The 144,179-nt window shown below is 38.0% G+C and overlaps 4 protein-coding genes and 1 long non-coding RNA gene across 5 annotated transcripts; 2 read left to right on the forward strand and 3 right to left on the reverse strand.

Annotated features, from left to right (window-relative positions):
* Positions 1-5,211: 5,211 nt before the first annotated feature.
* thumpd1 (THUMP domain containing 1) lies at positions 5,212-11,673 on the reverse strand. Its single transcript, XM_030147028.1, has 5 exons — positions 11,166-11,673; positions 7,762-7,939; positions 7,593-7,678; positions 5,860-6,022; positions 5,212-5,764 (listed from the first exon to the last, which is right to left on the reverse strand). Exons 1-5 carry the CDS (start codon positions 11,364-11,366, stop codon positions 5,460-5,462), a joined length of 933 nt encoding a protein of 310 aa, XP_030002888.1. The 5' UTR covers positions 11,367-11,673; the 3' UTR covers positions 5,212-5,459.
* Positions 11,674-16,402: 4,729 nt separating this feature from the next.
* eri2 (ERI1 exoribonuclease family member 2) lies at positions 16,403-23,452 on the reverse strand. Its single transcript, XM_030147038.1, has 9 exons — positions 23,309-23,452; positions 22,981-23,045; positions 22,794-22,874; positions 21,655-21,782; positions 21,384-21,546; positions 20,470-20,570; positions 19,424-19,505; positions 19,248-19,336; positions 16,403-18,092 (listed from the first exon to the last, which is right to left on the reverse strand). The coding sequence occupies exons 1-9, from the start codon at positions 23,329-23,331 to the stop codon at positions 16,737-16,739; spliced, it is 2,088 nt and encodes a 695-aa protein (XP_030002898.1). The 5' UTR covers positions 23,332-23,452; the 3' UTR covers positions 16,403-16,736.
* A 282-nt stretch (positions 23,453-23,734) lies between these two features.
* Positions 23,735-45,991, forward strand: rexo5 (RNA exonuclease 5). The gene is made up of 17 exons (XM_030142205.1): positions 23,735-24,770; positions 24,927-25,053; positions 25,172-25,292; positions 30,065-30,172; positions 30,255-30,343; positions 30,511-30,626; positions 30,787-30,925; positions 33,921-34,015; positions 34,106-34,208; positions 34,285-34,376; positions 35,113-35,221; positions 37,337-37,447; positions 37,540-37,677; positions 39,874-39,966; positions 44,183-44,519; positions 45,501-45,777; positions 45,862-45,991. The coding sequence occupies exons 1-17, from the start codon at positions 24,526-24,528 to the stop codon at positions 45,923-45,925; spliced, it is 2,364 nt and encodes a 787-aa protein (XP_029998065.1). The 5' UTR covers positions 23,735-24,525; the 3' UTR covers positions 45,926-45,991.
* Positions 45,992-50,020: 4,029 nt separating this feature from the next.
* Positions 50,021-69,181, reverse strand: parn (poly(A)-specific ribonuclease (deadenylation nuclease)). Its single transcript, XM_030142212.1, has 26 exons — positions 69,085-69,181; positions 68,755-68,832; positions 68,573-68,652; positions 68,399-68,466; positions 67,943-68,024; positions 67,760-67,820; positions 65,332-65,500; positions 64,410-64,472; positions 64,281-64,319; positions 64,153-64,195; positions 63,990-64,070; positions 62,793-62,849; positions 62,542-62,619; positions 62,397-62,440; positions 62,253-62,295; positions 60,741-60,816; positions 60,552-60,662; positions 60,375-60,444; positions 60,234-60,289; positions 58,069-58,155; positions 57,918-57,992; positions 55,883-56,048; positions 55,649-55,776; positions 53,277-53,343; positions 53,037-53,194; positions 50,021-50,982 (listed from the first exon to the last, which is right to left on the reverse strand). Exons 1-26 carry the CDS (start codon positions 69,101-69,103, stop codon positions 50,936-50,938), a joined length of 2,046 nt encoding a protein of 681 aa, XP_029998072.1. The 5' UTR covers positions 69,104-69,181; the 3' UTR covers positions 50,021-50,935.
* Positions 69,182-97,145: 27,964 nt separating this feature from the next.
* On the forward strand, positions 97,146-123,605 carry LOC115426008 (uncharacterized). Its single transcript, XR_003936295.1, has 3 exons — positions 97,146-97,245; positions 109,325-109,334; positions 123,595-123,605. It is a non-coding gene; the product is annotated as an uncharacterized LOC115426008 (long non-coding RNA).
* Positions 123,606-144,179: the final 20,574 nt, after the last annotated feature.

Genomic DNA, 144,179 nt, shown 5'->3' on the forward strand with positions numbered 1-144,179 from the left:
CTGCTCTAGGTTGACATTCATCATAATTCTGCTCTGTTTAAAAGGAGCCCTCAACACAGTGACATTTTTGAATGAAGTCTGTTTCAATGAAGACTTTCACATTAAAATCCCAATACTGAACCTTTGTGCTGAAGTGTTTTTAGTCGTCACTCACAAACAACCAGTTAAAAATTTCTTCCTCCTCATCCTCGTCTGCTCATAAATTTGTTGCCTACCACTGTGCATCAGCTTGTAAATGAAACTCCAGATGCTTCACTCAGTGACCTCCATCTTGACTTGCATAACTTTGTTCTGTACATGACGGAATTTATCCTTTTGCACGTGCCTGTTCAGGACAGTCACAACTCACACCGGAAAAGATGATGTTACCAACCAAATAAATAAATCTGAACACTGAGGCTGCAGCATGAACATCTGGCCTGTTCATTTATATCTACATTTTTGATGAGTTTATGAAAAAGTCATACTGCAATTATTGTGTATAAAACTCCAATGTATATCTAGTAATGAAGGAAAAATATACATATTAATGATCATTTTGAAAGGTGTACAGGTGAATGAGTGATAAACTTGACAAGTATAAATCCTTTAAATCACAGGCCTTACTAATTATGTAAGTATGCATTAAGTATTAGCTGATTACATTTGACATTTAATTTATTTACTAATTTTCTTAGAATTTGTGATGTTTTGGAAATAATTATGAGAACACTTATGATTTTCTATAGAAATGTATTTAATAGTCACTTATGATTTAATTCAATAATTCTTCCAATGACGTTCTCATTTTGTAATGATAGTATTTTAGCATCTAATTGTCTTAATTTATGTTATGTGTTACTGTCAAAAAGCGGTTATTCATTTAAACACAGGTTATTTATTTCATACATTTCATGCATTTAGCCTCACGTTTTAACACACAAAAAACCCCTGATTACTTTGCAAATCACGTTTATGACAAATGTGGACTTTAACCACTTCCTAAAGTGCATGTGTGTTGATTTTGTCTTTAGTCATATCGCCATCTAGTGGATAAAAAAAAAAGAACTGTCTGTTCAATGCTGCAGGTTTGTACAACACCATGTCCAACAGGTCATTTTCACCATCATGTGTGATAAAGAATTGTAAAGTGTAATACAGTCTCAGTTAAAACACAGCGTGACATAAAGAAACAAACACACAAATGGTTTTATTTCAGGTACTGCTTTAGGATGTAACAAAAAACCAACACTAGATTACACCAGTTGAGCTAAACAAAATAAGATATTAAAATTAAAGCAGCGTATGACTTTCATCACTAATTTTTCTTCAAATTTGTAAAACCTGAGTGATAGCCTACTTATAATAATGATAATAATAATAACTTGGAATTATATAGCGCCTTTCATAGTACCCAAGGTCGCTTGACAAAGGAAAAAAAAAAAAAAAAAAAGGGGGGGGTGTTAAGGGTCAAAGGACTTGGTAAAGAGAAATGATTTGAGGTGCTTTTTGAATATGGACAGAGATGAGGCTGAGCCGACATGGAGCAGTAAACTGTTCCAGAGTACAGGAGCGACAAAAGAGAAAGCCCTGTCCCCAAAAGTCCTCAATCTCGTGTGTGTGTGTGTGTGTGTGTGTGGGGGGGGGGGGGGGGGGGGGGGGGGCAAGTACTTGCCAGAGGACCACAGGCAGGGTCCCAGAGTATATGGGTGGAGGAGATCTGTGAGGGATTGTGGAGTCCATGAAGAGATTTGTAAGTGAGAAGCAGGATCTTGTAGGTCAGGGGTCACCAATCCTAGTCCTCGAGGACCGGAATCCTGCATGTTTTAGATGTATCCCTCTTCCAACACACCTGATTCAAATGCTAAGCCTATCATCAAGCTGTGCAGAAGACTGATACATCTAAAACCTGCAGGATACCAGCCCTCGAGGACCAGGATTGGTGACCCCTGTTGTAGGTGACGCGTGACTTGACTGGCAACCAGTGGAGCTGCTGGAGGATGGGAGTGATGTGCTGCCGGGGCTTTGTGTGGGTTACAACCCTAACAACTGAGCTCTAACATGGATTAAAACTAAACCATTAGTCTTTCTGTCATCACTTCCCTCACAGTGAACAACTTTGAAGATGACTCCATCACAAGCAGTCTGTTTATTTACATACCAAACCTAAACGCCATTTGGGGCTTTTCGGAAATTTTGTAGTGAAGTGCATTGTGGGAAATGGAATTCAACACAGCTGCAGAAGCAACGGTAACACTTTATAATAAGTACACACTATGAAGCATTACTTAAGCATTAACAAATACTGAATTCATGATTTATAAAGCATATTTCTGACATGAATACTCATTAGTATATGGTTTATATGCACAATTATAATGATTTTACTCATCATTAATAAGTACACTAGTTAATCATTAATAAATATTGAATTCATCATTTATAAAGCATATTTCTGACATTTTATTTTATTTAACCTTTATTTAACCAGGAAAACCTTATTGAGATTAAAAATCTCTTTTCCAAGAGTGTCCTGGCCAAGATGGGCAGCAGTACATGACATGAATACTCATTAGTATATGGTTTATAAGCACAATTATAATGGTTTTACTCATCATTAATAAGCTCATCTACAATGTGCTGAATGACTGTATTTTCATTCTTTATAAATTATGGATTCAGCATTTAAATTTTTTGTATTGCATCACTTACAAACCAGTTGTGATGTTCATTTATGCTTGAAAATACACTACTGAGACATGTACTAATGGTTAGTGAATATGTAGGTGGGTATTTTATACTAACTCACACATGTATTTTCCAATAGATGTCCTATAAATAGTTCTTAATACAGGAATTCATTATTTCAGGTAGTTATAAAGCACTTACTACTCATTAATTAATTATATGGTGTGAGCTCATCTAAAGTGTACACTATCTATGCCATTTAAAGCATTTACAAATGAGATTTAAAGGTTGATAATGCCTAAAGACTCACAAAAGTCTCAGTTATTCTAACAAAGGAAAGACACAGCACATACCATTATCAAAAAAACTGCATGATTGAATGATGTATGATTATGAATGATGAGTAAAATATTTATAACTGTGCTTATAAACCATATATTAATTAGTATTCATGTCAGAAATATGCTTTATAAATGATGAATTCAGTATTTGTTAATGCTTAACTAATGCTTAATAGTGTGTACTTATTATAAAGTGTTACCGAAGCAACAAACATGGACACAACAAGCAATGAAACAGTGTCCACTACCGGGTCAGAAGAAATGGAAGGAATCACTGTAAGCCAGTGTTTTTCAACCTTGGGCTCGGGACCCCACATGGGGTCGCCTGGAATTTAAATGGCATCGTCTGAAATTTCTAGTAATTGATAAAAAAAATATATATATAAAAAAATATGTGGCGAGTTGAGAGAGAGAGACAATCCTAATACATAAAAGACATGACAAACTGTGAAGCTGAAACTGAAGCACTGTGGTACTGTTTATCTGTCAAATGTTCATTGTGGTTGGTTTCAGATGCTGCAGCTCTTTCATAATTCATAGTTTGAGTTCTTGTTTGTTCAGTATTAATTGTCAGCCTTGTAAATACAAGCTGGACTGACTGTACATATCCTGACTAAGGAAAATAAAATTCTCACTTTGTGCAGTAATCTACACCTGGCTTTTCTGCCTCCGTCCATAATGATATACATTATATAGACTAAATCTCATCTAAAATTAACATTTATTTACAACATAGTATAGCAAACTATTACATGATCAAAAACAAATTAATTTTAGTAAAAAAAGTCTCCATTTTGAATGTCTGGGGTCGCCAGAAATTTGTGATGTTAAAATGGGGGTCACGAGCCAAAAAAGGTTGGAAACCACTGCTGTAAGTTAATCTTCTTGGTTCGACTGGACTGGTTGAGGTAAACCAGAACTGAGAACTACCAAGAAGAATGATGACCAGGGCAAATGAGAACCTACACAGACACTGTAAGTCAGTTGTCATCTTATAATATGGGGCGTGTCATCGTGAAAAACAATACTTGGACATCAGTTTCATGGCATTTTTGGAATATGTCATTGTGTAGGCTCATCATACACGCCTCACCAGCATACAGGGTATGGCCGGGCCCTCACCACTCACTCGCTCCTTACAGCTCGCCTGCATTTATATTGTCACAGAAAATAGGCCTAATGGATTTCTTCTGATCTTCTGGTCTTTTATGTTTTGTGGTTGTGGTCTTACAAACTATTCAGGCCCCCACCCCCTGGTCCGTGCTATTACGGAAATCTTGCTCTGTTGCTGGTGAATGATGAAATAGAGACTTCTGCCGGCCGACAAGATTTTATTTCTTTGCAGAGAAAGGTCAGTTCTGCACATGAGCGGCGATTGTGAAGAAAAGACCCAGAGCTTCTCATAAGATCCACCTTTTATTAGGGTGAATCCCATTTGCAAATGACACCTTCAGTCTCTTCAAAGGGCCTTATGATTGAGTAATGAGCCCCAGGTTTTAACAAACAGTCACCTTTTGTTACCTTCCAAGAAAATTAACACACACAGTAGGAGGGTTTGGGTAAAGGTACGGGAAAATTAGGATGCAGTGGGGAGGTATTTGGGAAAGGACACGGGAACAGAGAAGGGGATTAGATAAAAAAATTGAAATTCCATTATAGTGCATACAGGGGTTGGACAAAATAATGGACACACCTTCACCTCAAGATGATAATGCCCCAATCCATACAGCTAGAATTGTTAAAGAATGGCATGAGGAACATTCTAATGAAGTTGAGCATCTCGTCTGGCCGGCACAGTCCCCAGACCTCAACATTATTGAGCATTTATGGTCTGTTTTAGAGATTCAAGTAAGACGTCGATTTCCACCGCCATCGTCTCTAAAAGAGTTGGAGGGTATTCTAACTGAAGAATGGCTTAAAATTCCTTTGGAAACAATTCACAAATTGTATGAATCAATACCTCGGAGAATTGAGGCTGTAATTGCCGCAAAAGGCGGACCTACACCATATTAAATTATATTTTGTTGATTTTTTAAGGTGTTTCCATTATTTTGTCCAACCCCTGTACCTCACAATTTCACTCTGTTGGTGTGTTGGGCTGGCCATACCCTGTATGCTTGTGAGGTGTACAAATTTGAAGAAAAATTTGTGATGAGAGTTGTTCGCTGCTTTAAGAACAGGACGTTAATTTAAAAAAAAAAAAAAAAAATCAGTCAGTGTTGGTAAAACTGTCCTGCTGATGTATTAACAGTTAATTCAAAATCAGTGTGTGTGATATGAAGACGCATTTATTACCAATTTTTATGAATGTCCAAAAAAAAAAGTTAAATTATAGTCGGCTCCTGCCTGACTTGAGTTTCTTCCACTGTAACAAAAGTACTACACTAAAAAAGCAAATTGAGACGGTATGCTTTACACCCAATTACCGGTCTAAACATCTTTCGTATCATCTTACTCTGCTTGTGCTTCACCTTTTTCATCTTTCTCGCCGTCTCTGTCTTTCTGTTCCTCCTGTGTCACATCCCCTGAATTGTCTTTCTCTTTTTGTTCCGCCGTGTTCAGATCTGTTTTTTCTTTGGTCACCTCAGGCTTTGCTGTGTCCTCTTTCACCACCTCCTGAACGTTGTACTTCCTGTATAAGGTGTAGTCTTTTACCACGCTGAGGCAACACACAGCTTTGATGACCTCCACAATGATTGTCAGCTCAGGGTTGGTCAAATCCACTTTGTTTTTAGGATTTAGCTTCCCAACAAGACCTGAAATGGTCAAAGAAGAAAAAAAACCATCAGATTTACTCTTCATAAAACAAAAAAAACAGCAAATCAAAGACATTCAAAGATGTCAAAATTACTTGCGACTGCTTTGATAATGTCATCTCTCTTGATGTGGCTGCTGTTGCGGGCCTTGAATGCAATCTGATAGGTTCCACAGTTTGGGGCTTTGAACCAAGGCTCCAAGAATGTGGTCAGGTACTTCACCATGTCATCCTGGAAAGCCTTACATGTTCCAGTGACCTGCAAAACACAAAAACACAGATGAGGCTAAGAATGACAAAATCAACCTCAATCATTTTAGCAATTTAGAGAGGTGGCTGTGGGAAGAATTAACAAAAGTGGACTAATTTGATTTTTTTATACTGAATAGGCAAGTGAGTTGTGACCTGGTTTCAAATTGATTCTTTGGAATCAGATACATTTGAGTTTATCAGTAATGTTTATTGCTGCTGGGATGTTTTTCCTACCATCAATTCATTGGAAAACAACAATAAACCCATGCATCTACACTGTTAGAAACTGTCAAAAAAGAGGAGTCACGGTGGAAATGAAGAGATGGTCATCATGTCATAATAATAATAACAATCATAATAATGGATTGCATTTCTATAGCTCTTTTCAAGGCACCCTAAGCGCTTTACATTATTGATCCATTATTCAACATTATTCATTATTCTGACATGTTGGTCCCATATGAACCATCTCGGACCCTGAGAACCTCAGGGACCGGTCTTTTACCGGTGCCCAGAGTCAGGACTAAACAGAGTGAAGCTGCATTTCAGTTCCATTAAGGTAAACTCTGGAACAGTCCTTCTGATGATGTGAGACAGGCCTCAACACTGACAATGTTTAAGTCCAGGCTGAAAACGACTCTGTTCAACTGTACATAGAACAACTGAAAGGGTTCTTTCTGTACTCTTCTCTTTTACTTTATTTTAACTGATTATTATTTATGTTTTATAGATTATGTTTTAATCGTGTGTTTTAACTTGTTTCTTTTCCATTTCTGTAAAGCACTGTGTATGAATTGTACTATACAAATAAATTTTCCTTGCTTTGCCCATTCATTCACTCACATTCACACTCTGGTGGTGGTAAACTACATGTATATCCACAGCTGCCCTGGGGCAGGCTGATGGAAGCATGACAGCCAATATGCCCCAAACGGCCCCTCTGACCACCACCGAACATTCATACACCATTGTGAGTGGCACTGGAGACAAGGAGGGTGAAGTGTCTTGCCCAAGGACACAACACCATATGACAAGGACAGTGCAAACCCCCAACCCTTCGGTTATTGGACGACCCCTCTACCTGAGCCACATCCACACCATAAATGAGTTAAGATGACAACAGTGCTGGTTGTAATATCATGACATTACATGAAATACTGAAACTAACTTCTATACAACATGGAATTCGATATCAGGGATGCCATCTATTTGACACTCACAAGAGCTGAACAGCAGGTCTATTATCGAGGGGAAAAATCCTGTTAGAAGAAAAACCTATTTCAAATAAACAACTTTTTTTTAAAATGTACTAGTGACCTGTACACCTTTTTTTCCTACTCTGTAGAGTAACTATTTTTAAAATTTTGTGGGTGTAGCATCCACAAACCAGTGAAGTTGCAGTTTACATCTTCATCTCCATGTGTCCAGACTTAGAAAGTAACTTTGAAGGAGTTTGCCAGAAGATATAGAATATTTTTGGTGTGTTGAATCAGAAAATTCTTGATTCATGAACTACTTCTATGATCTTTCAATATCATATAAAGAACAGGTTTAGAGATACGATTTGAGCTTCTCACTGGTAGCATTCGAAGGATCACACGGGACTTTTTCTTCTTGGTGGTGTGGAGATCAGACAGGATGTGATGAACCAGCTTGTCAGATTCTAAGAAAAGACAAAAAATAATGTTAGGCACAACAGCAACAACAAAAGCAAAACTGAACTTACTATTCATTAAGCAGGTGTACCCAGATTCTGAGTCCTGATGAAGATGACGTTGTTTGCTCCGCTTTCCAGAGCCTGGAAGCGTTTCGCATGTTTAGCTCCAGATGATTGGAGCTGTTCCACTTCCTTCTTCAGAGCTGCATCAATATCTTCCTCCTCAGCATCTTCCTCGTCACTGCTGCTGCTGTTATTGCCTTGCAACTATCATAGAGAGCCAGGTTCAGAACAATGAATAAAACACTAGATTGAGGTACGATTTACACTTTTAATATGAGCCTTTATTAAACAATTAATGAATGAATAGCTATTTACATTCACCAGCTATTTCATACAAATTGAAAGAGATTTCTTTGTTTTGTGGTAAAATTTAAATCTATAAAAAGTCTTTGCTGGTCTGACAACAGGATAATGAATGTATAGAGAGGCACAGTCATGAAAAAAGAAATACGGTGTTAGCCTATACCATGGGTCGGCAACCTTTACTGTCTAAAGAGCTGAACTGAAATAGAAAAAAAAAAACTGTCTAGAGCCAGAAGATATCTCTATATGTTTTAACTCAAGCGGGTGACTGTTTAGGATTAGTTTGTACAGAATATGTCAAGGACAAATCAAAGTTTCTGTGCATTAAATTTATAGAACTACAAAGAAATGACAGAACTACACTAAAGAAAACTGATATTTGTCGTTATTGTGTTTGTGCAGCAAAATCAACTAGTATATGAAGCAAATGGAGTAAACAAATGAATACCTTCACTGTTGCAAAATAAAACAGTCTACTTTTACTAGTACTATTTTTTAATTCAAAGTAACTTTATGGTTGTGACACTAACAAACTGTGTAAAAAAACATAATAAAATAAAATAAAAGTACCATACATTTTTTGACAAAACCACATTGAGCCACTTGAAAAAGGCCTGAGAGCTAAATGTGGCCCCACAGCCACAGGTTGCCTAACCCTGGCCTATACTCTAAACCTACATAATGAAATATTACTAACATGTTTGATAACAATGGCACTACATAATACTAATACAGTGAAATGTACTGTTGTGCATAATGTTGGTAATGACAAATTAAAAGTAGCTTATACTGCATGTAATAGATGCTTAACCCTTTCATGCATAGCGGTCACTCCAGTGGACAGTTATTCTGCAGCTGTTCTCTTGTATATTCATGGCTTTGGTTGTTTTAGTTCCATATCAGCCAACACAGTGGATGCTCATGCACCATCCCATCCACTGCGATTCAGTCCATTACTGTAACTTTGCTGTTCTTGATAAACCTACTCTGCAGTTACATGTTTGGGTGTAAAGCAATTATTAATTGTTATTAGACTTTAATTAACAGTTGTTGTTTTTTTAACAAAACGGTTTTGTTTTTTTTTTTGCATATTATCTCCTTGAAGTGAATAATAAATAGTATTAGAATATGTTAAAATGTGAGAAAACATTTGATTAGCCGCATTAAAAATGTTCTTATTGCATAGTTTTCCATATCAGTCTGATATTAGGTTTTAAATGCATGTTTCTTTGCTTCAAAAATTAATGATCTCCAGCTGAGTGGACTTTTTTTATAACTCTTTAAAAAAAAAAAAAAAACCTTGATCGCAATGGTTTTTTTTTTCCATGCCTATAGACGAACAAAAACACCCAGGAAAAATATATTGACAAAGGTTCCATAATTCATGCATGAAAGGGTTAAAATAAAATGGTATGTATTGTTGCATAAACCAAAGCTGCACGACACACTATAGTTTTGTAATCATGTGCAATTACAGTGTATAATTAGAAAAAGTCATTTAAGTTGTATGAGAGTGTGGTGACAGCTTAGTAACACTGAACTACTGTTTGGTTTTTAAGTTGTTGAAAATACTTGCACATTTATTTGATAACTTGCTTCAAAATTTCACAAAATAAACTGAGAATTCTTGAATCCTTGATAACCAAAACTCCCTGCTGCTGCAATGGTGTCCACAATAACAGCAAAAAAAAACAAAACAAAAAAAAAAACAACTTTTCATCAAATCATACAGCACTTAAATGGAAAGATAAACAACCAGCAACATTTAAATCTTGGTTTCTGGATCATTTACATCATTTAACATTAGGGGGAAAAAATTAGATATACTATAAGAGGATGTGCCAATAAGTTTTTCAGTACCTGGCAACCCGTTCTGAATCACATAAAAGAGGTTGATCCCTTGCTTATTCCAGAGGAGTCTTATTAATGCTAGTCTGTGACTAATATCTGAGTCTCTTATTATTTTTTAGTCCTTTCTTTATTATTATTGCTATTCTTAATTAATTATCTTCTTTTCGTGGTGCAACAGGGTAGGAGTGTTCATGGGTTTAGGTCAGCGTTTTTCAACCTTGGGGTCGCCTGAAATTTTGAATAACTGATTTAAAAAAAACAAAACAAAACAAAACAAAAAAAAACTTACTCATAAAAAATATATGTTGAGTTGACAGAGACAATCCCAATACATAAAAGACATGACAAACTGTGGAGCTGAAACTGAAGCACTGTGGTACTGTTTATCTTTCAAATGTTCATTGTGGTCGGTTTCAGATGCTGCAGCTCTTTCATAATTCATAGTTTGAGTTATTGTTTGTTCAGTATTAATTATCAGCCTTGTAAATCCAAGCTGGACTGACTGTACATATCCTGACCAAGGAAAATAAAATTCTCACTTTGTGCAGTAATCTACACCTGGCTTTTCTGCCTGGGTCCATAATAATATACATTATATAGACTAAATGTCATCTAAAATTAACATTTATTTGCAACATAGTATAGCAAACTATTACATGATCAAAAACAAATTAATTCTAGCAAAAAAAAAAAAAAAAAAAAAAGTCTCTGTTTTGAATGTCTGGGGTCGCCATAAATGTGTGATGTTAAAATGGAGTCACGAGCCAAAAAAGGTTGGGAAACACTAGTTTAGGTATAAAAAAAAAAGTGATAACTGTATTATGCTTTTGTGGATGTGTAATAAAAACACTTTGAACAAAAGAAAAAAAAATCAAACAGCACTAAGATTAAGAGGGTTATTGTGATGGAGACAAGTTGATTTGAGTCCAGAGTTTAACAAAACCATTGAGCTCTGAGGTCCTCTATAAAACACAGTTAAAAAAATAAAAAAATAAAAAAAACAGAAAAATGAAGCCAAAATAAGTTTATCATCAATCTTATTGCAACAAAGTACAGCTCATTGCTTTACCCTGCACATAGACACATATATACTGTTTAGAAACTGGACTATGTGTCTGATTTCTAAAGTATTCTGCTTCAACAGAGGGGGAAATTATTGTGTTACAGTTGTTCCATTCAAGTATAATAAAAAGTAGCAGGAAAGAAACTATCAGTACATTTATCACATATGCATATGAAAACACACATAGGTGCCTGTGGATGTGATGGGACTGACCTTTTCGGGTCCGTACAGCTTGTCTGCGTACTCACTGAGCAGATTGAAGGCCTCTGCAGTGCACTTCCTCTCGTTCATGTTACATGTGATGAGGATCCCCTCCATGCCCACCTCAAGTTCCCTGGAGCCCTTCCACCGTTTGGTGTGGTGTCCGTACCGCTTCTTGCTCCGTTTCCTGGAGTCGTTCTGTGCGGCTGACATGTTCCTATCCCGCCTGCACCACCTCTGTCTGAACCTAAGCAGATAACCTTGTGTATGTGCTAACAAACCAGCTGCTACCTTCTTGTTTTGGTTCCTGCCCCTCAGCTCTATCACCTGCTAGCTTCTCGGTTTAAGCTAACACTAGCTTTCACGGACTTGGAAACAACAGCGGCCGCAACGAAAACGAAAGGAAAAGTTTGCAGCCTGTCCGTGTTAACATGTGTTCAGCATCAAACTGTAGATGAATGACGAACGGCAGCTCATTCAGTCACAACATAGCACGTTTTAGACTGTCCTGTACGGCGACACGGAAGGACAAAAAGCCCGGCGTTTTCGCGAACTCACAGTACATGGAATATGAACAAACCAAAACGGAACATTTGTGTTAACCGTACCCTGCAGAAGAGGATTAGGGCCACTGGAAAAAAAATATAGAATATATATACAATATATATATTTTTAATTGTTATTCTGCGGAAAAAGTCAGAATTCTGACTTTAATCTCAGAATTCAGATTTTTTTTCTCAGTATTCTGACTTAATCTCAGAATTCTGACTTTTTCCCCCCTCAGAATTATGAGTTTGTTCTCAGTATTCTGACTTTAAACTCAGTATTCTGACTCTAAACTCAGAATTCTGACTTTTTTCCCTTATAATTCTGACTTTAAACTCATAATTCTGACGTTTTTTCTCTGAATTCAGACTTCTTTCTCAGAATTCTGACTTTAAACTCAGAATTCAGATTTTTTTCCTCATAATTCTGACCTTAATCTCAGAATTCTGACTTCTTTTTCTCAGAATTATGACTTTAAATTCAGAATTATGACTTTTAACTCAGAACTATGACTTTTTCTCTGAATTCTGACTTCTTTCTCAAAATTGTGAAGTCAGAATTTAACTAAATTGAAAAAAAAAAAAAAAGAATTCTGACTTTTTTTTCTCATAAAAATAATAATAAAAATATACTGGACCTTAATTTTTATTTCTTTTTTTTTCCCAGTGGCCCTAATCCACTTCTGTAAATAGCACACTATATACAAAACAAAATAAATCCAATTTACTATGGGTAGAAACTGTATTATTAATGTATTAATTAGTTGTACAATTACACAGTAGACCATGGGAGTCAAACATACAGCCTGTGGGCGGTGGGCCGTAACCAGCCCACCAAAGGGTCCAATTTGGCCCTCTGGATGAATTTGTGAAATGCAAAAATTACACTGGAATATTAACAATTAAATATGTCAAAATCATTTTAGTTCAGGGGCCACATCCATAACAATTTGGTCTCAAATGGGCCAGGCCAATAAAATACAATCAATAACCTATAAATAACAACAACTCCAAATTTTTCTGTTTGTTTTAGTGCAAAAAAAAGTAAAATTACATAAAAATGTTTACAAACTTTTCAAATCCTTTTACAAAAAATGTGAATAACCTGAACAAATATGAAGAACCTGAAAAGTCTTGAGAAAAAATAAATACAATTTCAACAGTTTTCTGGCTGTTACTAAATGTTTTGTGTATTTGTAGATTAACTGTCATTTGTAACTTGTAATGCACATGTGTAAATGGTAAGATGAGGCATAATATTATTAAAATTGGTCTTATTTTACTTAAGAAGTTTCGGGTTCAGGTCAGCATATCAATTGTCTCTATTTATGTGTCAAGTTTGAAGTAAATTGAAACAAAATTGATGTTTTTATAGACATCTGAAATTTTGCCCATTATAAGATACTGGGAGAAAATAAAAAATATTATAAAAATTAAAAAAAAAAAGTGAAGTTTGACCTACTGTTCCAAAAATGTAACCATGTTGATTCTAGGTCACTGGCAAGCTATAAACCCAATTTGGTATAAATTCAACCTATGGTTTTGCTGCTAGAGTGTTAACAAACAAAGAAACAAACTAACTGAACCAAAAACAATACCCCTTGCCTCCCCTTCAGGGGGTGGGGTAATAATAACACATACTAGAATAATATATTGGATTTAATTTAGAATCGAATTGTCTTCTATTCTTCATATTTATTCTTAACATATTGAGTTAACATTCCCTGTGCTACACTAAAGTTTGCCACCACTTTGTTTTAATGTAGCCATTACTTTTATACAGTATCGTTACTGTTTTATTTGTGGTTTTTTAATCTTCCCATGTTTACTTTTATAATTTTATTCTGTTTGTCTGCTTGTCTTATATAACTGGATTTTATTGCTGTTTTACGTGTTTCTTAAGCATTTTACAACACTGTTTTGAACAGTGCTTTACAAATACAGTTTATCATCATTAAATTTTCTATCCAGCCTTAGCAAGAAAATTGTCTTTGGTCTCACCAGAGGAATATAGCAAAAGCAGGATAATATACAGTATATAAACGTCACAACATAAAAACACAATTATCTGAAGTGCAAAACAGATGCAACATTCAGTGGATATCGTAAACGCTACAGAATATTGTCATATTTGAATGTCCTGTAACTTGTTGACCTCAGCTCTGTGGATGTTTTTCTTTGCCAGAGGTGTTTTAAAGTGTGAGAGGAATAGCTCAGACTCACTGTCGAAGGGATGTGTGTTGTCACTAATAATTGGCAGGGCCTTCCTGTTTACAGCTGTGATGTAAAGGTCAGGTAAAACCCCTGCTGTCTTCACAATTATGGTCAACTTGTTTCCATTTACTAAGGTCATGTTTTATACCAAACACAGATGTTCACAACAACAATGCTCCCTTTCAGACCGACAGACGCTTTTCACGACATACATCAGGTCTGACAGTAAATCCCTTCACCTTCCAAATTTAAAAAGTCTCTGAAAGGTTTTCTTTCATATAAATCATAAAAACAAAGGCCGTGAAACTGGATTTGTCATTTACGTGTTCACCAAAAACACGGTTAAAACAGGTGATGTTTTGTCTGGTCATAGTTTTGAATGAGTTGCTTTGTTTTTCCAACTGGTCTTCAACATAATCAGAACAATATTTATGCATAGAAAAGATCCACTATCTTATACTTTTGAGATGGAAACAGGAAACTCCTCCCACACATGATTAATGGATTGCAGACGTCATGAGATTTTTTACAAATGGAGAAGATCAGATGCACGTTAGCGGGATCAACTGCAAAATTCTATAAAGCATGGCAGCCTTTTGTAAAATAAACAGAAAGTTATAGAATGAGCAATTTATCATCAGATCACCACTCATCACCTGGATAACTGTAGGTATGGTACATATTTGATTTCTTTTCTTGTAATTTTTAATTTTTTTTTCATAATTATTTATTTAATGTTATTTTATTCATCTATTTATTTTCGCTTTTGCTATGTTTTCACATCTAAACTTTGTGTGAATGCTGTGTGCCTCCTGTTCATATTCCTGATGTCTTTTGGTAGATATCTTTACATGTTTATGTTTCTATCGGAGTTGGAGGTGGGGACTTATTGTAAGGACAGTAAAAGTGTACACAATGTATGATGCATCCATGTTATGCTGTTGAAAATCCATAAATAAAATCATATACGTACTATATATAAAAAAAGAAAAGATCCACTAAAGCTACACCATCTTCTTGTTTCATTTACATAATAAAAATAGTAAAATTTAAAGAGAGATCAATGATAATTATAATTAGGTTTCATTTTACCATTACATCTAATCTTACAGAGCTTGACAAAACCTTTTCCCTCTTCTTATAATCAGAGTATGGTGTTGTTTATCTATGCAAAATTAAAACCAGACAACACGAAATATTACAAAAAAAGCCACTTTATTATAATGATTGGCATTTCATTCAATCGCCATGGAATTTTTACAAAATTATTCATTTCTTGTACATAAACATTCATTATTGCCCAACCATAGTATCACTATTCTTCATAGATATGTAATGTTATTTGTCTTTGCTTATTGAATTACATACCTATACCTTCAATAAAAATCCAAATATTCTAAAGAAAATGTACAGGCCAGTGAAATACATGATTTAAATACGTGACACTTAATACTTTGTGAATCCATAAAGGGAAAATAAAAGTATACTACACTAATGTCCCTTGATCATTCATTTTAACAGTGGAGAATGTAAATCATGTTTAAACACTCCCCTACCCCGACCTCTTCCACTCCCACCATCCTGAACAGTCTATTCGGATTCATTGCACTGCACTTTATTTGCACTGTTGTTTATGCATGTTCATACATACATATTTTATTTCGCATTATCATAATTTTAGCTCCATGTTGACTTAGGGCTGGGCGATATGGAAAGAAATCATAACACAATAATTTTTTTTTCATATCAGACAGTATCGATATGTATCAAGATATAAATCAAATCATTATTTTTGCCAAGCTTACATTTTCTGTTACTCATAAGTTAATTGTGAAGACATCAGAAGATTATTTTTGATTTAAATATGATTTTATCTGTCAGAGGTTGAACATGACAGATGTGCTGAAGAACATAATACAACTGTTTCAGATCAATAAAACAGGTACATATATTTAAAACTAAACAAAAGTCTGACCAGCAGGCAAAAGCTTTCAAGTTTTAAAAGAGAACACAAACAAAACAGACCATCTTCACCAAACAATACTCGGGGTATATGCGTGGGGGTGCGTTCCTTAACTGCTGTAAACCGAAAGTGAAACTTGAGGAAAGGTTACTGTGTTCTTCACGCAGGCTACGTGTATTTGTTCGGTATACCTCTGTATTGTACTGAAGGCCCCTAACCGAAACTGTTCGCACCCTACTTTTCAGTAACTCAGTCGCCTGAGTTCTAAGTCAAATTTTTTCCAGAGGGAACACTCATTACCTCCTGCTGCAGCTCAAACATTAGTGTGTGTGCTGCAGCTCTTCTTACTCCTGTGCTGTGTCCATCAACCTAACTTGCCATGACTGTAGTGTGATTGGTGCAGTGGTACTTAATTATGACTGGCTGTTCTTATGTCTGTCAAAACATGGACATATTAATTCTATCGAAATCGTATTGAGCATGTCTCATATTTAGGAAGATTTCTATTTCTTTTTTGTCAGACTTGATGTTACTGTGACGTGTCTTGTCAGTTGTTTTATCCAGGTTTGCCAAAACATGTCAAGGAAAAAAAAAAATCTACTTTTTTTCCCATCTGACAAAAAAGAAAAAGAAATCTAGATAAGTTCAGTAGACAGTATGAACCTAATCGGACTATGTCTCATATTTCCATCAAGGAAAAGTTATTTCGTGACATATATCGTTATCGTTTTATCGCCCTGCCCTTTGATTACTATATTATTTACTCTGCTGTCTTTTACTGACATTGCTGCTCTTTAAACAATCAAAATAAATCTGATTCTAAATACATGTAATAGAATATTTAGGAAGTGTAAAGACCTGCTAATAGCTCTTTCTTAGTGATGACTGGTGGGGCTGACAGTTGACAGTGGAGTTGAAGTGACAGAGGGAAACAGAGGATCCAGAGGAAGTCGAGCTGCTCTTCATCACAGCTGATTCCCATTTGAAAAACTCACATCCTTTCTGTATTCTGCCACAGGTGCCGCCTGAGTGGCGAACTGGACAGCAGTAAAACCAACGGCCTTGGTTTGGACCCCCATTAGACACAACCTGACGCTTTGCCCGGCGGCCACACGAACAGAACGGGGCTGTGATCTTCAACCCTCCTTTCAGTGTCCTGGGAACAAAGGAGCGATTTGTCGACCAAGAGGAGAGTGTGTTGGCCGACAAAGAAGAGAGGGTGTTTTTGGGGGTGGGGCATGAGCTGGTACCTGCGGCCATGTTTCCTGGATCAGTGTAGATGGTGAACTTTGACGTCTCTCTGCGTCTCTTGTCCTGTGTGATGACTGTTTTAGGCCTGGAAAATGAGGCACCGGGGGTCGAGGTCTTTCCTGGAACAAACGGTTTTGTCTTGAACATAGGATGTGTGTTTGTTTCTGACTTGTGTGGCAGCTCTGAAGAGGTTTTGGTGACTCCTTTAGTTGGATGATTTGATTTGGAGGTAACAGATTTTGGCACCGTGAAACAAACTCTTGGCTCTGAGACAGTTGAGTTCTGCCTCATTTCATTTGAGTTGGATTTGTTTCCAACAGCAGTTTCTTTTATTTGACCCATTAATGTGACCTGACCCACAGAAGAATGTGAATCACCATAACATCCACTGTCCACATCTGACACATACTCAAAGTCTGTTACACTGCAAACATCGTCTCCGTCTAACACCACGTCGTCATAGGAACCACATCGGTCCTCTGATTCCACTGTGATTTCAACACTTTCCTCGACACGCTTCACCTCTGCTCCCGTTTTTAGCGGCTGATTAGGTCGAGGTACATGTAAAGGGCCACCAACAGTTGTAGAACACAGAACGAGGCTGTTGTTACTACACGATGAAGTGCTATTTATTACATCAGAAGAGCAAAGATTAGTCACAATGTTCGCTGTATTCGACCTTCGACTGTGCCCCCATGACGATATTCCTGTACCACTCAGTACAGTCTTAGGTGACACCAAACTATGAACAGATTCTTGAACTACACCCTCCTTGGAGTTTAGAATTCTACTGTGGTTCTCTGTGGATGATACTGTTTGACAGGATTTAGGAGAAATCTTGGATGTTGAAGTTTTTTCTGCTGCAAGCTTGTTTGCTGTTTTATCAGTGTTCAACTTGGGTTTGTCTTTCTTGTTTTCTGGAGGACAAGTTTTGTTGTCAAAGATGGGTTTGCTTGTCAATGGGGTCTATGAGGAGAAGATAAGAAAAAAAAAATCAATAGAAACTCATAAAATATTAAACATATCTGGCCTTTCGAGGAAATCATGCATCCATTTAATGTTTTCAATTACTGGTGCAACATACAGAAGAGCTCAAAAACAAAACAACTCATATCATTAGTATGGAATTCTGTACCAGTGTTCCCTGTGGAATTGATGTCTTGATGTGGTGGTGTGTAATATGGGGGAGGGGTGTCGGCCAATTTCCGTACTAATTATAATACTTATAATACGGGGGGGGGGGGGGGGGGGGGGGTCGTTGGTTGGTTTTCCGTCCTACTTATAATAAGGTGTGTGTGTGTGTGTGGGGGGGGTTCATACGTGGTGGTGTGGAAGTGAAACTTAACAGCGTTACTAATTACTCTACATCTCCTGCTGTTGTGAAGCTCACCTTTTCCCTACCTCCTGAATCTTCACAAACTTTCATTTGAGGGGGTAGGATGTTTGTCCTGGCCTATTATATATTATACATATGTATGATAAGTCTAATGCGATGGTGGTGATTTTTTTTTTTTGGTGTGGTGGCAAGGATTTTGCCGTGGCGCAAAACCTTACCAGCAGAAACATTATGTACTTAAAAGGAAAAGATTCCATAATTATGAAATTAGGATTTTGAGATTTTGTTATTAACCATCAGATAACATGGAAACCATTGGAAAAATGTAAAATAAATAAATGAATATTGAAAGAAAAAAAAAAGCAACACTACAATCCACTAAAAAGAGGTATCAATCATGTGTTGAGTGGAGTGATCATAATTTATTCTTTAAATATTTGAAGATAACAGTTTTTTCCACAATTGCTTCAAAGATGTTTTGTGATTATGAGATCTTATCTCATACTTTAAAGGGCTTTATCTCTAAGTTAAAGTGTCTGTAGTCCTTTTAAACGTTGCATCTCTCCAGACTAAAATGCAGAAGGATGACTGCATACAATTTGCACCAGATCATCCACAATATTTATTAATATTAAAATAAGCTTTAAAAAAAATAGGCATGTAAAATTTGAATGTGGCAGGCCATGGTACTGATGATCTGTAAAGTTGTTTCTTTGGTGGAGGCGATGGAGACTGAAATTTTAGGAGTTGGAGTTCATTAAGGGCACTGTCGGGCGACCACTCACCCTCTCAAGGCTTCGAGTGATTTTCATGATACAGCCATCCCTCATCATCCTGGCTGCCAGCTGAGCTGTATTTCGGGCATCATCTAAACCTAAACAAAAAACAAAACACATATTTAAAAACCAAAAGAAAAAAACATTAGGTCTATTTTTCTATGTCGCTGTAGCTTTTTCTGTACCTGAATGTTCTCTGCCTTCAAACTGTATTCCCAGATCTTGTAGTGCCCCATTCAGGCCTTTAGGTTTCCTGTTGTAAAACAGCTGGAAAATACAAAAATGAAAACAAAGGTGGTCAAATATATGATTTTACACTGTCCCACTCATTAATTACTTGAAGATAATCTTCATTACAAAGAAGCGTCCAACAAAATTACACTAATGCAGCAATTAATTCTAAGGATCTCCTGTTTCAGTTTTATTTTAATATGAATTTTCTAAAAACATTACTTTAGCTAAAGATGAAAATATGGTCTTTTTTCATTACATGTTACATAACTTATTCAAGAAAACAGGTAGATACAGTTAAGAAAATACAAAGATAAAAAATACAAAAAGGACAACTAGAAGCACGTGATTGTGAAATTATCAGATAGCAGACAGACAAATTAAAGGGGTAATATTTTGCTTTTTTTTTTAATAGAATTATGCATTTATAACATTTCCCTGTGGTCTACATAAACTGTAAATGCTATGCTTGGGTCTGAATTCTTCATTAATTAAACTCCACAGGTCCATCTTCAACCCTATTTCTGAGTAATGACACGAGAAAGGTTGTTCTGTGCGCTGGCCCTTTAAATGCAAATGAGGCACATCACACCCCCTCCAGGTTATTGGCTGTGCTGCTCTGTCCCGTTTAAACCAACAACTGAACATTTTAGGAAATCATCTTAAAGTTCGGACATATTTTCAGTATGGACTACAACCCCTGCTGCTGACAAACAATTTTGTCGTACTCTGAGAAATGTTCATTGGAAGTCTTGACCTAATGTGCAAATGTTGTGACACAACTAGTTATAGACGCAACAAATCAAGCAGGAACTAAAACAGGTTGTAGAAATCCACTCATTTTTTGCCAAAATGAATATAAAGACAGCTTTGCAGCACCTGGAGGGTTCAAATTCAAACTTTATAAACTATTAGGGTCCAAATAAACAAATAAATGTACCAAAGACTAATAAAAGTGGGTTTAGCAAAATATGACCCCATTAAGTGAGCTCAGACTTACCCTGTATGTGCTTCTCAGGTCTATCCAGCTGTTCAGAACATCAGGCTTATGAATCTGTTTGCGTTTACACTCATACTGCAAACAAACTCCTAGATCCCAGTCTGATAGACAACACAGACAAAAGTAGATTTAAATCATATATAAAATATAAAACTCAACAGTCAAAAAAGTTGATAAACATGTTTTTGTTCACATACCGACATAAAAAATGCCTTCCTGACACCTGAATATCCAGTGTATATGGCTTATAGTAAAGGTAAATATACACTATTTAGTGTATTATTGTCAATTTTTTAGGACATTTTTTTAATGACAAACAAAATACCCATAACTTGCTAAAACCATAAATGAAGGTGATTTAAACGAGATATCGAGTGAAGTTTAGGTGAAAAATAAACAAGTTAGCTTTTAGAAAGCTATTGGTTAGCAGGGCATTATTATTAGGTAAGATACTTGCACTATTAATTACAGCATAGTTTCCTTATTTATCTACAGTCATCCTTCTTTTTAAGTTAAAGAAACATAGCAGCATAACTGACATATTTGACTTAGCAGTGATAAAATGCTATCTGCACACATTTGCACCTCGAAGGTCCCAGTGAGTGCTACATTAATTTTTTCATTCTTCTTACTCATGCTTCACATCATCCACTTTGTCTCTGTGAAGGTTCAGTTTTTCATCTCGACAGCTTATAAAAACTTTGTTCAGGGTTTGTTACCCTGTTGGTAGTGCATCATACCACATAGCAGATTTAGACTTTTTTCAGTTTTTGCTACCATGATGACAAGGATGCACCATCATGCATGACAGAGACTAATGAATCCTCCCCTGGGTATGAGCAAGAATTAAATATGCTCCAGTGCTATAAAGCATGTACTACTAACAAAATAACTCCAATACACATGCATATTACCTGACCATGTGAGGAAGGTACACAATTTTTGAGAAGGCAAAGCCTCAGAACTTCTCTGTTGCATGCTGGGAAAGACCACACCCATCTGATGCTGCAGGTTTTGTAGCCACCTGCTAAAGCGGGACAGACATATCCGGAGGGGAATTCCTGCCTCAACCTGCACCTGTGAGAGCAATCAATTAGGCTGTTAGATATACTGCTATGCGAATCATCAGAAAGTATATCAGTTTCTCTGTGGTGCTAAATAAATATATAGTTTTGCATATAACACCTGTGTAATCCCAGTGAGCTCAGTGCAGAACTCTGACAAAATGGGATGTTCCTGGGGCTGAACATATGTATGAAACTCCGACTCCACCTCCCCTGTGGATGTGTTCAACAAGACGGCAGGGAACTCAACTGCATGGAAAGGACAAAGAAAGATGAACAAAGAGTTAAAAAGACGCTTAACTACAGTACCGTACCGTCTTCTTCCACTTATCCGGGTCCGGGTTGCGGGGGCAGCAGGAGCCCAGGCAACCCTCTCCTCAGCCACTACAACCAGCTCTTACGGGGGAATCCTGAGGTGTTCCCAGGCCAGCCCAGAGATAAAATCCCTCCAGTGTGTCCTGGGTCAGTTCCAAGGTCTCCTCCCGGATGGACACGCCCAAAACACCTCCCCAGAGAGGCTTTTGGCTTAGCTCCCTTTTCACCACAATGAATCAGTTTAGCGTCCACATCACTGCAGACACCGACCCAATCCACCTTCTCCACCCTACCCTCACTAGTGAACAAGATCCCGAGATACTTAAACTCCTCCACCTGAGGTAGGACTTCCTCCCCTCCCAGAGTGGGTGCTCCACCCTTTTCCTGCTGAGGACCATGGCCTCAGACTTGGAGGTACTGATCTTCATCCCAGCCGCTTCATACTTGGCTGCAAACCACGCAAGTGAGAGCTGGAGGCTGCTGCTCAATGAAGCTTAGAGAACCACATCATCTGCAAAAAGCAGAGACAAGACCCTCCTGCCACCAAACTTGACCCCCTCCACCACCCATAAAAGTTATGAACAGAACTGGTGACAAAGAGCAGCCAAGGTGAAGGGCCAGACAAAGAATGGTTCAGAAGACCCTGATGCCAAGGAATAGGAAAATCAAGCAGAAGGGTCCGGTGCATTGTGGATCGGACAGCAGACCAAGGTGAGGGCCTTGGGGGTCCGATCCTTGGTTGCGGAAACTGGCTTTTGGACAACTAGGCCTAAGTGATCACTAAAAAAACTTGTATTGTTAATGTAACAAAGAGAAACTAAATCACTTGTTATACGAATGTGTCTCATTTTCAAGAAAACATGAATCGATAAATAACAGGGACACAAATGTCACTACAAAACAGGGAAACCCCATATCTACAAAAGGAATTCCTCCAAAACGTACTTATTTCTTGGCCATAGTTGTTTTTCTCTCTCCAGCAAGTTGATTCAAAGTCAATCACGATCAGGTGTGAAAATACTTGATCTGCAAGAAAGCATACAAATTATTATAAAGTTAGATAATTTGATGAAACTATGTGAAGCCAGAGGCATCGAGAGTACAAATCTGTTGTATAAGTAATCGTACTTACTTGATAAGGGTGATTTTTTTGTCCCAGAGGAGGCATGACTTCGTTGTCTCAATAGTCCAAGTTCTCTGGAGAAAGAGCCCGAAAACAGACCATCACAAAGTAGTATCTAACTCTAGGTTGCAAAAATTCTTATCCAACTACTTCCGGTGCATTTTCAATAACTGTGGATCAGCGTTTAAATTTTTGCTTAACCAGTTTTGAAACAGTTTTAACGGCGGTCATCTGAATCATACAATCTATTCAAACTCTTCACATACCCGTTTGTTTCTTTGACTCCAGTTTGTATGAGTTAGCTAACATGCTAACTGACGGTGTGTGAGCTACTTACTTTGCAAGTTTCTTTGTAGACATAGTAGCTGGGACTAAAATGCTAAAAATAAAATCCTAGTTTTTTTAACTACTAGAGCCAGCGAACCCGCGCTGGTTTTAAACACAACAGTCTAAGATCGATTAATTGCGGCTCCAAGTCTGTAAAAACAATCCCTGAAACATCGATCAATTAAAAGCTACGGAAACTAGATAAATTACATTTCCGGTTAAAATTTTTTTTGTCGCCAAATAAAGTAGAAAAAAAAAAACACCACACCACAGACACAATCCAAAAACTTCTGACAGTTAGATTTGTATTTTTAACATATAAAATACATGCATGGTTTTATTCTACAAGACTTAATTCTAGCTCTGTTTATTAACTTAATGGCGTAATAATAGTCATACTGACATTTATTTCTAAAAGGTCTAACCGGAAGTAGTCACCAGTAGCAGCGTCCGTGTTTTTCGCTAACGTGTTTTTAGCATGTGCTGGCTGTGGAAAGAGTCTCTGTTTGGAATTAGCAAGCCCAAAATCATATGGTATTTCCAGTGTTGTCTCTGTTTTTACGTTTTTGTTAAACCTAACGTTTTTTTTTAGAATGACATATATGTAAATATAGATAAGAGCTTTAGCTAGCTTGATATCAGACTGTCATGCGTTCTCCCTAAGAGCTACTATAGATTACAACTATGAAATATGTAAGTGGGAATAATAGAAATACTTCACAAATGTTAAGGACATTGTGTATGATTTTTCCTTTCCAACCCAAAGACAGTAAATGCTCGTACAACCATTAGTTACTTTTCATGCTAGTATCATAATTTAATCATTTAATTCAAGCCTGAGAGCTTCTTAGAGAAAAACATGCTGGTCATTTCTCAGCAAGTCTGAAAAACAAGCTATTTCGAGCTGTAATTTTAAAAATTTTCTTAAAATAACTAAATAAGAGACGTAAAGTGTGTCATTAAAAGATGACGAGACTTGAAGTCCATGTACTATAAACTTCACTGAATGTGAAAAGTAGAGAAAAATTCTGATAATTCTTTTGTAGTTCTGAAGCTTTATTAAAATATCTCATTTTTTTGTGCAGGACCAAACAGCTTTAGGTAAAACTTCTCAATGTGTATACAGTGTTTTTCTTTGTTACCTGTTGAAATTCAATGATAAAGTAGTTATACTGGTTATACTGTACTGGTGCATGTGGACCAATACAGATACCTTTTCAATTAAACATGGAGGCTACATCACCAGCATCATCTAATGAAAACAAAAGAAAGAGCCTTGTCACTGCTGAACATGAGAGGACCAAGAGATTAAAAACTGGACAGGAATGTGATCAGGTGCCTTTGGACGTCCACCCAACCCGCTCACCGAGGATCTCTGTGCTTCTCGAGCACCTCAAGCAGCCAGTTACACTGAATGAGCTGACAGAGCTGCTGCATTATGCTGCACTGGGGAAGTCAGTCAAAAAGCCCAGGTAGATAAATACTGTAATGATTGTGGTAGGTCTCATTAAACTATTCTCTCTAATGTATGTGTTGTCTACTTAAACTCAGGATACAGTCTAATTAATTTCTTCTCTGTCAGACTTATGAAAGTGTTTTCTTGTTCTCTTGTCTCTCCTCTGTACCAGCTGGTGTCGTTTCCATAAGCAGAGGAAGGTTCAGGGTGTGAATGTTGTGATAGTGCAGGACGTTACTCAGAGTCACTTTTACAAACATTACCTTTCCCTGCCAAACCTCAGGAAAAACTACACCACTGTAAGTATGAACAAGGGTTGTAAATGAATGGATAATTTTTATTCACTGTTTTGATGACATTTTGGTGATTTGGAGTCGTGTCTAATTGGATTTATCTGTGTGTTGATGGTTGTGTTAGAGGGTCACATTCACTCCATCGTCGCACAACATAGCATCAGGAATCTTCAGCAGTGAAGTCACAAAATCAGACAGTCCAGCTATTTTCCAAACAGAGGAGGAGAGCAATGGACTGCACAAAGGTGAAAGTCGTGGATTTAGACATGTTCTAATTGTATAAGAACAATATTCAGGGTTCGTACGGGTGCTTAAAATCCTTGAATTTCAATATTGTGCTTTCAAGGTCTGAAAAGTGCTTGAAAGTGATTTCAGTTTATGTGCTTGAAAGTGCTTGCAATTTTGACTCTGTGATGTGGTTTATTTATATAATTTTAATATGAACTCTGCCAGGTTAGATGGCAAGCCAAAGCTACTTACAGAGTGATGATACATTTTGAAAAATCAAACTTTATGTCAAAAAGGAAAAGAAGTGGATGCTGTCAGGTTGACTCTCGATAAATTTTTATCTTAATCTTTGACTCAGTGTGAGTGTGCCTGAAGGACACCAAGTGGCTTCCCCTTTTTTGGATAAAACTTTGTGTTCTTGTTTAATTTGTAAACTTTTTGCTATTGGGCCAGGCCAAGTGAGTAATGTAGTGAGAAAGCACTGTGCAGCAATACTAATCATTCCATATCTGTTTTTAAAAATTAATTTGGCAGCAACCATAATAGCTGAAATTGTAGGTCTAAGCAAGTACTTTAATATTCTATTAAGGAATAACAACCAAATATTTAATAAAAACATGAATTTATCATCATTGACAAAGTAACAAAGTGAGGAAAATTATACAGCAGTTATTCAAGGTTTGGAAAAAATGCCAAAAAGTGCTGTTCCTCAAGGAAAGTGCAAATATTTAGCATACCACACTTTTTTTTAAATATATCGGAGTACATTATATCCATAAAGTTAAACTGATATCATTTTTATTTTAGTTTTAAAAGACATTAATTCATAGTAAGCGAGTAAGAATCCAAGAAAGTAAGGGAATGAGGTGTTTGTTCAGTGTTAGGCACCATAATAATAATCAAAGATTTTATCAAGATACTGATAAAATTATCAGTCTTTGGTGACATAGGTTTCATTACTATATTTAATACACATCTTTCTGCTGGTTTTTTTTTTTATAATAAATAACATTCAAAATCATTATTCGATTATTATGAAATAGAGGATTAGACACAGGCATATATTTTGAACATATTTATTTACACATTGATATTTACATTCTGAATATATGCTTTATGCATTCATTTACAACCTTTACTGTTCTTCATTTAGACTGTATTCTCATATATTTTCTTATATATCCAGTTGTAATTCAGGTATAATTAAACTAGGCTCTCTTTAGAGCGGAGACCTCTGCCAAGGCAGCTCAGTGCCCCTCACCCCACCCTGATCACCACCAAAATTTAATCATTTCTTCCTTGTGCCAGTATCAACATTTCCTGAAATTTTCATCCAAATCCGTCCATAACTTTTTGAGTTATCTTGCACACGGACAGACAGACATACAAACCAATGCCGACAAAAACATAACGTCCTTGGTGGAGGTAATAAACACAGTTTTAGAAATGCTGAGTAATCAAAAATATTGTTTTAGAGAAAAAGAGAAATTGACCTTGATGTTCACTTTCACTTGGCCAGGCCCTATTTGTTGTGCTGAATTCTACTCCCTGCCGAAAACTGCTCCCCCTTCCTAAATCAGCCATGAAGAGGACAGTGTGCAACAACTTCATCCTGTCATAACTTTTTCTCCTTTCTGACTGTAGGGTATGAAATTAACTGTGAATTATTCAACCTCTTAACACCGTCATACCTGTGTAGCAATTAAGTAATTAATAATATTGTAAGATATTGCAGTTATGTTTTTTTTTTTATCTGTTTAATATTAAAGAATGTTCAAACTGTAAGGTATATAAAACTTTCTAAAGTTAAATCTTAGATACACAACACACAAAATATATAACAATATAAACAGATACTGCCGAAAACTACATCACCCGCGGCTGGTGATGCAGTTTTCGGCAGGGAGCAGAATTCGGCATCAGATACTGCCGAAAACTGCACCCCCCATCAGAATTAGCTTGTGAAGCTAAAGGAGTGAAACTACTTTAGCAGCTCACATTTGGAGTTATTGTGGTGTGACAGGGTGAATTTGGCGCACTTTGTCCTCTTTATGGCTGACTTGGGAAGGCGGAGCTGTTTTCGGCAGCTGCTGCGTGATGCAGTTTTCGGCAGGGAGCAGAATTCGGCACAACACTGTAAACATGGAACATGGCGGCGCACGTACATGCAGCGGCTCCGGACTCCATCGATCGGTACTCTTTTATGAGTATACTGCCAGTTTATTTCTTACCAAGTTCCAAGTACGCTCATGCACATGTTAAATACAGTCGACAAGAACTGATTACCATCGGCTCGAGTCAAGAAAACTGTATCTTCAACTCGGAAGATCCGCGTCATGACATACCGACGGAGCTCGTCAAACCACCGGAGTCTCTATGGATGACTATACCGGCGAGGCGACGGAGGTGCCGTAGAGAGCGGAAGCAGAAACGGGGCTGCCGGGCTGGGAAACAAGCTAGGCTACGACGCAACCTAAGATCACTCTCCAACAAAGTAGAAGAGCTGGAACTTAACATTGCAACACAGAAGAACATTAAAGACTGCTGTACTTTGGTTCTTACGGAGACGTGGTTTAATCCCACCATCCCGGCGGAGGCTATTGAGCCAACGGGTATCCAAGCACACAGAGCCGACAGGACTACACACCCCGGTGTACATTCACTGTATACACTGGCACTGATGGGATGGGTGTGTGACGTATTGCTGTGTGATGAAGAAGGAGGTGGATGTGTGAGGGAATGAATGTATGGATGTTGATATGTGAGCGATGCAAACTTTGTTTTTATTATATATTTTATATTTACAGGGTGGGGAAGCAAAATTTATAATGAACACTTAGTTGTTTTTTTCTCAGCAGGCACTACGTCAGTTGTTTTGAAACCAAACATATACAGGGTGGGGAAGCAAAATTGACAATATTTTAAGGCAGGGATTGAAAGACAGTGTATGACCAATTAGTTTATTGAAAGTCATGAGAATTTATTTGCCACAAGAAAATTGACATAATAGAAAATGTTTTTATTCTATGTGTCCTCCTTCTTTCTCAATAACTGCCTTCACACGCTTCCTGAAACTTGTGCAAGTGTTCCTCAAATATTCGGGTGACAACTTCTCCCGTTCTTCTTTAACAGTATCTTCCAGACTTTCTCGTAATAGTTTTGCTCATAGTCATTCTCTTCTTTCCATTATAAACAGTCTTTATGGACACTGGACACATGATTATGACATCAATATATGTTTGGTTTCAAAACAATTGATGTAGTGCCTGCTGAGAAAAAACAACTAAATGTTCATTGTAAATTTTGCTTCCCCACCCTGTATTGATGTCATAATCATACCTAACACTATTATCCATACCTTTTCAGAAACTTTTGCCCATATGAGTAATCAGGAAAGCAAACATCAAAGAGTGTGTGATTTGCTGAATGCACTCGTCACACCAAAGGAGATTTCAAAAATAGTTGGAGTGTCCGTAAAGACTGTTTATAATGTAAAGAAGAGAATGACTATGAGCAAAACTATTACGAGAAAGTCTGGAAGTGGAGGAAGCAACAAAAAACGTACCAAAGCTTTTATTAAAGCTCTCAAATCCAAAATCCTAAAGGATCCAACCAAATCCATGAGAAAAATGGCAATTGAACTTGAGGTAGACAACAAGACCGTTAGAAATGCAGTAAAATATGATTTGAAGTTAAAATCTTACACAAGAACACCACAACACTTGTTGACAACAGCAACAAATCCAACTTTAGCAATTTTTGGGAATCATGTTTATGGCCGCCTTCTAGCCCAGATCTAAACCCTCTGGATTCTGCTATTTGGGGCGTTTTAGAACATGCTACCAATAGAACATCACACAGCAATGTCGACTTTCTTAAAGATACTATTAAAGAAGAATGGGAGAAGTTGTCACCCGAATCTTTGAGGAACACTTGCGCAAGTTTCAGGAAGCATGTGAAGGCAGTTATTGAGAAAGAAGGACACGTAGAATAAAAGCATTTTCTATTATGTACATTTTCTTGTGGCAAATAAATTCTTATGACTTTCAATAAACTATTTGGTCATATACTGTCTTTCAATCCCTGCCTCAAAATATTGTAAATTTTGCTTCCCCACCCTGTATAGTTATTATTACTATTTATTACTATTACTATTTGTGAGTCTGTATCCTGATAATGCGCCTAAATTTCATAGATAGATAGATAGATAGATGGATAGATTTACTTATTAATCCCCTAGGGGAAATTCAGAATACAAAATGCGGTCACCGCTCCACAAACAGAGCCATACCACATCAACACACAATAAATAAATAAATGCAGAGTATAAGTAGCTGTGAATAACTTCGATGACTTAGATAACTTAATGAGCGCAGTCTGTCGCTGAAGGAGCTCCTCTGCTGGCTTAGGACACTGCATAATGGGTGGGTTCATTGTACATTCTGTATAATAACAATAAAATATCTTATCTTATTATGAAACGTAATTTTAGATCTTTATAGCGTAATACAATGTACATCATTGTAATAAAAAGTGAAAAAAAAACTCATGAGTATATGCTTTCCTGTAGATATGTATTTTACCCCAGCGATAAGGTGTTGTGCTGAGAAAAATCTGAAAATGACCCTTAAAAGTGTTTGAAAAGTGCTTGAATTTGACCTTGAAAAATGTGTACGAACCCTGAATATTGCAGTCACTACCACTCACATTTACTAAGAATAGAAATGGCAGATCATTACTGTGATTAAAAATAGTTGTTCTTACGTGTATATGTTATTCACTGCTACAGCACTGAAAAAGCATCCAGTAATAATCAAATTTGGGACAGAGAGGAGAGGACTGACAGCGTATGTCCTCAGTCAAGAGGAAATGATCAAGAACAATTACCCAGTAAAAGGTGAGTCTGTCTGTAACTGTCTGCTTTGTGTGTTTCCCAGTCAGACCTTTTCACTTCCACCTTTACATCTTATCTGAGACAGGGCTGCCAGGCTGTGAGGAGTTTGTTTGTACTGACAGTGCTGACTTTGTGACGGACAGCAGCCCCTTGTATGGACTCGACTGTGAGATGGTGAGAACTTCTAAGTAACTTTCAGTTTTCTGACACCTGAAACCAATCTGTCTCTGTTTCTTCATCATCCTATGTTGTGATATAAACATTTTTAAAGAATACTGTGTCATTAAATACAGCACTTTCACCCTGACATCAAGTGGTTCATTATAATGTTATTGTTTCAGTGTTTGACAGCCAAGGGAAATGAGCTGTCCCGTGTTTCTCTGGTGGACAGCAGTGGGAAGTGTTTGCTGGATGAGTTAGTGAAACCTCCAAACCGTATTTTGAACTACCTCACAAAGTACATACAAACACACACGTAACGGTGTATTTTACATTATTAAATATATATATATATATATATATATATATATATATATATATATATATATATATATATATATATACACACAGGTCATATCAAATGTTAAAACATGTTTTTGCTCTGTGCTTCCTGATAGGTTCTCAGGTATCACTGCAGAGATGTTGCGGCCAATCAAGATGACCCTCCGCGATGTTCAGCAGAAGCTCAGAGATCTGTTGCCGAGGGATGCGGTTCTTGTCGGTCATTCATTACACTGTGACCTCAGGGCTTTGAAAGTGAGTGATTCTGGCAAATTACCAGCATTTCTAGCTTTCGACTATTTTTTAATGAAAGTATTGTCATGGAGGCGTAAACAACAAAGAAATTCGTGGAGAATGGATTGGTTGTCAATCAGGCCTTTCTTTATTGTGCACAAGTGAAAAACTGACAGACGAAGCTTTGCCCTCACTCAGAAGTCAGTTCTGACCAGTCCAGGAAGTCAGTCTAACTTACAGTAGTCTGCGCTAAGATTAAATGTGATTGGTTAATATGATGTATGACGCTGTCGCTAAGCAGAAGAATGAAAATAAGATAAAAACAAGCAGGATGCAAGACCTTGGAGTTGTCCTGGGAAGTTCTGGGGAGTTGGGTTATGCTGTACCTTGTGGTATCATTAGAGATAAAGTAGCTTACAAAACATGCAGAACTGAGAAACTGACTGAGAGTAAACATTCATATATAGGCCTGTGGTTAGAAAGAGAATGAAAACTGAAGACCCATCACATGTGTCTTATAAACTAAGAGAAGACTTATGGTCAGTACTAAAATCAGTACTAACAGTATACTTGTGAGAAAAGAGTTTTTTTTGTTTTTTTAAATTTGATTGGGTTGTTAACAGTGATTTTTTTTTTTTTTTTTTAACCAGGGAGAGTACCCACTTTTCTTTCTCTGTTTTCAATTGTTCCAGTGTCTTAAATTGATTAAGGCATTGCTTTATAGGCGAAGAGATCCCAAAGTAACTGAAGTTATAAAATTATCATAATATGCTACCTGTGGTAACCATGGAATCACATCATAATGATTCTATGGTAAGATACATATGATATACAGTTGCAGAAAAAAATATTAGACCATCAAAAGTCATCAAAAACAATGGTTATGCAATCAAGTACTAACTCCTGTGTGTATCATATGACTAAAACAGACAGAAAGGAAAACATGGAATGCCTAAAAGCACTGTTTTTGTCAGTACAGTGCCACAGCTATTGATGTAAGAACTGAAGTGATTTTGGTTATTATCAAGAAAACATGGAAAATGGATAGATAACAGCTCCTAAATTAAACTCTTATGAGCTATTTTTGTTGTTATTATATTTGCCCAAACAAATGTACCTTTTGTTGTACCAGGGATTAAAATGAACACGAAACTGAAGAAAACAAGGGGTGGTCTAATAATTTTTTTCCGTGACTGTACTGTAATTTATCATTAAATCTGTTTTGGATTCAACTGCAGCACATTATTGCCACCATGATAAAAACAAACCGTGTAACAAAACAGTGCATAGTAGGTAGTGGTCGTAACTCCCCTTAACATTCATAGCCCCAATTCAAAGCAAACGCATCCATTGTTTTGCATTTTATCTAAAATGAAATCACATTTAAGCTTTACACATATTACATATAGTCCACAACAGGTAAACAGAACACCCTGATGATTGTGCACAACGTCACATCTACAATATATCACAATGCTTGTGCTACTGAAGAAGAAAAATGCCACAAAAAAAGCCAAAAGCAAGAATTCTCTATGTTGTTGCCGCTTAAAATAAATACGTATAGGTCAGGGAAGAGGCACAAAGGTGTGTTTTCATTGGTGGACAGTGTCAAGGTATCAGACCAAATATGTTTTTTCCACTTTTCAGCTTCACTCTCCCTCTTTTCAAGGGACATTAGAGACGCTGTGAGTGTTAGAGGTCATTTATTCTAAAAAGAAAGTTGCATTCAAGAGTGAAACCTTGGCAATCTGAGTGACATTTTTAAAAACTGGATTTAATGGAAGATGTGTAGATTGTTGTGAAGTCTGCACTGGATTTTGTTTCCATTTAAAGGCAAGGCAGATTTATTTGTATAGCACATTTCATGTACAAAACAATTCAAAGTGCTTTACATAAAAATTGAAACGCATTACGGCAAAGTGTGAAAGAAAATGTTATTTAAAAATAAAAGAAAATTCAAACGAACTAAAATAGACTATAACATAAGAATAAGAAGGGAAAATGCAAAAAATAAACGTTAGAGTGCAGTATGGGAAATGAACAATTATTTGTTTTTGATGAAAGGCAGCAGCAAATGGAAAAGTCTTCAGCCTGGATTTAAAAGTGCTCAGAGTTTCAACAGATCTACAGGTTTCTGGGAATTTGTTCCATATACAGTATGTGTAGCAGAGAGAACAGACCTGTCCCAGATGTCCGAAGGGCTCTGGATGGTTCATAACACATCAGAAGATTAGAAATGTATACAGTGCTTTAAAGCACGGGTTCCCAAAGTGGGGTACACGTACCCCCAGGGGTATATGGAAGAAGCCCAGGGGGTACTTGACATTTTTGGGGAAAAATACATAAAATAAGTCATCATGTACTGAATACACAATAAATACTGAGAATTAATGCTGAAATATAAAACACAATAAATACATTCATATAATAAAATTTACACTTCTGACTTTTTTTTTCATTTCAATATTTTATTTTTTTTTATATTTTAAGAACATTTCTATTTTATATTATTCAAATTTATTTGAGTTATTAAGTAATTGTTTTTTGTTGATGAAAAGTTTATTTATTCATTCCTGACCATTTAATTTATTTTTCTTAGCATGAAAGAGGGCGCTTTTCTGTTTATATTTTGCACAAAATTTGCATATAAAGATTTGTTATTTTTAATATATTAAAGTTAAATATATGTTTTTTTATTTACTTAGTTTTGAAAACATAAACCGACACCTTTGCCACAGGAACAAATTTTGCCTCATTTTTTTCAATCAAAATTGCTGAAGCGAGAGTTGGGGGTGCTTGTCTAAAAATATATATTTCAGGGGATACGCCGCTGTAAAAAGTTTGAGAATCACTGCTTTAAAGTAACAGTATCATGTAATCATCTCTGGATGTAAACAGACATTGTCATCACCCTCATTTAAGTCTGACTTTCTATTTTTTAACTTCGAAAATAGTTCAATCGCAGATCAATACCGGGCAACATTTTGACCAGTTTGTGTTTGTGTTTTCCCCGAAGATGATCCACCGGCATGTCATCGACACTTCACTGCTGTACAGGAAAGAGTTTGGACAGAAATTTAAGCTCAAGATCTTGGCCGAGACTCTGCTCAAGTAAAAATCCTCCTTCCTCTTTTTCTCTGTGTCTCAGTGTCTGTATGTGCCTCTTACAAGCCATAGATAATAATGAAAATTTCCACTCAGGAGGCAAATACAAACTGAAGAGAAGATAGGCCATAATCCTACAGAGGACGCTGTGGCAGCCTTGGAGCTGGCCCAGTACTTTATTAAAACAGGACCTTGCAAGGTAACACACTGCTTAATAAATACACATGCACACACCCACAGAGTGGATACAAACCCTTTTGTGTGTTCAATGTTAGGTTGTGGAGAGTCATCTGGAGGAGCTGTGGGGATATACAATAGAGGATGAATCTGAAACTGAATGCACACCAGCTCCACCACCAAGTACAAGGTATAAATCATTATGTTCTATAAACTTAAAAATGTCATCAATAAAATTACTAGCAAGTTCGAATCAATATTACGACTCTTACAAACACACAGTAAATGTGTCATTTGGTCATTTTAATCTATGGAAAACAAACTGAGAATTAAGCAAAATAGCAAAATGGATTCAGAGGAACTTTCTTTAAATGTTCTGTTTTATTAGTATTATGTTTGTATGTATTTTTTATCCTATTTATTCACTTATTTTCTTACTACTTAATTCTTTTTATTTGCATATGTTTGTGTTCTGTACCTCGCTTGACTTATCTAAAGGTCTTCACGTGCGCTGATTCTTTCCATCACATGTGAATGTTGTTTCCCTAAGGCATGAATAAAGACGACTAATCTAAAAAGCAAACAAACCTCTCAAGAGGACAAGTATCTCAAATGTGAACTGAAGTACGTACAGTGCTGCACTTAAAAGTACTTGGTAAATTCTACCAAAGCCTCTATAAATCTAAAAGTATTCATTATCTGTCTAAAGGGATAAGAATGAAACCCCTGTCCCTGTAGAAAAGCTCTTAAAAATATGGATGTAATCCTCCTCGGGTACAGAATCCTTTTCAGAAATAACCTGGAACATTCTTTTCCTTTTCTTTAATCATATCACTGTAGTATGGCCTTGTGAATGAGTGCACAGAAGTACTGTTTCTGATCCACAGTGTGAAATCCACTTTACCGCATCAGTGTTTCTTGTACAGGTTTTCTGATGTACTGCAGATGGTCGGCCGGTCCGTAACCTTCTCAGGGAAACGTTCAGACGTCGTCCTGGAATTATCCAAACAGCAGTGGCACAAGTCAGACAAAGAGGTGAGGCGTGAGGAGCTGTGGTTGGTGGTTCTGACCCAAAGGCAGCTCGTCTTGATGGAAACCAAGGAAAGATTGGTTTTCTATTTGAGTAATCTAGTTCTGGGGTCATCAGCTGAAGTGGGCCCCGAGCTGTTGTGACTGAAAACACTGAGTATTAAGACCACACTGATGTTTGGAGAATAAAGTCATAATATGATGAGAATAAAGTTAAAATATTACATGAAACAAGTGAGAAAAATTAACAGAAAGATAATAAATTCATAATATTTTAAGAAAATAGACCTAAGTATCTCAAGAATTCTGAGAAAAATGTCATAACAGTATAGGAAAAAGGACAAAGGATTTTATGACATTATGATACTTCATAAATAGAGTTTTAGTTGCTTAATCAACAGGCTGAATGTTTTATTGCATTATTTGTCAATATCTCAGTTTCTATTACGAAATTATATACAATTAAATTGTGACTCTGATTATACTATTTCGACATCAGTTTTTGGGGTTAATTCAATATTGGAATTTTAAAAATGCTGAATATCTTAGGTAGTTGGACACATAAAAAAGTAAAAATTATCATTTATTTCAAAAGCATTAACCTTGACCATCTGTCATTTTTTCATTTAATCGATTCCACAAAATGTCTCATCAGTCTTGGACATATGGGTTCGATCAAGCGGTAACACATGGGCACAATTCATGTTCAACAGTCTCTGTCATGTAATCAGAGTAACTTATATGCATGTATTATACATACGTGAGTAGGTATTTATAAACACTTTAACATTATGTATATATACAAATCCCCAATATATCAAAATTTGGGGAGATAAAATTTTTAGGTGAAAAATGTCAAATTACTGCTCGGTAACACGAGGACTTGAAATGGACATAAATTTGTTAAGCTTTATGCAAACATTCAAAACATGCAGTTCTCGACAGAAATTAACCCTTTCATGCATGAATTATGAGAACCTTAATCGAGATTTTTTTTTTTTCCTGAGTGTTTTTATTCCTCTTTAGGCATTTTTTCATGAAGCTATTTTCCATAGAGTTGCAAAAATGTCCACTAAACTGGACACCAAAGAAAGCAAAGAAAACAAGTATTTACTGATATACTGTGTGAAAACTATGAAATAAGAACATTTTATTGCTGTTAATTTGATGTTTTCTCACATTTTAACAAACCCTATTACAAATCATTACTCACTTCATGGAGATAATATGCCAAAAAAAAAAAAAGTTTCTGTTGTTAATTACAGTCTAATAACGGTAACGAGCAATTGATTTATACTCAAACATGTTAGATCAGGTTTATCAAGAACAGCAAAGTTCCAGTAATGTTATCAATTGTAGTGTATGGAATGATGCATGTGTTGGCAGATATGAAACTAAAACAAAATCCATGAATATACAAGAGATCCGCTGTAGAATAATTGTCTGCTGTAGTGACCACTGTGCATGAAAGGGTTAATATGAAGTAGGACAGAACCTTTTGGATACTATCTTCAACTATGCTGAAAATACATTTGGAGTAAAATATTGAAAGTCTGTGTTTTATTGACATGAGAATGTGGTAACACACGGACAGGTTGCCATAGTAACATGTGGACGATTCTTTACCATTATATGCATCACCCAAAATGTTGACTTATTTTTTAAAACAACAAGCTTTATTTAATGTATTTAATACTAACACAGTGTTACAACTTGTGGTGGTCCATATTGACATAGATAAATTACAAATAAAGAGTAATTTCTCGGTAACAGTTCACAGGTAGTATTTTTGAATGTGACATTAAATAAATGTCCAAATTTTTTAGATATAATTTTTAGTGTCAAATTCTAACTATATTTTTATGTCTGAGGCATGACTGTTGTGTTCAAAGTACAATCAATAAAATCAGTTGTAACTTTTTCTACAAGTGGTATTTTAAAAAGGATAGCAGTTCCATAAAATAGAGATCTTTACCTAAAAAATGAGCCCTCTTGATAAATGATGTGTGCAAATATTGATGTTCACTGTGGCTTGATCGGACCCAAATGCATTCAAATTCAGTGTCTGTTTTTTCTTTTTCTTCTTCTTCTCCTCCTCCTCTTCCTCCTTCTCCTCTTCAGGTTCTGGACTCTTTCAGGAAACAGACCACGTGTCCTTTCGTCTCAGTGCTTCAGTTATCTTCCTTCTCGGAGCCGTCGACGACTGGTCTCCCTCATCAGCAGCTCCACAGAGTGAGACATCCACTCAGAATATTATCAACTCCACTGTAGAGTCTTAGTTTGATGGAGTTTTCTCACTTCGTGTGTGTGTTTTTTTTCCGCAGATGTTCTCAAGTCTGCGAGATATGTGCGTTGTGTTCGCTGGGCCATTCCCACCAGGTTTCAGTGAGAAGGATGTGAGGCGACTGTTTGGCTGCTGTGGACCTGTTCATAAAGTCAAAGTGCTCAACACAACTGTCAGGGTATGTATCTCACATACATCATTATCATTTAGTATTAATATTTCGGCTGCAATATTTGTAAATGAAAGGGGCTATATGTAGTATGTCTTCTTTCAGATATTAAAAAGTGACCTAAAGCTCTGAGATCCTGCCAGAGATGCCAATATACAGGGTGTTTAAAAAAAAAAAAAAAAACTTTCTGAAAAATTACGCCCAGTTCCACATTTGATAATTTTTTGAATTTTTTTAATGGATGTCTGTAAGTAGGGGATTGGTGGATATTTGTCCAAATTTACAGACCCAGGTTTTCATGCATGAGTGAGCAGGGGCAAATTGCGCAATCCAAGATAAAACTTTTTTGAGCAAAGTAGCGGTGGGATTTAAATCCAATCAAAGGTCATGGGAGGGGACAATGGGCACCCATCTTGTTTTCCACAAAATTCCCACACTTTGGCCACCATGTCAATTTCACTTCTTTACCCATGGCAGCTGTTCCTGCCTTTCAAAGTTAATTCAACTTGTTTAGGCCTGAAAATGTCACTGAGGACAGGCCAAGTTAGGGGTAGGGTTAGGGTTAGGGATGCCCATTGTCCCCTCCCATGACCTTTGATTGGAACTGGGGGTAATTTTTCAAAATGTATAGTTTTTTTTATACATCCTGTATTATTGGATTGTACAGATATGAACTGGATTTATGTGAGTCACAATGCCTCCCATGGTGTGGAAAACTATCCACACAGGTTTTTTTTTTTTTTTTTTCAATCAAAGCAGTGATGAAATGGGATGAGAAACAAAGCGTAGAGTCAACAAAAGTTAGAAGTATAGTTATTGTTTTCTCCACTGGACGCAGCTGTAAATGTAAAGAATGGAGTTTGATGCTGAAATGTCAGCATTTCTTCTACATGGGTGAGTTTAATTCTGAGGCTTATGAAGGTATAAAGTTATTATGGCATGTTATCATCTTTGCTAAGTTGCTGCTTTAATGTAAACTATCAGCTGATGCAGCACACAAAGATTATTTTGAGCCACTGTCAAAATAAACGGCTATCACTTTTAGTTTGAAGAGGAAAACTTGCCGATACCATAAAACAGATGTGTGTAAATAATGAACTTTATACTCAATTCAGCGACTGATACAGTCTGTGGATACATAGTTTTGATTCATTGGTGGTTTTGGTCTTAAGTATGTTCTGGTATGTAGCTTCCCCCTGCTGGTGAGATGTTGGAACTTCAATATTATATAGAACCCCTTTAACCCATAAAGACCCAGTGCTAATTTTGTGGTAGTTCCCAAATGATTTTTTTTTTCTATTTAACCTTTCTTAAGTGATTTATCATCATTTATTACAGCATTATTCTCTGTATTTTGTGTTTTTTCAGTGAAAATCCTGTATTTTCCCATATTGAATGTACTGATCATGTAGATTTTCATTAAAAGCTCAGATTAAAGTTGAGGTTTATGATATCAGAAACAGAGAAAACTGAAGAAAAAGTGACTTTTACGGCAAAGATATTAATAGCTGAACATAAACCCAGCGTGTCCATCCATTGTCATTGATCCAACTCCATGGGTTTTACTGGTGAATTAATGTTGTAGAAGATGACGGTGTTTCCACGGTAACTACGGAGCCTCTGAACATCCAAATGGGTCATATCTGATGACCATGAAAAGATGATAAACTGTATTTTACACCAATTATTTACATGTTTGATAGAATTAGTGGATCAACAGGTATTAAACATTTTACATCAGTAGATGCTTTTGGTAGCCACTGGATGTTTGGGTCTTTATGGGTTAAAGGTACAATACTGTGTGTCACATTTGTGTGCTTGTGTCCTGTAGGTGCTGGGAGCTGATGTTACTGAATCTGTTTTTATTTTAACAATAGTTATTGTTGCTTATGTTGCCAGTTTTATACCTTCAACAAAATGGTAGGTTTTATTTCTGTCACTTCATAGGATATTACATCAATTCCTCATGTTTCAAAGGAAAGTCTGTGAGATTAGTTTGTGTTAGCATGTTTGTTCTCCGTGTTTTCTCTTTTGGTTTTGGTGCTTTGACGAGAAAAAGGAGAATGTCACTGGGTTTGACCTTAACCATGACATAAATCAGTTTTTCCTCAACTCGTAACTGTTAAAAGAGTTCATTGTTCTCATTCCCGCCGAACCTGCCTCCATATCCACACCTGTGCTTTATGACTAATGTCTGTTCTCCAGGTTCATGCAGAGGTTGAGTTTGAGCTGCTGGAGGCTGCTCTGGTGGCTCTGAAGACTCTGAATGGAGTGAAAGTGCAAGGACAGTCCATCAAGGTAAGTCTTTTCATTTTATTCTTTGCTGTTGCACTTCATTATTCCTTTTTATATTACAGTTAACCTTTGCAGACTACCACCAGGGCTTCTGCAGATCTCTAAAAAGTGTAGATTCTAAAATCTAATTTTTACCTCGCCCCCCAAAGGGGAGGCAAGGGGTATCATTGTTGGTTTGGTTTGGTTTGGTTTGTTTGTTTGTTTGTTTGTTAACACTTTAGCAGCAAAACTATTGGCTGAATTCATACCAAATTGGGATTATAGATTGCCAGTGACCCAGAATAGATGTGGGTACATTTTGGGAACAGGAGGTGAAAGTGAAAAAAAGTTTTTATGAATTTTTAAAATCTTTTTTTTTCCCCATTTACTAATAATTGTTGAAATTTCAAATCGCAATAAAAACATCAATTTTAATTCAATTTACTTAAAACATTGCAGAGATGTAGAGATTAATTTTAGACATCACTCTGCAAAATATCCAAGTGATAGCTTGTTTTTTAAATGTTTTGTTAATTTTTTAACTCTTTTTTTTTCTCCCATTTACTTATAATGGGCGAAATTTCAAATGTCTATAAAAACATAAATTTTGGTTCAATTTACTTCAAAGTTGGCACATATATAATTTTCATTTTTAATAAATATTGAATATGGATGAAAGAGTTGATTGATGCCAGAATAAGCTACAATACATGCAAGGGGCGGGGTTTGTTGTGCCTGGCACCACACTTGTATATAGTTATATTAATCTAAAATACACATTGAAAAGTGATTGGGTTATGAAGCCAGTGTTAATTTTACAGTACTGCAGCTCACAATGTGTTTTTTTGTGTGTACATTTTCTCAAAAATACATAAAAACGAAAAAAGATGTACAGAGAAAGAATGCAGCCCATTAGTTCTGTTCATTTGATTATCATTCTGTCAATCATTTCATGAGTTATAATTATTCTGGAAGTTACAGAAAGTGTTGCATGTGTACCAAAATTTGTCACATTTTTTGTGGTGTATTGTATTTTTTACAGTTTAAGATTATGGCAAATTTATCCAGTGTCATGAGTCTTAAAGTGTGTTTATGTTGTATTGATATTACAGACTGTCACCAGTAGGGGTCAGTCTGGTACCAGAACACACAGGACCAAAACCACCACTGAATCAACACTATTCATCCACAGACTGTATCATTCACTGAATACAGTATAAAGCTCATTGTTTACACACATTTGTATTATGGTATCATCGAGTTTTCTTCTTCAAACTAAGAGTGTATTCACATCTACTTCATTTGGTCCATTTGAATTGGACCAGAGTTCGTTTCCCTGGAAAGTCCTGACATTTTTTTAGGTGTGAATACAAACATGCAAACTCTGATTCGAATCAAATACCTCTACTAGGTGGTCTTGGTCCACTTCCAAAACGGACTCTGGGCCGGTTCACTTCTGGTGTGAATATTACCAGCCTCGAGCCGAAACAAACCAAGGAACCATGTGCCTTTTTATGCTTGATGAGCTACCGTAGCTGCTGGAAGTAGCCGAGCCAAAAGGGTAGTCAGAGCTAATAGCAGCAGCCATGAGCCGTGGACAGACGTGGAGCATTGAGGAGACTGAATGTCTCATGGACATTTGGTCAGATGTACATATTATGAAACTGGCTCCAAATGAGCTGTTTTTGACAGTATTATTTTCATAAATTTGTGTCTGTAAAAATAGAATACATATTCCGAAAGCAATAGCTGCATATAGGACCTCCACATTTGTTTTCATCAACACCCACCTTCTCTGATTCACAAGTGCAATGAGAATGCGATCCTACCCAAACTAAAAAAAAAGTTGTATTCGATCTGAATCACATAAGCAGACCAAAGGACTTTCCAGGTGTGAATGCACCCTAAAGCTCATAGACGCTTATATTGACAGTCACTCAAAATAACAGTCTTATAATCTTCATGTTCTGCATCAGCTGATAGTTTACATTATAGCTCTGTTAGCTTAGCTCTGTTTTTAGCCACAGTCAAACAACAAATCACCTGTTTTCTGATTGGTTTGTGTTGTCAGTAGTTGAACTAAAGATCTGTGTGGAATCCAACAAACAAGGTCAGAAGTGTCACAGTTTAGTCTGAACCGTGGATCAACAAACAGCAACTTAGCAAAGAAAATAACATCCCATAATACCTTTTTACCTTCATAAGCCTCATAATCAAACTCATCGGTGCAGAAGAAATGCTGCCATTTCATCATCAAACTCCATTCTTTACATTTACAGTTGTGTCCAGTGGAGAAAGCAACAACTGTTCTTCTAACTTTTATCACTTCTTTTCTTTGACTCAAAGTTGTTTCTTAATGGTTCTCATCCCATCCAGTCACTTTCTTTGGTCAAAGGCCCTTTGATGTTTGTTTTCCTGACCATGGAGGCAGACAGTTTATATCTCTGCCTTTCAATACATTGGCATCTTTAGGATAACTTCTTACCTCTATGTTCTCAACACTAATAATGAATTTTGATATTTTTTGTTATTTGAAAGTGCAGATATTAGGGATGCACCGATACCACAAATACCATGAAGAGTAACAGTTTTTGAGAAGAGTAAGAAGAAAGTCAGTAATAACAAACATGGCAGTAAGGAGGAGGTAATACTAATGTGGATACTAGTGTTGATATTAATGAGGGTAGTTGTCATAAATATGTCAGTAGTTTTTCACTAACTTGCAGTCGCTCTTTGAAAAGATCTGCTACCTCTACGTTTTTACAGTGGTAGGTCCGCACAGAGCCTATATGATGATCTTTATACGGCTCTGGTTACACATGTGCAGGCTCCTGGACAACAGACAGAATTACATATGGAATTTACGCAGAGGACGGACTGTACGCTCCATTTGTATCTGTCTGTCTTTAACATAACTTGCAGTCAGCGTTCCTTTTGTCACCGTCGTTTATTTAAAAAAATCTCCACACTGCTGACATTACTCCTCGACCGCGTACCTGCTGCACTACGAGGTGAACGTCACGCTGCCGTCGGTATCAGTGCACCTCTTGAAAATATTACACATAGCCCCTTAGAGCTGCAACCGATTAATCGACTCAAAGTGATTAAAAAAAAAATCATTCACCCACAATTCTCCTGAATCAAAGCTTTGTTTCCTTCATTTCTCTGCTGTTAAACATTGGTTCCACTGTTGTGTTTCACACGGACGCTTATTGTGACGCACAAAGAAGCTTCAATTCAGGAAAACTGCAATAGAATATTTCCCTTCAATCAATTTGAGTCGATTAAACGAATCGTGAATTTTTGCTAGGGATGCACCGATACCGATACGAGTATTGGCATCGGCTCCGATACTCAGTGTGCATACTCGTACTTGTAAAAGACATCCGATACAAATGCACCGATACCACTTACGCCTGTTTGACATTCACAGTTCAGTGCAGCAGGTACGAGGTGGTGGAATAATGTGTGTGGAGTGTGAAGAGTGTGGAGATTTTTCAAAATAAATGACGGTGATAAAAGTAACGCTGACTGCAAGTAACGTTAAAGACACAGATACGGACGCAGCGTTCTGTCCATCCTCTGCGTACATTCCATCTGTTTTCCAGGTGCTGGCGGATGTGCACCCAGAATGAGAATACCAGCGGGAGTACGGAGCGGTGCGGACCCCCACCAGCGGAAGTGAAAACGAAACTTAGCACTCATTTCTCTTTTCTCTACCTGCTGAAGCTAAGCTGTTAAACCTTACCAGAGAAAACGCTGCAATATTAGTATCACATTAGTGTTACCTCTGTCGTCTCCATGTTTGTTATTACTGACTTTCTTCTTCTTCTCAAAAAACTTTCCTCTTCTTCATGGTATTTGTTCAGTATGGTTAATTCAGAGCGGTGCCCCTGGTGGATTAACTGAGAAACGCTCATTCCAACGCATTAAATGTCAGTAGCAGCACTTTGTTCCAGTCAGACTAATGACAACGACAATAAAGCACATTTACAAAAGGAACTAAGAACTGGAATGGGATTATTAAATACTCATATCGGTACTCGGTATCGGCAAGTACTCAAATGTAAGTACTCGTACTCAGTCTTGAAAAAAGTGGTATCGGTGCATCCCTAATTTTTGCATTCACTTCAAGCACCTAATCGATTAATCGGTTGCAGCTCTATAGCCCCTTTAACTGAACTTGTTGAAAGCTGCAGAAACCTGATGTGATACCACCAGTTTGTTGATTTTCGTTTAGGTCCAGAGGCCGGTTAATGAGTCGACGCTGGACCTGGATGTGACTCTGGATGCTCTGATGAGTGATTCTCTGAACAGCAGTCATCTGTATGCTGTTCAAGTAAAGCCCAACACAGCGGAGTACCCACTCTGTACTGCAAAACTCAATGGACACACTTCGTATTCACTCGTCCCTAATGTTAAAAACAGCCGTAAACAAACTAAAGTAAACGGCTCGAAGGGAGAAACGTCTGATCTGTGTGAAGAGACGCTCAGAGAGACATTCAGCTGGTTTGGGTCAGTGGAGAGGATCATCCTGCCTACAAAACCCGGGAAACGGTCACAACATGCGTATATAAGTGAGTCCAAAGCCGCATCCGTCCCCTCGTCCGCTCCTGCACGTCTGTGTCCGTGTTCATGCGTTTGTGTGTCTGTTATACAGGGTGGGGAAGCAAAATTTACAATATTTTGAGGCAGGGATGGAAAGACAGTGTATGACCAATTAGTTTATTGAAAGTCATGAGAATTTATTTGCCACAAGAAAATTGACATAATAGAAAATGTTTTTATTCTATGTGTCCTCCTTCTTTCTCAATAACTGCCTTCACACGCTTCCTGAAACTTGCACAAGTGTTCCTCAAATATTCGGGTGACAACTTCTCCCATTCTTCTTTAATAGTGTCTTTAAGAAAGTCGACATTGCTGTGTGATGTTCTATTGGTAGCATGTTCTAAAACGCCCCAAATAGCAGAATCCAGAGGGTTTAGATCTGGGCTAGAAGGCAGTCATAAACATGATTCCCAAAAATTGCGAAAGTTGGATTTGTTGCTGTTGTCAACAAGTGTTTTGGTGTTCTTGTGTAAGATTTTAACTTCAAATCATATTTTACTGCATTTCTAACGGTCTTGTTGTCTACCTCAAGTTCAATTGCCATTTTTCTCATGGATTTGGTTGGATCCTTTAGGATTTTGGATTTGAGAGCTTTAATAAAAGCTTAGGTACGTTTTTTGTTGCTTCCTCCACTTCCAGACTTTCTCGTAATAGTTTTGCTCATAGTCATTCTCTTCTTTCCATTATAAACAGTCTTTATGGACACTCCAACTATTTTTGAAATCTCCTTTGGTGTGACGAGTGCATTTAGCGAATCACACACTCTTTGACGTTTGCTTTCCTGATTACTCATATGGGCAAAAGTTTCTGAAAAGGTATGGATGATTAGGTTAGGTATGATTATGACATCAATATATGGTTGGTTTCAAAACAATTGATGTAGTGCCTGCTGAGAAAAAACAACTAAATGTTCATGTTAAATTTTGCTTCCCCACCCTGTATGTTCGTAGAGTTCGACTGTTCGGAGAGCAGACAAGCAGCACTCGACTCCTCCGAGGATCTACGGAGACACAACTACCTCGTCTGTCCATCTCTGACACCGGCACACCTGCCTTCATGGGTTTCCATGACGACGCCAGCGCCCACAGCGGACACCGACCGGGGCGTCGCCATAGAGGACCAGGAAATGGAGCGTAAGATGAGGAAGTTGGACAGACATCTGGGGAAACTGTTCAGATTTCTCCCAGAAGGCATGTTGTCTGTGGTCCTTCTGCTCGGACACACAAGGTGAAAAGTATTCGACAAAAATCCCATCCGCACTGACCTGTTGATTCTCATTCCTAAACTGATCAAATCTCTCGTCTTTTCCAGCGATCACAGCCACAGTCCCGGTTTGTGCCTTTTGGACATCAAGAAAACGACCATCCAAACTTGACGAAGATAAATATTTAACGACTCATCACCACAAACATTAAATGTGACAAATATGTTTTATAATGAGGAAGACTCTGAGTTTTTGTTTGATTTTTTTTCCTTCAAAAGAAAGATTTTGATGTCATTGTTAGTAGAAAAGGAGACTGGGTTCTAGAAGCAAGTGAGTGGTATGAAAGGTCTTCAACAGTTTGTTTCACTTTGCGTAATAAGTATCTGTAAAACCAAAAAATCTGCGTTTTAAGAGAAATTGAAGTCAAACCCAACACTTTGCAAAGCTCCAATGTACTCCACTTTAAATCCACTTTTAAGTGTCTATTGCACCATCACAACACTAATAGGTATCAGGTGATCAGTAAGGGCTGTTTTACGATACATTTGATCAAAAATCTTGAATATTTTGCCACTAAATTAGGAAATAGAATGCAGGGTATATCCTACATATTAAATACCATATCAAATGTAACATGAAATAGAATTTCCCAGGATCAATAAAGTTAATTTGTATCTGTGGTATTCAATACAGGGTGAGTCAGAAAAAACGCTCTTTCCATTTAAAGAAATTGTACTGCTAAAACGGAAACACTGATTTTTCTTTTGACCATACAGTCATATTGATGTGGTTATTGAGCATGTCTGGTAATGTAGTCATAGATTTATTGCATTGCATAAGAGAGAGAAGGTCCATTGTTTATTGGGCACTGAAATACCTGCCAACACAATGTATGCCACAGTGAACAAACTTGAAATTGACAACAATTACAGGAGTCGGGGCTTTGCTTTCACACTCAGGACATAGGCCTACATGACAGTGCCCAGGGAGTTTTCATCATGGCAAGACCACAGTTTACGGATGTGCAGAGAGCTTTCATGGTGACAAAATTCTCCCCGATCCCCGGATATGACCCCCCTTGATTTTTTCTTGTGGGGGTATCTTAAAAACCGTGTGTGTCAGACTGTTCCACAAACTCTTCAGGAACTCTGAAATCGCATCACGGCTGAAATCCAAGCCCTACGACGAACACGAATGGCGAGAAGAGCTGTGTTAGAGATGCGACAACGAGCACAGATTTGCATCACTCTGAATGGTAGCCAGGTTGAAGGTCGTGCCGGACGACTTCGTTGAGACAAAACATTTTGATGGCGAGTAAACATGCTGTAATGGTTGATAATTTCAATTTCATTCACGGTGGCATAAACTGTGTTGGCAGATATTTCGGTGCACAATAAACAATGGACATTCCCTCTGTTATGCTATGCCATAAATCAATGATTCAATCGCCAGACATGCTCAATAACCACATCAATATGACTGTATGATCAAAAGAAAAATAAGCATTTCCATTTCAGTGGTACAATTTCTTTAAATGAAAAGAGCGTTTTTTCTGACTCACCCTGTATAGGATGTTTTTAGCTTACCAGGTGACAGGTCGTAAGCTATTGTCATCATGCGGCGTCTGTCGTCCGTTACAAAAATTTCAATCGTCTTCTTCTCCGAAACTACAATTCAGATTGATTTCAAACTTGGTATACAGCTTCTTTATGATGATGTCAACAAAAGTTAGTGAAATTATTTGGATCCGGATCTGATTCTGGATTTGGTGTGACTTTGAAAAATGTCCCCATTATAAGTGATAGGAAGTGGATGGGTGCAATAACTCAGTAAATCTAAATGATATCCAGTGTAAATTTCTACAGTCCAGCCCTGATGGGGAGATGACCCAAACATAATGTCCACATGCTGATCAGGATCTTCTTCTGGATCCGGGAACTTACGGAAAATTTCACATGGGCTCTTATGGGGAAAATATTTCAACCGTCTTCTTCTCTGAAACTACAGTTCTGATTGACTTCAATCTTGGTATACAGCTTCTGTATGATGATGTCAACACAAGGTATTGAAATTATTTTGATCCAGATCTGATTCTGGGTTTGGTGCGACTTTGAAAAATTTCCCCATTATAACAGATAAGAAGTGGATTGATCCAATAAATCAGTAAATATCAATGATATCAAGATGGAATTTGAATTTTTTACAGATCTGATTGGAATATGACCAAAACATGGGCTATTTCTGTAATATAATAAATACACAGAACTGGACGATAATAAATGGCATCTGGATACATTTCTCAAAGCCTTTAATTTGGCCGGTAAGCTACAGGGCCATTGGTCCTATTTTTTTTTTTTACATATATACTGTAAAGTTTACAAAAATAAACTTTACTTACTGCACTGAATTAAAACTTGTACACGAGAATTTAACATTTGTTATTTTAGAAAATAGTAATTATATCCCCAAAATCGAGTTTCAGAGATACAATGGTTTTACCTCGACTGCCACCGCCACTGGATATCCTTGGTGTGAACGTGATAACTAGGACAGATTTGGTTGGATTTCTTCTTGATAACCAACACAGTGGACCCCCAGTGGAAGAACCCTATGGATGTCAGCTTCTATGAGTATTATAAGTCATCCAAATGGGGGCGCTTTAGTTGAAAATCAGTTTTTTTGGACATAAATCAACCATTAATGGGCCAATTGAGATAAAATTTGGTTCATATTTATCATCCTACAAATGTCCATTTCCTCGCTACCATCCATGGTGTCATTTTCTTTCACTAGGTGGAGTTTTGTGGGGAAAAATTGGTTCTCTGACTGTTATTCTGCCTCTTATCAGGTCGATGTAGCTCAAACTGAGTTCATTTCGATTGTCTAACCCAGGGGTGTCAAACATGTGGCCTGCCAAAGGGTTCAGTTTGGCCCCTGGGATGTTTTTGCCAAGTGCAAAAATTCCACAGTCTTGAATTGAATTAAGCAAAAAAAATTTAGCTTGAATTAAGAAAAAATCTTGAATTAAGCCAAAAAAAAGAATTCTTCAATTAAGTAAAAACAATCTTGAATTAAGCCAAAAAAAAGCATCTTCAATTAAGTAAAAAAAAATATCTTGAATTAAGCCAAAAAAAAATCTAGAATTAACAACTTAATTTTTTTTCTTTGTTTTAGTACAAAAACTAACATTAAATTGAGAAAATATTTACATTTACAAACTATCCTGTAACACAAAAATGTGAATAACCTGAACAAATATGAACAACCTGAAATGTCTAAAGAAAATTCAGCACAATTTGAACTATTTTTCTGCTGTTCCTCAGTGTTTAGTGTTTTTGTAGATCTGATCCATAACGCACATGTAGAAATGCTAAGTTGAGGAAAAATATTGTTAAAATTGCACTAAATTTTCTTACGTTTTTTTTGTTAAATTTCAGTTTTTTCAGCTTTTTTTTTTTTTTGGATAGTTTATAAAAGTAAGTATTTTCATAATTTAATGTTTGTTTTTTTTTTACACTAAAACAAAGATAAAAATTTGGAGTTGTCATTATTTATATTATATATTTTTTATGGTCTGGCCCATCTCAGATCAAATTTAGCTGAATACAACCCCTGAACTAAAATGAGTTTGACACCCCTGGTCTAACACTTCTCTTTCTTCATGCCACTACCTTGAGTTTACATAATATCATATTTTGACACCAGGTCGTGTATTTTTTTTTTTTTTTAGAAATGGTTGGTTAGACACAAACTGCCAAATTGCAGGTGTTTTTGATGTATATGATGAAGTGTTATTACACACATATTGGTTTAAGTTCATTTATATATTTATAAATGTTCCAGTATAAAGAACCTGTGAAGTGAATGTATTGTAATGTGCAGATGTTTTTAAGTAGATCTGGGAGCTCTGACACAAACATTCTTTTAGAATTAAAGCCATTCTGTCATTTTTCTATTATGCATTTTTACCCTCGACTGTGAAATTACAGCCAACCAGCATTTTTTAACTTTTTTTTGCATTAGTGACTCAAATTTGGTAACGTCTCACTACTTATATTCTGGAGGTATTATATTTATAGACCCGTGTACTTATCTATAAATTAAAAAGTTCCAAAGGAGACCATCCCAGTATGATCAACTACCTACAGTACGTTTTAGACCCAAATGGACTATTAAAAGAGAAAATCTAAAGTTAAATATACCATACTTCTAAATACTTCAGCGTTTTTTTCACTCCTTTCTAAACATAAGAGACTGAAACAGAGATACTAAGAAACATTCTTTAATTTTTTTCCTCTTCCAAGGAAATATTTAAGAATTTTTAAACTTTATCTGATACAAAAATGTATACGTCGTCTTTAACGTTTACATTAGAACATACTTTGACAATGTTGCAGATTGTTGACACAGTTACAAAACATTAAACACAAAAAAAAAAAAAAAGAGTGAAGAAAAACTATTCTGTACAAAAAAAACAAAAAGCAAACATAAGCACCTCTCACGACGGGTCAAAATGACATTAATAATAAATATCACATCATCATAGATTAACTTTTCCATTCATCTGATAAAACTGGAATAGATGACAGGACCGAGTATTATTATTATTATTATTTTTTTTTTTTTTTAAAAAAGGGGAAAAACGTTTGCTATTTGCTTTAAAATACTAAATGACCCTGACTTTGTAAACTACAGGACCTGTTGAGTGGTTTCTGATCTGTCACAACTGAAGAAAACGGATTCACAGGGATACAGAAGACAAATGTACATCTTGCTCACATGCACAGACTCACAACTCACGCTCACTAAACATAAGACTGATAGAGGTGTGGTTAAAACTGAGAAAAGATTCCAAAGTAACAGCATGGCTGTGCTGGCAGATTCCAGTCGGAAGAGATTAGGTTTCAGCATTACAGTGGTGAGTTGTGTGTGGATCTGAGGAGTTTCCTGCTCCTGTGGTGCAGATCAGAATATGGCAGCTGTTCTTATGGCTTGTGTTCTCTTTCAATAGTCCAGTGAAGCAGCTCGGCTGATAGCTCTGGAGACGTCATCCGCAGCCGTTTTAAGTGAATCTGTGAACTTTTTTGGGGGGCGCATGCTGCTCCCAGTGCTGTAGGATCTGAGAGCGAGCGTGGCCCAAGTGCTTTTGAAGAGATTGTGAGGAGGGGGCTTCAACTCCTGCTACCAGACCTCAGGGACCTCGAACAGAGATGTGGTGGATTCAGATCCTACCAGACATGTGGGGGGGGAGAAAGATAATAATAATAATAAGTTTTATTTGTATAGCGCTTTTCATAGAACTCAAAGACACTTTACATGCAGCAGATAAAAACAGAAACCAGACATATTAAAAACAGATTAACAGCAGGTATACGAATATAAAACAGTTAAACATTAGGATTAAACATTAAAAGCAATCTTAACCCTTTGATGCACCAATTATGAAAACCTTAGTCAAGATTTTTTTCCTGTTTTTATTCCTCTTTAGGCATGAAAAAAACAATGTTTATGATTTTTTTTTTTCTTAATTAACCTATTTTTCACAGAGTTACAAAAATGTCCACTCAATTGGACACCGTGTGTTTAATTTTTAAACCAAAGAAACATGTATTTAAAACGCAATATCAAAGTGATATACTGTGTGAAAACTAGGAAACAAAAGCATTTTTAATGTAGCTTATCTGATGTTTTCTCATCTTTTATCATACTCTAATACTAGTTCTTACTTCATGGAGATAATATTAAAAAAAAACGTTTTGTTTAAGAAAACTGTTAATTAAAGTCTAATAACAACTAGCAACTGATTTACACTCAATCATGTTACTGCAGATCAGGTTTATCAAGAGCAGAAAGTTACTAGTATGAATGTCAGTGTATGGGATGGTGCATAAGTGTCCACTGTGTTGGCTGATATGAAACTAAAACAACAAAACCCATGAATATACCAGAGAACAGCTGTAGAAGAACTGTGAAAGAAATGAAAGGGTTAAATAAATGAGTTTTTAAAAGGGATTTAAAGGTGTTGGGGTCAGAGCAGTGTCGGATAGAAAGTGGGAGGGAGTTCCACAGGGTTGGAGCTGCAATGGAGGAGGCTCTGTCCCCCCCAGGTTCGGTGCTTGGCTTTTAATGGTGGGGCGAGGAGGTGAGCAGAGGAGGATCGGAGGGTGCGGGAGGGGGAATGGGGCTGAAGTATATCGATGAGGTAGGGGGAGGGGCCTGGTGATGGAGGGCTTTGTGGGTGAGGAGGAGGATCTTGAGTGTAATTCTATGTTTGACAGGGAGCCAGTGGAGGCGTTGGAGGACGGGGGTGATGTGTTCACGCGATCGGGTGTGGGTGAGGAGACGAGCGGCGGAGTTCTGAATGAGCTGGAGTTTATTGAGGAGTTTTGAGGGTAAACCAGGATGAATAAGAACCACACTTATACCCGGATTTAACCTTTGAACTGACATTAACATGTTAAAAAGGGTAAAACATTTCCCCTTTTAAGATCATGTTGAAGCCTCAAGAAAACAAGGGGGAAAAAAAAAACAAACAAAAAAAAAACAGGTTGAAAATGCTTTTGTTGTCCCCGATTCACATCAGCAGATTCACCCAAGTCCAGCTCCAGTCAGACAAGACATGAAATGGGGCTGAAATTGCATTCTTTATGGTCTTTGAAGGCCTGCACATACTCTGCAAGAGCAGAGAAATTTGTTCTCTCTGCCAGGGCTGCGAGAAAAAAAAAAAAACATCCTTCTTTTCTCTCAGCCCTGTTTTGGGAGTTCTCGCAACTTGTTTGACACGAAGTGGCCAAAACTTTTTTTTTTTCGTGTGGTGTCCGACAACTACTGCCTGGCGTGCATGACATATTCTGCAGTGGGAGGACCCTATGAGGACTTCCTATGAGTTCTACACTGGAGTTCTGAAATGTTCTTGCCACTTCAAGAAAATTCACACATTTTTCTGTTCATGTAGAGTATGTACGAGTATGTCAAATGTAAAATTTTTAGTATCACTGACAGGAAATTCCATCAGTCTTCCATTAAATTCTAAATTAAACGGTCCAAGTGGACATGAGATTTCTGTATCTACTGTTTGTCCAAAAGCACTTCAAGCCAATAAAACTATTTATACAGAAGCATTTAAAATTGACCTCAGAGTTGTAGATTTCGGACCCATTTGCTCGATTAAGAGAGTGAAAATAAACGATGCTGCTACGAGGACGATCTTTCCTTGTGGTTGAAAGGACACTTCAGCCGTAACCCATTACAAAAGGGTCAATAAGCTCTCAGTGAGACTCACCTTCAGCCTTCTTCTTGTTCTTCTGACCTTTCCTGCCCTGCGCTGTTGGAGGTTGTTGCCAGGTGACCGTCCCCTCTGCGTCATTACATGGATCTGTGCCCTCAGGACTTTCCTCATCAGGGGCTGGACTTAACCCTGCTGAATTTACGGTCTGATCTCTGCAGGGCACAGAAACCACCCCCACCCTTCAGTCACAGAACACAGGACATTGACGCTAAATGATTACAACGGGTTACTTACGCCGTCTTCAGCCAGCCTTCTGAGGTCTTGCTCTCAATCGCGTCTGTATTCGCCTGCCCACTAATATCTAAAAGAGACGAAAATCGGATTACCATACCTTATATACATTTGACTACTTTTCTATTTGTTACCAAAAAGGTAGTGTACTGCAGAACAGAAACAAAATCTAAGAAGTCCTTTTTCTTAAATTGTGGCTGTTGATTTGACACAGTGCAGGAGATGACCATGATAGTCGCAGAAAAAATTAGACCATCAAAAACAATGGTTATGCAATCAAGTACTAACTCCTGTGTGTATCATGCGACTAAAACAAATAGGAAAGAAAACATGGAATGCCTAAAAGCACTGTTTTTGGCAGTACAATGCCATAGATATTGATGTAAGAACTGAGGTAATTTTGGTTATTATCAAGAAAACATGGAAAATGACTACATATCAGCTCTGAAATTAAAATCTTATGAGCTATTTTTGTATTTGTTTGTCCAAACAAATGTACCTTTAGTTGTACCAGGCATTAAAATGACCAAGAGATTGAAGGAAACAAGGGGTGGTCTAAATTTTTTCTGTGACTATATAAACATGAAGTCCAAAGCGCTGATAGAAACATAGTTCATCTTGTCTGGGTATATGTGAGTCAATGTATAAAAAGGTTTGTAACTGATTCCAGCTTTGTTTGTCATTTGTAACGTCCAAATGGTAAATTGTCCTGATAACCTCCCTTATCCCAACTCTATCTCTATTTTTTCAAGTGATTTGTTCAATTTAGGCTATGTTCAGACTGCAGGCAAATGTGGCCCAAATCCGATTTTTTTTTGCCTATATGTGACCTGTATCTGACACTCTGAACAGCACAAATAAGATTTTTTCAAATTCGACCCTGGCCACTTTCTTATGTGGTCCTAAATCTGATATTTTGCAATGCGACTTCAGTCTGACCGGCCAGGTCGCATTTATCTGACCTTTATGTCACTGAAATGCAACAAACATCACAAATCTGCGTACCAGGAGTGTTACTTCCGTATGTATTCATGGTCATGTATTGTGTCAGGACCTCTTTTGCGCATGCGGGTCACTTCAGGGTCGCATTGTGTTCATACTCAAAACTGATAGAAGTCGCATTTAATGTGAAATATGAACGAGCACCCAAAACAAACAAAAAAAAAAAAAAAATTAGAATTGTGTATCAAGACCTGCTGTCTGCTCTACTTTCCAGTATTTTATTTTAACTGAATGTGCAGTAACCTGTTCTACCTCCCAGTACTTTAATTCAAATGCACAATAACTTGTTTTTACCTTCCAGTACTTTTTTTTTTCCTGATACAATACTCTATTTTACAAGTGTATATTTGTGTTTGTCTGTGCAATAACTGTTTTTATATATGTTCTAGCTGTGTTTATGTTTTGTTTCTGTTCATGTCTTTTTTTTTCTCTTCTTTGGATTCCGTGACTCAGGGAAACGCACAAGAATTCCAATGTACCTATACTGCGATGTATCTGTGCAAATGGCAAATAAAGTCTGTTCTATTCTAGGTAGTCTAAGTCAGGCAGTCATTTTCAACCCCAACACTGTACTGCTTAACTCTAACACTGAGCCTGTTTACATGCGCACCAAAACACAGATCATGATCCAATTTCTGGAATTATCAGAATATTCTAGTGATCGTATAAACAGCATGTCTTATGCTTTATCAGATAACAGCAGTAATCGGATTATGAGAAATTGGATTAACACACCTAGATTTTCCCCCAATACTCTGCGGTCTTTGTGCATGTATACAGGTTAATCTGATTTATTTCGTTCTTTGACATCTGTTCATGTGTTAGAATAAAAATCACAGACACTGGAAGTGATGTGGTCAAATGTGAGTGGACGACAGCAATAGAGAGCTGGATTCTACCATCGTTATGTCTGTATATACTCTAAGAGAAATACCATAATGAACTGAAACATATAAACCAGGGTTTTTTGATTATGGGATTTCTGAAGTGCATGTACACATGTCAGATCCAATTATTACAAGTATCTAATTACTCCCAATCATTGGATTTTTAAATGTAAGCAGGCTCATTGACATCTGCTTCATTTTCTCTGCTGTTCAGTTACATATGTAGAAAGTACTCAAATGTATTAAGTTACTATGATGATTCAATTAATCCAGTTACATGATTCAGACTTTGGAAGTAACCATCCTGACCCTATGTGCTTTACGTGGTTATCCGTCCGCTTGTGATAGTAATTAGAGATGCCACCTGCTGTCTGCCTCCGGGCTCCTGTGTCTATGCTTAGTTCTCCCCTGAGGGCCAACCTGTGCTCGGTTGCATTTAGCGTCTTTGCTGCAGTGGAGTATGTATGCATGCACATGTTCACACACCATCGGTTTTCATCTTCTTGCTGCCGGTGCTATCCGGGTATGAGTAGTGACTCCAGCCGTCTGTGATTAGAGGCTCTGTGCCGCCCTGCTCCGCCTGAACGGGACTGATGCTGCGTTTCCTTATTCCCCTGAAACCATGAAGAAAGAAAAACATGTTTATTGACTGAAATTGGAGGTAACCGCACAGCTGAGCCTCAAAGAAAACGGGTATATACATGGAGCTTCAAAATGCACCTGGAATATCCAAAGCCGGCGGCGGCGTAGTGAGGTTTCACCCAGCTGCCCTCGCCCCAGGACTTGGCAGGTTGGCCCAGTTTCTCCTTATCCTGCTGCTTGCCCTGCACGTACTCTGCATACGTCTGGATCCTGTAGCTCTCTGCGTACCGGCTGGTGTTCATAGCTACATAATGAGCAAGAGCATTTATTTATTCATTCTTTTTTTTTTTTTCTTTTTTTTTTGAGCAACATAAAAATCACAACACAACTTCTACTGGCCAGAATACTATTTATAGTCACTACTTATGCTTTGTACAGAATATATTTTTTAGCTTGTGTTATTTAGACTGTTTTGTTATTATTACATTGTCGTATCTTTACCTGCATTTCATTTTTAAATGGTTTGTCAACAGTTTTATGTAATGTCCTGTTTTTACATCTGGGCCATCTTCAAGCTGAAGGGGTATTGTCATTGTTTTGTCAACTGTTTGTCTGTCCATTCAACAAAGAATGCATTGACATATCTGCGCCAAATTTATACTGTGGATGCATCTTGGCATGGAGCAGAAGCCTATTGAAAATAGGTGACCTTGACCTATTTTTTCGAGGTCAAATGGCCTTGTGCAGTTATAATATCCGAGTACTTTCAAATATATGAATGTAATAAGTTTTACACAAAGCCAATCTAAATTATAGGGCAGCAACTTTCAGATAATAAAGTCAAGTAAAGTACTGCCTGAAGCAAATTATCAACAGACAAAAAAAAAAAAAAAATTCCTATTGTACAACAGAAATGCTTAATACACATCAGAGGAGGAGTGGGGGGAAAAAAGTAAACACTTATTTAATCCAATCCTTTTTCCCTACATCATCTCAGTCTCCTGAACTTACCCTAAACTACAAGTACTCAGTTAATCACCAAAACAATGACCATCCAAACCAGAGGACGAAAAAAAGAGTAAAATGATTATAATAAAAGCACAACAATATTATTCTTCTCATTACTCCCCCCACACAAAAAATTAAAGAGGAGAAAACCCAATGACATTCAAACAACTAGAAGCACTCGGAGAGCGCAGACCTCCGCCAAGGCTGATCAGTGGCCCCCCCCGTCAAGGAGGTTATGTTTTTGCCAGGGTTTGTTTGTCTGTCTGTTTGTTTGTTTGTCTGTCCGTTAGTGTGCAACATAACTCAAAAAGTTATGGACAGATTTTGATGAAATTTTCTGGTCTGCGCCCCCCCCGTGGGCCCCCCCACCCCGATCACCACCAAAATTTAATCATTTCTTCCTTATCCCATTTCCAACAAACCCTGAAAATTTCATCAAAATCTGTCCATAACTTTTTGAGTTATGTTGCACACTAACTGACAGACAAACAAACAGACAAACAAACCCTGGCAAAAACATAACCTCCTTGGCGGAGGTAATTAGGTCACCATATCCAACAAAATCATGTCTTTACATCTGTTTAAATAAATTACACTGAAATGTATTTGGGTATCATTTTAACTCCACATCTATAGTTTCATGATTTCACTGCACAAACAGAAATGCTAGAGCTCTTTCTTGTTGTGCACACCCTTATTTTTAAAATTAAATAAATGCCTTAAATTGTGATTTTCTTCCCAATTATTAAATGTTTTCTATATATTCTTTGGTAGTTCATTATTTGACATGAACATAATGTACACTGTTTGGAAACTGGTCTGATCATCAAGTTTTAGTATGTTTGACTGGATGAATAATGAGTTAGTGTGGTCTGTACCCAACTCTGAAGGATTCTTATTGCTTTTTTTGGAGTATAAATAATGAATGTAACGTACTTTTGTTGTCATTTCCTCAGACCTCTGCACAGTAGCTGAAATATGGTGAAACCAGTGAACTGTAAAGCATGTGGAGTTATTTGTGATTTCAAATCTGTTTTGCTTTAAAACTGCTATGCTTCTTGGAACTTTGGTATGTAGATGTTTTATGTGAGATTTCTGACTCGCCAGTAAATTGGTCTGAGATTGGCTTAAGCTAAATGTGTGGTTTGGTTTGTGTGAGACTCACCGATCTGCACCTGGTCGGTCTGACTCAGGGACACAAACGCTGATGTGTCGTCTATCCAAGAAACCTGGATGTTACCTGAGCAGAAAGTGAATGATCAGTAATAGCTTATATTTGTTTGGAAACAGAATTCATATGCAAAGTCAAGTGTTACCAAAGGCGCTAAAGAGCTGGTAGAGGTCACTGGTCTTCCACTCTTTTGGAAAGGTGACATAGAGGACGTGATCCCTTTTAGGCTGCACTGTAGAGGACAGGGACAGTTTTACATTAATGCATTGCATATTTCACACACGGACGCATATTCAAACTAAACATCCACACACACAAATATATTGGTAAACTGACTCCGTTTTGTGACTGTCCCCGAGTATGTCATGGTCAATAAATTCTAACTTTAAAATATGATCATGGACATCCTTATTTAATTTACAGTTGTTATTATTTGTGTTATTCCTGCCATTGCAAATATTATCACACCAAGACAATGTCTGCAGGAGAAGCTATGAATGGAAAAAAAACGTGCATATGGGGCAGACAAACTTAATTTTACAGCCGTTATTGTCTATTTTTATTTACTGCTGTATATGTACCTATTTTTTAAATTCTATTTTTCCACTTAGCATTATCACCTCGTATTTTTTGGATTCTTAAGTTGCCTACCAGTTTAGAAACTGGATAGGAATACTGTGATGGGAGAGAACGTGGGCCCTTTTGTAATGATGTGTATTTTCTTTTCTTTTCTTTTTACGTTAATTTGTTAATTTTATTTTAACTACTCATCTACTTTCCTTTCATTATCTACTTTGCTAGGACTTACTGACATGTACTGAAGAGTAATATGTATGGCCTGCTTTTCTTCTAATAAAAAGTTTAATAACAAAAAATATTATCTTTTTATCATCATCATCATCATTATCAATAATAATAATAATAATAATAATGATAATAATAATAATAATAATAATAATAATAATAAGACGACCATGGACGCTACAACAGCAGATGATACAGACCACCACAACGGTATTCCTTTTTAGTAGAATTAAGCAACCTGTTCTGACTGACAAAAAGGCAAAAGTGACACCTTAGCAAACGATAGATTCATCCATAGTAGTTTTTAAATTAAGTGTTGGGGTCAGTCCTGACAAACAGATTCATTGCAGTGTTCCAGAGCACGGAGGCCATTTTCCTTCCTCACTGTAAATCCCACTATAATGATGTTTCCAATATTCCAAGATAAAGACACGAGTTCTTTTCATAATTTAGCTGTAGAAAAAGATTACAATCATCATGTCAACTTTATCTGAGAAGCTTGGATTTTCCCTGAGTTTAAGTCAAACGCGCTGCATTCCACCAGTATGAGAATCCACCAGTGGGACTATAGAAAAGAATGCATTACCAGCTTCTAGGTTTTCTGTTAATAACTAAGCTTTTGCCAAATGATCGATCACAAAAAACAACCCATAAAATTAATTCCCAATTTTTGTAGATTTACTACGTTACAATAAATTACATTGGAAAACTCCTACACATAAAAGGCCGACCACAAAAGTGCATTTAACGCTTTCTAAAGGTGGCCTGCTATCCACCGTCTGCCTAAGGGCAGTAAATCCTGACTCCAAAGAAAGGGTTACCATTGGCATAAAGTGTTAGTGAAACTGGCCCCAAATCCTCCCACAGAGCATTTATCATCTACAAATGATCCGAGTTTAATCCCTTGTGCATTTAATTCATATGTACAACCTGTGGTCTGAAACTACCTACTTCATTTTCTCTTCAGTGTTAATTCCCCTTCATCACACATTAGAAAATATTAAAGAAAAGCCTGACCCCCCCATTGCACAGACAGAAAATATGGTCTCAGACTCTGAGATTACAGATGAACTGCAAAAAAAATCTAAAGTAGTCTAAGATTTTTTCACATAATACAAAGAAGTAACTGATATGATTTAAACATTTAGTGAATAAAATCAGGATCTTGTTGCAGATTTATTTCGAGTTTGGGTTCTTTTCTACAGAGAAAAGTAGAAAAAAAACCAAAACAAAACAAAGCATTGGCAATATGATAACACACTTAAGTGGGTAAAAACAAGCACGGAAATCTGACGAATTGCACTTTTTTTAACCTCTCTCAGCAGTAATACCAGAAATCAGATTCCACAGTAAACACAGCAGCTACGTCTGCCACCAAAATGCTTTTTATAACCTGATTAAAATGAGTGTGGTGCAGTTTAAGTCTGTTATCTACACAACAATAATGACATGTTAAGAATAAAGACTAATAAGTATGTTCATGCTGTACAACACCGTTTCACTTACAGTCTGGTCCTGTGATGTTGAGGTAGGGAATATCTATTATCCGCATCAGGAAGAGCCTTGAAAAAACAGAGAAGAGGAAAGTCATAAGCATTTAAAGCAGTTGATGAATGAGAGCAGCAGAAACTGAGGGGTATCTCTTACTTGTTGAAGAAAGGCTCTATAAGTTTGGAGCGAGCAGAGATGTATGCTTTCGGTGGAGTCAAGAAAGAGCCTGAAGAAGATTTTAATAGAACATGTGAGACCATTTACATCTGTGAGACATAACAGCAGTGTGACATATGGGTCTTCTTGCAGGAGCAGTGGGACTATGTGAATTACCCAGGTAGTTGGCCATGGAGATGAAACACAGGCCAGTGATGTAAGCGTCGTAGCCGGCCTCGTGGAGCTGTTCCTGGGCTGTGTCGTAGCTGGGGAAGCCTTCGGCCGTTTCTGAAAGCAGAGGTGGGGGTAGACTGTCAGTAGGACAAATGAGGTGGGAAACACTCCGGGAAATGACGGTGTACTCACCGACTCGTGGAGATTTGAATGGGGTTTCCTTCAGCTGTTTCTCCAGCTCTGCCAGAGAAGTGTTGGTGATGAGCTCCTGGAACACAAAAAGGTAAAACAACAACTCATCAAGAGTTTTTCAGGTCATGGCTTATTTAGAGAAGCTAAAGGCTTTGTCTCCTTTCTGTACCTACCTGACCTACTTTCATAGACTAACTCATAAGATGGACCCTTCTTGGAATCAAAATTTCAACTATTTCTGATGCCACATATTGATATTCTATGACTATCTAAACCTCCAGATGCTGCTACAGTAGCAGCTGAACTCACCCCCATTTGCCATCACCTTGCACCAGCAATATTTCCGAAAAATCACAAAGCCCTTATGCAATTTTATCAACCTATATATCATTCACGCATATTATACTTAAATATTGCCTTTAATGCATATCCAGCTCCATAGACTGACCAGACATGACCTTTGACCTGAACTCATTTGAATATCGTGTTGGAAAATACAGCAAGATCATTAGGTTTGACTTTTAAAATCTAAAAGAACATTCTTGCCCACCTTGTAGATTCTATTGCTTGAAATATGTTAAACACACGATATTTATACACAAAATATATCAAACTTTAGAGTCTATGACGAGGGCAAGATGTTCAATTTGAAGGCAAACTAAGGTTTAAAAATTATACATTACATGCAGAAGTGAATGAAACATCCCAACTGATCACCTAAACACATGTCTTAAAGAAATATGAAAAGAATATAGTTTTGTTTCTTAATAAATGTAACAGCTACTTTTTCTTCCTATGCATGGTCTTATTTCTTATTACCAACATTACCAGGCTAAAAGGGATCCATTTTGGAGATGCTTGATATTACTGTTTTGCTCCAGCAACCGAGTCATTTATCACTGAACATGGTCCAACATGATTTTCTAGACATAATTACACATTTTACTGAGCCAGACACACTTATTTTAAAATAAATCCAAAGTGGACAAAACAGATGGGATGCCATAACACATCCTTTGCCAGATACTGGGGAAGGGGCTGTATAATCCAGAGTGTAACGGTAGGTTTGGAATGTTCATCATTTTTATGGTTAGTGTTTCACAACCTTAGTCAGATGTAAACTTCGAGCACAATCGCATAAAGAAATCCTGAAAAGACCAGTAGTAGAACAACTTTAAACATACATAGATATACCACAATGTAGAACTACTTCATGACTTCAAGTCATGAATTCAAAAAAGTACAGCTATAACATCATAAAAATATAAATTCAAAAGTAAAGAGGTATCATAATGCAGAATGGCTTTAAGTATGACATAATTATAGAATATTATATTCTTTTAAATTACTGTGACCCTCAAGGATTAAGCAGTTCAGAAAATGAATGAATTTTCTTTTAAAATAAATATAATATTCTGAATAACTAAAAAAAGATGTTTTAATGGTGCTGTGGATCTCATTTTAGATAATTTTACTTACATACTCTGAGCCATAGACTTCTACTGCATTTACCTTAAAAGGCTGAGTTGAAGCCATTAACTTTGTGTCGAGAAGTCTGCAATGAAATATGAATAATGTAAAGAGCAAGCACAAATATCAAGCAGAGAAAAGCATAATCTGTGAAGTAAAAAAAAAGAAAAAAAAGACAAATCTTACCTTGGAAAGACGCACATTGTGACCTCTTTAAAGTCTTGAAGATCCTAGAGAAAAGAGCACCAGTATTAATAATGCACAGATCTGACTTTGCTTTCAGATGTTCTTTCTTTCAACACAGACTTAAATTTGTATACAGTATATGTACCTCTGGCAGGGGGCAGTAGAACTGATGGATGGTGTGCATCACATCTAACAGCATGTTGTGGCCGACCACAAGCTTACCCTGAGTCACGACACAGGTGATATTTAATAATTCAGAACAATCAGGACACAAATCAATAGCTATAAGAGAAAAATACAACTTGATATACAAGGTATAAAGAATTTATACAGTAAAAACCATCATTCTAATTTTTGTAACTGACTGATTTTAACCAAAAAAAAAAAAAGACTCACAGATTTAGAGATGGCATGGATCACTCTTGAGAACCCTACAGCATCATTTAACTCTTCCTGTTGAGGGGGTAAAATAAGATGAGATCAGAAGAAAAGGAGGGAAAATATTAGACACATATGTATAGTTCTGGGGAAAAAAAAACATTTATAAAATTCGCTGTTAAAAAAAATTTACATTTATTGGAAATTTGGGAGAACTGTCAGTTTCTATGACATCATTAATAAAGCATTTATTTACAAAAAGATACACGAAAACAAAAAACCAAAATGCAGCATTTTCAGAAGGTTCATATAAACAGAATATAAAAATGTCAATTTACAAAGTGTAAAATAATCCCCCAATACCGTTGTCGTTTAAAGTAAACACTGTACAAGTGGGTCCAGACTCATTAACAATGTAAAAACAATATTTTATGAAGAGTACTGTGCCATGAATCACTAGTAGCATAACTACTATGAAAATATTGAATCTATTCAAGCCCAAAGAGTGGGTTAACAAAAGAAAAATTAGCCTAGAAAATCAATATTCTGACCAGCACCATTTGTGGTCATGCATTTTCCTCTAGATGACAATTGAAATCTGTTCGTTGGTCATTTCATTTTTCCAGAGCTGCACTTTTTACACACACAATACGCTTTCTTTGCTCCAATGACAAAAACGCAATCAACAATGAAATTTCATCTAATTATGATTGGTCTCACTTCATGTTGGGGCGTGGTACCAGACAGGGATGCTGCCTCTCCCCCATGCTTTTTGCCCTAGAACCGTTGGCAACAGCTATTAGAGCCAACTCACAAATCAGTGGGATAAGATGTACTGTCAGCTTATGTGCAGACGAAGCGATTTGGCCTTCAGATGCACAGATATCACTGCCCCCCGCCCCTTCTCAATTTGCTAAAACAATTTGGGAAGTTCTCTGGGTTTACTGTTAATTAAAATATTAGTCGGTCCACACCTCATGGACAGCTCCTGACACCTAATGAGCACTTTCTCTATCTGATGGACTGACTTACTGAAATCTTTTATGGACTGGCAGACTTTGTTGTCTTGTTTTAGTCTATATTTGGACCATGTCTGTACTTGTATCTCATGGTATCAACAAAAAATCCTCAAAAATAAAATACTTAAAAGACAAAAAAAAAAAAAAAAAAAAAAAAAAAAAAGACAGATTTTGTTGGTCTTCAACCTGGGCTCACCTGTTCCCTCTCCAGTTTCTGTTGCTCTCGCCTCTTCCTCTCCTCTTCATCCACTTTACTAACCTGGATATAGCGTTCTTTCTGCAAAAAAACAGCTCTCAGCTACATACACACAGCAAGACACAAAACTAATTCAGAACACAATCATTCTTTCCCTGCTTACCTTTTCAGTTTCCATGGTTTCTACATGAAGCCCCTTTGGGAACCTATAAGAAGCACATGTTAAACACACAGAACTCAATAACATCTACAACAGCAGCAGCAGATGCAAACACTTGAAGGGATACTCACTTCCAGTTCAAGGTCTGGTATATCAGTTTTCTCTGAAATCTGTAGTGGAAACATAAAAACATGTGCTATATACAATATTGACAAATCAATCTGTGTGGAAAAGGTATTTTTATAGAAGTATTGCATTACCCAGTGCATGGCTCCAGGTCCAAGGTTTTGTCGGAGTTGGTGAACAGGGCCTCAACCTTCTCCCTGCAGAGAACATAGTTTCAAAGAAGGTTTCAAATCCTGAAAGTCTGGTGGGATCAAAACACAATATTCAATCCAAACAAATTACCCTCAAGAGAAGGTCATCGGGGCACAGTTGGAAATTTTTCTCACTGTAATCAATTGTCAAATACTGAAAATTCATGTCCTTAGAATTAGACCAGACATTAAACCTAATTTTTTGTGTTAATAAATCAAGATAAAAAAAAGATGCAAGAGTAGCTACTCCACCCTTTAATTAAAATTAAGCACTTGTGGTTGACAAGGACATGTAAACAGTATATAATACAGGCTAACAGGGTGGATACTGAATTTCTGTTTAGTTGGAAAGTCTGCAGAAGAAGCCATGATCTCAGTTTTACAGTTTGGGCATTTGTCATATACATTAAAAGAAGTGTATGAATAACTCAAATGAACCAAGTGCCCAGCCTTACATTTAGTATACACTATATAAACAGTTATCATGATTTTTTTGTACCGTGACAGTGATAAAGAAAAAATATTTAACTAATTTGGGAGGTAGTGACAATAAGGGCCCATATTTTTCAGATTTGATCATCTTTAGAAGTCTGTAGCCGGTTCAAGGTGATTCAATCCACCATATACTGTTTTGTAAAACTGGTACAAAAAGTGAGATCAATCATTTGGATAGTACAACTTGGAATAAACAACTGTTGATCATTCTGAATTCCATTAAACCTTCAACACATTAAACAACTTAGCCCTGGCCACAAAACACCCCTGACCGGTTACACCGTTGCACCCACAGCTCTTCAAACCACCAGCATTTAGCAGAGGAGTGGCCTTATTATCACACCTTCTGTAACCCACAACCAACACTTACACCACTTTGTTGATGAAGACTTTATGTTCATCAGGTACATGTGCCGGGCTTTTGGAGGAAGATGGTGAGATGTAGGAAGGTGTCCCCACTCCGTTAGCATGCTGATTCCTCCTCTCCTCTGTCTGCTCTCTCAGCTGGGCTTCTTCCTCTTTATTTAGGTATGGGATTCCTTTGAAAACCAGAGAACACTGTCAGACTTTTGCACCAAATTGACATTTAACAGACAGTTGAAGGAAATGACATTTAACCCAGGTCTTCAGTTCAATACAAACCTATGAAACTCAGGGTTTGTACACATTTTTCAGGTTTAAACTCAAGCACTTTTAAGGGTCCTTTTCACATTTTTCCAGCAGAGCACATTATCACTAGGGGGAAATGCACATGCTAAAGATTAATTTTTTTTTTTTAAACTTATCACAATGATGTACATTGTGTTATGCTATAAGCATATACAACTAGAAAAGCCCTCTGAGAGCACAGACACCCCCCCAATCACCACCAAAATTTAATCATTTGTTCCTTGTGCCAGTATCTACATTTCCTGAAAATTTTATCCAAATCCATCTATAACTTTTTGAGTTATCTTGCTAACAGACAAACAGACAAACCCAGATGAAAACATAACCTCAGCCATTCCTTGGTGGAGGTAATTATGTTTCATAATCACAAAAAGTTTAGAAATTAAAGGAGAACAGAAAGTTTTATCCAAAAAAAAGGAAGCCACTTGGCATTCATCAGGCACACTCGCACAGAGCCAAGGATCAAGATAAAAATGGACCCGAGTTGACCTGAGAGCACCTGGTAATTTTCTTTTTTTGACAGAAAGTTTTATTTTTCTAAATGTATCACCTCCCTGTAGGTACCTTTGGCTTGCCTTCTAACCTGGCAGAGTTAATATTAAAAAAAAATAAAAAATAACAGGAATAATTGCAAGCACTTAAACTGAAATTCAAGCACTTGTCAGACCTTGAAACCCCACATTGAAATGCAAACATTTCCAAGGATTTCAAGCACCCAGACGAACCCTGGAAACTGCAAATTATATTTGGGTGCATTGAGCCAATGAAATATTCTTCATCACAGCAAAACAGATAGTGACACATTAACACTGAGATCATGTGACTGATGGCAAAAAGGTATATTTAACTTAATATTTACATCATTTCTTTTCCTTTGGAAAAGATTAGAAAGCTAAGCAATTAAATGTTCTTGTCACTTCTGTTAAAAATTGCTTATCCAGTCTTAAGTGTAATTTAATCATTTTAGTTTTTATTATTTGATAATCACTAAAAACTCTTTGCATAAGGCCAAGGAAAAATTGACTGGCAAAAGGACTGTTGAATTAACACTGAACACTGCAGTGATTCACAAGTCTGGAACAAAGCCAACAAAGTATCACTGTCAGAAGTTCGAGTACAGAACAAGTGGTTCAGAGACAGCTGCTATGTACAGATGACAGGTGATGATTTCATAGGGCCAGTGTCCACATAATTGACTGTGCTTGGATAAAGCAGTTTTACAGTTAGGGAAACAAAAAAAAAAAATGCAGGTATGTAAATTTTTTATAACTAACCGCATTGTAGTTATTATAACTAATAGGTTGATCTGATCCACAAATGGGCTTTTCTCTCCAGCCAAAACAACTTCTCTATCATTCACCTGCATTAACTGGGTCAAGTTCCATCTCATCTGACTGGTTGCCTTAAAAGGCGTGACACTGAGCCTCTTTACATGCACACTAATATTGCAATCATTATCCAAATTTTGGAGTTGTCAGATTATTCGAGTAATCATGTAAACAGTATAATCTGATAGGCTTTATCGGATAACAGAAGTTATCTGATCATGAGAAACTGGATTAACACACCTGGATTTCCACCCAATACTCAAATGTTTTCCTGCAAGTATACAGGTTCATTGGATTTATTTTGGTCTTTTACGTCTGCGCATGTGTAAACAATTAAAGTCATAGATAACAAAATTACACAGTTAAATGTGAGCAGAAGACGACAGGCAGTTTGAGTCTACCATCACTATACATTTGTACTCTGAAAAATGTGATCATGGACTGGAGCATAAAAACCAGGATTTTTCAATTATAGCATTTCTTAAGTGCATGTAACTGTGTCAGACTCCCAGATATTGGAATTTTTTGGTCATATGAACAGGTTCATTGAGTGCTTTCAAGTGAACACTGGTATCAATGAGATGCTTTTCTTGACTGGATAAGTGGAAGAAAATGGATGGATGGATGCTTTTCTTGCTGAATGCACATTCCTCTCATTAGGAATAAGTGAAAATAAAATATATGTAGGTATGTGGACACAGGCCCCTATGCAGTACTGTCCAAATAAAATGTACTTTGTTACATCAAGTCTGAATGTTAGAGATTTAGCTGTATAAATGTACATTTCTGTAGAATACTCACCATGGCAAAAGACCTTGTTGAAGTCAAACCCTTGACTGGCCAGAAAGTCAATACTAGAACTCTGTAATGACACAGACAATCTGAATTACAACCAGTTTCTCATAGCCGACTGACTGTGAAATTCATTTTAATAATCTTAACAACTGATGCAGTTCTATCAGACACAGACCAAAAAATACTCACTTGACAGATGAATTTTATGTCAGGAGATGTTCTGTTGAAAGGTTTTGGGAATACATAAAAATTAAAAGGCTTTGTGATATACCTGTGAAGAGAGAAAAAGGAGAATATTGGTTGATATGAATTATGACAGTTGCTTGACTTCATTATAATAACCTGCTCTAAAAATCAGAATCTCATCCTTAATAAGTGCATAATTCACTTAGTTTCTAAACAACTTTAAACTATGGCATTAGTGGAAATCTATAAATGTAGATTTAATTTCCTGGAGGACTCTTTACAGATTGCATTTCTGTCTGTAAAATGTGTAATTGTAGGTCAAAGTATTTAGCTTTATTCAATAAGCAGACACACTTATCAGAAGCAGATGACAGCACTGACACATGAGGGCCCTTTGGAAGATGATGCATGTAATTTGTCTGATTACATTTCTCTAACTGATAAGCGGGGTTCACTCACTTTGACTGTGTCTGGTCGTACTTGAACGTACATAATCCAAACTGGAACAGCAGGAAGTCCATGGAATGCTAATGGACAGAAGAGGCTCTCATCAAATAAACATGTAGTGAAGTGGACGTCTTTACATTACAGTGAACTGAGGAAGGACTGCAGGATAGGATCAACTGTGCACACCTTTTTAAGCTTCGTGTAGCGCTCCTCCGGTGTGTCCAGTCCGTTGGTTAGTGCACTGACATTAGGGCCGTCGCTTATCCCTAATAAACAAACAAACAAAAAAGGCCAAAACATATGTTACAGTTTACATAGCAACATAACGCTGGCTTATTTCCAATCTCTGCTTCTGCACAAACTGTTACCTGAAAACTCCCCATCGATGGCAAGGAAGTCCGCCTCCTCTATCGCACTGTACACCGTGTTTAAACAGTCTTTATAGTCTTGAAAAAGATGAAAACAAGCATTAACATGAGTATTGGTGTGACGGGGAAAGCGTGCACCCCAGCCAACACATTAACCCGGAGCGGTGCCAACGGCTACCTAGCGTTAGCTTGCTAGCTAGCAGCAAAAACACTAACGAATAACCGAGTCGTGACATTTCTACACATATATCATGTCCTTGATCATTTATATGGTTATAGCCCGTGGTAATATAAAATAATACAGCGTGCAAAACCAGACTGGCTACTTACTTTTGCGTGTCACCTCCATCCTTTCACAATGACTGAACCCGGCTGACAGCTAACGCTAGCTAGCATACGTCAACTGGCTTTTAACCGTTCTACAAACACTTCCGGGTCTGCGACGTTCAAGACGCACAAGTGCCTCTAAACAACCGTGTGTCATCTTATGTCCCGAGTGTTTTAATAGATATAAAAAAATATAACTTTTGCACTAACCCTAAAGCTGTGAACACTAAAGCCTTATTTGAAGAATTTAAGTTGTATTTTTTTTTTTTATCTCTTCTTGTTTATTCCTTTACTTTTATTTTATCTAATTTACTTACCTATTTATATAATTGTATTTAATTTCTTCCTGCCTCACCTCGAGCATTATGTTTTTTTCTCCATGCCATGTTCTGGTATATGTATATACAGTATTTTGTAAAGAAAGTATGAAAAAAAAAATCACTTGAAAACTCAAAAAAAAAAAAAAAAAAAAAAAAAAAAAAAAACTCAAAAAAAAAAAAAAAAAGATCTAAAAAAAAAATGTATTCAGTATTGGCCAAAATTAGAACACTTGGCATATTGACGAGGGTTTTTCTTTCTTTTGTCTTTTTTTTTTTTTTTTAAATATCCATAAAACGAAATACCTACAAAGTCATCATCATGCTTTATATTGGGCTGTATGTGGCCCCTAAAGTCAAACTCATTTTAGTTCAGGGGTATGGAGAGAAATTTGTTTCTTTATTCATCAATCAAAAAGAATGAATTTGCAATTAAAAAGAATAGATTTGCAACCAAAAAAGAAATTTGAGAGCAAGAGACAGTAAGTGGCAACAAAAAAAAAAAAGATCATTTTGGTTATAAATCAGTCCTCATTCCTTGTGAGTTAAAAACTTTTGCTTGAGACTTCAAAAGTTTTGATTGAAAATCACTCCTCTTTGTTTGCAACTTCAAAAGTTTTGCTTGCGAATTTAACGCACTTAATGGGCGTGGTCTACACCGATGGATGAGAGAAGAGTTTCTATAGAGGGAATGCACATCCGTCACTTCCCCCCTGGGCCACGCCCCTCTAAGTCAGACTGAGTGGCAAAAACAAACTGGCTCAACATGGCGGAGTATAGCAGTAACTACAGTGAGACCCGGAAAAATGTGGAATATAGCATGAAATTCAAGACCACTGGACTCGACATGGATCTATACAACTACCAAACAACAAGTGGTCTACAAACATTGATATGTGGACAGAAATCACGTATCCTTACATTTATATGAACCTGATTTCAACACCGGGAAAATACCCAATGCAAAGGCTGAAAGCATACAAAAGCCAAAGAGTTGTTGACATCCTCATCATCGTTAATTAGAGGATTACAGCTGGTGAGTGCTTTCAATTCAACATACTATTGTTTTTGAGGTTTTCTGTCAGTGCAGACGTATTTTCTTGGCGGTGATTTCCAAGGTAAAGGCCCAGCAGTAGTGCTCACAGTTCACTACTGATTTACTGGAGTTGAACCCTTAGTACTGACCCAAGTGAGTGGATGATCTACTGGTACTGTGGAGATTTAAGTAGAGTTAACATCAAATATTTGATACAACACAGCTACAACAGCTTTGTGCTAGAGTACCCCCTTATTTGGAAAACTAGGTTAGCCTCAGTTTAAGCTAGTTCACAAATTATGTAGAGCACAAGGTTCAGAATCACACAACTGAAGACAAAAACGTTTCAGTTATGAAATATAGAACTAAATGACAGATGCTAACATTAAGAGCTTTACTAAGAAGTAACGTTAGCCAAAACAATATGTAATTTAAGGTATGATTTTACACAAGAATACAGCATAAATTAACGTTAGCTGACACAAATCCAGGTTTCGTTGCCTGGATTCCAGTTATTTCTACGAATTGCAGCGATCCATCTGCTTCTTCTGTCTTTGGCTTTAGGTAGCCGTTAAAACAATAGCTCCAAGTGCTTTTTAAACCTATTTGTGCAATCAATGACACAACAGCTCTGCCCCATTTTTCAGATTGTTCTAAAGTTTTCGCAGTATTCAAGCCAAAGCCGCTACTCATCTCCCTCTTTCTGCCACTCAGTGGGAACCGCGGTGACTTCCGCTAGCGGTGACGTCACATGCATACCCTCTATTGGTGGGTTTGTCCTGGCTCCAGCACCTTCTCCAGCTTCCGCCTTAAACCCACTTCTCTGTTGTGTTATGTTACTGGGAGGTCAGGTGATAGTCAGCTGCTCTTTGAAATTTAAATGTGTCCTATAAGTAACAAATTACACTAAATGTCATCGGTTACAGCCTGTACATTCACAGCCTGAGCAGAGTATGGAATGAGTGAGTGAGTTACAGGGAGGAGATGAGAGACAGCGGGTGTAGGGTGGCTCGACAGGACACCGGCACCACAGCTCGGTGCCAGGTGCCATGGCGCAGAAAGAGAAATAATGACATGACATAGGAGCCCGTAGGATACCCACAAACACAACTGAGAGGCAATCAGGTTAGCATTTCTTTTTATCAATTATCGTTTCCCAGCACTACGTTTTCTGGTTTTCCCTACATCGCGTCCCAGCTGGATCTGAGCTCACCTCGGACATGGTCCCGGCGCACCTCGGACCCGAACTCTCCATAAGGGGCCATATACAACCCAATATCATTTCAAATGGGCCGGACCAGTAAAATAATAACCTAGAAGTCAAATTTCCTCTTTGTTTTAGACTGTAAAAGTGAAATTACATTGAATTAACTTTTAAGTGGCTGTAGCACATTTTAGTGTTCAGTTAATTATCTATGATAGTATCATAATCAATGGGTGTAAACCGCTTAGAAAAGGTTAAATAAACAGAGAAATTCATTTCGAAGTCACCACAAAAATAGTTGGAGGTCTTTAAGAGTTAAAGCTGAAACTACACTGCAATCACATCTTGACGTTTTCATTTCAGATCCACTGTGGTGGACACAGAGGCAAAACTACAAAATTACAGTCACTGTCCAAGAACTTTGGATGATTTTGATTAATTGAAGCATTTTGAGAAAACCACCATAAAGTATGTAAGATCATGATGGGCATCTGTAATGCACGTTGTCTTTGACTATACAGGGTGTCCCATAAGTCTCCATACATAGGAGACATAATACATTCCATACATATATGGTTCTAACATGTATTTCTTTATATTTCAGATAACCCAAAGAATGCATTTGAATAAAAGAGCAACGAATTGAAATCATCCTGATGGCCGGTTCAGCAAGCAGTCGTATGGTTGCAAGTGCATTTAACAGAAAACATGGGACGAGTATCACACATGACACTGTGGCAAAACTTATTGTCAAGTTAAAAAAAACAGGAAGTGTTTTGGATCAATTTGTTCCCGACAAAATAGCAGTCATATAGAGCATGTTATACAAAGAAAAATGGTTTATGTCAAGAAACGTTTATTTTTCCTATGTATGGAGACTTATGGGACACCCTGTATATATGTATGTATTTTATGTATGAAAGTTTGTGTCTGTTTGTAACTATTTAATGTACTGCTGCCCATCTTGGTCAGGACAGTCTTGAAGAAGAGATTTTTAATCTCAATGAGGTTTTCCTTGTTAAATAAAGGTAATAAATAAATAAATAAATATGGGACTATTGAGCACCATTCTTCCAGGAGAAGATGTCTGTTCAAAATGTCCCATAGGTGTGCAATTTCATTCAGATCTAGTCCACAGCATGTGATTTGGATATATTTCAGATAATTCTCATACTCATCAAAGTACCCTCATCGCCATACAAAAGTAGTGTCATTCCAGAGCAGACCGCTACCATTGGGCTTATCTTGAAATATATCACCCATCTGTATCCTGTTAAAATAAATAATAAATACCTACGTCTAGTCAAAGTTTATTACAGCTGCAAGCAAGTTAAAGCAGTGTTTCTACACGGAGGAGACCAAAAGTAAGACTATGCTATCCTTCATGGTCAGAGGAACAGGAGCCACAAGATGAAAGACAAGTAAACTCCAAACCCATCACAGTGCTCATAAAATATTCCTCTAACATATTCCTTTACATCCACATACTGCCTTGCATGTGCCCAGGCTTTGCAGATCCTGATCTATGGATCATGGCTGGATCTGATGCATTTATGAGTGCAAGCTTCTGATGTGGTTTAAAGGGAGATGTTTCTGAAGTGAGACGCTACTGAGTCCCTAAGAGACAGAACAACCTCTGCAGTCATTATCTACAGTTTAAAAGGTGTTTAAAAGGAATATGAAAAAAAAAAAAAAAAACAACTTTTCTTTTCAAGAAAAAATGACTTCTCATTAAATCACAGGTGAATATATAGATTTTTAAAATAACTGAACTGAAGGGAACTGAAGTGAGGCTTTTATGTGTGATGTTTTCTCATGTGGTGTGAAACTGTAGAAGTATATATTTTTGACAGTTCTTTACAAATATACAGCGAGACAGTCCACAAAGTCTGTCTCGTCTTCAGATATAAGGCTTTTAAACACAAAGTATAAATCTGTAAGTAATATATAATTGGCTATTCATGAAGCTTTAACTACCTTGCAGCTTTGGGCATGGATGTATGTAGGTAGACACTATACTTTTACTTATAGATTACAACAAGGGAAGGGAAAAATAATCACAGTGTATAATCTCAGTAAAGTGAAAACCATCAAAATCAGCATGAAACAAAAGAAAAAACTGAAAGGAGAAACTAATCACAGAATGTCAAACAACATATTAGTCCCATGGGAAGAATAAACAACAGGGTGACAAATGTGATAAAGGATAAGGACAGTAAGCAGATTTAATTAGACATGTAGATCAGTGTGTGTGTGTGTGTGTGTGTGTTTGTGCTGGACTTTACCAGAAGGTACTTGAATCACAATTGATCTGTGGGATGCTTTTATTTTTGACTGACCTTTACAGTGTCGTGTCATATGTTTTTTTAATGTTTGTGCTCTGGCGACAGCAGTAACCGGAGGTATTTGCACGTCATCACCTCCATCCTGTCGCATTCTCACCAAAACAATATCGCAGGAAAGCCTTGAGGGAACACCTTCAAATTTGGTGGAAATGTTCAGTAAGAGTCAAGGATGAACTGGTTAGAATTTGGCAGTCAAAGGTCAGAGGTCACACCTTTGGCTATAATTGAAGAATAAGATAAAATGATATAGGGATCGTATTTTATATCCAACAAGTCAACATGGTGAGGGCCAAATCACAAACTCCTGAGTCAGCATGGCAGCTCAGAAATCAATGGGTGATGACACTTATCTGTTCGTTAATTATATACAGTCCACCTGTAAATAGCCCTCTGTTTGAACCCGTCCTTGTTTCGCTTAATGTCTATGAACTATTCTGTCTTGTCTGGTGTCTATGAATTTGTATCCCTTGAAGTCTATGAATTAGTGTGCCAGATGTTTTGTCTTGTATTTTTTTTTTTGTTTGTTTGGTTTTTTTTTTTGTTACCCCTGTCACAATGTTTAAGAAACATTGAAAAAAATCAGGCGTGGAACAGTTTTGATCGTACTGTGTGTGGTGTGCTCCAATAATCTCAACACACCACTCACAGTACGATTCTGTCCCACCACCAATCTAGAATCTAGTCCTCCAAGTCAGAAATCTAACAAAAACGAAGAAGAAGAAACATAGCAACAACGACAAAACACAACACGCAACATGTCATTTCAGTTGTGTTACAACTTGGCGGAGACATTGAATAGACATAGTCGTGCTTCCCACAGCTCCACGAGCTGGTCAACATTATCTCATGGCTTCATTTCTGAGGTCCACCGAACTTTATTCACGCCTGCTTCCTTGTTCCTCAGTCAGTTCTTGATTGGCTACATTCTGTTCCACGTCACAATTCACAGAGTCATGACTTGGGAGTCATCGGTTCTCCCCACACATGGAGATTTTTGGTCGTAAATATTGAACAAGTTTAATATTTACAATTGTTGGACCGACCCGTTTCAGAGCTGATTATCAGGACGAATTCACTCTTAACACACCTCAGACCACAGGATAATCTTATAAAACATAAAATAATCTGGCGTTTGCCGTCCTTGGTCGAGAAAGGGGAAAACTGGTTCAAAAACAGCCCGATTATCTTTGTGTGTATCCCGCTTAAGAGAGAGAGCGTTAGAATTCAAGGCATTTTATATTAATTTTACACACATCCCAACTGAATACATTTTTTGCATACCATAGGAAGCTAACTGGTCTCCCTGTGCTTACATTAAGTGGGGTACACACGTAAGAATTTTCTAAATCTGAAGAGATTTTTTATCTGTTACAGACCACACACACAAAGATAAAAAAATCTGGCATTGAACAGTTCTGATCGTACTGTGTGTGGTGTGCTCCGATAATCTCAACACACCACACACAGTACGATTCTGTCCCACCACCAATCTAGAATCTAGTCCTCCAAGTCAGAAATCTAACAAAAACGAAGAAGAAGAAACATAGCAACAACGACAAAACACAACACGCAACATGTCATTTCAGTTGTGTTACAACTTGGCAGAGACATTGAATAGACATAGTCGTGCTTCCCACAGCTCCACGAGCTGGTCAACATGATCTCATGACTTCATTTCTGAGGTCCACCGAACTTTATTCACGCCTGCTTCCTTGTTCCTCAGTCAGTTCTTGATTGGCTACATTCTGTTCCACGTCACAATTCACAGAGTCATGACTTGGGAGTCATCGGTTCTCCCCACGCATGGAGATTTTTGGTCGTAAATATTGAACAAGTTTAATATTTACAATTGTTGGACCGACCCATTTCAGAGCTGATTATCAGGACGAATTCACTCTTAACACACCTCAGACCACAGGATAATCTTATAAAACATAAAATAATCTGGCGTTTGCCGTCCTTGGTCGAGAAAGGGGAAAACTGGTTCAAAAACAGCCCGATTATCTTTATGTGTGTATCCCGCTTAAGAGAGAGAGAGTCAGAATTCAAGGCGTTTTATATTAATTTTACACACATCCCAACTGAATACATTTTTTGCGTACCATAGGAAGCTAACTGGTCTCCCTGTGCTTACATTAAGCGGGGTACACACGTAAGAATTTTCTAAATCTGAAGAGATTTTTTATCTGTTACAGACCACACACACAAAGATAAAAAAAATCTGGCATTGAACAGTTCTGATCGTACTGTGTGCGGTGTGCTCCGATAATCTCAACACAGCACACTACACACTGTACGATTCTGTTCCACCACTGATCTAGAATCTAGTCCTCCAAGTCAGAAATCTTGTGCGATCAAATGTGATCTAACAAAAACAAAGAAGAAGAAACATAGCAACAACCAGAGAACACAACACACAACAAGTCCGTTTCAGTTGTGTTACAACTTGGCAGAGACATTGAATAGACATTGTCGGGCTTCCCACAGCTCCACGAGCTGGTCAACATGATCTCATGACTTCATTTCTGAGGTCCACCAAACTTTATTCACGCGTGCTTCCTTGTTCCTCAGTCAGTTTGCTTCTTGATTGGCTATATTCCGTTCCACGTCACAATTCATGGAGTCATGACTTGGGAGTCGTCGGTTCTCCCCACACATGGAGATTTTTGGTCGTAAATATTGAACAAGTTTAATATTTACAGTTGTCAGCCCCGACCCATTTCGGAGCTGATTAACTCACTCTTAACACACCTCAGACCACAGGGTAATCTAATAGGGTTATCTTATAAAACATAAAATAATCTGGTGTTTACTGTCCTTGGCCAGGAGGGGGGAAAATTGGGACCAAAACAACCCAATTATCTTTAAGTGTGTACCCCGCTTTAGTCTCCTCCATATGCTCGTTCCTCCCACAGTCCAAACACATGCGGGTTAACAGGTCAACTGGTGATTCTAAATTGCTCCTATGTGTGAATGTCAGCGGGTTTGGTTTCAGCTCTAGTCCTCAACTCTGCAAAGGATAAGTAGCTACAGGTAATGGATGGGTGGTTTTAAGGCCTGTCACAAGAATGGTCTCAAATGTCACCTCTAAAAACTGGCCTGAAACTAAATCACTTTATCATTTTTGTGAGAAAAGAGACGCTACAAGGTTTTCTTGTTATTTTCATCATCATCATCATCATACTGTGCTGGTTAATGACACATTCACTCTGACTTGACTCAATCTGTCCTCTATTCAACCTATCAAACTGAATTTTCTGTAGATGACTTCTGCTTCAGTAAATAGCTCTTGGACTCAAATTATTTTGCCCTCAATACAAATACACATTTGGAAGAAGTAAGTAATAATTTGACACAGACCTGCTCTACAAGACATTAATGTTGTGATTTACCATGTTATGAGTGCTTGTTTTCCCTGTTTACAAGTCCTTTCTTGGCCTTACTGCATATTTCAGGAGAGTTTGGCATAGTGTGAAATAATTAACAATGGTTAAACTCCAACAAACTGATCATTAGCAAGATTTACTGTGGATTCATAATATGATGATAGCTGTTTTTTGCTTCTTTTTTTTTTTTTTTTTAAGTGGAAATCATCTTTTTTGTTGAGGTGGTCTATGAGTGTGCATGTGGTGTTTTACTTAACCCATAAGGACCCAGTGTTATTAATCTGGCAGTTCTAAAATGAGTGAAGTGGTTCAGCACCAGTTATTGTATATTATCTTCTGTATTTTGTGTGTTTTCAGTTCAAATCAGGTATTTTCCTACATTTAATTTACTGATCATGTAGATAGTCATAGAAGCTCAGAGTAAAGTTGAAGGTTATTATATCAAAACACAGAAAACTGAAGAAAAAGCCCCTTTTTCAGCAAAGATATCATTATCTGAACCCAGTGTCTCCATCCACTGTCATTGATCTAACTCCATGGGTTTTACTGGTGAATCAATGTTGTAGAAGATGACGGTGTTTTCACATTCACTACGGAGCCTCTGAATGTCCAAATGGGTCATATCTGATGACCATGAAAAGATGAGAAGGTGTCAAAAGAAAGAAAGGAGTTTAAAAATTTTTTATAGTGAGTCGGTCTCACTCACTGCTCTGTGTTTTTTTACTCCCATTACACAGGCGTCGGGGGTGCACTGAGCATGCTCAGATGTCTATGGAAAGAACAAGGTCTATTCTATGAGGATGTTTTGAAATGTTTCCTATTAAACAAACGGTTGAATTTTTATGAATATTTAAAATAAATCATACTTTCGGAACGCTCACCACAGACACGTCAGGGGTTAAAGGGTTAGAGGTCCAGTGTGAAGAATAGTGTTGCGTTGGCTGCCTGATCTGAGGCCATATCTTCATTTTTATATCTGACAACTTCAACATCCTCCATCCTGGCATACTGCGTCACACAAATGATGATGCGGTCTTGTTGATAACCATTTCAAGCATCATTGTGCTTGTTTGGCGTTCCAACTTCTTCTTACCGTAGTGCAGTTTCTTTTATCACTCCCCCATACGTCATCATACTGATCCGAATCCCACCCTTGAAGGGGTGGGATTAAATAAATTATACTTCCTCCCACTCCCTTTCGAATGTGCAAATGAAGTCATACTTTGTTTTCATGTATATGTACAGGTTTTTCTTTGTTCGTTTTATTTTCTTATTATCTGGTTGATTTGTAAAGACTAAGTGGGATTACTTGGTTTTTTGCTTATTCTAAATAAATAAATAAATAAATTCCCCGGAACTTTGAGGTGGCAACGCAAATCACACAGATCACCAGGAATTCTTTTACGCGGGTAAACAAATTCTGGGGAATATAAATTCCAGGAAATATCGGTAGAAAAGAGGCCATAGATGCCAGTGAGTCCAAATATTTAAATAAATGTGACCTTTCTTCCAAGAGTTTCAAACATGTATTTGCCTGCTGGTTTTATTTGACCCCACACCAAACCAGCTGTAATAGGCTAGAGGAAATAAAGATAAAACATGCATGTTATGAAACTGCAGGGTGTAACAAAAAAAACCCTATACATTTTAAAAAATTACCCCCAGTTCCGTATTTTATAATTTTTGGAATCGTCTTTTATGGACGTCGGTAGGTAGGAGATTGGTGGATATTTGTCCAAATTTACAGACCCAGGTTTTCATGCATGAGTGAGCAGGGGCAACTTGCACAATCCAAGTTAAAACTGGTTTGTGTGAAGTAGCGGTGAGATTTAAATCCAATCAAAGGTCATGGGAGGGGACAATGGGCATCCATCTTGTTTTCCACAAAATTCCCAGGTTATAGCATTAACACTTTGGCCAACATGTCAATTTCATTTCTTTACCCATGGCAGCTGTTCCTGCCTTTCAAAGTTGATTCAGCTTGTTTAGGCCTGAAAATGTCACTGAGGACAGGCCAAGTTAGGGTTAGCCATCCACCAATCCCCTACCTACCGACGTCCATAAAAGAAAATTTCAAAAATGATCAAATGCGGAACTGGGGGTAATTTTTCAAAATGTATAATTTTTTTTATACACCTTGTAGAGTGTATTTATTAAAGGTTCAGTAGTAATACGTGGTCATGCCTAGTGGTGATGTTGCAGATTGCACTGCTCTGTCCTTACTCTCATCCACACCTAAAAAACACTCAGATCTGTATTTTTTTTTTTTTTTTTTTTTTGTCTATTCTGGGCATTTTTGTGAAAATTGCAATGCTTGAGAGGTGTTTTGACATTAGTAAGCATAGATTAAAAAAAAAAAATTACCTTGAAACGGCTTTGTGTTACAAAATTGTATATTTAGTCTTTAGATTCGACAGAGGTGAGCAGAAATAAGGTGTATATTTTCAAATGTTTGCTCTTTTTCTCCTCATCTTGTTTCCTGCAGCTACTCTGGTCCAGACTCAAAGGCGATGGTAATGCACCCATGCACTATAAAATGGAAAACAAGTAGAGGAGTAATTCCATTCAGATCTACTGTACAAAGCAAAAGACATAAATGGAAACATTCATTCATTCATTTTCTGAACCACTTTGTCCTCAAGAGGGTTGTGGTGGCATGACTAATGTATCTCAGGCAAGCTCGCATTCACAAAGACATATACAGACAAACAACCATTCACTCTCACATTTATTAATGAAAACATAATTATCATATTCTGTATTCATTGTAAAATCTACAATCACCTACTTTTTTAAACTGCACGTAGGCACAGAGGTCTGTTCAGTCACCATCAATTTCACTATAGAATACTTTGAATTTCTTTTAATTGAACACTTCATTTTACTGATACTACTGGTAAAATAAGTAAATGAATAAATATCCCCTTAAACTCCATACATTGACTTTTCATTTTAATGAGCTCACACCAACCATGTGAGGGCGCCACATTCCACACTTTGGATAAATGAATGTTGTCTTGCTTATAAACAATTTCTCACCTCTTCCCTTTTCCACACACACAGAAACCTGCATGTGAATGTTTGAACCTAGAATAATAGGTCTCTGCTGCTCTCCCATTTTCATCAAAGTACATCATACCTTTTACGGTCATAAGAAGCACAATGGGAATCTGAGAGAGCAGACAGAGTCCTGAACTGAATGAAAGAATGAATTTCAGTCACAGTGAGGGATGAGTGGTGGGAGGGGAGGAGAGAGGGTGAACGAGGCGCTGCAATTTGAGGAAAAAGCAGACCGAGGGGAGACCATTAGCATCTGTCAAGTGAATGCACTGCCTCTGTGTGTGCTGTTTGTTTACTGATAAAGCCTCCAATACTATTGTCCCTCCCTGCAATCAAGCTTTTTTTTTTTTTAGAGCAAAGAAATTGAAGAGAGGCCACAGAGGACAGAATAGATAAAGAAGGAAAATATGTTCGTTAAACAAGCAATCAGGATGGACAGATGAAGGTCAAGAGGGGAGACTGGTCAGAGATTTGTGATGCAGCAGGAACAAACATAGAACATTTAAGACCACAGGCACAGATTGTGAACCGGCAAAAACCAGACGACTACATACCTCAACCTCGCCCTTTTTTCCTGTGATTTTGCTGTATTTTATCCTTATCTCCTGTTGTACACTCATTTAGTATTTTAAGCTTGACCATTACTTTTATTAATGTGTCTTCAACATTCCCCTCCAGTAAAACAGGTGGCAGTTCATAAACACAAGATGACAAGTAGTAAAAGAAGAAGAAGAATGTGTGGATAGATGAGATTAAACGATAGTGAACTACAAGTCAAAAACTTCACATAAGTCAAGCTGAAGTTTTGTGCCAAAAATAATTGTATCCTTATTTTAAATCCAGCTTCCCCTGTTTTTATTTAATCCAACAATCACAATATATGAGTACAGATTATGTCGTTGCTGTAGAGCAGTGCTCCTCAACCGGGGGGGCGATGATACTCTCCTGGGGGGCGTTAGCACATAGTAGCGTAGCACGAGTGACATTGCTGTGCGTGCGTGTGCGTTAGTGATTAATGTTGATTATCACAACATTATAAATCACTTGGCACATACCCCCCTGCTCACGGATCAGATTGAGTGGGAGGGGGCACATCATCCCCCTACCCCACCACACTCACAAATTTGTCTTCGGGGGGCAACAGATAGTCAATGATAAGGTGAAGGGAGTTCACTTTCACTTTTTCACAATTTTATCTACATGTCTTCCACATACAGGTCCATCGCGTTACTTGTAGAATTACATATTGAGGTCTGGATTAAGGTCCGTGAGTGAGGCGGGGGGGGGCATATCGTGTGGCACATCGTCCCCCCTGGTCCAAATTAGTTTTCAGGGGGCAGCAGGTAGTTAATGATAAGGTGAGCTCACTTTCACTTTCTCACAGCTTTATCTACAGAGCTATATAACCCACCACGTCCTCCACACACTGGTCCCACAAATTTTTTCAGGCATGGGGGGGCACCAGAGGCAATTTCTCATAGACTGCAAGGGAAGCTCGGCTTCCCCTAAAATTATGAAAATTAAATGGCCAAATATGTACGGTTGTGTTGACAATTCATTGACTACAATTGTGTTAGAACACATTCATCTCACAGACGAGTTCATTCAGAATCAGCTTTATCACAAATCAGCAGACTCGATGTTGTTCACTTCTCATACATTCCAGTTGCGCTGTTTTCTCATACGATCTATGGTCAGTGAATTTGCCCGTAGACGCTTGGTGTCCATGCACTTCAATGGGACTTCATGGAACAGTTTTTTTCATTGCCTCAAAACTGGACGGTAATTGGATAAATGCCACAATGTTGTTCCGCCCCCGGACGCTCAGCGTCTCTGGGGGTGAATGGAGCTGTGGGCGGAGCTCGGTTGGGCTGGACACTGGGTTTCCACGTGCTGATTGGAGGATCAGTCGAAAGGCTGAATCCCATTTGACTGACAGCTATTTTGAGATCTACTCCTTCACTTGACAGAGTTCAGTTTAATACCGTCGCGCATTCTGCTGTGAGATCGAGAGAGAAACCACTACGAAATTACTTGTTCATTTCTTGCACTGTAAATAAAACACACACAATGTACTTCCTGTTTCAATTTAACATAATTTCAACGTTTTCTTGTTTACTTGGTACAATAAGGTCACTGACCATTTTCTTAAAAAGGAACGGAGGGTCATATTTATGTTTAAATAACTTGACTTTTTTCTTTTTTTTTTATGTAAGCCGACAATGAGCTTCCCCTCTCTGAAAGACGAGCAGCCGCCACTGGTGGGCACCAGTAGGATAATGATGCTGTCAGTGGGGCTTGGTTCAAAAATGGTTGAGAAACCCTGCTGTAGAGGGTTACTCATTAGGATAATACCCTTGAAATGAAACACCTTGTTTTTGAGGGGGTCCAAACGTATACACTGAATGAATACATAAATATAACAGAACTGTCAGTAAGTCTTAGATTATGTTTGTTGGTTTTGGAAAGTTCTAATGACCACACATATGCATTTGTCAATCTCTATATTAAGATAAGATATAATACATCAGGAAAAACATCAACAAGTGTCAGGGTGAAAACAGCTGCTATAAACCCAAGTGGTAGTATTTAGTGTGACGTCCCTTTGCACTTAATGTTGTTTTTGTTCAGACAATATGACATTTATGGTATTTATTTTCTGATGTTTTATACCAGGTGTCATTCAACACATGTCAGATGTTTCTATTCGTTTGTGCTGCTGCTTGTCATGGGTTCAGAGGTCGCACTAAATACTGACTTTAACCTTTACAAGCCATTTACTTCTTTTTTTTTTTTTTTTTGGTATGTTTTTTAAAGCTGTGTACATATTTCCTGTATTTTCTTGTTGTATGTGATAAAAAAAAGAAAAGAAATAAATATGATCATTTCAACCCTGAAAAACAACAAAGATAAAGGTGGAATAAAACTTTAACACTGGACTGCTTGACAGGAAGAGTGTGTTTAAGTGTGTTAAAAAGGTGTGTATTGAAATTGGCATGTTATGTGTGTGTTATGTGTGTGCGTTACCACACAGGGGTCAGTGTATATCCTTGTTCAGTCTTCACATCTTCAACGAGTTAAGAACTTTTAATCTAATGAACATCATGTTAACAAGCTTGTGTCTTTGTTTGCATTGTGTTTCTGACAATTAGCTCTGAGGTTGAACTGATTAAACCCACATGGATAATGCAATATGTAATCTGGAAAATTACCATTAGATTAATTTATTAAAGCAAAATCATCAGAATTAGAATCATCTTATTAGCCAGGTTTGTACAAACAAACAAGGAATTTAACTTCAGCTTAACCTTAGGTGTCATGTTTTCTTGTATTTGAAAAAAAGACAATGAGAAATGAATGTATGCTCATTTCAACCCTGCAAAAACAACAGAAATAAAAATGGTCTAAAGCTTTTGTACAGTACTGAATAACAAAAAATACAGCAGAGTTACAGTGACCATGACAAACAACCATAAAAAAAAAAAAGATCAGTAAATTAGGTGACCCTATATTTATGGAGCTATTCTGTGGCCAAAATTTTTGTACATAAAAAAAAAAAAATTTGAAACTGAGAATTCAACTTTTGATCTTAAATTTAGAAAAATACAACAATGTATTCAAATTAAAAATAAGTGTATGTCAGTTTTTTTCTGGTTAAATATATAATTTTGATTCACTTCAGAGATTCTTTTGAATTCATTTTTCACTTTCATATGTATTTTGATATTTGAGGTTTTATTTTTTCAGTTGCATGTTTTATCTTTTGAGATTCAGATCTTGTTTTTTACAGTTTCAAATCTTATTTTCAGTTTCAGATCTTTTTTTTTTTTTTTTTCACATACAAAATTTTTGGCTCGGTCATGGTGTGGGAGGCGTGCCCTCAACTGAGAGGGGCGTGGAATCATGAGTGAGAGCATAACAAAAAGCCCAGGGACCTTTCACACTCATGTTGCCTTCATGGAACATAGGAACTAAAACAAGACTCAGACTCAACATTTTATATTCACCATAGTCATATAACTGGCAGTGAAAAAACTGATGCCAGTGACAGACTTACATTTAAAAAGCTATTTTATACAGTACTCAGTATAAGAGTGATAAATTATGCCAGACTGTGCAGTGAAACAGCCACACATTAAGTACTTGATATTTCCAATTTCCACATAGCACTGTGAACGCAGCGTAGTGTCTGCTTGTGGTCATGGTGTCTTGTCCACCTTGTCAACCTGCTGGAAACAGCACACACATAAGAAATGCTAATTAATACTTAATATGTTTATGGTAAATGGTAACTGGACTGCACTTATACAGCGCATTTTCTACACCTTCATGGTGCCCAGAGTGCTTTACAAAGCCTCACATTCACCCATTCACACACACACACTCATACACCAGTGGGCAGCGGCCACTGGGAGCAATTTAGGGTTCAGTGTCTTGCCTAAGGACACCTCGACATGAGGACAATCAGAGCCAGGATTCGAACTGCCAACCCTTTGGTCACTGGATGATCCGCTCTGCCAACAGTGTTTCCTAAATATTATACTGAAGGGTCATTTTGTGACAACATGCAGTTTTTGTGGCGTCTTTAGGTGGATTCCCCTGGAAGAGCAGGTGGAAGTGGCTGGGTAGAGGGCTGTCTGGGCTCCTCTGCTGAGGCTGCTGCCCCCACAACTTGGACCCCGATAAACAGATGAAAACTTGAATTTTCAGTGTCAAATTTTATTTTTTCAAGTACAAAACTTTGGCTCCAGAATAGCTCCACATGTTGAACTGGTTTAAAGACATCACATTCTGTAATTGTCTTTATGACTGTATTATAACTGTACCTGCTCTGTACTCTAAACTCTTCAGTCAATTTTAAATGTAACTAAATGGACAGAAAAAAATGGTGAGAAAATCATTTTCTGGCTCACCATCTGTTAGATTCATGCTTTTTGTTAAAAATGTCACAGATTTTAGTCTATTACGCAGACGATGATGATGTTTGGTCCAATTTAAAAAAGTGAGAAGACCGTGCATTATCAGCGCAGCTTCAAAACTTGAATAAAATGAACTGTATCTTCTAATTAAAATAATGATGACATGCAGCATTTGGTTGTGTGGGAGTGTTAATATGGGTTTCAGACAGGGGTGAAACTGTGAAAATCTCTATTACGTGGTCCGTACTGTCAAGTGGCTTAGGTGAATATGATCATTTCTTACAGCCTTCTTACAGCCTGGCACTATTAGTAAAGTCAGAAAGTTACATCTAATTATGGTGCAATGGCAGATTTATCTACCAGCGCCCTTGTTGCCGCACCCCCCTGTTTGAACACCTAAAATGTTGAAAATAGGCCCCAAGCCTCTTCTGTCTCTTGTACTGGAGGGGGGTCTACTACACCCATTTATGATGTGAGTCTATATGGTAAAGGGAGTTAGATCTAAACTAATCTAAAGTCTAACCATGAGACAAATGTCTATTTAAGCAGCATTTGGGTCGGCATGAAAAACAAACGGGCAGCCACAGAAGGTATGGAATGTATTATTATAAAGTGGAAACTATTGAACTGCATGGACTGAATATTAAATATCTTGGAGTTGGCATGACCACAGCCTGTAATTGAATAAATCACACAATACTGTCAAACATATGTCAATACCTCCACTGTAACCTGTTAATTCTGATTCTAAATTATTTGGAATGCAATGGAATTCATAACTGAGGACAACCTTATTAAAACCAACTTTGGTTCCAAAAGTGGTCACATTAGTGAGGTTAAACTGTATTCATTTTATTAGAGTTTGATAAGAAAGTTTGAAAAAAGTGACATGGTGGTGCAGTGGATAGCACTGTCGCCTCACAGCAAGAGGTCCTGGGTTCGATTCCAACCAGGGACCTTTCTGTGTGAAGTTTGTGTGGGTTCTCTCCAGGTACTCCGGCTTCCCCCAAACACATGCACCTGATAAGTTAATCTAAATTGCCCATAGACTGACTGGTTGTTCTTTTCTGTATGCCTGTGATGAACTGGTGACTTGTTCAGGATGTACCCCTTTCACCCATAGGTAGCTGGGATAGGCTCCAGCACCTCCGTGATCCTAGTTACAGCACTGAATCACGGTGAACAACTTTTAAGTGTACTCCGTCTAAAGCAGTCCTTTGTTTACATACCAAACCGAAACCAAACCATCACTCTGGCCTTTTCGGAATTGCACGCAGCTGCAGCAGCAAGAAGCAATGAAGCTGTTTCCGTGTTTGTTGCTGCTGCGGCCATACTGCAGCTGCGTGGAATTCCCATTCCCATAATAAACTCTTCCCAAAATTTCCGAAAAGGCCCAAATGACATCATGGTTTGGTATGTAAACAAACAAACTGCTTGTGATGGAGTACACTTAAAAGTTGTTCACCGTGAGGGAAGTGATTCAGGTGCGTAATCACAGAAAGACATGATACTTAGACTATCACACAGGTTTACAGATTTGATGAAAACTTCCAGAAGCTGTGATTCCAGATGTGAGGGCAAAGCAACATCATTTCTAGAGGGATCCACTGAAAATGGGTCCACAATCCACATGTGTCCCCTTCTGGGATCCCCAGGAAAGTATTCATCAGATTGCTCTGCCAGTTGCGACAGGTGCTGAGAGACTAAATGACTGATTTTCACCTGAGGGGAGTTTTGCAGCATGTCAGACAAAAGTAGAAACATGTCCACTCTCTCTTCCTGGGCCCTCTTACTCCACACAGCAAGTTTCCTCCTGAAAGCTTTAATTTTGTCTGCAACAACAAATGTGTTGCTGTTTCTCCCTTCAAGTAAGATGTTCAGGTGGTTCAACAGAAAAAATGTCATAGAGGTAGGCAAGTTTAGCTCTGAACTTGGTGTTGGCATAGTAATGTGCAAGAGGAGATTTTTTCTTGGTGAGAAATGAGAAAACCTCATTCCTCAGTTCAGACAAATGCCTGAGGACCAGTCCTCTTGAGAGCATCTCACCTCACTGTGATAGAGCAGCTGGACATGATCTGCTTCTGTGCCCTCACAAAGCTTAGCAAAACATCTGGAGTTCACAGCATTATTTTTAATGAAGTTGATGGTTTTCACACTTACATCCATCACCTTGTGGAACTCTGGTGACATCTTTTTTGCTGCACAGCTTTCACGGTGAAGAAAACAGTGGGTCCATTTAGCTTCTGGAGCATGATCAAGTATCTGCTTGACAACGTTGCCTGCCAGTCATTGTTGCTGCACCATCACTGCACATTCCAACACAGTTCTGCCAGTCCAGGCCGTTCTCAGTGAAGTAGTTATCGATGCAGCGGAAACATTCCTCAGCTGTAGCTGGAGTTGGTAGCTTTAAACAAAATAGTATGTGTTCTTGCAAACTGCCGTCCCAGCAATAACGAACAAAAACCAGCAGCAGTGTAGCATTCGTGACATCAGAGGACTCATCTAGTGGTAAATACAAAATTTGGCTCTTTTTTATTCTCTCCATAAGCTGATACTTTATGTCTGAGGCTATGTCATCAATACGGTGACTCACAGTATCGTTTGACAAAAGGATGGTTATAAGCTTCTTTGAAGGAGCCTCCACAATCATCTCATGGCACACGTCCACAGCGGCAGGCAGAATCAAATCCTCCGCTATGATGAACACTTTTTTACTTTGCGCCACACGTCTGGCTATGAGGTAGCTGGCTTTCAAAGCACATTAAGCGTTGCCAGTCTGTTACATGATAGATCTTTTCTGTATCTGTAGCCCTTTTTTTTTTTTCTCTTGAAAAAATCACCAGCTTACCTTTGGATGTTTGGTTTCTAGATGCTGCTTTAGTTGTGAGGGCTTCAGTGCTTCATTGGATAGCATTAGCCCACACTCAACACTCTGGGCTCTCAGCTCTGCCTCGCAACCTCTGTTCACAAAGCGGAACTTAATAAAGTCAGACCTGTACTTGTGCACAATCTTCTTTTTTTCATTTTTAAAACTTCTCCATAACTTCTGTAACAAGTTTGCAGTAGGCTTTTACTTCTTCTGCTGCTTATTGGAGCGTGCTAAACAACTGACGCCTTACTGCCACCTAGTGGTGGGAAGCTGCATTGCCGTCCCACAGCCCTCATGGCCCACAGGTGCAAAACTGAAAGTTTTTTGTGGCTCATTAAGTGGCACTCAATCACTGTTTTAGATTAGGGATGAGATTGTTTATTTGAATATAGAACAAGGAAGTGAGAGCCAATCAGAAGTAATCGCTCTAATTTCAAGTGTGAAGAGATACAATCGGAGACACTCATGGAACTGGGTCAAGAAAAATAATAATGTCGGGTCTGAAAAGAGCCTAAGACTGCAAACCCCTCCTTCTTCAACAACGAAAGAATGATGCAGTGACACTTTGGAAAACCAAAATTCAATGGGCACTGCTTAAGACTGAAGATGTATTGGTAGGAGAAAAAAATAAAACAAAACAGACTGGTTGTAATATGACACTTACTGGTTCAGTTCATATATTCCTGGCTGTCACACAGATAAAACTGCAAGAACACACATGCAAATGCACAGAGAGGGCTGCTCACATTTCTGTAACCTGCTCAGACAGTCGTGTTATTGCTCTCCTAATCATGCGTGAGATTAGGCTGCAACACACAAGCAAAAGCCTGCTGTTGATACATCCTATGTCATTTCATCTGACACACACACACATGTACTCGCAGTCTGTGTTTTAACCAGTGCCCCCTGTGAATGGAAACTGATTTGCTTTCAGGCCGAATAGAAGAAGGAATAAATGTGGTTTATCACTCTATAATTGCAGTGGGAAAGGAACAGAGACATGACTGTGGAGGGGATAAAAGTTTTTCAGAGTTGTGGAAGTGTAACAGATAAGTAAGAACAAAGAATAAATTGATGGCAATTTAGGGAGAGAAGCTTTGCTGGCTGCCTCTCTCTGGTCTGACTCTTTGTTTAAAAAGAGCTTGTGGGAGGATGAGGGGTTTGACTTGGATGAAAGGGAAAGCTGGAGTGAATCTCAGTTGGGGACAGAGTGAGGAGGAGAGTCTAACTCTGAGGTGAGCCTCGGAGTTTGCAAAAATACATTTTACACTGTTTGGATACAGAAAAAGCCTTTCCCTATTAAGCTCCTGCTTCTAAAGTAATCACACATGCAGTAAGAGAAGCACAGCTCATTGTGAAGTGACTTGTGATGTTCAGGATTTGTGGTTTCGCAAATGTTTGCTGTCGATGCGACTGAGATCCCAAACCAAACACATGTCAGAATCCAGATTTACTTTGGTGACAAAGACAGGAAATTTCAAACAATTCATGAGTGAGAAAGGATAACAACTACTTAACATTTACCACACTGGGAGAGGACATGACGCACAGAAGAGGCTAATCTATTCTGTTCTGTTCTATTCTATTCTATAGAAAGTGTGCTGGTCAAATTTAGATACAGTGTGTTCTGTATTATTTCAACACATGGTAATAAAACATAATACATGTGCGGCAATGGGACAGAAGATTATTGTGCACATGCTTTTCACTCTCCATTTTTTTTATAATTTTAGCTGTGTTCATGCATTTGTCATGAATTTTTGCACGATTGTGTATTTTTATTTTATCTTGTAACTTCCAGCTCAGTTCCTACAGTAAGTCTAAAATACAGTGTCCAAATAAAAGTTACACTAATACAGTTCAGCCCCAAAAATGTGCCTTTAAAACACATTGAAATCAATGTATAAACAATATGCACATGTTTTTTTTTTTTGTGGTCAGCAGCATCAGTGTGAGTATTTTAACACAAAAAATAATGATGCATAAAAATAAAAGCTGCTGCTAAGTATTGACATAACAACAACAACAACAACACACAAATAAACAAAACAAACAAAAAAAATCCATTTTGTATGTTGTATATTGAAAATAAAACACGTTTTGTTTTTTTCAGTTTTTTTCCATCTGAAAACATGCAGACATGACATGATAAACACCTGGCATTCAAGGGTTAAAATCCTCAAAATGAATCAGTATTGATAACAACAATTAGATCAGATGTAGGTGAAAAAAAGGAACTCAGAGTAAATATAATGTAATATTAATTCATATTTATAGCTTGCTTTTAAAAAGGGCATTTTTTGTGCTTAGCCCAGTGATTCCCAACCGTTTTTGGCTCGTGACCCCATTTTAACATCACAAATTACTACTACTACAAGTATTAACAGTGGATGTACTATTACTACTACAAATGCAAGTATTAACAGTGGTTCTCAATCTTTTTCTGTCAGCCCCCCCTTTGGAGGATGAAAAATCTCCAGGCCCCCCTCAACCCCAACAACATTATAACAGTGGTGCAATTATAAATTTTGTTGAAAGAAACAACAACGTCATAACAGTACTTCTTGCTTTTCCTTTAATAATTTGTTGTGCAAATTAAAAATAACTTTGATTTTTGCTTGAACAATACAAATAAACTCAACAAGACTGCTTCCTAGTTTTCCAAATAAAAAATAATGTTACGGTTTTTTTTTAGAACAACAAACAAATTTTGGTAACAAAGATGAACATTTTACCAATATCAGTGACTGCAATGAGCCTGTTTCCATTTCACATCCCAGAATATTAAAGTGCAAACTGTAAAAACTGAGCAAAAACAGACACATTGCATTTTTTTTTTTTCCAGTCAAATCCTTGTCCATTCTCCAAACCTAAACTCTTTGTCTAGTCTAGTGACAGATCACCATAGTAGCAGATTTGCTTGTTGTACGTCCCGAAAATGAGTCCACAGTGCTCCAACGCTAAAACATTAGTTCCACCTGCTACATGTTCTAACCTGAAAAAAAAAAAAAAAAAAAAAAACACCCAGGAGAGATCCCATGCCGCCCCCCACCCCCCAAGGGGCCAGAAACGCTGGACTAATAGATCTGGACCTATGGCTTAATTACTGGCCAAACAATTTAACTTCAAAATAATGAAAGTCTGTGGCATGTATTCAGTTTTTTCCCAAAAGATATGATAGAAAATAATAAATTCATGACCAGGAATTTTTGGGTGGGTCAGAAATGGTGACTCCATGATGCACTAGAACAGTGTTTTCAACCTTAGGGCCGGGACCCCATGGGGGGGTCACCTGGAATTCAAAAGGGGTCGCCTGAAACTTCTAGTAATTGATAAAAAAACAAACTGTGAAGCTGAAACTGAAGCACTGTGGTACTGTTTATCCTTCAAATGTTCATTGTGGTCGGTTTCAGATGCTGCAGCTCTTTCATAATTCATAGTTTGAGTTCTTGTTTGTTCAGTATTAATTGTCAGCCTTGTAAATACAAACTGGACTGACTGTACATATCCTGACCAAGGAAAATAAAATTCTCACTTTGTGCAGTAATCTACACCTGGCTTTTCTGCCTCTGTCCATAATAATATACATTATATAGATGTTACAGTATAGCAAACTATTATATAATCAAAAACAAATTAATTTTAGCTAAAAAATAAATAAATTCTCCGTTTGAATGTCTGGGGTCACCAGAAGTTTGTGATGTTAAAATGGGGTCACAAGCCAAAAAAGGTTGGGAACCACTGCTCTAGAGTGCTAATTACCCCCCCCCCCCCCCCCCCCCCAGATAGCTTTCCACCTGGACCTCTGGACCTGAAGGAAAGCTATTGGGAGGGGGGGGACCAGTGCACCAAGCCGCTCCTCCACAGATCTACTTCTGAGTAATGCTTTCCATCAGGGCCAACAAATAAATGAATACACATTTGCACTCTTCTGCTGTTCATATTTTCTTTAATGCTGGTGAATGTCATTTTATTTGACTTCATTAATGCCAACTCCCATCACTGCGTCGTGTTCTCCAGGAAGCCGGGCTACAGGCTCCGAGCGCCGGCTCCTGTCCGGCTTGCACACCGGTGAGCTTGGAGGGCTTGATCCATGCGTGAAGCGGGGCTTGGAGGTTAGAGCACAGCTTGGTACTGAGTTCTGTAAATGAAACTAGTTCCATGATCTGTAAAGGCGGCCTTACACTGTGCGAGTTTAGAGACGATTTCTGACTCGTGCGAGTATTTCTGGGATCGGGCCAGATGTGCCTCTAATCATGTGTCGTGCTTCGTGCAGTGTACATGGGGTAAAGAGAAGCGATTAGCACCTCACGACCACCTCACGACCAGCAATCGTGTGTTCGCAAGGAAAACGGAGCTGTTTGAAATCCTGCTCGCTGCTCATGAGTGTATCGTACTGTCAAAGCAGTGCCACGAACCGATGTGCTTCAAATTCTCACACTGTGCATGTGCGAACACAGATGCGTACAGTAGCATACAAGCTAACAGTAGCTAGCTATTGTCCTAGTGCAGTTTAGCTGTTGCAGCTTACCTCTAGTTCCCTTTGCTGTAGGATTGACAGTCCATACTGTCCACGTCTGGACAACCAATGCCTGCACCAAACACATCGTTGTCTTTTCTTCTTTTTTGATTCCCCGCAGATAATGGCACATATTAACAAAGCAGCTCGTTGGTTTTTGTTTAGCACTACCATTTCGTGACTCACGCCAATACACAATCGTCTATGCACTTTTACGGATTCCTTGGTATTTTAACGTTGTATTTCCGGATACAACACTCAAACGTGTCGTGCGTCCTGTGGTGTATGGTCCTACAGTGTGAGCAGTCAGGTCGCATACGAGCGTCGGTCCGTGCAGTGTGAGAACATGAATCGTGAGCCTGACTGTACGACAGATTCGCACAGTTTGAGATGGAGCTGCGTGCAACGATCGAAATAATCGCACAGTGTATGGATGCCTTAAACGGAACCGGTTACGAGAATGGAAAAAACTTCCCGCTCCCCTGAAGGCTTTTCAGCGGCACAGGTAGAAGGAGTTCCTGCCTGGATCAGGGACCACTGTCCCACTGACACAGATAAACAGAGCCAATTTAGTTTTTTTCAGGAAACAGTATCTCGTAAATTCAGAAAAACAGCGCTGATTTTTTTTTTTTACTTATTTTTTCTCGTAATTACGAGATAATTATCTTGTTAATCCAGAAAAACAGAGCCGAACTTAATTTTTTGTGTGAATGCAATACGCTTCCGTAGAGATGCACAATGAAAATGAAAATAAATTTTAAAAATTGATGATAACAAAAATGAGGTTGCATCTCTCATTTGTGTCAGCATGCTTTCAATTGGAGTAAACAAGACTCACATTCAGATCGTTTTATTGATCCTAATGAAGGTGATTCATTTGCAGCTTTAGTTTGTCCACAGTCATGCGAACTGACAAATCATACACATTTTGGGTGTGCATGATTTGTCAAAAAATAGACAAACTGGAAACTTGAGGTCAGTGTAAGACAGAAAGGTAAGTTAAAGGTAAAATAAATAGCAATAAAAATAAATAGTTACATGTTTTATCATAAAAAGTAACAGTGAATGGCACAGTCACATGTCACTAAAATAACTGCTGACTGAATTAAATAGAGCTGAGTTCCTGTTCCTTCTGGTTGTGCCTCATGGGACCTAATTTTGGAGAAAAATTGTGTTACAGTCAATGGTGAGAGACAAGTAATTTTGGCATATGTCTCTGCAGCTTCAACATGAACAGACTTAGTGGTAGTGATTTTCACCTGTTGGAGCTATAATATGCTAAGTGACAGCAGTGATGATGTCTGGAACATGGATCACATGACAAGAGATGCAGTTCACTGAACCTTGTCATGCTAATCTGGATGTTACTTCACCAACTTCTCTCCAAACTGTGACTTTCTTGGATTGTAAAATTATCTTTTACATTAACAAACATCATATGTGTAAATGTTGACACAGTTCCACCAGCAGCAAACAAATTCTCTCACACCACTGATCATTATTATATGTTTTCTGAAGTTGGGTCTTATAGTGCACACCAGAAGGGGAGGGGCTTCGACTCTCTATAAACTGATTGGAGAAGAAATATAGAATAAAAAGAAGTTGTATTTTAGCCATAGAAAAGAAACACAATCAATAAATGGGTCTGATCAAGAGGGAACACGTGGACTGCATCAGTTAAACAGTTAAAAAAAAATTGGTGAATCTGAAACATAAGGTAGTAGTAGTTTAATTGGTTGTTAATTACTTTAAACAACAAACAAAAACAACATATCCATTGTTCCATATACAATTCAACCGAAAGGGTTTAGGCTGAAGTTAAGACTTATTTTGCCTAAAGGTATTTACAATTAACACAATGTTTCTGCAAGAAAACAAACAAAAAAAATTTCAATGTAATCATTGCTAAATATACAACAGAAGAGAATACATATTTAATTTTAATTCAGGTAAATCATGTCCTTATCTCAACTACCAATACTGATCCTATTCTTTTAAACAAGTAATTTTTTAGTCAATCCTGAGCTTCTATGTTTTTGAGTAATAGTATGTTCATACTGCTGGCTAAAGTGGCCCACGTCTGACTTTTTTGCTCATATGTGACCCATATATGAATCTATATGATAGTCTGAACAGCACAGATCTTTTTTTGTTTTTATTTTATTTTAAATCAGACCCAGGACACTTTCATATATGGACTTAATTTGGATACATATGGGTTCTATCAAACAGTAACAGTGTTCAACAGTCTGCATCATGTAATCAGAGTAACTTATATGCATGTATTATACATATTTGAGTAGGTATTTATAAGCACTTTAACATTATGTACAACTAAATTTGGGGAGATAAAAATTTTTAGGTGAAAAATGTCAAATTACTGCTTGGTTACACATGGACTTGAAACAGACGCCAGGTTTTTTTTTAGCTTTATGCAAACATTCAAAACATGCGGTTCTCGACAGAAACTGATATCAAATCTGACAAAACCTTTTAGATATTATGTTCAACTACGCTGAAAATAAGTTTTGGAGTAAAATATTGAAAAGTCTATGTTTTATTGACATGAGAATGAAAGAAGAAACTTAAGGCTAAATAAGCAGAATGATGTCATAAATGGCGACCGACAAATTCAACATTCAGGATTCAAGAATGTTTATTGTCATTAGGGCTGCAGCTATCGAATGTTTTAGTATTCGAGTGTTCTACTGAAAATTCCTTTGATTAATCGAGTAATTGGATAAAAATTATTTTTGCTTGGTTAAAGAGCAATTATAAATACGCAAGAGGAAATAAGATATTTCACTTAATAAGGGAGGACCAATTGGTTTCCTTTTTTTTTTTTTTTGGCAAATTAACAGTTATATTTGTTACATTCATATTGTGCATATGCAACAAAATTTATTTTCTTAACTAGAAACATTTCCAGAGAGGCAATTGCAAACACAAATAAAAATAAATAATATTTAACTACTTTCAACTTAGTATTTCTTGTAAGTATCAAAAATACAAGGCATTAATAAATAAATAAATAAATAAATAAATAAAAAGGTATAAACATTGCCTTTTTGTTGTGCAACTTAACTTTGGCAGCTGTAAGTTTCAGAATTTACAATTTAGACAAAACAGGAATGTGTTGTGGCATATAGGAGGTAAGAACATTTGAACGGGAACTGTGAACGAGTCCACGCATGAACAGTTTGAGACATTTCTGTTATATTCAGGAGAATCAAGGCAATGGCCCCCCCACCTTATCTGTCTGTCTCATAACCTATAACCCCCCCCCCCCCCACACACACACACACACACACACACACATGTCCAGTTAATGGATGATTCGCTTCATTTCTGCAATTAGTAGTTGGATTTTGCCAAAATTTGGCCGTGATAAGGTGAGAGAAAGCTTTCACCAACCCATGCACAATTTTGTCCGTGCGTTTGGGAAATTAACTGTAAATCACAGGTGCACGGCTCGCTGCCTAAATCTGTGCTTTTCACAGTTGTAATAAACTAGCCACACATTGGGCGGTAGCCATAATTAACAGAAACCTAGCCCTCCGCAGGGCTAACATTATGCTAGTAAAATACAATTTTCTGTTGGGTTTCTGTAGAATTGACTTAGAGTCTGGTTTTGACCAACTCTATATATAAAATGTCAAGAGATAACTTTCTTGTGATCTGGCGCTATATAAATAAAATTTGATTGATTGAGTGATTTAATTGGTTTTCCCCTGTAAGTCGCTTTGGAAAAAAGTGTCTGCCAAATGCGTAAACATAAACATAAACATAAAATACATTAATGTTAATCTCATGGATTTGTGCTAAATTAATTTTATTTCAGCTCGGGTCCTCTGCTCCATTCTGGGTGTCTTCGGAGAAGATACATTGCAGATGTGCTGTTGTTTTATGGAAGGGCCGTGTTACAACGGATACATGTCACGGTGTTTACCTTGCTGTTCAGTCTGAAATGCTTCCACACTTTTGACATTTTCTGTCTTTTTTATTGTGATTTTTTTGTCTTTCGTCATCATTGTTGTATTCACTTGCCTCTTGCCTCTTCCATCTTCCCGCTGCTTCATTTGAACACTTCTGTATCTGCCGTCATCTTCCTTTCCATGAGTAACGTAAGCGTGTTGTGCCGCTTTTGTCTGTGCGAAATGCCGTGCTTTGAGCTTTACAATTAAATAAGCAATTCCTCGAGGCAGAGAAAATTCCTCGATCATTTTTTGTAATTGAGGTACTCAAATTACTCGAGGAATCGTTTCACCCCTAATTGTCATTATGTGCACTTAACACAATTTTGCTTTCAAGTAGTTCTCGACTAGATGAAAAATATAAAAACACTTAAGAATATGTACATCCATATAAAAACACTATATACATCATATATACATCAACACTATACACCAGGAATGAGAACGCTCAAGTTGTTCTGTTGTTTCTTGTGTTTTACTACATCATAAACAAAACCATGTGATCTGCACAGAAAAGACGCAGACGCCACTGGATGTGTTCCATCAGTCTGTGTTTATCGGCACACAGCCCCACCCCCAAGAATTCCAGGAAATATGAAAAGTCCCACCCCCCAACTAGGTACTTTTTCAGGGAAAGTTTGAGGCTGATGGAAAGTTTTTCCCAGGGTAATTTTGGTGGAAACACGCTAAGGATTTTTAAAATCCTGGGTAAATGATAAAAATTCCTGCGGTGGAAAAGGGGCTATTGTCGGTCAATTAACCCTTACATGCATGAATTATGAGAATGTTAATCAAGATTTTTTTCTTTATTCCTCTTTAGGCATTTAAAAAAAACAATGAGATTATTATTATTATTTTTTTTTATGAAGCTATTTTTCATGGAGTTGCAAAAATGTGCGTTTAATTTTTAAAGCAACAAAACGTGCATTTACTGATATACTGTGTGAAAACTATGGAATAAAAACATTTAATGCTGCTAATTTGATGTTTTCTCACATTTTAACATACACTACAAACAAAAGTTACTGGATATTTAAAATTTTTGGGCTATTTTTTTTTTCAGTTGGGATTTTTGCACAACACTTTTTACTTTTTAAATGTGTGAATTGAATTGAAACACATTTTTTTAATGACCAGACATAATTTTATTTACAAATGGCAAAATGACACAAAAAAAGACAAAAAAAAAAAGAAAAGAAATATCCTTAACTTTTTGTTTGTAGTGAACTCCAATACTAATCACTTCATGGAGATCATATGCCAAAACAAAAAAAAAAAAACTTTTGTTGTTAATTACAGTCTTATAATGATAACAAGGAATTGATTTACACTCAAACATGTTAGATTTGGTTTATCAAGAACAGCCAAGTTACTGTAATGTTATCAGTTGCAGTGTATTTGTATTGTGTTGGCTGATATGAAACTAAAATAACAAAATCCATGAATATACAAGAGGACAGCTGTAGAATAACTGTCCGCTGGAGTGACCACTATGCATGAAAGGGTTAATCTGTATTCTGACTTTCTTATATCTCTCATTTAATAGGTCTTATTTATTTTATTTCATCGTTAATTTCTTCCTTTTTTTTCCCGCCCAGTTTACTTAGTTCTGGTTCTAGTTATTGTTACCATTATAATTACCACTGTGGTTGTTATTGTTAGTATTGTTGATATTCTCTTGTGAGGGTCTTCGCCATCTTCTTCTTCCTTTTTCTCCCGCCTTCACTCTTTCCTTCTGTTCTCCCCATTTCCTCTCCTTCCCCCTGTTCCTTCATGTCAGGTCTGGCATCGAAATGTGGTTCAACAAACTCATAATAAAAACAGTAGAATATCAAAGGGAGCCTCATATACTTTATGAAGTTCCCCTCGGCAAAGCAAATTTGTTCAGCAGCAAAAGGCAGCCAGACTACTATTCTGCTGTTAGGATGCTGGACAAGACAAGTTTAGAAAAAAACAAAAAAAACAAAATCTGTATTCTAACTTAATCTAACATATTGGTTACTGATAAGTTTTGATGATAACTTAAAGAACTGTTTTGTTTTTATTTGTTTTTTTTTTGTGGCCTGGTGATCTGCTGGGAAGGTAAAGCAGTGGAAAATATTCTAAATACAGACTTCAACACTTATGAATTTTTATGACTTTGAAACTAACTTTGGTGAGTTTTTTAATCATTCAGATTTGACTTGATGATCAATAAACCATCTTCTGTGCTGTGAAAAGCTTGAGTCCATCTGTCTTTGTGCTAAAATATTCAGAGAAAATTAAATTTTGATGTTTGAAATACTGATACATAACAAGTAATCACATTCAGAGAGAAAAGCATCTAAAATATGTGGGTTGTTGTTGATCCATCGTGTTATCTGCAAGTTTCCCACTTACAATACACTATAGTATCATTGCAGGACACACTAGACGATATTAGTTTCTCTATTTCTTTTTGACATCGTGAAATACATCTGTCTGAATCTGTTATTTTCAGTTTCATATCTGATTTTCTGTGTGACAACACTCTCAGCACTTTTCATGATTCATGTGAGGCACAATGAGGTGTTAAACCTTATAATTATTTGGAGTTTGGCGTTACTGCAAGCAAAACTCAAAGTGACAGAACAAGGCCAGAGGAGATGTGGCTGCAATGTCAAGGCCAAATTAAAAGCCTGACTATCTTTAGAGAAGCTACAAATACAGCCAGATTATATTTTAAACCAATCCAGCTGATAACCTGCTACATGTTTATGTTTTTACATGTTACACAGGCCTGTTGTGGACAGTTTTTCTTCTTCTGTTTGTATGACACAAAAAGAGAAGACCTGGCCCTTACTGTATATCTGGAAAAGAACTCAGTTTTATTGTTTCACTTTCTTACATCATTCGACAAAAATAAACACTCCTGCTATTGTTCGTTCCTTCAGTCTCTGCATGTGCTGTTACATACTGTATATACAGTATAGATCCATTGCATTACAAAAGTTTTTACACCTATTTAAATGGTGCTGTAAATGAGGTATACACCACCTTGCCTTGATTTAACTAAACAAATATATAAGATCCTTTAATTGGGTAAATTCTGCTGTGATTAGTATGGCTACCTTCACATGTTGCACTCTCCGCCTGGATGTTCGAGAGAGATGGCTGCGTTGTATGTGTTATTGAAAAGACCACAAACTCACTACGTGTCCTCACTCGTCCGTGGTTTATTCAACGGCCACCATCACAACAATAATCTCAATGACGCACATGCATACAACAACTTCCTCCTAGACAGCATCAATCGACCAGGCATGAAACATCGAACAAAACATTGTATCGCTTGTTTAAAATAAAACATTTGTAAATGCATCAGGTTTTTAAACAAAATATGTAGTGATTTTAATAACAACAATTTTGAATATAATATTAAATTTATATACACCTGTATTTTCCCTCACTGATTAAATATAAATGTAATTATACTGAACCTGTAGCAATTTATATAAAGCTGTAATAATACCTGAGAACAAGTAGACTTATGAATGACCCATGAAGAATATTTCAAAGAAATAATGCGCTTTTAAATTACAAAAAAATAAGGCATTTTAACCTGTCGCACACACACTCCAGGGGCCTCATGTACAAAGGTTGCGTACGCACAAAGATGTGGCGTACACTCTTTTCCACGCTCACGTTCAGATGTACAAAGAGTGAAATGACCGTGGAAATGTGTGGTCCTCCACGCCAACTTCATAGCTGGTGTACGCACGTTTCTAGTGCTTTAGAACCTTTGGCGACACTTAGAGGTGACACTGGGAAACTGTTAATAATGTGAAAAAGGTCATTCCTCTGAGTGATGTGCACATCCGAGATACACAGTTAAACAATTAACACACCGGCACGTCTTCCTACTGACAGAGCAGCACATCCACCAATCAGAACCAGACCCTGGACCCATCAATGCCAATCCTGCCATCTGAATAGAATGTGATTTCAACAACATAAAGAGACAAGGACACAGAATTCACTTGTTGATAAATGGATTTAATATAATATTAATGTCTGTGGGAACATTTATAAGTTGGTCCAGGCACTCAATGACGCCACTGATTGTCCTCACCATGTCCTCTGGTGACTCTGGTGAGGACACGGCCAAGGACGGACATCAGCAGCTGTCTGTTGGACCGGAGAAATCTCACAGTCTGTGACAGGCTGAGACTGAGTCTCACTGTCTTTTGTCTCAGTGTCATTTGAGAAATAATAAATGGAGTGATTAAACACAAGTCGGGCAACACGGTGGTGCAGTGGTTAGCACTCGTGCCTCACAGCAAGAAGGTCTTAGGTTCGATTCCAACACCAGTTGACGGGGGGGTGGGACCTTTCTGTGTGGAGTTTGCATGTTCTCCCCGTGTCTGCGTGGGTTCTCTCCGGGTACTCCGGCTTCCTCCCACCATCCAAACACATGCACTAATAGGTTAATTGGTTAATCTAAATGCCCATGGGTGTGAATGTGAGAGTGATTGTCTCTATATGTCAGCCCTGTGATGAACTGGCGACTTGTCCAGGGTGTACCCCGCCTTCGCCCCTATGTAGCTGGGATAGACTCCAAGTGTCCCCCGTGACCCTAGTGAGGATAAAGTGGGTTCAGATAATGAATTAATGAATAAACACAAGTCCAAGTCCTTCATTTCCTCCATGAACCTTTATCTAGTTTGGCTGTGATCAGACCATTGTATGACCTGTAGAATGAACTAATGTGTGAATTACACTAATACTAAACATATATTTACCTTGGGGGGGGATCCGAGTCACCCCTGTGACACCAGTGTCATTCAAAATAGCGGCGACTCTGCTCAAACGGGCTGAGTTCGTCTCTTTTCTCCTTCCACTTGTTTTGGCCTGCACTTCGCGTCCACCTTGACGTCATGTGATCATGCAGAGAAGGGAATCCCACCTGCAGACCCTGTTTATACTGATTTGCATATTTAAATGTGGGCGTGTAGAGGGAGGAGTCTGGTACTCCAACATATGCGCTCAATTCCATGCTGATTGGGATGTTCAAAGGAAATGTGCTTGGATTCAGGTGTACGCACAGTTTTGTTCATTTGGATTTTTTTGTGCATACGGACTTTTCTGGATTTGGGCGTACGCCAGGTTTCAGTATGAAATCCACGCAAGTCTTTGTACATGAGGCCCCAGGTCATGATGCTCAGTGGGGATTTTTTGCTGAATCCAATTTTTTTTGCATGGTTGTTCACATTATAAATTAAATGTGACTAATCAGACTAATGCGTCAACAGTCTGTGGCCCCCAAGTGACCCTCGTCTGCAGAAGACAACGTGATGTCACATGCAAGCACACTGCGTTTACAGAATTATGAATCTTCCCCGCCTCCTCCAGCACAGAATTGTGACATCTGTTCGTCATGTGGTCTGATGAGTCCAGATTGACCCTGTTCCAGAGTGAGAGTAGAAGCAGGTGAAATGATTACCCATCATGCCTAGTGCCAACAGTACAAGCCAGTGGGGGCAGTGTTATGATCTGGGGTTGATTCAGTCGGTCAGATCTAGGTTCACAGCGTTATGTGTCCATAAAATGAGGTCAGCTCAGAGTTCTGGTACATGTCGTCCTCCTGCTGTTGACAGTTTGGATATCAATCCTCCATAGAACCCCTATGAGAGTCCAGCACTCAAATGAAAGTACAATAAATAAACCTTCAAAGATGGGATTCCGTGGAGCTGAAGCTTAAACTCACTAAAAAACAAAACTACTCCGAAAACTGAACTCAAAAGGGATCCAGTTGTAGTCTTGCAAAACGATTCCCAATATTTGCTAAATCTTCTAGTATGTGACTAGAAACTCTATGTCTTCAGATGTGAGAGGAGGTCAGGCTTTTGTCTTTTCCAAGTCTTCAGTGATGGGATAAGTCAGCTTTTTTTTTTTTTTTTTTTTTTTAAAGCTGTGGCTCCACACTAGGTTGATGAAAGACCTGAAGTAAATCCAGACAGCAAAGTTGTGGGCTGTACAAAAACAGTGAAACAATGAATAAGTACTAAAATACTCTGAGGCGTACATTGTTGGTTGATAAGTCCTCAGTGGGTTACTAAGTTACTCCTTCATGTTTGCATGTAGGTTTAAATGTGTATGTTGTTGAACGCAATGCAAACACAAAGGTGATTCAGTCTGTCACAAGCACATACCCACAACTTTACATTGGCCCAATCCCAATTCACCCCTTAGCCCTACCCCTTACCCCTACCCCTTGGCCCTTGCACTTAGCACTACCCGTTGAAATGGAGCTGTAAGGGGTAGGGGTTGAAACATTACCGTATGAAATGAGACAACCCCTCGCGACCTGTTACGTCATCAGCAGTCATAGATGCTGCTATTAACAGATACGACAACTTTGTTTCTGAAAGTATTCACCATACTGTCAGCAGCTGTAACCGTCTCTGTTCCATGGGCTTTGGTCATCTTTTTACGGCTATTGACTATAAACCACAGGAATGCGATCTATAACACACTGAAATGGCATAAAATGGTCGATCAAATGATCAAATGATAACATTGTTGTACAAAAAATACACCCATGTAAATATGCCAGAATTAGTAAAAATAATTACCTTATTTTCCGGACAATAAGCCGCTACTTTTTTCTCATGCTTTGAACCCTGCGGCTTATACAATGATGCGGCTCAATATAGATTTTTATGGGCTAACGGCCTCCAGGGGGCGCTCTAGCAAGGAAGTACAAAAGCGAGACAGACAGGTGGAAGAGGAGATGAGGCAGATGAGATGCAGATGAGACAGCGCCTCCTCTTTTATTTTTACATTTTTGTTCTGGTCTACCCATGCTCAGTCAGTCTTTTTAAGTATGTGTGAGCTTGTGGGTTTGCATATGTGTGTGTGTGTGCGGGTGTGTGTGTGCGGGTGAGTGGGTGGGGGGCGGTACTGATTTTTAAACTGATATGTAAAGCACTTTGTGCTACAGTCTTAATGTATGAAAAGTGCTATATAAATAAAGATTATTATTATTATTATTATTATTATTATTATGTAAAGAGAAGAAGTTTTAAGCTTAACTTTTAACAATCATTTTGCGTGTCATGCACAAACCCTCATCATGGAAAACACATGAAGAAATGCATATGAAGCAGCTTTTAAGTTAAAAGAAATCGATGTGTCTGTCCAAGAAGGAAATAGAGCTGCTGCACGGAATAGCCAATGAGAGCGACAACGGAAGAGAGATGTAGAAGGTGTGTGATGGAGCCTTTCTGAGGATGTTCAACTCCGACACTGAAGAAGACGACTGCAGTGGTTTCAATGTGCAGAAGGAAGTTGAAGTTAGTGATCACTGACTTTTCTGGGTTTTTTTAACCAGCCGTGTTCCTGCTGTGTCACAGGCACTGTTTGGAAAAAAGCAGTTAAGGTATGGAAATAAACATTTAAATAATCCTTCTATTTACCATCTTTCTGTGTAAATATCTCATGTTACCACGTGGACACCTGCGGCTTATAGTCAGGTGCGGCCTATATATATGTACAAATATTTTTTTCTTTTAAAATTTGGTGGGTGTGGCTTATATTCAGGTGCACTCTACAGTCTGGAAAATACGGTACTTTTCATTCGCAGTCCCTAGGCAGGTGACAGAACAAGACATAAAACAGCCAACAATTGATGCCGTACTCATTCACTATGAATTAAAAATAAATAAATAAATAAAAAATGCACATAATGTAGTGCAACCATGCCCCCTACTGGCTACTTTTGGAGTTTCCTCTCCTGCGCTGGGATTGTCCAAAGCCCAAAGTGACTCCATAGCTTTTTGTACACTATTGGCCCGTCGTATGATTCTCTTTAAGTAGAAGGAACCTCTGTCATCCACCTTTGTGCAATGGGCGCATGATTTACTTTTCTTTAAAAGTTGGAAAAGATTAAGTTTTCTGTTTGTGGACAAATTAACCCTTTCATGCATAGTGGTCACTACAGTGGACAGTTACTCTACAGCTTTACTCTTGTATATTCATGGGTTTTGTTGTTTTAGTTCCATATCAACCAACACAGAGGACACTTATGCGTCATCTCATCAATTGCAATTCATACCATTATTGTAACTTTGCTGTTCTTGATTGGTTGTTGAGTGGAAATCAATTGTTAATATTTATTTTTTTGCATATTATCTCCATGAAGTGAGTAATAACTAGTCTTAGAATATGTTCAAATGTGAGAAAACGTCAGATTAGCTGCATTAAACATGGTTTCATTTCACTGTTTGTTTGTTTTTTTTTATCACTTTATGATATTGGGTTTTAAATACATGTTTCTTTGCTTCAAGAATAAAATTCATGGTGTAGCTGAGTGGACATTTTTGTAACTCCATGAAAAACAGGCTGATTTAAAAAAAAAAAAAATTCAATCATATTGTTTTTTTTTCATGCCTAAAGGGGAATAAAAACATTCAGGAAAAAAAAATCTTGATTAAGGTTCTCATAATTCATGCCTGAAAGGGTTAATTTGTTTTATCAACAATGGAATCTTTTTCTCTCTACTGTCAGCAAGAGTGTCCTGCTGTCTCCTATGTCCTTTTGACGGAGAAGTTTGTAGTTAGTATACATTACGGTGATCCCTTATTTTTCGCGGTTAATGGGGACCGGCGCCCCCCGCGAAAATCGAAAATCCGCGAACTGGAGCCAGAGCCCCCCGAGCCTATCCTAGACCTAGGTACATGTATGTATGTATCTATAAATAGTATATAAGTACTGCAAATGCAATAATTATGAAATAAATGACATATATATAAAAGAAAACAATGATTAGTACATGTATACATGCATATATATATAGATCGGATACATGTACATGTACGTACTGTAAAACATCTGAAAGAAAAGAATGTAGAAAGTAAACAAAACACACACATGTGCATACGTACTAACAGCTGATACGTACTCTCTCCTCTCTTCATTTGTGACGCTTATCCATCGTATACGTACACACGAACACACGCACATCTACTCCCAGCTCTCTTTTCCTCTCATACGCACAAGAAACGAATCAGTTCTCTCTCTCTCTCTTTGGTCTCGAGCATCAACACACACAAACACACGTACATGCATGAAATGACATTTCTACATTCTCTCTCTCTCTCTCTCTCTGGCAGCTGCGGCCTCTCGTCTGCTGTGGGGTGGATTTTCGCGGAATTTCCGCGATTTTTTCTTGATGTTTTATTTTTTGATGAATATTTCTGAAAAATCTGCGAATAACTAAAACCGCGGAACTTAAAGCGCGAATTGGCAAGGGATCACTGTATATTAACTCTTAATCAGCTCTGAGCATTGTAAAGAGGAAGTGATAATATTATTTATCTTGTTGTTTTTTGTTGATGTGTTTTTTTTTTCTCTCTTTTTTGTGTTTAATAGGTTTGTAGGTGTGTTGTATAATTTTTTTTTTTTTTATTATGTCTGTGTGGTTCCTCATGTCTAAGTACATGTTTATGTAAATGTATAATTAAAAACAAAAAAATAAAAAATTACACATAATGACATAGATGTAATTTTGCAGGGGGTCAGTCTGTTGTGAATCCGTAGGACTCTTGTTTTTTCCTGGCTAATTGTGAGGTCTACTTTCCCTATTTCTTGCGAGGCATTCACTTTTTCCTGCATGTCCTGAAGCCAGTGTACAACCAGAGAAAGGTCCTCTGCAATTTCCAGATCCTCTAGTTTATTCTGCAGCGTCCACTGGATGCTTTTTCCCCCCCGAGCTGGAATAAGATTCTCTTGTTGCCCAATCAAGCACTACTACGAAAAGCAGAGGTGGGAACAGCCATCCTTGCCTTACACCTGCTGTGACTATGAACTCTACAGATAGCTTTCCATCATGGATGACTTGACAGAGAATCCCTCACAGAGAAGTTTGATGAGACCCACAATCTGTGTCGGCACTCCATAGAATTGCAGTATGTTCCAGATTGATTCTCTGTCGACACTGTCAAATGCTTTTTCAAAATCAACAAAGCATACATGGTGTTGACTGCCATTCTATTGTCGGTTCCACAATGATTCTGAGTGTGGCTGTGTTCCGGTCTGTACATGCTCCCCCTTTTTTGAAGCCAGCCTGTTCATCTTAGAGCTTCTTATTGATGCTTTCTTTCTTTCAAATATGATACTGGTGATTTCCAACTTTACACAACTTAATTTTTTTTTTTTTTCCAGTGACACGGGGTATTTTCTAATAAAACAGATCAGCAGTGTAAAAAGTCAGTGTGGTTTAAAATTATGGGATTGTTTATTAAAATGATGACTGTTACAGACTTTGATTCTGACTCTGAAGCCAAGATTTAGAGTTAAAATTGACTTCTTTTTTTAAATATTTCCACAGAGATGAAAAAAAAAAAGGATCTGTTTTGCCACTTCATTAAACTGAAAAATGGCTTTCAGGCCCTGCTGGAGTTAGATTTCTGGCCTGTTCTGACTGGGTAGACTTGATGAATTAATCAATTCTCCATCCAAACACTGCAGTTGAAGCGAACTCTTAAAGACGACAAAGACAAATAATGGATATATTTCATAGTAACATAGTTGGGTCAGTCTTTTAAGTTCACCGGTTCTACATTTACTCACCTCTGGCAGTAATCAAAGAACTCCCACCTGTTCGTGTTTTTCTTCCCTTTTTCCTTTGCTTCATTCACACTTAGTCAGATCACATGTGCACAGTCAATTGAGCACTTTAAATCTCTTTTAAAGATGCATCTATTTGCACTAGCTTTTAATACAAGTGTGTGGCTTTTGTTTTATCTTCTGGTTGTGTTTTTAGATGCTATATATCCTATTACTGTGTATCCGTTTTTTGTTTTTTTTTAATCAGTTGTAGCATATCTTGTATTTAATCTTATTGTACTAGTTTTAGTATATATTGCATTTGAATCTGCAGATTTGTACAGCACTTTGTGTTGTTTTAAATGTGTTATATAAATAAGCTTGACCTTGGCCTTAGTTCCTTAATCCATGTCATACCTGTTGCCAGACAATAGTCTGGTTTTGTCTGTCTTTTATGTTTTGTGTGTCACTTCCTGTTTTATTTTGTTAAGTTTTCCCTCATGTGTCTTGTCTGTCGTCTTTACTTCCTGTTCCCCGCTCATCCTGACCTCTGTCCTGATTACCTGTCTCCGCCCTGATTTGCTCCACCTGTGTCTAGTTGTCTTCCCTCCCTTTTGTGTATTTAAACCCTGTCTTTTCCCTTTGTCAGTCGCCAGTTTGTAACTCCAGTAGTTCAGACCAGCGTTCTTGACCTCGTTTGTTCGTTTGCTTGCCTGTTTTTTGACCTGTTTTTGGATCCCTCGGTTTCTCGTCTTCTGCCTGTTCCCTGTCGGTTTTGTCTGCCTCATCTGATCTGGTTTTGACCTTCTCGCCCTGACTACCGGTACGTGAGTTTGCCTAGTCCTTATGTCCTGTTGCTCGGTTGTTAGCCTGCCTGTGTATGACCTGTTTCCGTCCCTGACCTCCCTCTGCTTTTCCCCAGTCGGGGAAAAGAATCCTAACACCGCTCGGGGAGACGGGCTGCTGCCCTCGATCCGGAGGACTAATCTGAGGAGAAAGATCCCCACCATTATCCTCAAGATTCTGTCACTCATTATATTTTTTCACCTGTGTGTGAACAATAAACCTTTTGGAACTAACGTTTGTTGTTGGAGTTCTGCATTTGGATTCTGGGTTTGTACTAACAGTATTACAGTACAAACTGGCCACAATATGAATCCAGCAGAACTCACACAGGTCAAGGAGGCTATTCAGTCCCAGGGGCACAGGCTAGGGGGACATGACCAAGCTCTCCATACTCTCCTCGACAAGATGAACCAGCTTACTACTCAGGTGGCTCTGCTCACTAGTACCCAAGCTGCGGCTGCAGCTGTGTCAGGCGAGAGTCGGGCTACCACCCCGCCAGTTCGAGACTCGGCTGAGCCGAACATTCCGGCACCATCCAAGTACTCTGGTAATCCCGACACCTGTCGAGACTTTTTTACACAACTTCAGTTAATTTTTGATTCGCAACCTGTTCGTTTTGCTAAAGATTCTGTTAAAATTGCCTACGTGGCTAGCCTGTTGGAGGGTCCCCCTCTCAGTTACTTTAACGCTCTGTTTGAACAAGGTTCTCCTGCTGTTCAGTCTTTTTCGGCTCTGGTATCCGAACTTAAGAGGGTATACGATCACCCGGTTCGGAGCCAGTTTGCTGGTCACCAGATTTTGAGGCTCAGACAGGGAGAAAAGTCTATCAGGCAGTATGTGAGCGCCTTTCGTTCATTAGCTGTAGAATCAGGGTGGAATAACCAGGCCCTGATCACTGCATTTTTATCCGGCCTTAATCGCTCTGTGGGCCGTGAGATGGCGCTCCGTCAACAGCTTCACTCCCTAGACGACATCATAACCGAGGCCATCCGGGTCGCTGACCAGGAGTCTGTTTGGCAATCTATGGAACCAGAGGTCAACTCTCCGTCCAGTAGGGGACCTGGTCGTGAGACGCCACGCCTTCCGGTGACAGAGACTGGGGGTAACCGGGAGGAACCTATGCAGTTGGGACGGACTCGCATATCGGCTGAAGAACGTCGCCGACGCATGACAGAGGGCCTTTGCCTGTACTGCGGCCAAAGTGGACACAGAGTCATAAACTGTACTCTTAGACCGGATGCCAAGACAGGTGAGGGGTCGCTGTTGAGCAGAACCGTATGTTTATCCACTGTCACTCGCCCGTTTCCTGTGGTGCTTCTGTGTTCTAACTCTCTGTCTCTCCAGCACCCCGTCCTGATCGATTCCGGGTCCGACGCTAACCTTGTGGACCAGAACCTGGTTAGTAAACTGGGCCTCATCACTAATCCGGTTCAGCGTCCGCTGGAAGCCCGAGCCCTGGACGATCACGTGATCTGCCGCATTACCCATTGCACTGAACCGGTTGCTGTGCAGTTCCTGGATGGGCACTCTGAAAACATTAGCTTTCATGTTTATTGTTCTGACTCTCAGCCATTAATTCTGGGTTACCCTTGGTTACAGACTCACGAACCATTTATTGATTGGGGCACAGGGGAGGTTATTTCGTGGAGTAAAGATTGTGAGACTCATTGCAAGTTTGTTGAATTGCCTGTTAGTCCTCCCAAATCATCACAGATTTCTGTAGCCCCAGTTAGTGTTCCCTTGGAGGAAAATAAGGATTTTCCAGTGCTAGAGAAGGTTCCGTCATGTTACCACGACTTAAAGGAGGTTTTCAGCAAGTCTAAAGCTACGGCTCTGCCTCCTCATCGTCCTTATGACTGTTGCATTGATTTACGACCTGGTACGTCTCCTCCTAAAGGGAGGTTATATTCTCTATCTGGACCGGAAAACGTAGTCATGAAAAAGTACATTGACGAGTCCCTGGCTGCTGGGTTAATTAGGCCCTCTTCGTCGCCTGCAGGAGCGGGTTTTTTTCTTTGTGGATAAGAAGGACAAGTCACTTAGGCCTTGCATTGATTACCGGGGGCTCAATGATATTACAGTCCGCAACAGATACCCTTTACCACTAATGTCCTCGGCCTTCGAACTATTGCATGGTGCTAAGATCTTCTCCAAGTTAGACCTTCGTAACGCCTATCACTTAGTCAGAATAAGGGAAGGTGATGAATGGAAGACAGCGTTTAACACCCCTAGTGGCCATTACGAATACCTTGTGATGCCTTTTGGTCTGACCAACGCCCCTGCTGTCTTCCAGGCCCTTGTCAATGACGTACTCAGAGACATGTTGAATGTTTTTGTGTTTGTCTATTTGGACGACATTTTAATTTTTTCCCCAGACGAGGAAACACACATTCTGCATGTGCGACAGGTGCTCCAAAGACTCCTCTCAAACCAACTGTTCGTCAAGGCAGAGAAGTGCGAATTCCATCAGCCTTCGGTGTCGTTTTTGGGCTTCATCATTGCTGAAGGAAGCGTTCAGATGGACCCTGAGAAGGTTAGTGCTGTCAGGAAGTGGCCTACTCCAACGTCCCGGAAGGACGTTCAAAGATTCCTAGGATTTGCTAACTTCTACAGGAAGTTTATCCAGGGGTTTAGCAGCATGGCTGCCCCCCTGCATGTTCTCACTTCTTCTAAGTCTGTGTTCAGGTGGAATACTGAAGCGGATACGGCCTTCAACCGCCTTAAGGGGGCGTTCTCCTCGGCTCCTATCCTGTCCGTCCCCGACCCGACTCTACAGTTTGTGGTGGAAGTCGACGCCTCCGACTTGGGTGTGGGGGCGGTGATATCGCAACGCTCTCCTACGGACAACAGGTTACACCCTTGTGCTTTTTTGTCCAAAAGACTGTCGTCTGCTGAACGGAACTATGATATTGGAAACCGTGAGTTGCTGGCCATCAAAGTGGCATTGGAGGAGTGGCGCCATTGGTTGGAGGGGACGGACGTGCCATTTCTCATCTGGACGGACCATAAAAACCTGGAGTACCTGCACTCAGCGAAGCGCCTCAACTCTCGTCAGGCCAGGTGGGCTTTGTTTTTCACGCGCTTTAATTTCACTCTTTCCTACCGTCCAGGCTCTAAAAATGGTAAGCCTGATGCTCTCTCCAGAGTGTTTTCCCCTGACACATGTTTCTCTGAACCTGAGACTATTCTGCCCAGTTCCTGTATGGTGGGGGCTTTTCAGTGGAGTGTGGAGAGGTTGGTTTTGGAGGCTCTCAATGATTGTGACATTCCGGATGGCGTCCCGCCAGACCGCCTTTTTGTTCCTCCTCACCTTCGTTCTCAGGTGATCCAGTGGGGCCATGCTTCTAAGATGGCGTGCCATCCTGGAGTGAAGAGGACTCTTTTTATGGTGAAACAACGCTTCTGGTGGACAGCGATGGAAAAGGACGTCGCTGAATATGTGGCTGCCTGCCCTGTGTGTGCGGTCAGCAAGGTCTCTAATAAGGCTCCGATGGGGGAGTTGCGTCCGTTACCTGTTCCCAAGAGGCCCTGGTCGGACATCGCCTTGGACTTTGTGACCGGGTTACCTTCATCCAATGGTAACACGGTTGTACTCACGGTGGTAGATAGATTCTCTAAAATGGTGCATTTTATTCCCCTACCCAAACTGCCTTCGGCTAAGGAGACAGCGGAGGCGCTGTTACACCATGTTTTCCGCCTGCATGGTTTCCCCAGAGACGTGGTCTCCGATAGGGGGCCCCAGTTTACTGCTAGTTTTTGGAAGGCTTTTTGTTCTCTTGTTGGTGCTTCTGTCAGTCTGTCTTCAGGTTTCCACCCTCAGACCAACGGCCAAACGGAGAGACTTAATCAGGTCCTGGAGGTGGGACTCCGTGTGCTGGCCTCCCAGAACCCCGCCTCCTGGAGTCGCCAGTTGTTATGGGTGGAGTTCGCCCACAATTCTCTGCCCAGTGCATCTTCAGGTTTATCTCCCTTTCATGTGGTGTATGGTTACCAGCCGCCATTGTTTCCCTCGCTGGAGAAGGAGGTGGGCGTGCCTTCGGCCTTGGCTCTCATCCATAGATGCAAGAGGACCTGGACTCGAGCTAGACAAGCCCTGCTGAAGGCGTCGGGCCTTTACAAGACCACGGCTGACTCCCGGAGAAGCCCTGCTCCCGTTTACCATCCGGACCAGAGGGTTTGGCTGTCGGCTAAGCATCTTCCGCTGCGGATCGAGAGTCGCAAGTTGGCACCCAGGTTCGTAGGCCCATTTCCTATCTCAAAAGTCATTAATCCTGTTTCTGTACGTTTGAAGTTACCAAGATCTATGAGGATTCACCCCACGTTTCACGTCAGTCAAATTAAACCGGTGAAAGAAAGCCATCTGGTTCCGCCCACCCAACCCCCACCGCCTCCACGGATGATTGACGGGGGTCCAGCTTACACGGTCCGGCGGTTGATGGCAGCTCGCCGCCGGGGAAGAGGATTCCAATACCTGGTGGATTGGGAGGGTTATGGTCCTGAGGAGCGTTCCTGGGTGCCTGCGTCCCGTATTCTGGACCCTGACCTGATTCGACAGTTCCATCATAGTCATCCTGATGTCCCTGGTCCGTCTGGTGCTGTCCCTAGGAGGGGGGGTACTGTCATACCTGTTGCCAGACAATAGTCTGGTTTTGTCTGTCTTTTATGTTTTGTGTGTCACTTCCTGTTTTATTTTGTTAAGTTTTCCCTCATGTGTCTTGTCTGTCGTCTTTACTTCCTGTTCCCCGCTCATCCTGACCTCTGTCCTGATTACCTGTCTCCGCCCTGATTTGCTCCACCTGTGTCTAGTTGTCTTCCCTCCCTTTTGTGTATTTAAACCCTGTCTTTTCCCTTTGTCAGTCGCCAGTTTGTAACTCCAGTAGTTCAGACCAGCGTTCTTGACCTCGTTTGTTCGTTTGCTTGCCTGTTTTTTGACCTGTTTTTGGATCCCTCGGTTTCTCGTCTTCTGCCTGTTCCCTGTCGGTTTTGTCTGCCTCATCTGATCTGGTTTTGACCTTCTCGCCCTGACTATCGGTACGTGAGTTTGCCTAGTCCTTATGTCCTGTTGCTCGGTTGTTAGCCTGCCTGTGTATGACCTGTTTCCGTCCCTGACCTCCCTCTGCTTTTCCCCAGTCGGGGAAAAGAATCCTAACACCGCTCGGGGAGACGGGCTGCTGCCCTCGATCCGGAGGACTAATCTGAGGAGAAAGATCCCCACCATTATCCTCAAGATTCTGTCACTCATTATATTTTTTCACCTGTGTGTGAACAATAAACCTTCTGGAACTAATGTTTGTTGTTGGAGTTCTGCATTTGGATTCTGGGTTTGTACTAACAGTATTACAATCCAGGAGTTCCCCATTTTAACTTCACACATTTCTAGTGATCCAAGACATTCAAAACAGACTTTTTTTTTGCTAAAGTTATTTTGTTTTTGATCATTTAATAGTTTGCTATACTGTGTTGCAAATAAACGTTAATTTTAGATGACATTTAGTTTATATAATGTATATTATTATGGACGGAGGCAGAAAAGCCAGGTGTAGATTACTACACAAAGTCAGAATTTTATTTTCCATGGTCAGGATATGTACAGTCAGTCCAGTTTGTATTTACAAGGCTGACAATTAATACTGAACAAACAATAACTCAAACTATGAATTACACTGGGTTACAAAAAAATGTTTTTTGCAAGTTGTCTAGGTTTTTTCAACTGAATTAGGACCATTTTGCACCGCTAAATCCAAAAATGACATCTGTTTTTCTCAATCAGGTCAGGTTTTTTTGCTAATTTGATTTTGAAAAATTTGATCTTCTCACAAAATTGATTACATTTTTGGGACTTCATCAGTTGATTTTTTTATATAGTTCTCACCCAAAATAGGTTTTAAGAGAAAAAAAATCATTTGATCACTTAATTCCTGTTAGGTACAATGATGTATTCACCGCAGATGTAGCAGAATACGTCAGGCTTATTTTTGCAAGATCTTCTAGTCGAAGCCATTTCATTCACCTGTAATATTAAAAAAACATTAATCATAAATTGGCAAAAGTAAAATCTTCAGAACTCGTTTATTGCAAGAAATATGAAAGAATTTTGTATCATATGATGTGAAAATGCCCATAAATGTAAGCAAAAATGTTCAAAAGCCAATATGTAGCATAGTTCAGAAAGTTGACCTGATTGAACAAAATTAATGGGATTTTTGGATTCAGCACACCAAAATTATCCTAAATCAGCTCAAAAAACTTAAACAAAAAATTTGTTGTTGACCAGTGTTATGAAAGAGCTGCAGCATCTGAAACCGACCACAATGAACATTTGAAAGATAAACAGAACCACAGTGCTTCAGTTTCTGCTTCAGTTTGTCATGTCATGTGTTGGGATTGTCTATCAACTCACCATATATTTTTTCATTAGTAAGCTTTTTTTTTTTTTTTTTTTTTTTTAATCAATTACTAGAAATTTCAGGCGAAACCATTTGAACCCCAGGCCACCCCACCCTACGTGGAGTCCAAACCCCAAGGTTGAAAAACACAGCCTTAATCTGATAGCATGTGTCAGGATGGTGGTGTGAATGATGGACTCATGCGCACGGTGCTGAAGGGAGAAATGGATTTATTAAACAAACAAAACATAAAACCTGGGCATGGTGACCGTCAGAGTCCAAGGGTTGCAGATGAGTCCAGATTATGGAGAGGAGAAATATGACAATGATCCCACGCACAGCTGTGGAGCCAAGCCTTAAATAAGGCTTGATTAAGATGCGCCACAGCTGAGCGGCATGCAACAGGTGAGTCTGACGGTGGAGGGAAGAATGGAGAGGGAGGAGCCAGAGGCCACGCCGGAACAGACAGTGACAGCATGCAGATAGCGCTAATGCCAGATGTGAAGAACCTCAGGATGCTTTGAGAAGACAATGAGATTTGACACTTGGAGGTGGTCCAGAATGCACATGACCATAATCCGTTATTAGTGTGTTCATCTGAATGACAGTCTGTCATGTTTTCTTCTATGAGGGAATAGAAAGAGAATAATATAGATCAGGGGTCGGCACCCTGAGGCTCTGGAGCCACATGCGTCTCTTCATCCTGCATGTAGTGGCTCCTCCCTTTACTGCGGTCCAGCCTGCCGCGATTCTCCTCTGCATGGTCAAGCCAGCCGCTAGCGTTTCACTTGTGCGCAACTCATTCGACAATTACGGCAGATGAGCTACATGGAGCGAATGTGCCTTCCTGTAATGGTGGGTCGCCATTACAGCGGATGTTAATGATATCAGTATGTTGTATAACTTATGTAAGCAAAGCATAAAGAAATAGACACACATTTGGGTTAAATATGTCTTTATTGGTTATTGTATTGTTTGGAGGGTGATTCGGAGGTGGAGCAGGTCCAGCGAGGGAGGGTGAGCCATGTGTGCGGCGGTCCTCTTTTGCCGCGTGTGAGTAGGGTGCCTGTGTATTACAGAGTACGTGCATGGTGAATCGTTAAACGTGTATAACAACAGTAAACTGCTATAAAGTTAATGTACTGATACTTTTTTTAGAATATGGTAGGGAGTAGTAGACGCCGACTTACCTACATGTGGACTTCCGTTTCCGGTGCAAAGGAATCCCCGGGGGGGCTTGGACGCTATTTAAAGGTTCCGGGAGGGGAGCGCATATGGGGTGGTTGAAGGAGGGGTGTTTTGGTGGCGGGATAAATGTAAATATGTATATATGTGTTTGTATAGTGGTGTTTGTATATTTGGTTTGTCTTAATCTTTGTAAATAGTGTATTTTATGAGTTTGTGGTGTTTTTAAAATTAGAAAGAACTGTTGTTGGTAGGACAGGTAAATTGTGTTTCCCCTGTGGAAAAAATGGATTAGTCGAGTCACATGCACAGTGCCTTTTTGTATATATAGGGGTCATTTTAGTGTTGGATGTGGTTGGTGAAGGTTGTGCTGTTTTTTGACATGCTGAAGAAAATAAAGAAAATGGATTTTTTAGCTACAATCCTGGGTTCATGCTCCTTTTGAAACGCGCCTTGACCGCTCGGGCTATCACACTTCCAGACAACAGAAGGGCGGGCCCATTTATGCTCTATGTTAAAGACGCAGACGCAGACAGACAGAGGGTTCTGTCCGTCCTTTGTATATTACTCACAGAATTCTGTCCGTTTTCTGGGAGCTTGCGGATGTGAACCCAGACGGAGAATATGGAGCAGTACAACTGGGAACTGCAGAGGCACTGTTGAGTTTTGAAGAGAATCATTTCCATAAATAGTGATACTTTATGAGTACTGTGTACTTTTGGGGTAATCCTACAACTGATTAGCTTCCTAGCTACAAAAGTGTGTTGTTTTTTTTTTGCCTGAAATAGGCTTTAAGACTAAATTCAGTGATGAATAAAATAATTTTTTCCAACACGTACCTCATGAATTTGGTATATTTGGTATTAGTACTTTATATACTATTAGCACAAATACTATGAACTACTTTTACTGGGTACTTTTGGAGTAATCATACTCAAAAATCCCTTCCAAGCTCCAAAAGTGTTTGTTTTTTGTCTGAAACAGGCTTTTACGACTAAATTCAATGATGAATAAAATTATTTTTTCCAATAAGTATCTCATGAGTTTGATATTTTTGGTATTAGTACTTCATATACTATTGGCACAAATACTATGAAATACTTTTACTGTGTACTTTTAGAGTAATCACACTCCAGAATCCGTTCCACACTGTTTGTCTTTCTGTTTGTGGTATTCAGTGGTTGTAACAGATAAAATGTAAAAAAAAAAAAAAAAAAAAAGTAAACTTTTAAAAGTTTATAACCTCTGTTATTTTTTACGGCTCCTGACTATTTTTTTTTAGGTGGAAGAGGGGGCAAAATGGCTCTTTTGATAATAAAGGTTGCAGACTCCTGATATAGAATATACTGCATAATCCAGGGTTAACTCTCAAAGACCTAAACAACCACCTGTGACTAAAAGCATCTACTGATCTAAACTGTTTAATACCTGTTGATCCACTAATCCTATCAATACATGTAAATAATTGGTGTAAAATGCAGTTTATCATCTTTTCATGGCCATCAGATATGACCCATTTGGATGTTCAGAGGCTCTGTAGTTACCATGGAAACACAGTCATCCTCTACAACATTGATTCACCAGTAAAACCCATGGAGTTGGATCAATAACATTAGCTGTAACACTCATTTTTATGGTCATTTAATGATATATTTTGCTCAGAAAGAAACTTTTTCTTCTTTTTTTCCTCTGTTTTGATATAATGAACTTTGAATTTACTCTGAGCTTTATGAACATCTATTTGTTCAGTAAATTAAATACAGGAAAATACCTGATTTTCACTGAAAAATGCAAAATGTAGAGGATAATATCAGAATAAATGGTGATAAATCGCTTAGGAAAGTTTAGATGAAGTTATCTATCTTTAAGGGTTAAAACTGAAACTCCACACTTTAATTACGCGTTATTTTTTAAATTTCACATTCACTGTGGTGGTGTACAGAGGCAAAACCATCAAATTTGCGTCACTGTCCAAATACTGATGGACCAGACAGTAAATATTTAGCACTTTTGATAATTTAGATACATTTCCTAGTTATCTAACCGATCTAAAACATTTAAAACTTTCTGATCCACTAATCCTATCAATACATGTAAATAATTGGTGTAAATACAGTTTATCATCTTTTCATGGTCATCAGATATGACCCATTTGGATGTTCAGAGGCTCCATTGTAACTGTGGAAACACCGTCATCTTCTACAACACTGATTCACCAGTAAAACCCATGGAGTTGGATGACAATGTATAGAGAGGCTTTTTTCTTCAGTTAATATTATATTCTGCTGAAAAACTACCCTTTTCTGTAGTTTGGTTTGTTCTGATATAACCTTGTACTGACTGATTCATAGTGTCAATGTGAAAAACAGAGAAAACATTCATTGTTGGTCACCTTTTAGTAGCACAACAGACTAAATTTATAAGAAAATGTTTCAAATCCTACATCTTCAACTTGAAATACAAGCTTGTGTTTAGTTTCTAGTGTGCTAAATGGGTTGGTTGTATTTTTCTAAGTATTTCCATAGTATGCTTTATATTCCCATATTCCTTTATATTCTCCACAGGTCTGGAATTTATATTTACTGTTGCCCATGGCCATGAATACAAATGTATTTTTTCGAGAGTAGGCTTGTAAACATGTGCTCAATGTCATGAGTTTTATTTTATGAAAGAAATGTACATGTTTGTAGTAACTAAGTGAATATCACAACTGCAGAGTTACAAAATATGTAAGATGAAGAAAACCGGCTGTTTTTGACACACTTTGTACAGTGAAAATAGTGTGTGTTTTGGTTCTAAATGACATTTGAGGTTTAATATTTTAATTCTGATATGTCACACACTTGGGTTCCTATTTCTCTTTATTGTCAGAGTTTGTAAAACCATATATAACAGAGGCAAGGTCATATTTATGGTACATCTTACCTGTAAAAGGTAATCAAATGTTTGCTTTCCAACAGTAAGTGCCAGCTACTGCAGAAAAAAAGTCCAACATCAGATCCAATATTTATAGCAATAAAAATGGTATTAATAATTTAAAATAAAAAAAACAAACAAAAAAAAAACACCAAAAGCATACTTTTCATGACCCACTTTGAAACACCCAGTGGATCATAATCCACCTGTTGAGAAAGCTGGACTTGACTAAATTTCAGAGGCAACCAAGTTGCTTATAACTTTCACATAAAAACAAATGATATATGAATTGATGCAGGACTACAGAACTAAACTACCCACAACCTTACAAACAAGTGGTACCAGGCACAACAAACCCCGCCCCTCACATGTATTGTAACTTATTTTGGCATTGATCCCGCTGATGTCATCATGTCTATGCATGTGCTGATGTCAGCAAATCAATTGCCTCTGTATATGTGCTATGTTTGAAGTAAATTGAAACCAAAACTGATGTTTTTATAGTACAGACATTTGAAATTTTGCTCATTATAAGTAAATGGGAGAAGAATTTTTTAAGATTTCTTTTTTTTTTAAATTTGAACTTTCACCTACTTTTCCCGAAGTGTAACCACATCTATTATGGGTCACTGGCAATCTACAAACTCATTGGTATGAATTAAAGTAATAGTTTTGCTGCTACAGACATGTGACATTTCACCGATTACAAGTAAATGGGTAAAAAAAAAAAAAAAAAAAAAAAAAAAAAAAATATATATATATATATATATATATATATATATATATATATATATATATATATATATATATCAAACTTTGACCTACTCTTCCCAGAATGTGATGACATCTACTCTGCATCACTTGCAATCTATAAACCAAATTTGGTATGAATTCAACCAATAGTTTTGCTGCTACAGACATTTGAAATTTCACCCATTATAAATAAATGGGGGAAAAAAAAGATTTTAAAAATTCATAAAAAATTTGAACTTTGACCTTCTGTTCCCAGAATTTAATCAGATCTATTTTGGATCACTGGAAATCTATAAACCCAGTTTGGTATGAATTCAACCAATAGTTTTGCTGCTAAAGTGTTAACAATCAAACAAACAATCAAACAAACAAACAAACAAACAAACAAACAAACAAACAAACCAAACCAGACCAAAAACAATGCCCCTTCCCTTCGTGTGTGTGTGGGGGTAATAATCTATAACTGACTCGACGTTGATTAAATTCATTATTAAAATGCTTTCACATGTATATGTTAGTGATAAAACCAGAAAAAAACAGCCTTAAAAGAGATATTGTGCAAGAAGGCGTTTTAATTTAGATAATTAAAATAGATTTGGCTAAAAATACTGGACCTTTACGTCAGCTTTTGAACTCAGGACTTTTATATTGTAAGAGTGTTTATACACTAATATTTCTACTTTCATGGTAGCAGGGGCGTAGAATTGGGTAGGGATGCTACAGACAAGTCCCTGCCAATATCCAGCCACTACTGTGTAGTCACTATCACTATCAATACAACAAAAGACACTACTTAATGCCAAACAGACACACTTTTTTGAAGTTATTTTTACTTATTATTTTCATGTATTTCTATGGAAGAGAGGTACTATTTAGAAAACACAACTAAAGAAAATTTGTGGGAAAAATACAATAAAACCTCAGATTCTAAATGTGATTCTAGATGTGATTTTATCCATATTTTTGGGGAATAAATTACAGGTAATAATTGAAAGTAAAAGCCTTTTTTGCTCAGGCAACAACTGTGCCATCAAACTCTATGATCATTGTATCCCTTATCTGTTCATATGTCATGAATCACCATATTTATGTCAGGTGACAGACAGTAGAGAGGAGGGAGGAGGTAGAGGAGGAGAGGCTGGAAATTCACAGGTGAGGTTAAATAACGATGGAAATGTTAGTCATGAGAACAACACTGCAGAAAATATATTATTATATAGTACATTTTTTTTACATTACGTAGTAAGTTATTACAATTTGAGAAATGCATTACAAAATGCACTTGACACATTTTTATTTAAAAAAAATGTAATAACATGGTTCATTACGTAACAACAATCCAAATTAATATAATTTCAGAGCAATTAAGAAGAAATTAGTCACAGGAGCTACAGCTAATGTAATCAGAACTTTAACCACAGTTTAAAGATTAATTTAGCACATTACATTTTCCTGAAAATAAAAATGTGCCAAGTGCATTTTGTAATAAATTTCTCAAATTGTAATAACTTACTACATAATGCGAAAAAATTTACTACATAATGCATTGAGGTAGTTTATTACAAAATGTGTCAGTTTATTACATAATGCGGCTTTATTACAAGATGATGTGACATTCTTATTACATTTTGAACTTTTATTACATAATGGGAATTTATTACATAATGCAGCTCAACAGTGCTGCCTTGGAGCACTTTTGCGTCCCCACCAATGTCAAATTCAAACCAACTCCCTTGCATGATAGTAAAGCAGGGGTGTCAAACTCATTTTAGTTCAGGGGCCATATTCAGCTAAATTTGATCTGAAGTGGGCCGGACCAGAAAAAAAATAACATAATATATAAATAATGACAACTCCAAATTTTTGTCTTTGTTTTAGTGTAAAAAAAAACCCCATTAAAATATGAAAATACTTACTTTTATAAACTATCCAAAAAAAAAAAAGAAAAAAAAAAAAAAAAAGAAAAAATGAAATTTAAATAAAAAAAACGTAAGAAAATTTAGTGCAATTTTAACAATATTATTCCTCAACTTAGCATTTCTCCATGTGCATTATGGGTCAGATCTACAAAGACACTAAACACTGAGGAACAGCAGAAAAATAGTTCAAATTGTGCTGAATTTTCTTTAGACATTTCAAGTTATTCACATTTTTGTGTTACAGGATAGTTTGTACAGGGTGGGGAAGCAAAATTTACAATATTTTGACCAATTAGTTTATTGAAAGTCATGAGAATTTATTTGCCACAAGAAAATTGACATAATAGAAAATGTTTTTATTCTATGTGTCCTCCTTCTTTCTCAATAACTGCCTTCACACACTTCCTGAAACTTGCGCAAGTGTTCCTCAAATATTCGAGTGACAACTTCTCCCATTCTTCTTTAATAGTATCTTCCAGACTTTCTTGTAATAGTTTTGCTCATAGTCATTCTCTTCTTTCCATTATAAACAGTCTTTATGGACACTCCAACTATTTTTGAAATCTCCTTTGGTGTGACGAGTGCATTCAGCAAATCACACACTCTTTGACGTTTGCTTTCCTGATTACTCATATGGGCAAAAGTTTCTGAAAGGGTATGGATAATAGTGTTAGGTATGATTATGACATCAATATATGTTTGGTTTCAAAACAATTGACGTAGTGCCTGCTGAGAAAAAACAACTAAATGTTCATTGTAAATTTTGCTTCCCCACCCTGTAAATGTAAATATTTTCTCAATTTAATGTTAGTTTTTGCACTAAAACAAAGAAAAAAATTAAGTTGTTAATTCTAGATTTTTTTTTTTGGCTTAATTCAAGATTTTTTTCTTAATTCAAGCTAATTGTTTTTTTTTTGCTTAATTCAATTCAAGACTGTGGAATTTTTGCACTTGGCAAAAACTTCCCAGGGGCCGAACTGGACCCTTTGGCAGGCCGCATTTGACCCCTGGGCCGCATGTTTGACACCCCTGTAGTAAAGGATAATAATACTATTTCACCTAGACAATTCTTTTTTGTTCTGTTCATCTCAGATACTGTTTAAAAAGCAGATGTTACAGTGTTTTGGTAGTTCATAATAAATCCATTCTTTTTTGGGTCATGAGCTGTAAAGGTTTTGTGGAGTTTGAGCCCCTGTTTTAGACCTCAGCTGAGCACTACCCCGCATACAAAGCAGCCAAGTCAAATCCAACTACTGTAAATTCCGGACTATAGACCACACCTGAATATAAGCTGCAGACCCTAATTTTAGAAAGAAAATCAATTTTGTACACGTGTAAGCCGCGCCAGTTTATAAGCCGCGGGTGTCCACCAGTGGCGATTTCTCATAGACTGCAAGAGAAGCCCAGCTTCCCCTATCATTACCAAAATTAAATGGTGAAATATGTTTGGTTGTGTTGACATTTCATTGACTACACACGTGTTAAAACACGTTCATCTCGCAGACGAGTTCGTTCAGAATCAGCTTTATCACAAATCATCAGACTCGATGTTGTTCACTTCTCATACATTCCCGTTGCGCTGTTTCCTCATACGATCTATGGTCAGTGCATTTCCCCGTTGAAGCCTGGCTTCTATGGGAGTCTATGGGACCGAGTGGAACCTTTTTTTTCATTGCGTCAAAACTGGACGGTAATTGGATAAAGGTTTTCTTTGAGTTCAAATGAAATTATTCCCTGTATGTAAATGGGTCTGATATGTGTGAGCTTGCTGTCATATCTATAGGTTGATTTGTTGTTAATATGATGATTAAAAAACAAAAGACAAAAAACGAGACAATAAAAGGATAGTAATAAAAGCACATTTTCTCTTTCTCTTTTTTTTCGTCGGTGGACTTATCGGGGTTTCCTTTGGATTCGTGCCGATACAGGGTTGACTTGCTTTTGCGCCAGCTGTGGATTCACGGACTTAAAATGACTTGAAAGACACTTGAAAGTGAACAAATTTTTGTTTTTCGTTAGAGTAGGACTTTTAATTTATTTTTAAAATATAAAGATTAAAAACAAGTTGTAATATCATTTTCATTTAACATTATGCACAACGTGTGCATTTATTCTGAGATGCTTTAAATTTATGACGGTCTCTGGAGAGACACCCTGGGGTGTGGCAGGCAATAAGGTAAAATTGTCGTATAAGCTGCGTCGGAGTATAAGCCGCAGTGTTTAAAGCGTGGGAAAAAAGTAGCGGCTTATAGTCCGGAATTTACGGTACAAGTGATCACTCAGGACACGTTTGGGGATGCGTTTTAATACCAGGTGTGAACAGACATCTGGGACTCAACACCGGTTACCTAAAGACAAATGTTAATGTGAGATGTGAACAGCACCTTAGTCACTTACAGTGTTTTTCTTTAAATCACTCTGCCACTCCCATCTGCCTGCAGCTTTCCTGCCCGTTTCCCAGTCAACTCCCACACACATCTGTTCCTGCAGTAATCACCCCCTGTGCTTTCACCTACCGGCCACCGAGCATCACTCGTTTGCCAGCTTGTCTTTGTGTCTCTGTACTGATACTTGTTTTCCAGTGGTCTACCTCAGCTCTGTCTCTGGGCTCATTATTCTTTGTGTTTTCCAGCCACTGTCTGCCTCTTACCACTTCTTCTCACTGGAGTTTTTCTTCCAACTTAATGGTTTTCAACCCACGTCTGCCTTAACCATGTTCGCTTGATTTCAACTCAAAATAAACCTGTCTTTTGGATTTTACTCAGTGTTGCAGTGGGGTCCTTATTGCAACCTGTTACAGTAATTCACGTTTGTGCTCCAAAAGCCACCACTTTGTCTCGCAGAAATTATATTTGTATGCAACTAAATTGTGAATCCAGTTATTTTGTTACTTTAACCCATAAATACCTCCACTGGCGACCAAATGCATCAACTGAACTAACACGTTTAATACCTGTTGATCCGCTAATCCTATCAACACATGTAAATAATTGGTGTAAAATACAGTTTGTCATTTTTTCATGGTCATCAGATATGACCCATTTGGACGTTCAGAGGCTCCGTGGTTACCGTGGAAACACCGTCATCTTCAACAACACTGATTCACTGGTAAAACCCAAGGAGTTGGATCAATGACAGTGGATGGACACACTTGTTTTTACTAGGGATGCACCGATACCACTTTTTTCCAGACCGAGCACGAGTACTTACATTTGAGTACTTGCTGATACCGAGTACCGATACTAGTACTTAATAATCCCATTCCAGTTCTTAGTTCCTTTTGTAAATGTGCTTTATTGTCATTGTTATTAGTCTGACTGGAAAAAAAGTGCTGCTACTGACATTTAATGTGTTGGAATAAGCGTTTCTCAATTAATCCACCAGGGGGCGCCGCTCTGAATTAACCATACTGGACAAATACCACGAAGAAGAGTGAAGTTTTTTGAGAAGAAGAAGAAGAAAGTCAGTAATAATAAACATGGAGACAACAGAGGCAACACTAATGTGACACTAATATTGCAGCGTTTTCACTGGTAAGGTTTAAAAGCTTAGCTTCAGCAGGAAGAGAAAAGAGAAATGAGTGATAAGTTTCATTTTCAATCCGTGTATCATTCGTTCATTCGTTTTTCAATTTAAAACCAAAAATCAAAAAACAAAAAAATGACTTTTTTTTATTTTTCATTTCCAAAACCAGAATGAAAAATGGATAACGGTTCGTTTTTACATTTCCCGATTTTGTGCTCAAATAAAAAAATGGAAAAAACAGATAACAACCGTTTAATCCACTTTTGCTATTTTCAATATAGTTAAGTTGTCTGACCTGGAAGTAGTCGTAACTAGGGAAAAAATAAACAAACGGAATCATGGCCGGACTGGAGGAATATTTTGCTATAATTAAGCTGCTGTTTGATACGGAAGCGTATTGCATTCACTCAAAAAAAAAAAATCGGCTCTATTTTTCTGAATTAACGAGATTAACAGCAGCTTAATTGTAGCAAAATATTCCTCCAGTCCGGCCATGATTCTGTTTGTTTATTTTTTCCCTAGTTACGACTACTTCCAGGTCAGACAACTTAACTATATTGAAAATAGCAAAATCGGATGAAACGGTCGTTATCGTTTTTTTTTCCATTTTTCATTTGAGCACAAAATCGGGAAATGGAAAAACAAACCGTTATCCATTTTTCATTCTGGTTTTGAAAATGAAAAACAAAAAAAACGAGTCGTATTTTTGATTTTTGGTTTTAAATTGAAAAATGAACGAATGATACACGGATTGTTTTCACTTCTGTTGGCGGCGGTCCGCACCGCTTCGTACACCCGCTGGTATTCTTATTCTATTTACACATCCGTGAGCACCTGGTAAACAGATGGAATGTACACAGAGGACGGACAGAACGCTGCATCCGTATCTGTCTGTGTCTTTAACGTTACTTGCAGTCAGCGTTACTTTTATCACCGTCATTTATTTTGAAAAATCTCCACACTCTTCACACTCCACACACATTATTCCACCGCCGCGTACCTGCTGCACTGAACTGTGAATGTCAAACGGCCATAAGTGGTATCGGTGCATTTGTATCGGATGTCTTTTAGAGTACGAGTACACACACTGAGTATCGGAGCCGATGCCAATACTCATATCGGTATCGGTACATCCCTAGTTTTTACTTTCACTTATTGATATATTTGCTGAAAAAGTCACTTTTTTTCAGTTTTCTCTGTTTTGATATAATAACCTTTGAATCAACTCTGAGTTTTCATGAACATGTTAATTAAATATAGGAAATTAAATATAGGAAAATACATGATTTACAGTGAAAAATGCAAAATACAGAAGATAATATTTTAATAAATGGTGATAAATCTCTTAAGAAAGGTTAAATAGAGAAAAGATATTATTTGGGAACTGCCACAAAAGTAGCACTGGGTCTTTATGGGTTGATAATTTTTCACAGAAGGATCTATAGCTTCTGTTACCTGTATACAACAGGCAGAAGCATATGAAGATTGTTTTGTGTCTTTGTTTTGCTAGCAAAGGGGAAAAAGGCAAATGAAAAATACAGTTTTGAAAAAAAAAAAATCAAGATTTCAAAACAAAAATGAAGGTTTCAAAATTTTTAAGCTTAAAAAAGTCAATTGTGTTCTCATTTTCTTCCACTTCAAATCTGAAACTTCTGCTTGCAGGCCAAAATGTTTTGTCATTTTAAAAGTTTAGTTTGCAAGTCCAAGTGCTGCCAGGGAATAAATCGAACCATAAAAACTTTAACAGAAAACAGATGTTTCACCACGTCTGGTTGGGACTTTACTTCTGGTAAAAAAAAAAAAGTGTTCCAGTCATTGGTTAGAGACAATATTTTTTTTTTTATCCCATGAAAAATTCATCATTTTCACACAGGATGTTTGTCAACTGAAAACTGAAGAAAATCACAATTGGATGTAAAACTGTTGACGTATCAGACTGTGAAAATATGCAAATATAAAAACGACACACCCAAAAGTCACACAGTATTGTCAGTGGATTCTACAAGATCTGTTCAGAGTTACTGAAGACGCCTTTGCAGCTGGTAGCAAGGACTTTTTAAAAGTAGAGTTGGATTAAATACATAAGATCAGCTAAGATCAGATAAGACTTTATAGATCCCACCACGGGGAAATTTCACAGTTGACAGCAGCAACATACAACACACCAGTGCAAGAGAAAGACAGGCAGAAAAAAAAACAAATGAGAATGAAATATAAAGGAAAATGAGAAATTTAGTATTTATATAAATATTTATGTAAATAGAGAATTAGAATTAAACACTAAAAATTTAATAGTATTTACATATTTATATTATTTACATTGTGGTTGCACATGTACATGGTGTGATGTGGGGGGGGGGGTTACTGTGCATTGTTATTGAATCTGAAGGCTGTGGGGAGGAATGACTGAATAAACATACATAAATACTAAAAGTGCAACTCCATGTCATCATCATGTGGGTTAACTCTTTAAAACCTGACGTGTCATTGCTGACACACCCTGTGCATATGTAGTTTGGATGGCTGGAACTATTTCACTGTTTGTGCAATCGGAAAAATTCCAACTCTTTCTGAAACCTGAGACATTGCGCTTTCTAGCCTTTATTGGCTCATTACAGTAATATCACTCATGCCTGTACTGGAAGCTGGAGAAGAAGCTGTTTGCAGTATTATAACATGCAGTGAATCTTAAATGATTGTTAGATTTTGAAAGATCTGGGGAAAAAAAGTGCTCTGGAAAAATGGGCAAACAGATTCACTCACAGTGTATGTTCTAAACTTTTAGTTTAGACAAAAAGTCCAGGTGGACCATTTTAGGCTCAGGGTTTAAAGGATTAAGCTGAACAGTTTTCACCTATAAAATGTAATTTAAAAAAAAATATATGTAGGAGCCATATGTAAGTTTTCTTTTTGTATTTGTGGGTTTGGTTTGTGTCTATACACTGCATTGGTGCTCAGGTGAGGGGTGCTTCACTGGGTGTGCCGTCCGTGGTTATTACCTCTGCCAAGGAGGTTATGTTTTTGTCGGCGTTGGTTTGTCTGTTTGTCTGTGTGCAAGATAACTCAAAAAGTTATGGACGGATTTGGATGAAAATTTCAGGAAATGTTGATACTGGCACAAGGAACAAATGATTAAATTTTCGTGGTGATCGGGGATGGGGGGGGCCACTGATCTGCCTTGGTGGAAGTCTGCGCTCTCCGAGTGCTTCTAGTTTGAAACTGCACTCACCTGGTCTCGGGTTTAATGCATTTGAACATGGCATGGGGTGAGTGATCATTTCTGTTGACTGCTGCGCTGCGATATGCTATAGACTACACTGTATCATTTCTCCTTTACTGTTTTTGCACGGATATATGTAAGTAATTGGAGCTTCTGTCTGGTGAAATTGAAATAAAGGTGAACCAGTCTGGCAAGTGAGTATGGAGTTTGGTGTGCACATCACAGTTATCTCCCACGTTTAGCCCACCACGGCTGATTGTTTTTTTTTTTTTTGTTTTCGTTTTTTTTTGGTGGTTCCTGGTTAGCCGCAGTAATATATATCTGTCTGATGTTATGTGTGCCATCACCAGCGTTTTATTAAAAACTCGATCACACAAGTCTGCTTACACATCTTTTAGTGTTTAGTATCACTTAATAATTACATAAATTTCAGTGTTTAGTGGATAAATATGCTCAAAAGCTGAATTTTTTTGTATTTACTAGCCTTGCCGAATAGTTAAAGACACATGTCCTCATTTCACAGTTTAAGTTCTAAAGTGGTGAGTAATGTACCATTCAACCCAGAAAAGAGTTTAAAGCACTGAAATACAGTTTGTACATCTGTAAAATTGTCTTGCTGTGACTCTTTCAGTCATTCATAAATGAAAATGTTATGCCAATTCAGGATTTGTTTTGGTCTCAGGAAGACACTAAATTCATCTACTGGGTCTGAAGCTGAAAAAGTCTGATTTACATATTTAAACAGCATTTCCACCATAAACAAAAAACTCAAATCGATGCATACAGATTAACCGCTGTGCAGAAAAATAAATGCTTGAAGATCAGAATTTCCTGTAGATGCCTCATTGAATGTATCTCTACCAATGTACAAACAAAACCAATGAATGAATGTCATTTCTGCAAGACAGGATGCCTTCGTCTTAATATTCCTGAGCAGAATTATGAATAGGTACAACACTTGTAATAAATATATATTGCGTTATTAATATGAATAAGTGGTTGGAGATGTAACCTTGTCCTTTGAAGCACTTTGGTCTAATCTTTTGAATGTACCTTGGATCAAAGCTTCAAAGATCTCCAAGTTATTACTTCAGAACTGCGTCAGTTTAGAGTGGATACTACAGCATGTGGTTACATAAAAATGGATAGTTTACCACAAATGAATGGAATTACTCTACTTTCTACTTTGTTTTCACTCTCTCTATTTTCACTATTTTAATTGCAGGTATGACCGAGCCCATAGAAGCTTCTAGAAGACTGACATCAGAGGATTTTTCACACCAAATACACAACATGACTACAGGCATATATCCAACCATCTGGGAGCCAAGGTTATTATCGTTAATGAAAACTAACAAAATGACAAAAACTAGGCTTGAAAAAACATTTTTGTTACCTGAAATAAAAACTATAATTAAAAGAAAAAACGAAACTGAAACTGTATTGTGAGCTTACAAAAGTTATTTAAACGTATACAAATTATTAGGCCTGTAACGGTACACGTACTGAACCAAACCGTTTCGGTACGCACCTGTTCGGTTCGGTACACAGCTGTACCGAAATGGCACAGTATGGTGAGAAAAAGAAAAAGGTACAAAACACGTCGTTTGATGCGGAACTTTAAATCCACGCAAGTTTCACACAGACATGTTGAAGGAGCACACATTGACCCGAAATATGAAATAGCAGTTGATATAAGGTTAAAAAAAAACAACAAATATGATGTGAACCTGGAAGGAAGAGACTGAAGACCCTCCACCATCAGTACAGTCCAGTTTGGATCAGTTCAGGTTCAGGTGAAAGACAATGAGGAAAGAGACGTTAATAAGACGGACGTTGTTTGGCCCCTAGGAACTACGGTAGTTCTAAAACACTAACACTAGCTCTGTCTGTCTGTCTGTCATGCATGCTGTATAATAGAAGAATAAATAGAACGTTGAAAGTATGTAAAGTTTCACTTTCATTTCACAACAGTGTTTGTTACGTTAGTTATGGACCACACCCCCAGGTATATAACTGCACGCCCCCCCTACCCCCCGGCTCCGACAAAAAAAAAAAAAAAAAATCCCCCGTGCACACACAAATACGCACAGTGTCCTAAACAGTTTGTTCTCTGTCCTAAAATAAATAATTTGGTTCATTGTGTTGTCAATGTTTCTCTTCAGTTTGTTTAAACAGAGTACTAGTTTACCCTCTTGTTAATGTTGCACTTCATGTGGAATTTTTGTTACTTTTATACAGAATGTGAACTGACAGAAGTGTGATTAGAGTTTTCTTGTTTGTTCGAAACTACCTTTCAGGGAAAAGTGCAATACTAATGTTTAAAATCCATTTAGTAATATTAAGAATTTATTTTATTTTCTATTTGATTTGTAGCAGCAGAATTATATTATTCCTGTTTTTCTATTTTCTATTGTCTCCAAAAATTGGGGGAAAAATGTTTAAAAAAAAAAAAAAGCATAAATGCATTAATAGACATTTAGAGGGGTTATCTCTCTTCCCGTACCGAACCGAAAAAACCAAACCGCGGCTTTGAAAATCAAAGACTGTTAGAACATGACACTAGGTGTGGACCCAAATGCAGCGAGACTCCAGGTTCAGTGGTCAAAAAAAGGATTTATTTTACAAAAAACAAAAGCACAAAAAGGATAACAAAAAGAGAAGCACAACGTGCTCTACAAAAACCTAAGAAAACTCTAATAAACTAAAAGAGAAGTACAACATACTCTATAAGGTCTACAAAGCCTGAGAGGATTAAACAAGGAGCAAGATTCAAGATTCAAAAATACTTAAGCATGAGACGTTCTTCACAAGATCACAGATTCGGCGCACTGACAAGAGACAAAGGGAGCAGGGAGACTATATAAGGGAGGCAGGGATCAAAACAGGTGTGGACAATAACGAGAGTGACACCAGGTGCAAACAATGAAGGGAAAGGGAAGACAGAGACAAGACTGAGAGAGTGCAGACAGAACAGGAAGGAGACTACTATCACCAAAATAAAACAGGAAAAGACAAAAACCCACAACTAAATCAACATAAACGACGACGCATGACAAAAACGTACTGAACCGAAAATTTTGTGTACCGTTACAGGCCTACAAATTATGGATAGGGCTGGGTAAAGAAATCGATTTAATCAATCTTAGATCGATTTCATTTTAATTTTGCGTAATCGATTAATAGTGGATGAGATCGATTTTTCAGAGCAGGACCGGGAGTACTCAGAAGCGCAACCGGCTCCGTCTTGCGAACCCCTGGGGAAGACTTGTCTCACTTGCGATGGCTCTGGCGTGGAAAAGATGTGGAGGAAGGGTGGGGAAAACCCCTTCGCTGGAGGTCCTCCCGGCCTCAAACTCGGAACCCACAGTGTGAAGGAACTGGCTGCCCGGAGGTTCTTGAGTTGCGGAAGCCGGTCATTCTTGGAATGATAACTTGGATCCATACTATCACCTGTGGCTGAGTATGGAGGTAGAGGAAATGTCTGACTGCTACACTACCCCCCCTGCTCTGCGACCAACAATGATGGAGCGCAACCCCCCCCCCCCCCCCCCCCCCCCAGTGAGTAGAAGCCACCAGCCATAAAACACAATAAAGATGACGAAGAAGTCCACTCTGAGCCACTGTAGAAATATGGACATGTTTCTGCCCCATTCATTATTTCAGAGCAGATTCAGCTACTTCCTGCTGAAATGTCATATTTATTTCCTCTCTAATATAAATATTGATACCAGTATTGATGTGTTGCATGACTGGAGTAGTCAAATAATCACGTTACAACTCAAAATTGTACTTTGGTATCACGAAATTAATCTGATTCGATCAGTTAATACTGAATCGAATTGATATTGGATCAAATCGTGATTAATCGATTCAGAACCTCATGAATCAAAATCAAATCGATTTTGGAAATTGGCCATGATACCCAGCCCCCCCCACCCCACCCCCAACACCAAAATTTTATCATTTGTTCCTTGGGCCAGTGTCAACATTTCCTGAAAATTTCCTCAAAATCCTTCCATAACTTTTTGAGTTATCTTGCTAACAGACAAACAAACAAACAGACAAACCCCAGTGAAAACAATCTCCTTGGCAGAGGTAATAAACGTAAACTGTAATGAAAAATCCAAAACTATTATAACCTTGCCGGAAGCCCACAGAACCCAGTAGAAACTCTCTGCATGCATATGTCTGCCCCTTTTTATACTTTGTGTAAACTCCCTTTCAGTTTTACTTCTGTTGATTGATGCACAGTAAAAGTTTGTGCATCATGTGACACAAAATGCCATAAAAACACGATGAGTCATAGTTAGATAAAGACGTATGCAGTACATGTCTAAAGTAACCTTAATAATTAGATTGCATTCTCTCTGTTTTTAATTTGATTCCTGAAGATGATCTTATTTAAACTAATTACAAAATGATGCATCTGGAGTTTTTGGTTGTTGTCGTCACTGCTGCTAATTCAGTTCTGCTTTCCATTTCTGCTACTTAGTACATTATACAATACGGAGGCGGATTGTAATCAGCTAATCAAGGTATTCATGTGTAGGTGTTTGTGTGTTAAAGGCAAATAAATATAGGCCAGCTGAAATAAATCAGAAGTTGCATGTCAAAGTTACTTTTTAATGAAGCCACAGCATGTAGTGACGCTGATCCGACTGTGTCGAGGCATAGGCATTTGTGGTGTATGTTATGTAGCTCCATTATCTTCAGCTGGTGTGTGGGCTAAGTGTGAGGATGACAGTGACATAACATACACTGTGCATTATTCATAAAGAACCAGATGTTGCAGCGGGTGGTCATATACTCTATGATGCACAAATGTGGACAATTACAATCCCACACAGTTCATCATCTGGCCATTCACTCTCATGTCAGTTCATTAATCATTTACTGGATTAGTTGTGGAACCAGACACTCTGATGTCAGTCACATCATCATTTAGCTCATTGCACAGCCTGTCGCATTGTCGAACACTATAACGCTGATGAATCTACATTTTAAAGGCTTATTACTGCCACTATGTGCAAGATTCAATGTGATAAATAATGTTCTCAAATCAGTCAATTTATATTCACACAGGATCTTCTTTTACCTCCTGGAGTTCTGATAAGTAGCACTTGAAGATCTTAAAAAAGAATTCTTATCCAAGTCTAAGAGCAGTTTGTACTAAGAATCTGATAAAATGGCAAAACCACTAGGCTACCCATTTCATGCTTGATGAAACACCAACTAATTCATTTTTCCCTTTATCTTTTCTCTTCAAAGTGACATAATGTGGATAAATGAAATGAACCCTGCCAACATGATGACGGCAGGGATGGGAATCGTTAAGAATTTAACGATTCCGATTCCATTATCGATATTGCTTATCGATCCGATTCCTTATCGATTCTCTTATCGATTCTCATTGGGTGAGGGAATAAAAGAGTACAAACGGGTGTGTTTGCATTAACTGTCTTTTATATTTCTATCTCTGTACAGGAAATATAACATATACAGTATGTACAAATGATAATAGTAGATTATGCCGGGCCGGTTCGGGGGGGGGGTGTACAGTGAAAGTGAAACTAAAGACGCTTTACTAATTCCTCTATTGCCGCATTTCTACGTGGAACTGGTTCGACTCGGCTCGTCTCACGTTGTTGTGCACCTCATTTCCTTTCCCCTACCTTCGGAAACTTGTATTTGAGGAGTTACGACATTTGTTGCCCACACCGGAACCGGCCCGGCGTTCACTCTGCCGCTACATTCACAAGCGCCGCTGAGTATCAAATACGTGACATTCCTGTAAATGAGTCACATGCTGTGGACAAATGTTTGAGGATGTTGGAGGGATTCCACCCTTTTGAAGACATGGAAGCTTTGCAAGTGTTCCAAGTAAGTGGACCTGGTGTCGTCTGTTTAGACTGCTTCTGCCTCAACGCCATGTTGGCTACGTTCTGACCAAAACAATGCAGCGTACATGTGACGTCATCCCGCATGCGCAACGAATGCGGAATCGATAAGTAGAATTGTAAAGCAGGCAGGCAAATGATTCCAAGGAATCGAGCTACTGGGAACCGGTTCTCAAAAAGAACCGATTCTTGATTCCCATCCCTAGATGGCCATTTTTTTTTTTTTACATTTTTTTTTTACATTTTTTTTTTTTTTTTGCTACAATTTTGAAGCCAAGAGTTTAGAGTTTGAGTTTACTATCTTTGCTTTTTTTAGGCAGGAATGGTCACATTTGAGCAGAAGGGTTGTGGTATGTTAGGCTAATGCTAACGCTAAGCCACTGACACAGTGAATCAACAAACTTTATGAAAACATTTTCATGATATAAGCCATCCATCTTTTTTTTTGCTTTTTTATTCTTCTGTACGACACTGTTTTAATTGTACAGCTGTTTTATCTCTTTAATCTATTCTTGTATTTTTCTTTTATTTTTGTTTTTTCCCCTGTAAGTCACTTTGGAAAACAGACATCTGCCAAATGCATAAATGTAAATGTAAGTCTTCTTCCATCATCTAGCATATCTTCTTCACAACAATTGGAGGTGAAAGGAAAATGTTTTATTCAATACACAGAAGCTCTGACTGTCTGACTCAACAGGCTTTGATCAGCACCTCTGAATAGAAGCCCAAACGAGAAGATAGAAAACCTGACATTAGTGCAAACAAATTACAAGAACTACCACTACCCTTAAAGCTGCAGGAGCCAAATCACAGAGAAAAACATCAGAACTTGTAAATGCACACCTTCCCTGTGCTGCCCTCTCCTCTCAGCCCAAACCCAAATAATGATTATAAAAATAGATGACCACATGACCCCCCTGGACAAGTCCCCCTGTCGTGTAAAATTCACGACCGCAAGTGGGAGACATCTCTGGTCTCTTTGACAGTCTTCCCCAGTTGTATTTATGTCTCTACTGTATCCTCCCATCTATGTAGTGGAGCTTCGTCAAGTAAGTCACACAGAGCCAAAGACAAAATCAGAGATCGAGCAGAATTCAAGCCGCATTATGTTTATGTTTATGCATTTGGCAGACGCTTTTTTCCAAAGTGACTTACAGGGGAAAACCAATCAAATTACTCAATCAAATTTTATTTATATAGCACCAGATCACAACAAAAAAGTTATCTCATGACACTTTATATATAGAGTTGGTCAAAACCAGACTCTAAGCCAATTTTCAGAAATCCAACAGAATCCTCCAGGAGCAAACACTTGTGACTGGTGACAGTGGAAGGAAAAACTTCCCTTTAACAGCAGAAACCTCGAGCAGACCCAGACTCCTGGAGGATGGACGTCTGCCTTGACCAGTTGGGGTTAAAGAGAGAGGGTAAAGAAAGAGAAAAAGAGAGAGTGACAGAGATAGAGACTGGGGGAGAAGGGAGGAGTAGGGGGAGACACATGGAGGCAGTTGTGGTTAAGTGAGTAATGATGATGAGGGCAGGGGAGAGGCAGGACCACCGCAGCAGGTCCAGAGATAATCCTGGGAAAATCTATGATAATCCTGGGAAAAACCTCATTAAAATATTTAAAATGGAATGTCTGACAGTGCTAGGACAGGAGGTGCTCTCGGAAGAGCTGGGTCTTCAGGAGCTTCTTGAAGATAGGCAGGGATGCCTCTGTTCTCGTAGTACTCAGAAGAGCGTTCCACCAATGTGGAACGATCCATGAAAAGAGCCTGGATTGTCTTGTACAAGGTCTGGGGACCACCAGACAACGTTCCCCAGATGAGCGGAGTGGTCGTGAGGCAACATAAGCTTTTATCAGTGCACCTAAGTAGGTAGGAGAGAATTAAGTATTTATTCATACACAAAATAAACACTGAGTTGACATCTGCAGAAACAACTGACTTTTCGCTCTGGGAGACCACTTTTATATTGTTAAAAGTAGGTTGGGTTTAGCTACAAACCATACCCATTTTTTATCATATTTTGAACATTAATCTAGTCATGTTAGAAACCCCCTTTTTTGCTGGTCTCCAATAGGGTAAGGTCTTTTTAGTGTCTGTCAGGATTGGTCCCAGTATTTGATTACCATATATAAATATGCAACTTTTTCCCAGAAAATGTAAGGTACTTTTCAGAATGTTCAAAAATTTCCACTCATGTGTATGTCTTCTGTACACCACGTTTTCCAAAACTTTCCATGAGCTCACATGTTCTTTCTGCCCGCCCCGTTTTGTAACTTTGCATAAATTCACGTATTCTTTCAATGGCTACATGTGTTTGTTCTTTTGTGGGTCTCCCAGGAAAAAAAGTCAACTACTCTGTTACAACCATCACATTACACTGAAATTTAACTTCTGGCATGCAAATGAATACTTTTTGAATATAAAATGAATACTTTTGATTAAAATACTGATTTCTGACACCACACCCCCACCAGCACCATGGCATTGTAGTGCACTATCTTATTGTGAGAAGATTCAGGAATTACACAACTACTTGTCGTCAGGATCATACCCCAAAGGACTCTCAAACCAGCAAAAAAAAAAGGACTTCTGAGACAAAGCTTCAACCTACAAGCTGCAGCATGGAGCTCTCATGTAAACAGCCAGAGGGAAGGACTTTAGGTTCTGTGCTGACAATGACTGGAAACAGGTATGGCAGTACTTCAATCACCTGAGATTTCATTTTACAACAGTGCCTTTTATTTATTATTTCTGTAGGAGGTACTTGTCTCTATGTATGTAATAACAAAATAGTTGACCGGGGGTGAGGGTGGGGGGTTATCCTGTTACACTGGACCACTTTTTCCATGGAGGAGGAATTTGAATAAATGAAACAGCAGCTAACTCTTACAATGCCTTTATATTGAGTATAAGTTCAGGTCTATGTGGGTAAGTTAACAGAAAACACTTCACTTTAACAATATGTTTAATTCAAATTTAAATCAGATAAAGATATATAAAGTAAAAAATATGATAAAGATGAAAACATATTTACCTTTTTACAGGAGCAATAAGTTGAAATTAAAATAATTTGAAAATAAAGTTGCATTTTTCTTCCCAACAGAGAGGTGCTCTATAGTTACATAGTGGTGGATCCAGATAAAATGAAGGGGGGGTATATATATATATATGTATATATATATATATATATATATATATATATATATATATATATATATATATATATATATATATATACATACATACATGCATCAAATCAAAGTTTATTTATATAGCACTTTACAACAACATAAAGAAGCCCAAAGTGCTTTACATCTAAAAGCATGATTAAATTACAAGATAGAAACAGGTTTAGTCAAGTACCATAAATATGCATAAAACAATAGGACACAATACACACACAGTCTACAATAGTAACACCAGATCTCAGAAACATCACTTCACCCCCTCTCTTCAAATGCAAACTCAAAATGCATCTGTTTAGGACCTCTTTCTCTTTATGACCAGAATTGTACTGCCCAATTTTTAACCTGCCTTTTATTTTTTTACTCTGTTTTATTGCTTGTTTTATATTCTCCTGTTTTACTGTATGGTGTTCTTGAGTGCCAAGAAAGGTGCCTAAAAATAAATAAATAAATAAATAACTAGTGTCTCAGTGCTAATGGTTAAAAGCCAGTCTAAACAGGTGTGTCTTTAACCTGGACTTGAACAGGGACAGGTCAGTGAGGACTCATAAGTCAAGAGGCAGCGAGTTCCACAGTTCTGGTGCAGCAAGAGTAAATGAACGATCACCCCGTTGTTTATATCAGGACCTGGGGACATCCAAAACCATCTGAGAGGAAAACCGGAGGGCTCTGCTGGGATGGTGAACTGTTAAAATCTCAGATAAATAAGGAGGAGCCAGACCAGTTAAATACATACATATATGTCATACATACATACAGTACATACATGATATCCTTCTCTGAACTGTCATATTCGTGCTCAGCAGGACTGCTGGGTTTGTTTACAGAACATACTGTGCATTACAGTCATATTTCACAACAAAATATACACTTTGATCTTAATTATCCCTGAAGCTTCGATGTAAATGTCAGAGCCTGAAAAGTACCAACACAATCAGATAGCAGATAGGTCAGCCTTCAGCCAATGGAGATTTAGCTCAACAGGTAACGCTTTGGTAGGCAGGTAACGTGGAAGACAACTGCCAAAGATTCTCATGTGGCCCCATAAGAAAATGAATTGCCCACCCCTGGCTTTGATGGATCTGTGTTAGTGTTTGATGTTGCCTTTAGATGTTCTAACCAACAGAGTTGATGTATTGGTGAATTGACATATGTCCAGCACCACGGCTTCACCTCAGGGTTTGTTTGACCCCTTTGATTGACAGACAGCTGCGGGACTTCTTGAGTTGGCTTTTGTCTTGTAAGATTTTTGATGATGCCGCTGTATCGACTCTTCCTCAGGGCTTAGAGTCAGAGCCTGCCTTTGTTGGTTCAAATGATGCTACGATAACGTCCTTGACCGTAACTAAAGAAAGAATCACTGATTTTAGGCCAAATGATGACAAACTAAAAGCCAGTATCACACAGATCTAGAATGTTCAAATGGTTGTTACACTTAAGTATCTAGAAACAGACTTTGATCTCCAGTCCCATGTAAATGGAGTTGTTTGTCAAGCACAGACAACAGAGAATTCTCCTGGTGATGAAGTTTAACTCTATACATGTCTGTGATATTGTTTAATCTTTTTTTTTTTTTTTTTTTTAAATCATTGACTCTTAACTTTCTCAGTTGTTTTCTGGTTTGATGGGTAGTCTGTGAAGGACAAGAGCAGCCTAAATGTATTGTGAAAGTTTTCTCCAGCATAATAGGCGTTCAGCCAGACAGCAAAGACGCTTTTGCTTCCTTTGGGAGAAACAGCCAGCTCAGAAAGCAAAAGGACGTATCAGCTAGTCTGATCATGTTCTGTCAAATGAATTCGCTGTAATGCCCTGAGGCTGGTGTTATAATGCACCCCTCAGCAGAACAAACCATTACCCCAAGTCCTTCTGGGGTTGTAAAGGGTTAGTTCTGATCCAAACTCGCTATTTATTTAACACCAAAGCTTTAAGACGCGTAGTGACACAAATTAACAGACGGACGGAACAAGTGCAACAGCAACTCTCATGTTCTATGATGTGAAAACAGTTTTTTGTCAAATGAATCTGACTTTGAAGAAGGTGACAAGATGGTTTCAGTTCTGCATTCACTTAAAGCTGCAGTGGCTGATGCTTTTTAGTGTCAGTGGGCACAAAATATGTTTTCAGATGGGTGGGGGGGGGTTGCATATGTGACTGACTGACTGCTGCACTGACCAATCACAAGTCACTTTTTCATTGACCCTCAAATTGCACAAATATAACTTGCGCATAAAAATTTACCTAATGGGAAAAAAACGACAATTTTGCCAAAAGTCTAATTTTTTGATTAAAAGTTTTTGCGCTGGCAAGAGGTGGTTTTTCGGTCATAGTGCAAATGGTATATCATGCAAAACTGCAAAGGAAAGACCTTTTTTCGCAGCTAGAGTCAGGTGAATTAAAAAAACAGATGTTGACGTACGTTACAACAACCGAAGAAGAAGAAGAAACATGTTGCGGTATGTGTGGACACACCAGGAAACCCCATCATTTTTAAATTTAGTGCGAGATAGAGGAGTAATATGTAATAATAATGAATATATCTGTAAATCAACACCATATTTACATTCGTCGCCATGTTTATGGAATGACTTCTCGTGTAATCTTGCGATAATAAATAAACAAATCATTTGTGATTTAACGGAAAAACCAACATTACGCACTTCTGTTTTTTTGACATTTAGTAAATATTGGTAAAGTTTTGTATAGATGTCCAAAAAAGCTACTAATGATGAGATGCAGATGTTAAACAACGTAGAAGTTTGGGAATGTGTCTTATCTTCTCCACAGCAGTGTGAAACGGCATCAGGTCATCAGCATTTGTATATTGAGTCCTTTTTTTTGGACTTAGAGCTTCAGAAAGACAGTGTGTATTTTCCAGTTTTGGTGTTTTTACTCTGGGATAGTTTGGGGGTTATTAAAATCTGTTATGCTGCTGTCTGCCTACTGCAGTACATGGCTTAGCTTCCATGTCAGTACTCCTGTCAGCTTTTCCAAACTGGTGGTGTACTGATGCTTTCTACTGCAGGTAAGACACTGTAAAACGTGTATAAATACCTCATATAACACCTAAACTAACATTTAAAAACTACTTTTGCACTAAATTATCTGTGAAATTGATCTATTCCTACAATTCTTGATCTGTTATAGTACATTTGTGGACATTTCAGGGTATAAACTAAATCTACATAAAAGCAATTTGATTATTGGCTTGATTTCAACATCTGGGAATATCCTGTTGAATATTCTGTTAAAATATCTACAGAAAATCTAACCTTCTAAGTTACAGTGACAAACAACTGTAGAAATCTCTACACAAATATCTGAAACACAAATGCAGCAGACTGAATTCAGTTCTGTCTTTTTTATAATAATAATAATAATAATAATAATAATAATAATAATAATAATAATAATAATAATAATAATACATCAGTTTTATATTGTGCTTTTCTAAGTACTCAAAGATGCTTTACAACAAACAGCCAAGGGACAAACATACATCAAATGGGTAAACAGATACGGAGTTAATACTAAATGGTAATCAAAGAACAAATACAGAGACAAACATGGACAAAAAAATCACACAAGAGAAGGTAGATGAGAGTGGATGAGGTGGAACAGGCAGTCAGTTTTCGAATGATAATCTGAAGAGGTGGGATTTGAGTTGGCTTTTGAATGAGGTGAGTGTGTCAGAGTTCCAGATGTGAATGGGTAGGGAGTTCCAGAGGGTTGGGGTGGTGATGGCAAAAGCCCTGTCACCCAGGGTACGGAACTTAGTCTTGGTGATGGGGGTGAGAAGGTTAGCATCTGCAGAGCGGAGGCGGCGAGTAGGGAGGTGGCGGTGCAGTAAATCAGTCAGGTAGGAGGGGACAAGGTTGTGTAGGGCTTTGTAGGTGATGAGGAGGAACTTGAAGTTAATGCGCTGTTGAATGGGGTAGGTTATCTTGTAGAGTTAATGCAATTAAGAAGATGGTGTTCTAACTTTATTTTTTGGTGTTCTTGGAAATATTCTTGATCTATTGACAACGGATATAATTTGGATTTATCAGAGTTCTTTATTTAAATTGAATTAATACACGGGGACAGATGTTTTGTTTGTCTGTTAGCAAGATAACTCCAAAAGTTATGGATGGATTTTGATGAAATTTTCAGGAAATGTTGATACTGGCACAAGGAATGAATGATTAAATTTTGGTGGTGATGGGGGGGAATGATCTGCCTTGGTGGAGGTCTGCGCTGTCTGAGTGCTTTTCTAGTTTCTTTGTTTGTTTGTTAACACTCTAGCAGCAAAACTATTGGTTGAATTCATACCAAATTGGGTTTATAGATTGCCAGTGACCAAGAACAGATCTGATTACATTTTGGGAACAGTTGGTCAAACTTCAAATTTGTTATGAATTTTTAACCCCCCCCCCCATTTCCTTATAATGGCCGAAATTTCATGTCTATAAAAACATCAATCTTGTTTCAATTTACTTCAGACTTGGCACATATGTAGAGGCAATCGATATGCTGATATCAGCACACACGTAGACATGATGACATCAGCTGGATCGATGCCAAAATAAGCTACAATACATGCAAGGGGTGGGGTTTGTTGTGCCTGGCACCACTTGTTACCTCTTATTGTGATCGCTTTGCTTTGTGTGCGTGTGTGTGTGCATGTTTGTTTGTTTGTTAGCAAGATAACTCAAAAAGTTATAGACGGATTTTCATGAAATGTTCAGGAAATGTTGATACTGGCACAAGAAAGAAATGATAAAATTTTGGTGATGATCGGGGGTGGGGGGCTTGTGCCAGTATCAACATTTCCTGAAAATTTCATGAAAATCTGTTGATAACTTTTTGAGTTATCTTGCTAAAAAACAAACAAACAAACAAACAAACAAACACACACACACACACACACACACGGGAGGCAGAGCTGTCTTGGTGGAGGTCTGCGCTCTCGGAGTGCTTTTCTTGTTTATTAATTTATTTACCATTTACGGGCAAGGAACCAAATACAGTAACTTCATTGAGCTTAATTTTCTACATGACAATAAAAAATGAAGAAAACTTCACAAAAGGGGCGGCCATGGCTCAGATGGTAGAGTGGGTCATCCAATAGCCGAAGGGTTGGTGGTTCGAATCCTGCTCTGTCCCAGTCATGTGCTGTTGTGTCCTTGGGCAAGTCACTTCACCCTCCAGCCTGCAGTGCTGCTACTCACACTGGTGTATGAATGGTCGTCAGATTGGCATTCACGCCCCAGGGCAGCTGTGGCTACAAATGTAGTTTACCACCACCAGAGTGTGAATGTGTGAGTGAATGAATAACGGATCCACTGTACGTGCTTTGAGTATACATTCATAGAAAAGCGCTATATAAATCTAATCCATTATTATTCCAAAAGTAATGAAGTACTATTATGTCCTCCAATGACACACTATATTTGAAATGTTGAATTTCAGAGTATTTCTATGAGTGCCCTATAAAGAGTTAAGAAATAGGTCATTGATGTGATCACTGATTATCTTGTGGTAATTCTGCTGTAATATCTTTTATCTCACAGAAACGAATAGCCTCCATTCATTCCTGCAAATTCCTTCACAACTCACTGAGAGCTCAACTGAACTGAGAAATGAACAGAATGTTTTGCCAAGTGATTCAGCCATGTTCATTCACCCACAATATTCATTATTTTGAAAGAATCTTTCACAAATGACATACCACCACTATTAACTTTAAAATGCTTTCTGACTATGGCTCAAAGGTAGGTTTTTGCAGGTAAGACAATTAAGTAATTATCGTGGAAACAGATACCTTCGCTAAAAGTTTGTAGTAATCGAACAAAAAATTTCATAAGCAAAATGTTCATAGTCGTGTCATCTGTGGGAAGTTCCGGAAAGAAACACCGAAGCACCTGTTTACCATCACAAAGACGATTTAAGGTACTGAGATAAGAATGAAATGCTTCTCACCTTGTAACACACTCCTCATTAATTTGTCAAGCGCTGCACGAAAGGCAAAGATTTAAAAATGTCTTCAATCTGGTAACATCACCTTCAGTCTGTATCATGTCCTGTCCTCACCTCACCTTTTCTCTCTTCTCAGACTTTCCACACCTGCTTTGACTCTCTGTCTCAGTCTCTGTCTTTTATTTATTTCATATGATTCTCATTTTTCTTTTTTGACTATAAATCCCTAAGTCCCAGTGTCCCTCTATAGGTCTGAGTTATAACATTCATTGGTCGATAGGGACCTCACAGGAATTAAGTTGTGGTTCAACAATGGTTTTCAACCTGATTCACACTGCAGCACTTTATGGATGTCTTCTGAGACATACTTTTGGTTTATTAGGGAAGTTTTTGAGCTGTAAAACAAAATCAAACTCAGTGTCTTTGATGTCAGCAATCCTCATGTATATCACCAGCAGCCCAAAATGACTTCCTTCAGTTCCCAACATGGTCCAATTCTGGATTCTGTTGTAGCACTAATACAGAGTCATATGATGAACAGGTATTCATAATCTAAGGCTCAGCTGCAGAGGCAAAATGAATAGGCTTTATTCACTCTCTATTGCAACATTTAAATGTCTAGGTCTAAGTGTTGACTTGTTATTTGGTGCACAAATGATCTGAATGTACATCATCTTCACTTTATTCATCACCTTTGTTCATGCTAGCTGATTTTTGTTTATTTCTGCTTTTAAAGACTCTGATATCCTGTTGAATAAGGACTCATTTATTCTCTAAGTAGGGATGGGAATCGATAAGAATTTAATGATTCTGATTCCATTATCAATTTTGCTTATCGATCCGATTCCTTATCGATTCTCTTATTGATTCTCATTGCGTGAAGGAATAAAAGAGTACAAACGGGTGTGTTTGCAATAACGGGCTTATATATTTCCATCTCTGCACAGAAAATATAACATATACAGTATGTACAAATAATGATAACAGATGGGGGGGGCATGTACAGTGAAAGTGAAACTAAAGACACTTCACTAATTTCTCTATAGAGGGAATGCACATATGTCACTTCCCCCCTGGGCCACGCCCCTCTAACTCAGACTGAGTG

Source organism: Sphaeramia orbicularis, chromosome 1, assembly GCF_902148855.1.
Source record: "Sphaeramia orbicularis chromosome 1, fSphaOr1.1, whole genome shotgun sequence".
In the NCBI taxonomy this organism is placed as follows: Eukaryota; Metazoa; Chordata; class Actinopteri; order Kurtiformes; family Apogonidae; genus Sphaeramia; species Sphaeramia orbicularis.

Coding starts and splice junctions, on each gene's coding strand:
- thumpd1 (XM_030147028.1), bottom strand. CDS start 11,366: ATGTCAGCCGCACAGAACGACTCCAGGAAACGGAGCAAGAAGCGGTAC. Junction 7,940..11,165: donor AGCTGTACGGACCCGAAAAG/GTCAGTCCCATC, acceptor TCTCTATGATAG/TTGCAAGGCAATAACAGCAG. Junction 5,765..5,859: donor CATTATCAAAGCAGTCGCAA/GTAATTTTGACA, acceptor TGACCATTTCAG/GTCTTGTTGGGAAGCTAAAT.
- parn (XM_030142212.1), bottom strand. Junction 60,290..60,374: donor ATAGAGCCTTTCTTCAACAA/GTAAGAGATACC, acceptor TGTTTTTTCAAG/GCTCTTCCTGATGCGGATAA. Junction 58,156..60,233: donor CAACATCACAGGACCAGACT/GTAAGTGAAACG, acceptor TGTCCTCTACAG/TGCAGCCTAAAAGGGATCAC.
- rexo5 (XM_030142205.1), top strand. CDS start 24,526: ATGGAGGCTACATCACCAGCATCATCTAATGAAAACAAAAGAAAGAGC. Junction 24,771..24,926: donor AAGTCAGTCAAAAAGCCCAG/GTAGATAAATAC, acceptor CCTCTGTACCAG/CTGGTGTCGTTTCCATAAGC. Junction 35,222..37,336: donor GGCACAAGTCAGACAAAGAG/GTGAGGCGTGAG, acceptor TCTCCTCTTCAG/GTTCTGGACTCTTTCAGGAA.
- eri2 (XM_030147038.1), bottom strand. CDS start 23,331: ATGTCTACAAAGAAACTTGCAAA. Junction 21,547..21,654: donor AGCTCACTGGGATTACACAG/GTGTTATATGCA, acceptor TTGCTCTCACAG/GTGCAGGTTGAGGCAGGAAT. Junction 20,571..21,383: donor TACCTTCCTCACATGGTCAG/GTAATATGCATG, acceptor GTTGTCTATCAG/ACTGGGATCTAGGAGTTTGT.